General features: G+C 32.1%; 5 protein-coding genes and 2 long non-coding RNA genes across 8 annotated transcripts; 2 read left to right on the top strand and 5 right to left on the bottom strand.

Annotated features, from left to right (window-relative positions):
- Window positions 1-6,262: 6,262 nt before the first annotated feature.
- LOC143069347 (interleukin-1 receptor-associated kinase 4-like) lies at window positions 6,263-8,007 on the top strand. Its single transcript, XM_076243933.1, has one exon. The coding sequence runs from the start codon at window positions 6,342-6,344 to the stop codon at window positions 7,941-7,943; it is 1,602 nt and encodes a 533-aa protein (XP_076100048.1). The 5' UTR covers window positions 6,263-6,341; the 3' UTR covers window positions 7,944-8,007.
- A 1,695-nt stretch (window positions 8,008-9,702) lies between these two features.
- On the bottom strand, window positions 9,703-34,130 carry LOC143069343 (alpha-1,2-mannosyltransferase ALG9-like). The gene is made up of 17 exons (XM_076243930.1): window positions 34,009-34,130; window positions 25,384-25,537; window positions 24,943-25,077; window positions 24,183-24,253; window positions 23,540-23,702; window positions 22,549-22,610; window positions 22,249-22,336; window positions 21,331-21,436; window positions 19,863-19,951; window positions 18,629-18,665; window positions 17,980-18,050; window positions 17,254-17,325; window positions 16,767-16,896; window positions 15,799-15,949; window positions 15,012-15,141; window positions 11,958-12,088; window positions 9,703-9,897 (listed from the first exon to the last, which is right to left on the bottom strand). Exons 1-17 carry the CDS (start codon window positions 34,074-34,076, stop codon window positions 9,786-9,788), a joined length of 1,770 nt encoding a protein of 589 aa, XP_076100045.1. The 5' UTR covers window positions 34,077-34,130; the 3' UTR covers window positions 9,703-9,785.
- A 148-nt stretch (window positions 34,131-34,278) lies between these two features.
- Window positions 34,279-98,115, top strand: LOC143069346 (propionyl-CoA carboxylase beta chain, mitochondrial-like). Its single transcript, XM_076243932.1, has 17 exons — window positions 34,279-34,534; window positions 36,440-36,553; window positions 37,260-37,328; window positions 38,020-38,076; window positions 41,383-41,496; window positions 41,933-41,993; window positions 43,259-43,308; window positions 43,491-43,532; window positions 80,475-80,541; window positions 81,016-81,136; window positions 82,273-82,354; window positions 82,823-82,946; window positions 86,286-86,393; window positions 87,231-87,331; window positions 87,906-88,004; window positions 96,277-96,373; window positions 97,363-98,115. The coding sequence occupies exons 1-17, from the start codon at window positions 34,322-34,324 to the stop codon at window positions 97,482-97,484; spliced, it is 1,641 nt and encodes a 546-aa protein (XP_076100047.1). The 5' UTR covers window positions 34,279-34,321; the 3' UTR covers window positions 97,485-98,115.
- LOC143069332 (uncharacterized) lies at window positions 44,516-52,232 on the bottom strand. The gene is made up of 2 exons (XR_012976364.1): window positions 52,045-52,232; window positions 44,516-51,826 (listed from the first exon to the last, which is right to left on the bottom strand). It is a non-coding gene; the product is annotated as an uncharacterized LOC143069332 (long non-coding RNA).
- On the bottom strand, window positions 57,359-66,280 carry LOC143069348 (beta-1,4-galactosyltransferase galt-1-like). 2 transcript variants are annotated; one of them, XM_076243935.1, is made up of 3 exons: window positions 66,212-66,258; window positions 65,859-65,926; window positions 57,359-58,894 (listed from the first exon to the last, which is right to left on the bottom strand). In XM_076243935.1, the coding sequence occupies exon 3, from the start codon at window positions 58,859-58,861 to the stop codon at window positions 57,371-57,373; it is 1,491 nt and encodes a 496-aa protein (XP_076100050.1). In that variant the 5' UTR covers window positions 58,862-58,894; window positions 65,859-65,926; window positions 66,212-66,258; the 3' UTR covers window positions 57,359-57,370. The 2 variants fall into 2 exon arrangements, with proteins under 2 accessions (XP_076100050.1, XP_076100051.1); XM_076243936.1 differs by lacking the exon at window positions 65,859-65,926 and having other exon boundaries at window positions 66,212-66,280.
- Window positions 83,515-85,361, bottom strand: LOC143069345 (uncharacterized). The gene has a single exon (XM_076243931.1). It carries the CDS (start codon window positions 85,308-85,310, stop codon window positions 83,655-83,657), a length of 1,656 nt encoding a protein of 551 aa, XP_076100046.1. The 5' UTR covers window positions 85,311-85,361; the 3' UTR covers window positions 83,515-83,654.
- Window positions 88,745-90,578, bottom strand: LOC143066626 (uncharacterized). Its single transcript, XR_012975706.1, has 3 exons — window positions 90,507-90,578; window positions 89,415-89,512; window positions 88,745-88,945 (listed from the first exon to the last, which is right to left on the bottom strand). It is a non-coding gene; the product is annotated as an uncharacterized LOC143066626 (long non-coding RNA).
- Window positions 98,116-109,834: the final 11,719 nt, after the last annotated feature.

Raw genomic sequence — 109,834 nt, forward strand, 5'->3', positions numbered from 1 at the left:
ACTTTATAAACTTACGAGCTTGATTTTAACGACTATATAGTCATAATTATTTCACATATAAAAATACATACAGAGAAATAAAAATGATACTGAGTCTTGTTGTATGCATATATAAAAAATAAAAATAACACTTTATCGTTTGATAAAGAGTCAATAAGCAATCGCCTTACAAATACGTCAACGTTACTCTTAGTTAGATTTACCCAAATAGGCCCCATATCGGCTCGTTACGTTTGCGCGGATTGGTCCTACATTTGCGCGGGAAAAAACACGTTTGTGCGAAATTTACCTGTTGAAAAGTTACTACATTTGCGCTGATTTATACAAAAATGAATGAAAAATAAATCCATAACTTTTTATAAAAAAAAAATGATACTTAATGTTTAAATAAACTGAAATTAATTTGAACAAATTAACTTAACAAATTAAAAAAGAATCAATTGATTTACAAATTTGCCGACTATTTAGTAGAACATTAAAGTAGCAGCATGTCAAAATTTCCATCAACAATGTAGACAGCTGTGTGTCCAATGAAGAACCAAAACGTACCAACAAATTGGCCAGAGTCTTTTCATAAACATTACAATGAACAGTTTTATTCAACTCATCCAGCCATCTACACTTTCGTTGAGATTACTATAAAAGTTCGGGCGAATGTCTACTTACATTAAAGTTCGCGGTAACGATATCCAAGCCCTTGTAGAATGTATAGACAAAGAGAAAATTTAGTTGACCGTTCTGAAATTTCAAAATGGTGAAATTTTCCGCCCATGCTATGTTTCTCTGTTTCTTTTACTTCACAATATCCGATTATCTTTAAAATTTCAGGGCATATTTTCTAAAACGGTCTCGTTTATATGAATAAATAAAGACTTGTCTTATATATGTGTATCACTAAGATATGGTATGATCGGTGCATTACGTTTGCGCGCATTACCACTACATTTGCGCGCAAAAATCATTACGTTTGCGCGCAGCTTTTGATTACAATTGCGCGCATTTTTTTGACAGGTAAACCCAGGTAAACTACAGGTAATAATACTTATTTATTTATAATTTGTTCAATTATTTACCCTGCTCACCAACGATGAGGTGGAAGTGGGATTTCGAGCAAGATAATTCCGTTTTATTTTGCACAAGCACTAAATCCTAGAAATCTATACAGATAAAATTGTTAAAATGCTTAAACATAGCTAATCTTAAAAAAGGTAAAGGTATAATTGATAAATTCATTACTTCACATGTTGTTACGTGCCGAAACTCCATGTTTGTGCCTTGGTGTAACTTTAAAAAAATAACTTAAATTATTTACTAATTTTAAAAACGATCACTATTCATTGAAACACTTTTTATTCTGAAACATTCGCAATGAAGTTACATGTATGCCTTAAGCTATACTACGGAGTTTATAATGCTCACTTTAAAATTTGTTTTACAATTTTATATGAACAAATTATAATTTGAATTAAGAAATATTTTCAAAATTAATAATTGATAGTCATGTTTATTATGAAAATGAAAAATATATATACTAGTCAATTGTAATTTAATTTAAATTTTTACCTGAATTTACCTGTAAAATGAATGCGCGCAAATGTAATCAAAAGCTGCGCGCAAACGTAAAACATTTTAATCCCCCAATGCGCGCAAACGTAGTGATCGCCAATTTATGTACAAAACAATAATCGAGAAACAAATTACAGGTAAAAAACAATCAGGTAAACTACAGGTAAATTCGCGCAAACGTAATAGCATTTCTTCGCGCAAATGTAATGCGTGTCATTTTAAAATCCGCCCCTTCATATCTATGTTTGACCTATTATGGCCCCTTTTGGTCACTTCTTACAATACTTATACATACATGGTTTTCAAATATTTTAAAAATAATATGTTGTATGCGTTCCTGGTGAAGGTAAAAATAAAAACGCTGCAGACGTGACAACTTCTAAAAGAGGGGCGAAAGATATAAAAGGGACATGCAAACTCGGAAGCTCGGAAGTAGAAAATAAACTGACATGCAGCGCTATGGCTCAAAAAGTAAAAGACCAACAGACAAACAACAGTACTCAAAACACAACATAGAAAAATAAAGTCTGAGAACACGAACTTCACCAAAACTTGGGATTGATCTCCGGTGTTTCGGAAAAGTTAGGAGATCCTGCTCAACATGTTACACCCGTCTTGTTACTTCAATAAAATATATGTTGGTATGTTATATCAAATGATAAGGCGAGTTATGATAAATGTATATTTACATGTTAATGGTAGCAAGAATATTCTATATTCGAGTAGAGAGACAATGATTTCTAACCTTATTGCTGTTGAATGACCAAAATAAAAATGTGCACGATACCAAACGAACGATCGTTGAAAGTAACACAACTAATTTGAATAATGGAGAAAAAGTGTTAAATCTATAATCTAAAGGTGTTCAACTTCAGTACCGATTTTATTGTCACAAAATAACAAGAAATTCGTCCATCCATAAAATTGAAAATGAAAATTAGGAATGTGTCAAAGACAACAACCCGACAAGAGAGCGGACAATAGCAGAAGGCCACCAATGGGTCTTCAATACAGCGAGAAAATGCCGCACTCGGAGGCGTTCTTCATCTGGCCCCTCAACAAATGTAAGTATATTAGTTCAGTGACAACAGACGTCATACTCAACTCCGAAATATATAAATTAAAGAAACTAAAATTATGAATCACACAAGACTAACAACGGCCAAAGGCTCCTGACTTGGGACAGGCGCAAAAATGCGGCGGGGTTAAACATTTTTTGAGATCTCAACATCCCCTTATACCTCTAGCCAATGTAGAAAAAACGAACACACTCCGATGTCAGAATATGTAACAAAAAACTAAACAAAATTATAATCATGCATAAATCAACAAAGGACTACTAGCAGTAACTGACATGCCAGCTCCAGACCTTAGTTAAACTGATTGAAAGATTATGTCTTCATCCTATATGAATATCAAGCACAATCCCTCCCGTTACCAGCCTTTCTTGGTGATATTCTAAGTATCTAAATATTATATAAATAACACATAGCTGAGAGGGTGATAGAGCAGATTGGTACCCCGAGAAAACATTGTCAACCGCGGCGAAGCCAAGGTTGACAATGCTTTTTCAAGGGGTACCAATCTGCTCTATCACCCTCTCAGCTATGTGTTATTTAATTTATTATACTGAACGTCCTACCATTTTTGTCTTTTACAGATTAATTTTATTTCAAAAGGATTTTCTATGACGTCACGTACATAACAACGTTACGAGTGTTAGAAATAAACAACAAGATGGTTTATTTTTTTTCATTTTGACAGTTAAATAATAAAATTTGATCCAGAACGTAAAACTTAAGCATTGACTTTGTATTCATCTACTTGATGTAAATTCAATCCATTGTCCTTTAAATTGTCGATTTTTGATTGGTTTAGACGAGAGGGTAACATTCAAAAAAATTGTCACCCTCTCAGCTATGTGATAGAGTAAAATGACACCCTCGTATTAGCCAATCAAAATATGGCATTTTAACGTGAAGTATAATAAATATACATGTGAAGCAGGAATTGGGTTGTCACTCTTCATGTAATATTTTTTAAGGGAAGATTAGTACATGATGGATATTTCTAAGTAGGTGATCAACACCCAACGGCCGAATTCAGTTATATTTTCTAATAACAAGTAATCTATAACACTCATAAGTGTTTAAGGCATTTTTAACCCGGAAGATTTGGACAACTCGACATTAAAATAGATAAATTTCACACAATAGAGTTGTAAAAAAACAATAATTTATTAACTGGTCTATTATGGTTTTTTTTTTACATTACTTGGTGCTTAAAATGTGGATTTTTTTTTTGTTACCATTAAAGTTACCCTTTTCTATGTGGATACTATCGCTGTTTTGAGATGTGATTTTGAGGCCTTTTGATGTCTTTAATCTGGTGTTGTCAGGACCCTGCTATGATCTGCTATTAAAGTTTGATAAAATAATGTTAGGTCACGTCTGCATGGTCTGTGTTTTTCTCAGAGTTGTTTTCCTGCTTTGTATCGATCTGATGAGTTAGGTTTGTTTACACTGATTTTTATATTTTTTTCTTTTGCTGTGCTGTTACACCACTGTCCCAGGTCCGGGGAGGGTTGAGCGCTAACGCAAATTTTTAATCCAGCCAAAATTATGTATGTGCCTATCACAAGCCAGGAGCCTGTAGTTCAGTGGTTGTTGTTGTTTCACGTTTGTCCGTTTATCATTTCCTTGCTCAATGCTGTAGTCATCATGTTAATTGGAAGCTACCCTATTCTGTTTTATTTTTAATAGATATATATTGTCTAGATATGCGTTGTTTGTTGTTGTATGTCTTTGTTTGTAGGTCTATTTTTTTAGTCCTAATATTTAATGGCATTATATCTTACATTTGAGTACTTATTGTATTTTCAATATCATTTTTGTCGAGCCTTCGACTTTAGCCGAAAAAGCAAGACATAGCGATCTTACATTCCGTCGTCGTCGTCGTCGGCGGCGGCGGCGGCGGCGGCGGCGTCCACAAATATTCACTCTGTGGTTAAAGGTTTTGAAATTTTAATTACTTTCTTAAACTATCCTGGATTTGTACCAAACTTGTACAGAAGCTTGTTTATGATCATAAGATAGTATCCAGAAGTAATTTTTTTCTAAATATTAAATTCCCTTTTTTCCGTAGTTTACTTATAAATGGAATTTGTTTTTCTGTAAGGAAACATTACATTCACTCTGTGGTTAAAGTTTTTACCAAACTTGGACAGAAGCTTCTTATACTTACAATCAAAAGAGAGTATCGAGAGGAATATTTTTATTGATTTTTTTCCTCATTTTTGTTGAGTGTGCGATTAACAGCAAAAGTAGGCGAGACACTGGGTTCCGCGGAACCCTTACACATTTTTTAGTTTTAATGCGTGTTATATCATTCTGAGACTTGGTTATTACCCTTTGGTAGAGCAGGTGAGTTTGTCAATCGTGCAAGTTTGTCAATCGACTGTACAAGTTTGATCAAATACATCACTGGTCACATTCTTCTCTTAGAGGCTTAGATTATCATGTATCAATATAAAAGAATTCAATTTTACTTGCATATGCTTTATAGGATATGTTTTCCTATTGTTTTTTTTTTAAATGTCTTTTGTGTATGTTTGCATTCATATCATTTGTCACAAAATTATTGTATAGGACAGTACATATTTGATTTGAATTGAAATGAATCATTATGTACATGAAGTTTCAGCTGGTGAGTATGTGTGAAAAGAGGAATTCGTTCATTTCATTGAAATGACTTAAATACGCCAAAAATATTAACAGACTTTCGCGGAATTTTATTTTATTTGATTTTGATTTTGTTGATTTTTCCGATTTCTTGTGCATTCATCCTTTTTTATTTAGTATCCGAATAAGAATATGATCTATTTTGTCTTTTTTAATTGCAATTTTTAAAACAATAAAATCGACAAAGCGTATGCAATTAGGGTCTTATACATGTGAATTTACGTGGAAGGTATATTGTAACATCCATTATTATGTATATCTCCGAGTCTGCGCTAAGTATAAATATATCAAGAATTTTATCACGGTGTTGGTTACAAAGCGAAAGAAGCAGGGCATATTAGAATATATGTTCAGCGTGTGTGAGTCTCAGATATTACTTAAGATATATCTTCAACCTCAATGTCAAAAATTCTTTTAAATGAATGAATACATCATTGTCATTTACCGTCGACTCGTATTGTATAGTTCAGAAACATGTAATATGTGTATTATTTATTCGTCTCTGTATAGTCAATGTACACAATATCATTCTATTTTCAAAATTATTTCGAAGAATTTGGTTGTGTAATGTATATATTGACTCTGATATGTTGTCATTTCTATGCAAATTTATTTAGCTGCCATCTTCGTGATTTTAATTTTCGAAGAAAAAAAATCATCCGGCCATGCTTTGGGTTCACAAGTTCTTTTTTACTATATTTATAACATGACATTTTATTTTTTTTTCTGTAATGTACAATATTGATCTAGAGACATAATATAATTATATTGTACACTGTATTTCTCTGGGATATCCAATAATTACTATTCGTCTACTTTCAAATCCTTGCTATCGTTTTTTTTGTTTGTCGAAGTCTTTCATCTTAATTCGGAATTTGTAGCTTAGCATAACCTGAAATGGTGTCCGAATATTATTAAATCTGTCTAAATTTAGACATCATTTCATTGGACAAAGTATGCTCTGACGTACTTCTGGAAAATCCCGTTTACTTCCGTGTTGTTGACTGAAGCGAACAAAAGCTGTTGAAACAGAAAATGCCCATAAACAATCGTGAAGAAAAGATAGATTATGACACTTATATCAGGAATTTACCTTTCTCAACGCAAAGATATCTATGTTCGCTCTTGGATCCAGATCAACTATGGAAAAAGTTCGTAATCCACGTCCCCAAAAAAGTGGATTCTCCAAATTTTCAAGAAAGATATTCATCAATGCAAGTAAAATTGTTTGAAGAAAGGGGCAATAAAAATAATGGCAGTTCAACAAAATGCATTATTGATGACTGGGGAACACAAAATTCGCGAGTTAAACACTTATTGAAGGCATTAACTGAAGCAGAACTTTATGCAGCTGCTGATTATTTGTCTGTGAAGATTTTGCGCCAAGATCCTGTACAAAGGAAAACAAGTGCTACATCATTTTCATCTCATTCGGATAGTCTACCATACCCTCCGTCATTCTCACCAACACAAAACATTGACAGTGTAGATGAGAAGAAATTTAATAAGGATAAGGATATATCAGAGTTAACGGGACAAAGTCTACCCCAAAGCTCTGTAGATGATGTTGTGTATCACCGAATTCAGTCATATGATGTCTATCCATCAAATGATGCAATGGCTGTTTTATCGCTAAATTCAACAATCAAACATAAAAATACAGATAATTATACAAAAGAAAATAAAGACAATTTACCAGTAATCCAGCCACAAACTAAAACACAAGAATTCTCTTATAAAGCATTGTGTCTTATAACAAATGATTTTGATGGCCGCAATTTAGAAGAAGGTGGGAGAGTAATTGGATCTGGTGGGTTTGGAAAAGTCTATTTAGGACTTCCTGCAAACGATTACCAGGTTGCCATAAAAGCATTGAAGTTTGAGGAAGATGCTAAACCTGATGCACAATATGAAGCCATGATGACCAAACAGTTCCAGACAGAGTTGGAAACTCTTTCTGAGTATCGTCATGAGAACATAGTTCCTTTCTTGGGTTTCTCAGTTGATGGTTATCAAAAATGTCTTGTTTATCAATACATGCCTAATGGATCACTAGAAGACCGCTTATATTGCTTACACAATACAGATCCCCTTTTATGGCAGCAGCGTGTGAAGATAAGTCATGGAACAGCAGAAGGAATAGTGTATTTGAATACAAACAAGCTGGTTCATCGGGATATTAAAAGTGCAAATATACTGTTAGATGAGAACTTTTCACCTAAAGTGGGTGATTTTGCTACAGTTAGACTTGCACCATCGGGCACTGGATTTTCTTCGGCAGTTAGTACGAAGCTTGTAATAGGTACGTCAGCCTACATGGCACCTGAAGCCCCCAGGTTTGACATTTCTGCTAAGCTCGACTCATTCGCATTTGGAGTTGTATTACTGGAACTGTTAACAGGACTTCCACCTTTAGATGAACAGCGATCAGAATGTGACCTGTTGAGTTATATTTTAGAGAACTGTGATGATACTGACATTACTAAATATTTAGATATGAAAGCAGGATCCTGGGATATAGACATTGCGAATTCTATGTATGAAGTGTCAAGACAATGCTATGAAAATAAGAAAAAGGACAGGGTTTTGGTCAGTGAAATTTTACCAGTTCTTCAAAAGCTTGTAAATAAAATTTAGACTTTTTTCTACATGTATGTAAAACATTTGAGTTGTGAACTTGTAATTAAATTAGACAACATTTTCTTATTGTTTATTGTTTTATGTACACTTGCTGCTGAGGCTTTGACGGTCTGAGAACAAACCAGAAATATTTTATAGCAATTTTGTTGGTTGTAAAGTCCATTGGCAAATATTTCATGCATGTCAGGATGATAATATGAATAAACTTTGCTTAATCCATTGTGGTATGCTCAGTGTAGTTTTTAGTATGCTAGCTGAACATTAACCTGGACAAGGCCACTCATAAATTAGTTCAGAGGATTGAAGTTATTTAAAAGTGAGGCTTCCAGAAACAGTTCTTATTCACTTTGACAAATTGCTGAGGAAATCACATGTACATCTACATGTACAATGTATACATACAAGAATGGAATACAAATGAATATTGAATTGATAAGCATAAAGAACATTATTTTTCTCATGAACGAAAACATGAACAGGTATGATCACAATCACAAGGGATATAAATTTGAAAATGTGGTATAATTTCCAATGAGACAACTCTCTATCCAAGTCACAATGTATAAGAAGTAAACAATTATTGGTGAGCTTAAATAAATTTCAAACCCTAAAAAGTTATCACTGCATCTGTACCACATAACTCTAGTCTAGTCTGTGATAGAACAGTTATCAAAGGTACCGGGATTATAATTAAATACGCCAGACGCCCGTTTCGTCTTCATAAAACTCATCAGCGACGCTCAGATCTAAATAGTTATAAAGCCAAACAAGTACAAAGTTGAAGAGCATTGAGCACCCAAAATTTCAAAAAAGTTGTGCCAAATACGGCTAAGGTAATCTAAAAAAAGCTGCCTCAATGATGTATATTCAGAATGGATCATGCAATATTGATTGAAGATAGTCAATGGTTCAATCACTGCCTAATCCAAAACAAAAACATAAAAATTGGTATAAGGTGATTCTATTCTCACAGCAAGTACCAAAAGTTCTGTATAATGTGAATTTGTCCAGGTTAGTGTTCAGCTAGCATACTAAAATCTACAATCCACAATGGATTAAGCAAAGTTTATTCATATCATCATCCTGACATGCATGAAATATTTGCCAATGGACTTAACAACCAACAATCAATCATCAAATATTCATATCATCTAACATGTTCTCAAACCAAATATAAATTCAGTGGACATTAAAATTATGACCCATTTATTATGTTATAGGACTTAGTTCACTGTGTTCCCATGGCTAAACACTAAAAAAACTTCACTAACCAGTGGCGGATCCAGAAATTTTCATAAATGGGGGCCCACTGACTGACCTAAGAGGGGGCCCGCTCCAGTCAGGCTTCAATGATTCCCTATATAAGCAACCAAATTTTTTCCCAAAAAGGGGGGGCCCGGGCCCGCCCCCCCCTAAATCCGCCTCTGCTAACCTTAATTGTAGATGTAAATTAAAGGATACATATTACTGATGCAGCAACCCATGAACACCAATAACCATAAGACATATAGAGGGCTTCATAGTCTTGGACAGGTCTACACAAAATGTCATGCTTTAGAATTAGTAGTTAGGACATATATTATGTGAGACACTAACACAGCAAACATCATAGTGAAAATGTATACCAAGTTTCAAGTTGATTAGAATTCAACTTCATCAAAAACTACCAAAAAGTTAATCTGAAGCGGTACAGACGGATGGACAAACCAACCAGAAAACATAATGCCCTTAAATGAGCCATAACAAAAATCGCAAACTGACTTTAAACAATTTATAAATATTTGAAAAGACAATGGACACAACATTTAATAACAGATTCAAAATATGTTACATTAACATTTAGTGTCTACTTTTCTTAGTCTTTGTTGTTTTTAGTATGTTATAGTTGACATAATGGCAGTAGCTACTCGATACAAATGGAATATAGAAGGCTCTAAATATTCTGTGAGATCTGAAATAGAAGGAAAACAAAATACATGTATAACTTTGTATATCATCAAATTCTCAATTTCTCATTTTAATTCTTTCTGTTGTTTATTTGGTATTTCAAATAAGAGTTACTAATTTCATTGCACCAAATGTGCATATCAATAAAAAAACAAAAATGTGTCCATAGTACACAGATCCCCATCCGCACTATCATTTTCTATGATCAGTGGATTGTGAAAATGGGTTATAATCTCTAATTTGGCATTAAAATTAGAAAGATCATATCATAGGGTACATGTGTACTAAGATTCAAGTTGATTGGACTTCAACTTCATCAAAAAGTACCTTGACAAAATTTTAACCTCGAGAGGGACGGACGAATGGAAGAACCGGCACACAGACCAGAAAACATAATGCCCATAAATGGGCCATAAAAATATCTCTTCATTGATTCTTTGATTAAAACATCTGTCATATAAACTAGTGTGGACTCTTTAAAGGAAAATTACCATAAAGGAGACTAAAAAGACTAAATATTGAAAACCTTTGTAACGGAGGGGGTTGGTGACGACACCTCCAGGGCTGTGTAGTGGCCAGTACGTCCCCCCCTATTCGACCATCGGGATACCTGATATCAGATTATGACTGAACAACAGACAATAAATCAAATGAAACTATAATTTATTCACAATGTACAATAAATTCATGAATTTAAACGAAGTTGGATAAACAAGAGTCAGAAAACTTTCTTAAATGAAGTTCAAAAATAGAGTAATTTCAAAAGTAAAATGAAAAGGAAGTGTTCCCAGAGTTAGTCTTTAAAAGTTATGTAAATTTGCTTCGCGTTGTGTATTTAAAGTAGTAAAATTGCACTTAGGAGGGGTGACTAACTCTGGCAAACTGCACTGAAGTGGTGACTAACTCTCAATTCAGGTGGACTGATGAGTCCAGCGAGTATTTTGGAGGCCCACTGACTATCAAAATCAGGCTAACTTTAACAGAAAAGGTACTGAAGAAAAGTTGAATAAATGAATATTCTTAAAACATTTTAAAAACATCAAAAGTTAAATACTAAAACAGTTAAATTAACATTCTTTACTTTTATTCTACTATATCTAAATCAAATTTAACTTAAAATAAACATTTAAATACTAAATAATTAATCTGTCCAAATTAAGGGGAATTAATCAGGCACATCAAAGCATATCTATTACACCTTTACTAACTTTGAAATCCTATCACAATGACAGATGAACCAATAAAATTAGTAAGATAAACTTTGACTGATGGACATGTTTGCATTTCTGACAATCATTCAATACACCAATTAAAGTTGACCTAATGCTTATAGTATGTAATAAATAGACCTAACCACCAAAGATTTAATTTGACCAATAAAATATCCAAATGAAGTCAATGCAATGAAATAGGCCAGATGGAAATATTCACCTTATAATCATTTCATACATAAAAATAAAGTGCTAAATTTATTGTTTATAGTAATGGAGAAATGAACTGAACTTAAAAAAAATAACCTTGATCACTGATCCATGAAATGAGGTCAAGGTCATGTCAAATAGTAACTGAGCAATGAATCTTTATACCAAATTAAGGTATCCAGTTTCTCACAATGAACATAATCAGAAGTTAGAAAATCATGGGATAAAGCTAAAGTCTATTCAGTTTTTTATGCAGTTCCCCAAACCATGAAAATGTCAAACAAATACAAGACATATACCAGTAAGAACCTTCAGAACATGACATACAAATATATATATATAAACAAGACTTGAAGAATCCGGGGCGTTGCGACACAAAAGGGTGATTGCTGGTAACTTGAGTTATTATATTACAAATTTTTGTTCACAGGGAAATTCCCAAGTTATAAATTGATTTATGCATCTCATTTTTTTATTTGTAATTGCTGGTAAGAAAAAATACCTCCTTTATTATTAAATTGAACATTTTGAAATCAATTTTCTCTTTCTTGGGAGACATGAATTTAAGATTGTTGATGCTGTCTTCATATCAAAATTGACATTTTATAAAACAATAAACTTAAGAATCCAAAAACAAACTTACTTGGAAGAATCTAAAAATAAATGAGATGATATAACTTTCCAGTCTTCTCTTTGACTTGAATAACTTGGCTCTAATTCTGACTGACTAGGTAAATCTAAATCTATCAGGTAATGACATTTATTAGAACTTATCTACAAAAGAAAGATGAAATGCATTCTAAAATGTACATGCATCTAACATCATAATATACAATACTTTTTGGGGCCCTTTATAGCTTGCTGTTCTGTGTGAGCCTAGGCTCTGTGTTGAAGACGTACCTTGACATATAACGGTTTACTTTTATAATTGTGACTTGGATGGAGAGTTGTCTCATTGGCACTCATACCACATCTTCCTATATCTAATTAGTTATTTTACTGATTTATAGAATCCTATGAATTAGTCAGTCTAATACCTAAAATAAATATGCTGCATTTAAAGTAATCCCTGAATCAACTCTAAGTTTAATTCAATGCTTATTTCTCTAAACTTGGTGTTGTGTAAGTGTAACTCACATGTAAACTAAACACAATTACGTTCCCATTGATAAAACTCAATGTTTACATGTAGTTTAAATCATGTTTTATCTACATGCAGTCGTCAATGTAGGCCTTGTATAGGTGTAGTGTACACAAAACTAGGCATATATAACTTTAATTTTACCAAGTATATTTAAGAAAGGAACAACTTTTGAATAAAATTGATATTTATAACAATTATTAATAAAGTTCTTTACAGAAATATTTGTCTAAACTTGATATATTTATTTGTTATAAAAAAAAACTTTAGGTAGCTTTATTAACCCTTAATCAAAACTTGAAGCATCATAATTGCCGAACACATAATTCATTTTAAAAGGTCTTCTCGTATCGACTGGACGTACACTGAAATATTTGCCACTGGTCTTTACTAAAACAAGAGTGCACACACTGAAATGTCTCGCCTTCTTTACTAATCATTGATATTATGTTGATAGTCCTAAGTATAAAGCTTTATTACAACTGTCACATAAACTTAACATTAACCAAGTAGCTAAACAAAGACCAATGAACCATGAAAATGAGGTCAAGGTCAGATGAACCATGCCAGGCAGACATGTACAGCTAACAAAGCTTCCATACAACAAATATAGTTGACCTATTACTTATTATAGTTTAAGAAAAATAGACCAAAACACAAAAACTTAACACTGTGCAATGAACCGTGCAATTGAGGTCATGGTCAAATAAATCTGCGGGACTGACATATAGATCATAATATATTTCCATACACCAAATATAGCTGACCTTTGGCATATAAAATTACATAAAAAGACCAAAACTTAAAAACTTAACTTTGACCACTGAACCATGAAAATGAGGTCAAGGTCAGATGACATCTGCCCGCTAGACATGTACACCTTACAATCATTCCATACAACAAATATAGTAGACCTATTGCATAAAGTATGAGAAAAACAGACCAAAACACAAAAACTTAACTATAACCACTGAACCATGAAAATGAGGTCAAGGTCAGATGACACCTGCCAGTTGGACATGTACACCTTCCAGTCCTTCCATACACCAAATATACTAGCCCTATTGCTTATAGTATCTGAGATATGGACTTGACCACCAAAACTTAACCTTGTTCACTGATCCATGAAATGAGGTCGAGGTCAAGTGAAAACTGTCTGACGGACATGAGGACCTTGCAAGGTACGCACATACCAAATATAGTTATCCTATTACTTATAATAAGAGAGAATTCAACATTACAAAAATTCTGAACTTTTTTTTCAAGTGGTCACTGAACCATGAAAATGAGGTCAAGGACATTGGACATGTGACTGACGGAAACTTCGTAACATGAGGCATCTATATACAAAGTATGAAGCATCCAGGTCTTTCACCTTCTAAAATATAAACCTTTTAAGAAGTTAGCTAACGCCGCCGCCGTAGCCGCCGCCGCCGCCGGATCACTATCCCTATGTCGAGCTTTCTGCAACAAAAGTTGCAGGCTCGACAAAAAAACGATTCACTCATAACTGCATTACTAAAAAAAGTGTGAGGTAAATTGTATTGTTTGTCTAGTATCACAGATATGTTAAAATACACATAGAAATTAAAAAAAAAAAACAACCATAAACATCTCCCTATTCTAAATACTCCTTGGAGAAGAAATACCATTTGAAAGAAACATTTTTTTTCTGAGTCTGAATTTTTTTCGCGTGAATGTTTTTATTCAGTTTTTTTCGATTCCAGAAATCAATTATCTTTTTTCAATATTTAACACTGTAATGATTGGGGAAATTCTGGATTCAGAATATTTTTTTTATCTTCTCTTTGACCAGAATTTTTTTTATTTCATCAAATTGGGGATCAGAATATTTTTCTTGAACCCCCCCTTTTGAAGTCAAATGGTTGTTCCCTTACTGCTAGAAAAGTTGTCCGAAAATTTTGCATCTGGGTCTACGTAATGAACATTTAAATGACATTTGGTTTACAGTGTAAACAAATCTTATGTACAGGTAATTAAACAAGATTTATAGATGTGAACAAATTTAATGTGCAACCAGTGTACATTACATTACACTAAATTTATGTAAACATGTTTACTGTAAATGGCGTTTGGTGTGAACACAGCCTAAGAGTTGTTTCTTTATAAAATCCATTAAATACAGAACAATATCATGTAACATGTATTTTAGTATGTCGGGTTAAATGCATGACCTAACAATTAAGGCTCCAAAGAGTCTATTTTACTTTAATACCAAATTTCAAAGAGTCTTTATTACTCATTTGTCATACCAAATTTCCCATTTTATGGGGGATATAACATTTCTGCTATGTTCAGGGTATACTAGTAGAAGAATGGCCATGTTGTTTATCAATTAAAACAACAAATCTTAATTTCTAGTAATGGACCTCAAGTAATGTACCAGAACTAAATAACATATTCTAATCTTACATAAAAGTGCATCCACACAATTCAGTAATTCATTCTGATGATTAATTTTATCCTAACTTCCTAATAGTATTTTTTGTCTCAGAGGGTGACTAACATTATTGTACCTGTTCTTTTCCTACTTACATATCTAGATGTTTCTTCTTTATTCATATCATTAAAATCAGGGGATACTATTTTTGTTGCATCAATACCAGAACTGTACGGTTTTGGGAGCTGACCTTTGAACTCTGATTGAATGAACTGTAAATTCCAGCTAAAATGTAAAAATATCTATATTAATTGTAACAACATTGTAATTAAAATGTTAAAAATTGCAGCATTATAATAAACTGTTGCATTAAATCATTCATGGTAACCATAGTAGGCACTTTCAATTAAAACCTGTTGGGATATAGCCTTTGTGCTGATGTGGCCTAAAGCATTCACCAATCAATCAATTCAGTTAAAACCAGGGACCCATATATAGGGTAAAGTTTGAAAATTCACTTACATTTTCATTATTCTTAATATCTACCCAGAGTCAAAATTTGTAAGTACCTGCCCTGAGTCCTATGTATGTTTTTATGGAGCAGGCCTTAGAGACAATATTATGGTATCTCATTAAAGTAACCCTAAAATTTGGTAAACATCATATTTATTTTAAGTTACCAGAAAGAAAAAGTAAACAAGAATGTGTCCCTAGTATAGGGATGCCCCATCCTCACTATCATTTTCTATGTTCAGTGGACCCTGAAAATGGGATAAAAACTCTAATTTGGCATTAAAATTAGAAAGATCATTCCATAGGGAACATGTGTACTAAGTTACCTCTACCAGAAACTTTAACCTGAAGCTGGACAGACAGATGAACGAACGGACGCACATACCAGAAAACATAATGCCCATAAATGGGGCATAAAAACTTACTTACTTGTCACCTGGCATAAAGAAATGACTAGGAAATCTGTACCATTCCTTCCCTACACATACATTAACTTGTTTTTCTGGTGACAATGTGTGTATGTTAGGGTCACTGGAAATCTTGTTTAATTCAAGATAAAGGTCAAGAGGAGCATGATAACCTGTCAAAAAAAAAAACAACATGGGATTAATGAAAAATCATTTGTTCTGCTTTATAAATTGTGCTTTGCAGACCATTTTTTTTACATTGCTCTTATACTGTATTGTGTAAAATGTTAAATTGAGGATACAAGGATAAGGCAATAATCAGATTCATTACACCAAAAACGATACATGCAATTTATGTTTCCTTAATTTAAAAAAATAAAAATAAAAATTATTAGATATCATGTTTATATAAAACCTTGTTACTGGATAATAACAAAAATATTTTATCTGGCAGATGAATATATAGCACTGGCTGCTCTTGATACTAATCTTTGAACTATAGGATTGATTAATTGACTATCCGCATTGTAGGTTATTTTTATCTTATTCTGACAACAAATGCAATGTATTCAAATATAAGTTATGGTGTCTAGACTCTATAGTTGTTAACTCTTATGAAATTCTGTCTCTTGTAGAGAGTTGTCTCATTAGTACCGGTACCTCATCTTCCTTCTTTTACATCTGTTCAAATTAGTGAACTGTCAAGTGTTAAAGACAATATGTTGCCCTCTACATTTATTATTTCTTTTACTCATACCAATATTAGTACTGCAAACATTGAATATTTTATTGACCCTACAATGTATCAATTTCAGAAGAGATTTTCATGTTTCTTCAGATTATATCTGCCAAAAAATCTGTACTTAAATGGAATATAGAATATGTCTCCTGTACCATAAACTTCATCCCCCCTTTTTCAATCTATATATCAAATGCTACAAACCATACTGTTGGACAACATATTTATCTAATATAAGTTTACCTACTTACCTTGATAAATAGCTACGATTCTTGCTAAACCTAATATGGAGTAAATAATGCCTGTACTGGCAGAGATCCAGTTTGTAGAAGTTGTATAATGTCCAGATACAGGTTGTGAAAATAGATAACACCAAATTTTCTGAAAAAGTATAATGATCAATACTGGTCTGTTAAGGTAATACACAGTAAAATAAATATAAGATAACACCGTAAATTTTACTTAAGAATTTAATTGAACTGAAACTAAAATACAAGTGTATGTGAAATTGTATATCAAATATAAGCTTAATACTAGTAAATATAATTGATTCCCTTCTACAATTCTGGTTTCAAGAATTATTTCTTTTTAAGTTGAGGCAACAAACTCATTAGAACTGACCACTTGCTGGAAAAACATGTTAACTGATAAGTAATTTCTGTATTAAAGACTTTTGACCTGAGGTTGGCCTTGTTATGAGCTTGTGAAATGAACAGAGTTTTAAAAGACTGTTTATACCTGTACATGATCTATAGTAACTGCTCCACACAGTGCAAATAAAGGGTAAATAGGAAACAGAAATCTTTCCTCCTGAAAGTAAATTATAAAATTTAATCATAAAACTTGTTACAATATAACTATTAACTACAAAGAGATAACGTGTAATGCTGGTATTATGTTATAACCTCAAGTTACATGCATGTTACATGAATGTAATTCCATAGTATCTGAGAACAGGAATCAGAGGTAAACAAAAGTCATTGAAGTATGACTTTAGAGGAGGGGGTGGTTCAGGATGTTAAGGTTACACTTTTTAACGAGAATTCTAGATTTAAACTTATCAGTACTCAGGAAATTATGATAAAGTTGTTTTGTTTTTTTGAGAATCAGTCATTTTAGTTCTTGAAATTCATCCCTTTGAAAGTTATGTCTGTTTATAGAGACATATTCAGGTGTTCAGTGGTTCCAATTAAATTTGAACGTGTAAACTAATATTTTTGTAATTATAAACGAAACTTATTTTTGAAAACTCAAATGCAGTGAAATTGAAACAAGTTTCCTAATTCTTTTATATTAGAAATAGTTATCAAAGGTACCAGGATTATAATTTAGTACGCCAAACGCGCGTTTCGTCTACATGGATTATAATTTAGTACGCCAAACGCGCTTTTCGTCTTCATAAGACTCATCACTGACTTTTATATTAGAAAGACTGACTTTTATATTAGAAAGATAGAGACATACCTTATGTGGTCTTGTAAAGAAGATAAGAATCCAAATATACAGGGGTGACAATGCTAGCCATCTAGGTATATCTGGAATATCAACAAACAATTATACAGGGGAGATAATGCTAGCTATCTAGGTATATCTAAAATAACAACATACAATTATACAGGTGGGATAATGCTAGCCATCTAGGTATCTCTAAAATAACAACAAACAATTATACAGGGGAGATAATGCTAGCCATCTAGGTATATCTGAAAGAACAAAAAACAATTATACAGGGGAGACAATGCTATCCATCTAGGTATATCTGAAAGAACAAAAAAACAATTATAAACAATATCTCCTTTATAGAAAAAAATATGTTTGTCTTTGACTATACTGCGGTGAAATACAACAGAATTAAAAAACTAAATTACCACATAAAAGAAATATAGTTATCAAATGAAGACATACTGGTGATGCTACTTTGAGATCAAGTTAACATAAACACGTCATCAAGATAAAATTGTGTGCATGAAAATATATCTTTTCTACTGTAACACAACATAAGTTAAGTTATACACAATTGTTATTTATTGGAATTTTAAAATGTGTCAAGTTTTAGAACATAAAGAATTCTGTTATACACAAAATAGACAACAGTTACAAATGAAGAGTTTACCTGAATCTCCTATACCAACAATATATTGTACCAGCATCTGAAAATATACATCAAATTAAATTATAGTTACCTGGTAATTGAGTGGTAAAATAAGTAATGGCATCAATATAACATACTTTGTTAAGGGATTGTTGTCTTTTTTATGCTCCACCTACAATAGTAGAGAGGCATTATGTTTTTTGGTCTGTGCGTCCGTTCGTCCATCAGTTAGTACGTCTGTTTGTTAGATCGTTCGTCTGTCCTGCTTCAGGTTAAAGTTTTTGGTCAAGGCAGTTTTTGATGAAGCTGCAGTCCAATCAACTTGAATCTTAGTACACATATTCCTTAGGATATGATCTTTCCAATTTTAAAGCCAAATTAGACCTTTGACCCCAATTTCATGGTCCACTGAACATAGAAAATGAAAGTGCATGTTTCAGGTTAAAGTTTTTGGTCAAGGTAGTTTTTGTTGAAGTTGAAGTCCAATCAACTTGAAACTTAGTACACATGTTCCCTGTGGTATGATCTTTCTAATTTTAATGCCAATTCATGATCCTTCCAACATGGAAAATGATAGTGCAAGTGGGGCATCCATGTACTTAGGACACATTCTTGTTCAAGTCTCATTTGCTTTCACCCATTTACTATACAATACAAGATGTTTTGTAGTGTATGTTCTTTTAAATTGCATTCCAGAAAAAAATATTTAAAAAATATGCAGTTTGCAAATGCCTCCATCTGAAAGCAGTTTGTTAAAATATACTTATCTGAAAATGTAATAAACACCTTTTTAAATGTATTTTAATTTTGTATAGTTGCACTTTTATTTAAGCATCAGAATAAGAATCATGTTTTCTACATTGATATGGTTAAATATGAGCTGCTAGCCACAATGTTAACCTTTTTGGTGATTGAGCACAGCAAACTAGCTAAATAGCTTCACATTGTGTCGAGAGATCTATATGAAGAAAACCCCATTATCTGTTTATTGTTCTATTACAGGTCTTTTCTTCCTACCTAAGACAGTTTTACGTTTGATGAAAAGAGAGCTTGAAAACATCTCCTCACACATAAATTTGTGAGGTTGCTGATAACCTCTCCTCAGACATTGTGACATTGCTGATAATGCCTGCTCTCGTTTCATAGCCTTGATAAGAAAATAATGAGGTGACTGAGTTAGGTGATATAGGTGTAGGGAAGGACGATAATCTTTATATAATAATAAATAGTTCCGCAGCACTAGTTAACAACTTACAGCAAATGGTACAGAAACTAATGCAAAGCAGAAAATCAAATTAAAGTTGAGAAATCCGTTCAAGATGTAATATGAAAATGGTTCTACACCTGTAAAAGAAATCAAACATTTAATGATCTAGTTTACAAAACCTTCTGCTATGCTATTCTTTAATACATCATTAAGCTATTTTTTAAAATCCAGTTTTTCACTATGTGTTTTTATTCAATTTTTTACATGTTTATTTTACATTCTTCCTTCCTTTTTCTAAAATAATAAAAATATGAAATAGTTTTTCTTTCAACTTCTTGTTATATTTTGAAAAGTTTTTGAATAATTTTGTGTTTAAACATTAAATTTGATTATTATACCTTTTCAAAGAATTTTTAACTTCATTTTTTTTGTTATCATGAAAATTGAATTCCATGATAAGAAATAAAAGAAACTGTTTGCTGAAACGATTTTGTAAAAGCTATCACAGTTTGTTGCCAATTCTTGTAAATCAATTCATTTGTGGAATATTATACATGTATTTTCAATGAAATAACATATATTCAAAAAACCAGAAGTATATTTGTAAAACCAGAAGGAAAATCTCATTTCACAGATATTTACAGATTATTTAAAATAAAAAGAATTATTTCCCCCGATTTTTACGCCTAAATAAGTTTGCAGATTGGAATTTTTTTTTCTCTGATAATTTTTTAGACATGATTCTAAATAACCATAATTAGAAATTGTTTAAGTCTTTTAAAAGTGTTAAAGGACCTTGCCAAAATTTTAAAGCTGTTATCTAATGCTAGCATGTTGGTAGTTTGGTTAGCTTGCATGCTTTGTTTGTATAAATGTTTGCTCAAGCATTATTATTAAGATTGACATCTGCAATCAATAAATAGGTGGAGCTTCCACTTGTAGTACATTGATTGCTTAACTTCAAATAACATTTGTAAGGATAATATTTAAAAGCAAGCAAGTGAACCAAACATTGAACTTGCTATAATTAGGATAAAAACTCAAATGTACTGTGGATTCATTATTATTCGTTGGATACCAATTTTCGTGGATTTCGTGGGCACAGTCAAACCACGAAATTAAATATTCAACGAATGATAATTTTTCTATAGGTTTGTATGCAGACTTCAGCAAAACTACGAAATTAAATATCCACGAATATGCAAGTTTTTCTTAATCCACGAAAATTGGTATCCACGAAAATAAATGAATCCACAGTAAGCTAATTTTATATACATATTTAATTAATGTTTCAACTCTCTAAAAGTTGATTTAAGATGAATTTGGCTCTGACCCTTATATCTAGGTTTATTTTGGTCATTTGGCTCCTAGTATTTCTTCATATTTATACATCCCTGGTTTTCAAATGATTAGGTATGAGCATATTTATTTCTGATAGAACATGTTTCCTCTACTCGAGATGTAAATTTTTGAACGATTTTGAATAATTAATTACTGATATTTTCTTATAACTTACCATAGAGATCAGGTCCATGACTTGTAAACACGTTGTAGACTATAATATTGAGTGGGGCAATCACTAATTTACCATAATACTGGTAGTCAATTAATACCATTGGTACCTGAAAAAAAAAATAACAAAACATTTATCATTTGTACAAACATTCACAAAATCACATTCTTATTTGAAACGAAAAGTTGTGATTTCACAACCATTATTGTCTAATATAGGTTGCTTTTCCACAGTTAACAGAAATAAATTGAGTTCCAGTACCTCTTGAGAATGTTGTTTTGTGATCAACTGACCATATCTCTTTTAGTTCTTTATTTTAGGTATTTTTGTTATATATAGCTCTTTAACGGATTCTGTACTTATACATTTTCGGATTTCAAATGTTTGGCTTTGAGCATTCCTGATCAAGGTAAATCCAGAAAAGCGCTTCGGATGCATAAAATTATTAAACGTGTTGTTTTTCGATTTTTCACATTACTGGGTTGATTCCTCTGCTGGTGGACTACTAGTCCCCAAGGGTATTATCAGCTCAGTAGTCAGTCCTTCGGTACTGACATGATTTAACAATTTTCTAAAATTGTCCGTTTATAAATTTTGAAATTATTAAGAAACAAAGGTTTCAAGTTCCTCAGGCAAAGTTGACTATAGATGAATTTGGCTATTTATTTTAGGTATTTTTGTTATATTTAGCTCTTCAACGGTTTTGGTAGTTATACATCTTCGGATATCAAATGTTTGGCTTTGAGCGTTCCTGATGAAAACAAATCCAGAAAAGCCTTTCGGCACAAGAACTTATTGAATGTGTTGTTTTCAATTTTTTAATGAATAGTTTAAATTCTTTTCAAAAGAATAAGATTATGTGTTTTCATCTCTAGTTTACATACAGATGTTTAAATATACAAGATTTCTAAAATTTCTTACCGAAAATACTAACAGAGCAATTAAACTATGTGAAATGAACAGTGTCAACTTTTTCCTTCTAAATACTAAATCAACTACAATTGGAATCCTGCAAACAGAAAAGAAAAACATATTTGTAATGTTTAATTGATGTGTACAGTTTTGAAAATTATCAACCCCTAATATTTATTGCAGGCTATATAAAACAAAAATATGTCATATTTTCAGAGCTTCCTTTATTTCTAAATCTATAGTCAGAACTGTAAGAAAAGCCTAGCAAAAAATTGTGAAAAAATATTTTAGAGCCATGTTAAAACATACCCTAAAATGGATGCAAATGGCCATCCTAATATTGAACTTGCTGCTACTGCTGCTACGGCTATCTGTAAGTAAAAGAAGAAGATTTAGCAGTAGTTCTATCAATTGCTGACTGTAAAAAGTATTAAGATTTAAGTCATACTTTAATTAAATTATATTTCACATAAATATCAAACTTCTCTACATCTTTGCTTATTTATATATTATTCTCAAAATATTGTTTATTTTCTCATCTATGTCAGACTATGTGTGCTTTAATTCCACTTGGTTGCAATTCACATCAGACGTAATCCTTTTGATTTTTCATTGAAGCAATTTGAGAAAAAAAAATATCTGATAAAATCAAATCAAATGCCACATAATACCAGAATATCTAAATATTTGTCATTATATAAGCAGATTCTACATTTACATTTAAGAATTGAATGCTTCTTTTTGTAAATTTATTGGGGTGTAAAAGCGTTGACCGAAGTACATTTTGTATCTAAAAATGTGTGCACAGTCAACGCTTTTACAACCCTATAAAGTTACAAAAAGAAGCATTCAATACTTATAATTACATTTTTTAGCTATGATCATGAAAACACGAATTTTATATATTTTTTTTATTTAATTCACCTGTGCAAATTTATTGTTGGACCATTGTTATCATGAATGAAAAGTTGAATTGAGCAATGCAACTGCTTACAGAATAACACGTGATGTGCAGTTAGCCAATCAGAATAATATATTATAATGAAACATACATCCAATGTAATTATTCATTTCTCAACACTCAACTATTCAATTAGGAACCTTTAACTGCTTTCAGTGGAGCTTCTTTATGAATTATACCTGAATTAAAACCGTTGTGGAATTTATATACAGTATGCATTTCTTTCAATAGTTTAATCTTTTGAGACAACACTATGGTAATTTTCCTTTTAAGTGGATTATCTCCCATGGTTATAAAATGTATTTGCTCCAAAATTAGCATAATCATGATAATACTCACAGAATATTTACCAAGAAACCATGCTCCCATGGAAATGAAGGTCAGGTACATACAAAAGCTGCTTGGTAGAAATGCTGTTGAAGATATAAACATTCCAGCACTCATAATGAGAAATAACAGGGTTATCCTTCCTGTATTGGTACCAAAATGTTTACAAATACCTCTGAAATACACACATCAACATGGAAATTTCCAGCAAAAAAAAAAATCATAAATTCGAATTTCAGTAAACTAGTTGAAATCTGCAAAACCACACAATAATTTATAAATGTTCTACATTCTTTTTTTTGTGTGTCTTTTACATCTTAAATTATGTTTAAAACTATTTTCCCATCTTTTTTCTAGAAATAAATATGAAAATATGACCTTGACCAAAACAAAAAATCTAATCAATGCATATATTTGTTATACGGTAGTTAAAATTGAGAAAAACCATTATCTAACTTTATCATATCAACATATTTAAATCTTGTCAAACTATCTTGTTATTTGAGGCTGCTGCTTATATCTGAATAATAATGGGAGATCATAACAGACAATTTTTAGTGTTTCCATAATACAATGTACCATGAATGGTATGCAAGTAGTTCTAGTCAAGTAAGTTTTAAATTAGCAAACTAACTCAGAAGATATTTCCACTTACTTGTAGAAGTAAACTTCTGCAGCACAGCAGCACACTGCCAAAATACATCTCAGTAGATAAAACAGGACAACCTACAAATAATAACATAGTAAATATATATTCATTCAAAGCACAAAAATGTTGTCTCTCACCTCAAAAGCTAACTAAACAATTAAACTGACTTATTCACAAGGGATATACATGATATAGTTATAATACTGTTGTTAAGTCATAAAAAATTGCATTTTTTTAAGTAACATTGATTCACTCATAGGGTCTTTACATTTAAAATAATTATGAAACTTTATCAATTTAAAATTACCAAATCTTAAACAAGCTAATAAACTGAAATCTATACACAATAAAATAAAGTATATAAGATAATTTCAAATAAGGTATCTGCATGTACAAATGTATACCAGGGCTTCCAAAATAGTTGTATAAACAAACATGTCTCAATTTTATGACATGCCAAGTCATATTGACCTTCTGATGGATATAAAATGGGTTTGCCACATGCACTGAAACACAATTCAGAAAGAAAATTGATAATTACAAGATTATTTTGACTTGATCTTGTTCATCTATCATTACCTGTGCTAGCAGCCACTGGACTGATCTTGCTATATGACATGCTGTAGTTTTTGGGTTTTTTTTAATTGTAAAATGCTATCTTAAGCTCAAACTACATTGACCTGCAATCAATGTTTTTTTTTCAGTTGGTAATAATCATGATAACAGTAAAAAATTGTCAATATATTATATACAAATAGATGTATACCTTATTGGTACCAAAGATAAAGTGGATGAGTTTCAGTGGCAATCCATGTATCCAGAGATATGCATAAGATCTAATGGCATATTGTGGTGCATATTCCCAGGTCTGAAAACCCTTCTTGAATAACAAGAAGTGCATCTGAAAATATACAAATTATAAATCACTATTTCAAATATGATGTGCATAATAATTCTTCATAATTTAACTTTATTCTTAGTAAGAAATTAAAGTCAATCATACACACTAATCTTATTAAGCCATTAAAAAAGTTTGACAATTTTGCTAAATTTATTAACATGGTCATAGAAGTTTGGGAGAAAGATTTGCATTGTTATAATTTTCCATTTATTATTATAATATCATAAAAGATTTTAGTTTGATATCAATGACAACAATGATATACGAAATGCATTTAATATATATGGTCTAGACAAATTGTCATACTGGTTCCCAATAATTAAAGGTCTCATCACAGTCCCCTACAATATTCCAAACAGCAGCACAAAGTCTGATTGATAGAAGTAATTTGAAGGATGTGTAAGCTCCAGGCATCCATGGTTGGCTGTAACTAACGTTTACAGGTGAAGAAATTTCCTGTCTGAAAAATAAGAACAATATGTTCATGATGTTCATTTAATGTACCCCGATTCCTGACATATATATATATATCTTTATTCTCAATAAACCATATACATAGGTATAGAGAAGACAATTATGTACAATATTTACAACAAGACAGAACAAACAAAACAGTTGCTAAGACAATATATGAAGTCCATTTAGCCAAGAGCACGTACACCTGTGTGAATAATCTTTATAAATTTACATAGTTTAATCAATTCTGATTTGTTTTTTGAAGACATAATCTGTTTGTATTTGACAATGTTTGCATTTTTTAAATAATAATGTGACAGACAATGTTTCCTGTTTTTTTCAAAGTATTTACATTCTAGTATATAATGCAATTCATCATCAATATCATTTTTGTTATATAGAAGACAAATTCTATTGTTTCTAACTATTTTGTTTCATCTACCCTGTTCAATAGGGAGCTTGTGATTTGTGGTCCTAAATCTACACAAATCAGTAGACAGTTTGTTCCCAAGAATTTCAAAATAACCTTCTTTTCAAAAAAAAATCTTTAAAAAGTTTGTAATTTAGTGCTTTTGGCGAGTTTTCAAGTAAAGAATGCCAGACTTGTACATACTGATCTTTAAGTCTAAGTTTGATGAATGAAACTAACCACTTGCAATTTATAAAAGATTGCGTTACCCATACATTTGGGATACCACATTCGTTCAGAACAGTCTTTATTCTGTTTAACCATGAAAAATTCACATTGTCATTAATAGACATGTGATAGCATAATTTATATAAAATATATGATAGTTTTGTCTCATAAAACAAAGAATACAATTATCTATTTATTTGGTTTTCAGAACTTGACTGCAGTGTATCATCAACATCTTTATAGAAGTGATTTGTGTATGTACAACAGGAAAAATCATTGCCTTTAACATCAACTTATTAGACTACTGAATAGAGTACTTTTAGCAACTCGGTCAAGCGTTTAATGTTTCAATGAGATCAACATTGTTTGTAATGCATGTAATATATATAGAATAATACATGGTAAAATCCGTATAGCATGCTGTTTCACCATGAGAAACCAATATCAGTCCCAAGGGCTGATATTGGATGAATGGTGATACAGCATGTGATACTGATGTTGCCATGTATTAATCTGTTTATCATATATTTTAATAGAATCAGATTCATGGGATATCATTTTTGTCGAGCCTTCGACTTTAGTTGAAAAAGCGATACTAAGCGATACTACATTCCGTCGTCGTCGGCGTCGTAGTCGGCGGCGTCCACAAATATTCACTCTGTGGTTAAAGTTTTTGAAATTTTAATAACTTTCTTAAACTATACTGAATTTCTACCAAACTTGGACAGAAGTTTGTTTATGATCATAAGAAAGTATCCAGAAGTAAATTTTGTAAAAATAAAATTCCATTTTTTCCGTATTTTACTTATAAATGGACTTAGTTTTTCTGCGAAGAAACATTACATTCACTCTGTGGTTAAAGTTTTTAAAATTTGAATAACTTTCATAAACTATCCTTGATTTGTACCAAACTTGGATAGAAGCTTGTTTATGATCATAAGAGAGTATCAAGAAGAAAATTTTGTAAAAATAAATTTCCACTTTTCCGTATTTTACTTATAAATGGGCTTAGTTGTTTTGCCAGAAACAAAACATTCACTCTGTGTTTTAAGTTTTTAAAATTTTTATAATGTTCTTAAACTATCCTGGATTTCTACCAAACTTAGACAAAAGCTTGTTTCTGATCATAAGATATTATTTAGAAGTAAATTTTGTAAAAAAAAAAATCACTTTTTCCGTATTTTACTTATAAATGGACTTAGTTTTTCTTCCAGTTAACAATACATACAGTCTGCAGTTAAAGTTTATAAAACATTTATTAGATTCATAAACTATCCTGGATTTTTTACCAAACTTGGAAGCTTCTTTCAATCAAAAGACAGTATCGAGAGGGAAATTTTTATTGATGTTTTTCCTCATTTTTGTTGAGTCTGCGATTAACAGCAAAAGTAGGCGAGACACTGGGTTCCGTGGAACCCTTACGAATTTTCTTTTAAATCGTCCGAAAATATAAGGAAGAAAAGAACATTATGATTTTCCTGTATTTTTCCAGCTGACTTGTTTTTTTTTATAGACTTCCTTATTTGCTTAATATCCAAACAGTAATGTCCCCTATACCCTAATTACATTCTCAATATACGTTAAAGACCATGTATAAAAATGCATCCACTTAGATGCTGTCCTATCATTTCAACTAAAATTAATATTTTTTGAAAAAAAATATTACCAAATAACAACATGACTGATTTATATTAAAAGGTGTACGTAAACATAAAAACAAAAAATGGTTTGACCTAGACCTAGTACAAAAACGTAAAAGTCTTATTTCTAAAGGTAAGCTATTATCAAAATTCCCTTGGGACCCAATTATAAAGGGTCTTACTATAAATGTTATAGAGAGTATAATAAGCTACGTAAATATAAAGAAAGGAAATTTAAACAAAACATTCTTGACAGTCTGGATAATTTAAGGGATAATAATCCAAAGAGTTATTGGAATCTCATTAAAGAATTAAAAGAAGACAATTCGGATGGTCCAGAAAATTCTATTCAAAGTAATGTCTGGTTTTCATATTTTCAATCTTTAAATTTTAACTCTGATAAATTTAAAGACAGATTAGAGGAAATAAGTAAGAAAGTTTAAAAATTTAGAAAAAAATCCAAATTTTTGTGAACTAGATTACAAAATAACCCTAAAAGAAATCTTGGATGCTATAAATAAACTAAAGAATAATAAAGCTGCAGGATTGGATGGTATCCCAAATGAGATATTAAAATCAGGGGGAAGTATATTTGCACCTGTTTTGCAGAAACTTTTTAATTTAGTATTCTGCTCTGGAACATACCCTCGCAAATGGTCATTATCTTATTTATGTCCAATTTTTAAAGCAGGGAGTCCTAGTAAACCTGAAAATTACAGAGGCATAGCAATAAATTCATACATTAGAAAATTATTTAACAGTATTCTCAATAAAAGACTTGACATTCATCTTGATAAAAATAATATAATTCATCCATGTCAGATTGGTTTTTCAAAAAAGAGTAGAACATCTGATCATATGTTTCTTTTAAAAACCATATTAGACAAATATACTAACAAAAAAGGGGGAAAAATTTATGCTTGCTTTGTGGACTTTAAAAAGGCTTTCAACAGGGTCATACACTGTGGTATGAAATATAAATTATTGGAAAATAACATATCTGGAAAATTTTATACTATTTTAAAAGATATGTACAGCAAGAATGAAATGGCTGTGAAAGTGGGCAATGTATTAACACCATCTTTCAGCTCGCTAGTTGGGGTAAGACAAGGGGATGTTCTAAGTCCAAACTTATTTAAGCTTTTCATTAACGATCTGCCTCCAAAATTTAAGCCAAGTCCAGATGCTGTTGATATCAATGGGCGTAGAACTGATTGTCTTATGTACGCTGATGACATTATTGTATTATCAAACACTAAAAAAGGTCTTCAAAACCGACTTGATATATTGAATACTTATTGTATTGACTGGTGTCTAGATGTAAACTTGTCCAAAACAAAGGTTTTAATTATTAATAAGCCTGGAAAATTTTTTGAAGGAATCACTTTATTTAGATAAAGAGGCTATAGAATGTGTTAATAAATGTAAATATTTAGAGAGAGTCTTAACTTCTAGTGGTCTTTTTCAACAGGGGAAAGAAGAGCTATTCAAAAAATCCTTAAAGGCAAAATTTAAATTACAAAAATCCATGTCAGCTTGTAATCCAACTTGAAGTATTGATACTGCAATTCATTTATATGATCACACTATAAAATCAATTTTATTATATTGTAGTGAAATTTGGGGTTCATTTAAAATTAACTCTGCTGCTTGCAAGAAAAAAAGTAATTATCTATTTGAATTAATATACATAAATGATTATTTGGAAAAATCACATTTCAGATATTTAAAGTATATTCTTGGTGTAAATAAGAAAGCCTCAAATTTAGCAGTGTTATCAGAGGTTGCAAGATTTCCTCTTTATTTTTCTGTCATTATATCTATGGTAAAATATGTACACAGGCTTAACAAATTGAACAAAGGGTTACTTTATGATGCTTATGTTTGTAATAAAATTTTAGATGCAGAAAACATTAATTGTTGGTATTCATCTATGAAATATGTACTTCAATCACTTGAGATACAAAGCTCAATAAATTAATTGAATTTGTAAAATGTAAACTTTGTAATAGTTTTAAAACATTTTGGTTGGTCCAAAGGTCTGAAACCTTATCACAAGGTAATAGTAAATCAGAAAATTATTTCAACCTCAAGACTGACTTTGTAAAGGAGGCTTATTTATCAATTAAAGATTTTAGTATAAGAAGAGCTATATGTAAAATGAGAATAAGTGCTCATGATCTTAGAATTGAGAAAGATAGATATAGTAAAAAATATATAGAGAGAACTCAACGTCTATGTCATCACTGCTTATCACATGGATCAAATTCTATTGAAGATGAGACCCATTTTACAGTAAATTGTCCATTATATAATGAACAGAGGAAATTATTATTTGCTAAAGTTATCACTTTTTTTACTAATTTTAAAGAACTACCTAATGATAAGAAATATTTCTGGCTGTTCACAAATGAGCATTTACCTACTCTCATGTGCCTAAGAAATTACATTATTAAAGATTTAGAAATAAGATCCAGATGTAAACAAAATATATGAAATAATATAATATTTTATTGTTATAACATTTAATATAATAGTTATATAAAACACATGTTGTGTTAGGCTCTGATCCTGTCCATAACGTTATAGTATGGTATTTGTCTTCTGTTTTGCTTTTTTGAATCATATTGTGTTGTAAAATGATGCCCTTTATGGGTTCTTGATTAGATTAATAAAATTCTTATCTTATCTTATTAACTATATATCATAAGATGTAGAAATGTTTAAATTTTTATTGTTTATTTGGCAATGATATTATTCGTGGTCATTTTAATTTTCTAATGAGGTGAACACCAAGACAAAAAAATCTTGAAAAGTTTGCTATCTCAGTATTCTAACAAAATTTAAATTGTAAAAATTTGCATTTGTGTTTAATCCATCAGGTTATGAAAACAAACCTCATGAAAATTATGACCAAATAAACTATAAAACTTCAGATATTTCTACATCTTATTGTGTCTTTTTCATAAATATCACTCGTAAAGTTACTGGGCAATAATTTTTTTTTAAAATATTGATTTTAGTTGAAATGATAATAATTTTTTGGGGTAGGAACTCATTTGTTTCCTATGCCAGGAAATGAAGCAACTTGACGTCATAGATCAAACATTATTTGATTTATGACATCGCACCAGGTATGCGATAGGGGTTTTATATTTTTCTATGCGATACGGGGTATGCGATATGGGTTAAGCTATGCGATACGGGGTATGCGATACAGGGTAGGTGATACTGACTGGAAAAAAAACCCTTTATTCGATATACAAAATTGCTGTATTTCGTAGAAAATATATGATAAACATATATAACAACTTTATTTCATGACATCAAGCAAATGACTTATAAAATGTTGAAACTAAGATCAAAATCATTAGTCATAAAAATCACATCAATTGATAATTTAGTAAAAATATAGTTCTAATATTTGGAATCCTAAAAGTATTGGCAATTTGCATCATGGATATGATATCAGTGTCAGCTTTGCATCACCTAAAAAAAAATACAGATCTGGTACCTAATAGAAGATTTATATATAGAGAGAATAATACATGGCAAAATCCGCATCATATGCTGTACATTGTATCATCCTGAGATACCAATATCAGCCAGAGGGCCTATATATTTTCTACCATATGTAAAATTCATATACATGTGTATGTCCCATTTCCTGTCATTTCGACTTTTACATTTATTTGGTAATCCATATAAATTTTGCAAATGCTTTCTTACTGATATATACTCCACATGGCATTTTATTCATATTACTTGGTTAATTTATTGATTGTTTCTCCTTTTACATCCATAGCCAGTGGCATGGCAACTCTCAATGTCGGCAACAAACCCATCAACTTTTCGGTGAGGATGGTGATTTTAATTTTTAAGTACAAATGTATAACTCAAATGACTTAGAAGTTCAAGTAGACCCATTTCATGCATTTATACCAGTATTTTGTCTTTTAAACACTTCTCTATGTTTATTTCTTATTTAAATAAACACATTCTATTTTGTTAGAATGATTTTAATTAATTATGTAGTAACAGTACATCAAATAAATTGCTGCATGATTTGATAAAAGAAAATGTTATCATGGTTATAGGGTAGTTATGCCCTTTATCGTTAGACATCAAACAGTCGTTTTTGGTTACAGTTAGCATCAAATTGGTTAAAATTTAGTTGTGATTCGTCAAAATATCCTTATCGTGATTTGTCAGAGGTCTCAAATAATTGTTATTAATTTATGGAAAAAAATTAATGGATTTGTCAAAATAAGTCGATATTCTCATCGTCTTATTAATGAAACTGAAATTACCATTAACGTCATTTGGCAAGAAATTTTACTGTTATTCTTTATGAAGGTACCCCCATTACCCCCTCCCATGTAATGCACAAGGATAATAATAACTTCTTTGATAATTGGTACAAGTTGGTAAAAATAGTGTATGAGACTGTAGAGTATCAGTTAGAGAAGTCATGAATTGAAATGCATCCTGGCTTTTCAGATTTTCCACCACACAACTAGTTCGGCAAATTATATTGTAATTAGCATATGAACTGGCATTGAACTGGGTCCAAATGGAAAGTCCTTTTGTTGCCTTGTCTTGAGTGCCATATAGTATCTGTTTGTTGGAACAGTTAATTTTCCCTTTTATAACAGAAATTATACGGTCATGATGGCAGACACGATTTTTAGCACCAAAAAAAACGCCAAACTGGCAGGGGTGGGTCTTTTCACCACCGAACACCAAACACCCAAAAAACCACCAATCACTGAGAAAAACTGTGATATTATGGGGACAAAGTCCCTAATATCAGAAGAAAATTAAATAAAAAAAAAAAAAAAAAAAAAAATCGGGAAAATTTTCCCCATATTTTTATTGTACTAATGAACTCAAAATCGTTCAATTTTTTTTTTATCGCGTTTTTGAATTTCCGGATCTGCGCATAAATCTTCTTCCGTTTCCGGTCTTGTTTGCATGAGACTTTGAATAAAATGTATATTTATCAGTCTAAGAAAGGAACTCAATACTAATTCATTTTTAAAAATTGTTTGTTATAGATAAAAAAAACGTTACCTGATGACAGCTTTTCTTTGTTTACATTGAATATGACGTCATAACTTAAATAACGTCACAACTAAAATCCCTGACAACTGAACAGAACCAAAATCGGAAACATTACGTTCTTTGTTTACATTGACTATGACGTCATAACGTCACAACTAAATCCCTAACAACAGAACCAAAATCAGAAACGTTACGGTATTTCCGTTTCTTTTTTTAACATGTTTGGTTTATAAATAAAATCATACAGACTTCGTCCCCATTCACAGGTTATGCCTGCCTCATATTAAACAATAATAATTATATTGTAATTAGCATATGATAAAAAAAATTAAATTACATATAATTATATTGTAATTAGCATACGATAAAAAAAATTAAATTACATATAATTTAATCAATTTTAAGATTTTTATGGGCATCATTTTTATGTTAAAATCGATAATCAATTAACCCGAATAATTAAGTCGTTATATTCCGCTGATCTACGAAGGTTACATTAACGCCTGAACGTCTTCCTCGATAAAGACTGTCAACCGGAAAATTCACACCGCTATGCAATATTGGAATTTTTTACTAAGTTGGCAGCTAAAGAAGGAGGAGTTCCGGATGTTAATTGATGTTAAATGATGTAAACTGATGTTAATTGATGTTAATTAATTATTATCGGATTTGTGTTAATTGAACACACGTGTTTGGTAAAACAATTACAAGACAGTTGCGCACTCATTATCCTGATCGCTGCCGATTGGCTCTCTCTCACAGAGAGCAGGCGACACGACCAATGATCATAAGGAGTTTAAGCCCTCGTGTGGGAGAAAATCGTACACGGAAAGGGCTTGGATTATTAGAGTTAATAATCAATATAAGGAAAAATGTCTCTGGATTCATCACTTTCCGGATTACATTGTGTGTGTTTTATAATTAAACTATATACATTCATAATTAGTAACCAGTTCAAGTATCCTCGATCTCTGTTCATCGGTTAGATTTTGATATTTGTCTCTTTTCTTATTATTGGTACAATACAACTATAAATTTTGGCCGAATCGACTGTGATTGCCTCTATTCTCCCAATTCTGCAGTTATGGGTGCATAGATGGGAAAATAGAATATTTGTTTGTTTGTAAAGTATACCTTAGAGGTTCATGTGGGAGTATATTTGATGTTTTATGGTGTTTATCGATAATTTTTCGTTGTTTCATGTTTTTCTCATGGAGGCTGTCATGTTGAAGTCCCGCGGTGAATGAAAAAAATAAAAATCAAAATATGATATAAGACTATACATCTTATGTTTCTTTTGCTATTGGAATCTTCTGAAATTGGAAAGGCTTAAAAATCTCTATAACTATAGATACAGGAATAACGAAGCGTCCTCAATCCTCGTGGACGAAAACTAGGACAGTTTGAAATGACCTTCACCGAAGGTTCAAACACCGAACATTGAAAAATGGCTTTTGTAGCAATCCGAAGATTGCAAGGTTTAATCCCGAAGCACTCTGTCAGTCTTCGGTGTCATGCGTCTATTCAAAGGGCATGGTATTCTATAGCAGCAGTGGGATCGTCACAACATACTCTCAGTGTGAAAAATAAGATAGATTCAACAAAAGAAAAGGCTTTACTTGGAGGAGGCCTAAAAAGAATAGAAAAACAGCACCTCAAGGTTACTTTTATTTGAACGCATTTACACATTTAAAAGTTACATTTGCACAAGACACAAAACATGGAGTAAACTGTTCATTTTCTAAATTTAGAGATGTTGTTTGGCTTTATTTTGAACTTGTGAAGTGTATCCTACCGTAGTCTAAAATCGTTCATCTTGTCAGTTCGTTAGGTATTTGTGTTTGAACTTAACACACAGGGAAACTCCGCATTGACGTCACTACGCTACTTCCGGCGTAGAAAAACAATGTAGAATACGTTTTTACTGCACTTTTGAATAAAAAAAAATTTCCGAAGGTACAATGTAAGTTTTCATTGTTGTTCTCAATTATTGCTAAGAAATGCCAAATTTCTAATGCCCGTTTCAATCCTGACTTCCGAATGTCTAAAAACATTCTAGAACTTCATAAAATCCCACTTCCGGCCTCCATTGCTTTGTGTACATTCCATTCAGCGTCATCAATCTTGTGGCAGGCAATACAGGTCAAGCAAATCTTATTTTTAGGAATTTTAAAATGACATGCTCCTTACGTCTTTCACGATTTTCCCGCGAAAAAAAGCCCAACCAAAATGAAAGGAAAACTAATTGAAAAAACGATGCCCATGCCATAATTTTGTACAGGAATATAGAGTAGGTTAATGAAAAATAATTTACATTTATTTTTCATAGAATTTTCTTTTTATTCATTATAAAAAGATCGATATTCTGACCATCATGACTGTAGATAAATATTCATACAGAATTCCATTGATGTCAAAAGGGATGGCAAAAAAAGAGTTTTCCTGTTGAATAAAACCCAAAATTATTGCAAACTATTTTGAAGCAATATACCACAAAGAAATAACGTAATTGCCGTAGACTGGAAAATCCCCTAATTGACAGTAGAACAATTTGATTGGGTGGAACGAATTGACATCACATGATTTTGACACCATTGAAATTTAAATGTAAACAAACAAGGTCAGAAGGTTCAGTATGGGACAGCATCGTACATTTAGTTACTGACAAATAATTATGAGTTACCAAGCTTGACAATGCATGGTAATAAAAAATGAAAGCTAAGTGTACAGAAAAAATAAGAAAAAAATAGCCTTAGGATAACGACTTATCATTACACCTGGATATCTGTCTGTATTATGCATCCCAAGTGCCAAGGTGGGCTATTTTCTTATATCTTTCCAAGTAGTCCAAATTATTATGACGTCTTGGAAGGCTATTTTAAATTTTTGCTTTGACGCTTTCTTGCGACATCAGGCATGTCAGGCGTCAAAGATAATACCCTTTCAAGATGTCATATTAAATTATTTGGACTACTTACCCAGTTGCTATACAGAAAGAAAAAAAACACTGCAAAGGTAGGGACATATTCACTAGCCAAGGGTTACAATCCACTCTCGTAAACCCTTGGCTAGCGAAGATGAGGTGGGGATCAGTCCTCTTGCTTTTTGGGATGCATATATAAATTGCTGCAACCTCGTCAGAATTGGGGTGCAGGTTATATCTGATGCCTCATGAAACAAGCTTTCTTCAACCCTCTCACAAGCACTTGTCTGTAAAAAAAAATTGTCTTCTATACCTTTATAACACAAGGTACTGTACTTGCATTTTAGAAAAATATCTCTCTAAATATGAACCTCCAATATATTTAGATTTCACTGTTGTCAACCCCACTAAAACTGTTATGCCATAAATCAATATAATGGTGTATTACATGCCAACCTTTGTTGTCAGTTCATTTGTAGCAGGCCTCATCAAGTATGTCAACTGTAATTATTTTGTATACCAACAATCAATTAGAAATATAAGTATATTTCAATGAGACAACGCAATGACAAAAAACAAAAAACTTGCACTAGAATTCATTACCATGTAGAGTAAATGGTAATCTTGTGAAATTTATTTCAGGGAAAGTTGACAGCAAGAGAAAGAGTGAAGCTATTGATGGATGCAGGATCTTTCATTGAGTATGATATGTATTTAGAACATGACTGTGCTGACTTTGGTATGCAGAAAGAAAAGGTCAGTTCCTGTTAATAAACTATTGAGTGTTTAGCTTTCAGCTGAAGTGATAAAAATATTTCTAAATCTCCACTATAGACCAAATGACATATAAATTAACAACTATTGGTCACACACAGACTTCAATAATGAGCAAAGGTCCATACTGCATAGTCAGCTATAAAAGGCCCCAAATGACAAAAGTAAAACTAATTCAAATGGGAAAACCAACAACCTGATTTATGTACAAAATAATCGAGGAAAATTTATCAGCAATATAATGTTTCTTAGCTTATTTTGACAAAAATGAACCGAACTGGCTGCTAAAGGCAAATTATTATTTCACTATTTCACCATGTTCACATTAATGATTGAAAAAAAATTTTTTAATTAATGCCCCTTTAACTCATCAGGCAAAAAAACACAAACCGACAACAAGAAAGACAATAAGTACAGATCTGAGAGTACTTGCAGTCCCTGTTCCCTCTGTAAGTTTAAAGGACCCCATCATAAGTTATTTGACAGTTATGAAATATCCATTTAACAGATGGTAGGAATATGTTCCTAATGTGGTAACCACAATCCTGCCCCCTTTGTGAGTTTTAAATCTGAATGGTATTGAAAAATCCAAATTTATTATACTTTTTATAAATGTCTTTTGCGTATATTAGATATTCTCTTTTTATTTCAGTACTGATGTAATTTTAACATGTTTTATTCTATACAGTACCCTGGTGATAGTGTTGTAACAGGAAGAGGAACCATTAATGGAAGACCCTGTTTTGTATTTAGTCAGGTAAAAAATTAGTAAAAACATAATTACCTTTTTGTAATTTGACTGCAAGTTTTCGGGTGGGATATATTTAAAGAGACCACAACCCAAAAACAAAAATAACCAAGACATCTATATCTAATGGTGAATACAGTACAATAATGACAATAGACAAGTGACTTGACCATCATATTCAGAAGCCTATTTTCCCTGACTGTTTTTCTTATTGTAAGGGTGGATCCTGCCATTTTTAAAAGGGGGGTTCCAACTTTATGTCCCCATTCAAATACATTGATCGTCCTTAAAAAAAAGGGGGGTTCCAACCCTTAGAACATTCCCCCTGGATCTACCACTGGCCCTTTAAACTAGTAGAAAAAGATGGGAAACACTTAGGATCAAGTTTGAACAAAAACAAAATACTGTAAATTCAGCAGTTCAGAAATATTTGTATCAACATGATCAAGTCTATGTAAAGTTTTGTGGGAATTGTGCATATCAAAGTTTTAAAAAGTAAAAAAGAAAAAAGAAAGATAAAAACATTAAATTTAATATATTTTCCTGCCCAATCAAACAGCTTTTTACCAGGATAATTTCTTAAAGATAGATATTTGGTAGATAGGATTCAACTTGTATAATGTTCAATATTTCAAGTATACATTTTATATAGATGCTCTATAACTTATTAAATTAAATATATGTCTTTGTATATCAAAAGGATTTTACAGTCTTTGGAGGAAGTTTGTCTGGAGCCCATGCCAAGAAGATTTGTAAAGTGAGTACAGTGATGTTTGGGATAGATGATAATAAAACAAGAAATTAGATTTGTCAGAAACTCTACTTAAACAGATGAGTACAGGCTGTTAATAAACATCCCCAAATGTATTTATGATTTGAACTAAGAAATTTATGTTCAATAGTATGTGATTAAACGAACAGACTAACAGCACTGACACAGTGGTTATTATGCCCAAGCTGTTAGATGGAGGGCATCAAGGTTTACCTTTGTGTGATTGTATGTCCTGAAATTTGTTTCTGTTCTCTAATATTTCTTTTCCTCAGTCAAATGTTAAGGAACTATAATATACACAATGCTTATCACCTTTAGGGCGATCTTTTTTGAGTTGTGTCCCTTTACAAAAAGAAAAATTCTGAATTTGCTCTTTCCACATTTAAACTTTACCTTTCCTTAAGCAGATATTAGGAAACTTATTCACAGTGTTTATTACTACCAAACAATGATCTATTTCTACTTCAGCTGGAAACACTTGCATCATTCTTTATGTGTTTCCATTGATAATTGAAAAAAATGAAGAATTTGCTGTTATATACACTCAAACTTTACTCTGCCTCAACCAAATTTATCAAACTTACACACATTGCTTCTCACCACTAGAATTTGGATGGTATCACTTTCACTGGTCTTGAGTTATGTCCATAATGAATGGAAAAAAAATCTGTGAATTTACCATTTCTGGATCTAATAAAAAAAATAATCAGATATGGCTGCCCACGTGACAACTATCCACAAGGGAGCAAATGATGTAGAAGTTAACAACTATAGGTCACTAATTTTATAATGCACAAATGATTAAAGAAAAAACCTAATATGACATACAGCAACAAAGATAACAACTGAGTGCCTACAGGCTTTTGACTTTACTTTGCCACAACCTAATATTCTGGAACTTATACACAATGCTTTTTATCATCAAAAACAGATGAAGGTAAAAATTGGGTTTGAACTCTTTAACTATTATTGTTTTAGTTACTTGTTATACAACCGCAAAAATTGAAAATTTTTTGGTCGTATATTGGTATCACGTTGGCGTCTTCGTCTGCATCGTCGTCGTCGTCCGAATACTTTTAGTTTTCGCGCTCTAACTTTAGTAAAAGTGAATAGAAATCTATGAAATTTTATCACAAGGTTTATGACCACAAAAGGAAGGTTGGGATTGATTTTGGGAGTTTTGGTCCCAACATTTTAGGAATTAGGGGCCAAAAAGGGCCTAAATAAGCATTTTCTTGGTTTTCGCACTATAACTTTAGTTTAAGTAAATAGAAATCTATGAAATTTTGACACAAGGTTCATAACCACAAAAGGAAGGTTGGGATTGATTTTGGGAGTTTTAGTTCAAACAGTTCAGGAATTTGGGGCCAAAAAAGGGCCCAAATAAGCATTATTCTTGGTTTTCGCACAATAACTTGTGTATAAGTAAATAGAAATCAATGAAATTTAAACACAAGGTTTATGAACACAAAAGGAAGGTTGAGATTGATTTTGGGAGTTGAGGTCTGAACAGTTTAGGAATTAGGGACCAAAAAGGGACCCAAGTAAGCATTATTCTTGGTTTTCGCACCATAACTTTAGTATAAGTAAATAGAAATCTATGAAATTTAAACACAAGGTTTATGACCACGAAAGGAAGGTTGGGTTTGATTTTGGGAGTTTTGGTCCCAACAGTTTAGGAATTAGGGGCCAAAAAGGGGCCCAAGTAAGCATTATTCTTGGTTTTTCGCACAATAACTTTAGTTTTAGGTAAATAGAAATCAATGAAATTTAAACACAAGGTTTATGACCACAAAAGGAAGGTTGATATTGATTTTGGGAGTTGAGGTCTGAACAGTTTAGGAATTAGGGGCCAAAAAAGGGGCCCAAGTAAGCATTATTCTTGGTTTTCGCACCATAACTTTAGTTTAAGTAAATAGAAATCTATGAAATTTAAACACAAGGTTTATGACCACTAAAGAAAGGTTGGGTTTGATTTTGGGAGTTTTGGTCCCAACAGTTTAGGAATAAGGGGCCCAAAGGGTCCAAAATTGAACTTAGTTTGATTTCATCAAAAATTGAATAATTGGGGTTCTTTGATATGCCGAATCTAACTGTGTATGTAGATTCTTAATTTTTTGTCCCGTTTTCAAATTGGTCTACATTAAAGTCCAAAGGGTCCAAAATTAAACTAAGTTTGATTTTAACAAAAATTGAATTCTTGGGCTTTTTTGATATGCTGAATCTAAACATGTACTTAGATTTTTGATTATGGGCCAAGTTTTCAAGTTGGTTCAAATCAGGATCTAAAATTATTATATTAAGTATTGTGCAATAGCAAGAAATTTTCAATTGCACAGTATTCAGCAATAGCAAGAAATCTTCAATTGCACAGTATTGTGCAATAGCAAGAAATTTTCAATTGCACAGTATTGCGCAATAGCAAGAAATCTTCAATTGCACAGTATTGTGCAATAGCAAATATTTTCAATTGCACAGTATTGCACAATAGCAAGAAATATATAATTGCACAATATTGTGCAATAGCAAGAAATTTTCAATTGATTGGAGTTATCTTTCTTTGTCCAGAATAGTAGTTGAATCAACTTAAATCATTGTTTTATACAATATACAATGTATATTCACTTTTACTACCAACTGATAAATTAAAACAATCTTTACCATTCAGTGATAACAAGCACCTTTTGTTACATTTTAATATTTAATGATGTATTTAAATGAGTAGTTATTATTGCAAACTCCATTAGAAATTTGAATTGAGATCAGTTTTGGAAAAAGGGAAAGGGGGATGTGAAAAAAAAATGGGGTGGGGGGTAAATTTTTCTCATTTCAGATTTCATAAATAAGAAGAAAATTTCTTCAAACATTTTTTTTAGAGGATTAATATTCAACAGCATAGTTAATTGCTCAAAGGCAAAAAAAATATTTAAGTTCATTAGACCACATTCATTCTATGTCCGAAACCTATGCTGTGTCAACTATTTAATCAGAATCCAAATTTAGAGCTGAATCCAGCTTGAATGTTGTGTCCATACTTGCCCCAACCGCTCAGGGTTCAACCTCTGCGGTCGTATAAAGCTGCGCCCTGCAGAGCATCTGGTTTTAAATGGAAAATTACTAAATTTGCTGTTTTGTGCACTCAACATACAGAAACAAATGTCAATAGGTCTGATTAGTACATTGACTTTTTACAATAGGTCTGTATCCCATGGACACATTGTTCTATTTATTAAATTATGTAGGAATTCACTGCCTAAGAAAAGTATTACTATTTTTGTTTTTCATCAACAGATCATGGATCAAGCAATGCTAGTTGGTGCCCCTGTGATTGGTCTAAATGATTCTGGAGGAGCTAGAATTCAGGAAGGTGTAGAGTCGCTTGCAGGATATGCTGATATTTTTCAGGTAAAGGTTTCATGTGTATATTTTTTTATATCAAAAAATATCAAGCATATTAAGCATAAGTGATGATATATTGATTGTTGCTTACATCACCTTCAGTGGCAATTATTTGACTCATAATTGGACGACAAATGATGAGTAAAGTACTAGACACAGTAAAACTCATTTAATAAAACCTGTTTGACCTTGAAATAGGTCTGAGCTGCCATTTTGTATCTGGGCATACAATGGAAAGTTTTAAGTTATGCTGAAAACAAGACACCTACACACATTATATTCAGCTTCTTATGACATTGGGTTTAGACAGGATTAACTATACAACAGAAAAAAAAAACCTAGACACTTTACCTCAAATGCCTTATATACAATATAAGTTTGATTAGTTCCGAAGAGTAAACTGTATGATTTAATTTAATAATATGAGTTTTGTCTATTACAGAGAAATGTGAATGCATCAGGAGTAATTCCGCAGTTATCGTTGATTATGGGTCCTTGTGCAGGTAAGGTAGTCAAAAGATGAAGAGTGTGATAGATTTAAATAATTAAGATGAGTACCTTGTCTGTGGTATTGTTGTGATGTCAAATAATTTACCATCTGTGTATTGTTTGATTAAGATGTTTTTCGCTGCATTCATTAAAATATGTAAATAAAAAAGGAATTTGGAACATGCTTGTTGTTTCTTGTTTTTTTGTGAGATTTTTGTCTCATTATACTTTCCTTTTCAACAAAATGGTTTGTTAAGTATTGAAAGTCATAGGTAAAAAATAATAGAATGAGTTTACATTCTGTAAAGCAACTTAGTTTTGCAACTTTCAAGATTAGAAAAATAACAAGAATAGGGGCCTATAAATAGTCGTGAATATGTAAAACTTGTAACTTCCCTATCTGAATATGTTAAGTAAAATTTGAAAAACACAAATTTAGACAATCACTTAGTGGGCTAGAAAGGGTTAAATGCAAAATAAAGTACATGTATCTGCAAAATAAAGTTGGTTTATAGTAGAAACAGTACAACACCTTCATATTTAAGGTGGTACCTAACACTACAGGGAGATAACTCTGTAAAATCATCAAAACGTTTTAATTACATTGTGTTGTTAACGGAATATTAAGCTTCTAAATGATCAAAATAAGTGTTTGTCAAACTGCTATATAACCAGTGTAATTTTTCTGATTAAACGGTTGGTTTTAAATTTTTTGAAATTTTTATATTTTTGTTAAAGAGTGAATACTTTGTCAAAATTTTATGAAAATTACACGAGCCAAATTAATTTTAGTGAAAGTGTTGGGTACCACCTGAATGCAAATATAATGTGCAAAAATGATAGCAATGCGAGTACAGGTATTAAAAAAAAATGTAAAACTGTATACAAGACATGAAGAAATCTTACAGTCATGAAGTATTCTCAAGTTCAATTATCTTTTAAAGCATGTGTATGGTCAGCTATCTAGGATTGATAACATTTTATATTTCTGTATACTAAATCTAACTATACTACAACATGTATATTGTATTTCAAGATGTGATTCCAATGAGACAAATATCTTTCAAAAACCAAATAATGTAGATGAAAGCAGCTATAGGCCTTCTACAATGAGAATATCACATACCATGAAATGACACAACAAACTTTATACAATAAAAAACCAACAGCTTTATTTATGTACATAAACTTAAAACAAATATGACAGCCAGCCCCTTTATTAATTATATGAAACAATTCCTAACTGATATATATTGATATTCTCTTCATTTACTTTCAGGAGGTGCTGTATACTCTCCAGCTCTAACAGATTATGTATTTATGGTCAAGGTTAGCAGAATTTTAAATACTTTTGAATATTAAAAATTTAATTGGAAAAACAGTTATTCAATATTTGTTACTTTCCAAATCAGTCAACAAGACATAATTATTTGTTGATAAAAAAAAGAAGTCAATTATTATATACAAGTATACATTTGTAAATTATATCAGCTGTCTAATGTTTATTTCAGGATACATCCTACTTATTTATAACAGGACCTGATGTTGTCAAGGTAAGTTATAATACTTATTTAGGGCTATTCCATTAAAACGAATGTACCAGAGTTGGACAGCAATTATAAAAAATCCTGTTGGTTGCTGATGTGTTGAAGTGTTTATGGCCAGTGGCCCTTGGTGTTTAGAGAAAATAAGTATTGTTGGTCTTCTTTTTTCTTAACTGTTGGTTTCATTGTGTTATTTTTCGTTACTTATTATTTTTGTTTTAGCAAGGAATTATATAACCGATTGTTTTTTTCTCCTGCTCTTATCGTGATATTTTGGAAAAGATAACTGTTCCCGCAACTTATGCAGCAGTAGGCACAAAGTTGTATTCTACCTATGGTACCAGTTCCGGAAGTGCAAGGTTGCTTCCCCTTAATGACAAGGACATGGGAATGGCAGACCATGTCAAATTCTTTTGAAATTACTATTCAGAGTTTCTAATAAGTGGTGCGACCTTCCACTTTTGCAATCAGACTTTTGTTTTGGTCACTAGCTAGGCCCGATGGACATTCAATTTGAAAGAAAATAAAAATTAACTTTGCCAACCTTTTTAATCATCAGTATGGTCATTTTAAAGCCATATTACTATTGAGATCGTATACCCCTCCAGGGATTTCTCTAGCATTCCACAGGGTCCGGTATTCGACAAATACCCTACATTTTCCCAAATGTTTATTTTGTTCAACCCTAGCTTTATACTGAAAATCGCAAACAAGTAATGTGTAAATATGAGTAAAATCATATCTGACTGACAAAAACAACATTGAAAAACAATGGACTCCATAAACTAAACTGGTCCCCTGCTGTTGTTTGGCTCTTATCTACACAAGCGAAGTATAATCAGCAGGTGGCCAGTTTAGCCATAAACTGGAAATGAAGACTATTACAAGAATAGCCTTTCATTCAGAATAGCTATGCTGAGCCTGACTCAGCTAGTATAACCATGGGATTGTATCGCAATCTCGGCAAATTATAAAGAATAACAACTTGTGAGTGAAGCTTGTAGATTATAATTCCACCAGAAAGAATACAGGAGTTTACAGAGTGTGTAATGTTTGGTAAACTGAAAGAAATAAAAATACAATATTTTACAATATGTACGAAAGAAATATATGAATGTTCAATGCAATAATAATATCAAGTCAAAAACGAAAGTAGAATTCTCAGTTCAATTCATAGAAATAAACAATTACAGTTCGTATTGTTGAATAAACGTGGAATCCAAGTTAACGGAATTAACGGTATATATATTTAACAGTTTATAATTGATTTGAAACGTACTTGACGGTGATTTGTCACAATATCCGCAGGAGCAGTTTTGTCGTGGCATCCATTTGCAATAGACCGGTGAGGAAGAGAAAGTAAGCACTAGTGAAAATACGGAGAAGTTCAAAGTATTTCCGGAAAATACGGATGTCTAAAAATCCAATCAAATAGACTATACAATGAATATAATTGCGGATGTGATCCAGAATACTCCCCGTCTGAAATCTACCTGATATCACTATTATTCCATAAGATATAACACATATGAATGTCACTATATAAATCCAGAGATATATACATATATTTACACAGGAGTGTTCTCTATGAGGAGAATCATGTCCACAATAGGGCGTGTGTAGGTTGTGGCTTTTCCATTAACGATAACTCGCACTTCTGCTTTTCGGACATGTTCGTCTGAACTTTTAAATGAGTTCACTATAATTCCAACGGGCCATTGGGTACGGCAAATGTTTTTGTCCTTAAGAAGAATGACGTCTCCTTCGATGAGATCACGGCGATCTTCGGTCCATTTTCGTCGTTGTTGTAGTAACGGCAGGTATTCCTTCCTCCAACGGGACCAGAAAACACTGGCCAGAGCCTGTACTCGTCTCCATTCGGCAAGACAGAGATCTCGTTTGTCGAATTCCCCAAGATGGTCTGAAGTGAAAACGTAGTCAGTTTTCTGTGTCAATAACATAGCCGGAGTTAATATTAACGGATTCTCTGGATCTGTTGATACCGGTACCAGAGGTCTAGAGTTCACTATTGCTGAAACTTCTGCCATTAGTGTGTTAAGCACGTCATGCGTAAGGCTTCTTCCGGCTGCATTTAGAAGCATAGAATCAAGAATTCTTCTGGTGATACCAATCATTCTTTCCCAGGCTCCACCCATGTGGGACGAATGCGGCGCATTGAAGATCCAAGTTGTACCAGAACTGTACAGAAAGTTCTTGAAGGGTCCATCTTCAACGTTGATTGAATCAATCTTTAAATCGTCGATTGCTCCAATAAAGTTTGTTCCACGGTCAGATCGGAAAATCTTTACTGGGCCTCTTATAGCGGCGAATCTCCTGACGGCGTTTATGAAGGCCGAAGAACTCATTTCCTCGATTAATTCGATGTGAATAGCTCTTGTCACTAAGCATGTGAATAAAATTGCCCAACGTTTGGAGTTGGCGTATCCACCACGTGTTTTACGTGAAACAATTGTCCAGGGTCCAAAGGTGTCTATTCCGACGTTAGTAAACGGAGGTGAAGGTTCAAGACGGTCCTCTGGCAAATCAGACATGATTTGATACTCAGTTTTTCCTCTGAGTTTGCGGCATGTCACACATTTGTGAATAATAGATGAGATTAAGCGTTTTGCTCCTACGATCCAAAATCCTGCGGATCGAATCGCTCCATCTGTGAAATGGCGACCTTGATGTTTTATCTTGTTGTGGTAGTGTCGAACTAATAATGTTGCTACATGATTGCGTCCAGGGACGATCAATGGTTTCTTTTCACGGAGGTTCAAGTCCGATTTTACAATACGGCCTCCAACTCGTAATAGTCCTCGTTCATCCAAAAACGGATTGAGGTTAGCTATCGGGCTCCGCTTATTAATTTGTTCCTGACGTTTTATACAATCTATTTCATCTCCATAAACTTCCTGTTGTGCAGATATTAAGATGAAATTTTCGGCATTTGAAAAACTATCCACAGAAGTCACTGATGATGCCTGTTTTGACCCGTGTAAACGAGAGAAACGTTCCAAAAAGGCTATCGCTCGCACAAGTGATGTCCAGTTGGAGAATCGATTGAATCTATCAGTTCCGATACCTTTATGCTCAGGTGTGGAAAATGTTTTTGCAACATTAACAGTTGCACGGATTTCTCCATCTTCTTCTGGATCTATTAGCTGGTATATATCCTCAGAATTCTTCTGTTCTGAGGAAAGAAGTTGTTTTGGTCCTAATAACCATTCGCTGCTGTGAATTTCATGGGCTTGTACGGACCTTGTTCCCGAGTCTGCGGGATTACGGTGAGTTGGTACATAATTCCATTGACTTGGAGAGCTAAATTTTCTTATTTTCTCCACTCGATTGGCGACATAGATGAAGAACCTTCTTGTCTCGTTACTTATGTAGCCTAGGACTACTTTACTGTCTGTGTAGAATTTTACGGTGTCTATATGTAAATCTAAATTATCCATGATGGTCTGTGTTATCTCGACTGCTAATACTGCAGCAGATAGTTCAAGACGTGGAATAGTATGACCACTTGTTGGTGCAACTTTAGCTTTCCCAAGAATGAAACCTATGTTTGGCTCACCACTACTGTCGGTCGTGCGTAGATATGCAACAGCTGCTATAGCTTTTTCTGATGCATCGGAGAATACATGTAACTCCTTTGCGGCAGTTTTACTGAGATACGGCACATAGGTACGTGGAATGCGCAGTGTTTCGATAGCTATTAAAGTATCTCTCCAAGATTTCCACTCATCGGCTGTCTCATCAGTGAGAGGTTGGTCCCAATCGACGGTTTCTGATACTATTTTCCTCAATAGGAGTTTCCCTTGTATAATCACCGGAGCCAAAAATCCCAGAGGATCGTAGAGACTGTTTATCGTTGATAAAATTCCTCTCCGAGTGATCGGTTTGTTTTCTGATGATAATTGAAATAAGAAGTTATCAGTGTTTACGTCCCAGCTGAGACCAAGACTACGTTGTAGGGGTTTGCTGTCGCATTCTAAGTCTAAATCTTTAAGATTTGAAGCCAAATCACTGGCATGAAAAGCAGACATAACTTCCGCGCAATTAGAGGCAAACTTGTGAAGACGTAAGTTTCCATATTTTGCTAATGCTTGCTGTGTGTCCTTCATGAGCTTAACAGCTTCCTCCTTAGTAGGACATGACGTTAGACCGTCGTCAACATAGAAGTCTCTTGTAACAAAGTTAGTCACATGACTGCCAAACTCTACTTCTGATGCTTGAGCTGCTTTTCTGAGTCCAAGCGTAGCAACAGCAGGTGACGGACTATTCCCGAAAACATGAACTCTCATGCGGTATTCGACAAGGTTCTCCTGTAGGTCATTGTCTTTATGCCATAAAAATCTCAGGTAATTACGGTGGTCTTTTCTGACAACGAAGCAGTGAAACATGTGTTGAACGTCTGCAGTTACTGCGATCATTTCTTTCCTGAAACGCAGCAGTACTCCCAAGAGATCATTGGTCAAGTCTGGACCTGTAAGCAGGACGCTGTTGAGTGAGACTCCGTTACATTTGGCGGAAGAATCAAACACACCTCTTATCTGATCGGGTTTCTTCGGATGATAAACTCCAAATAATGGCAAATACCAGCACTCCTCATGTTTGCGCAATGGTGGAGCGAGCTCTGCATGATTATTGTCTAGGATCTTACTCATAAAGGTAAGAAAGTGTTCCCGCTTAACTGGGTTTCTATTCAAACTGATGTCTAACATATTAGCACGATGAAGAGCTTGTTGTCTGTTGCTGGGCAATGGCTGTCTTGGCACTCGGAACGGCAACGGTGCTACCCAACTTCCTTCCGAGTCTCTTACAAATTCGTTGTCCATCTGCTTCATGAACATTTTATCCTCATATGACTGTCCAGGCTTGTCATCGTCCCTTGTTTTTTCAAAGAGTGGCGATTGTAGGTCTTTCGTTACAGGGTCTGTGTAGTTTTCCCGGATGTCAAACTTGCTTGTGCATGGTTGAAAGGTTGAAGGTTGTCCTGTAGGCAAAATGTTGGTTATTTTGACATTTAACTCAAGAGGAACATGCTGCTTGTTAATGCAGGTCTCTCCTATCACTACCCAACCAAGTTTCAATTGTTGTGCATATGGAGTTCTGGGTGGTCCTATGCGCTGATCGAGGACATGGTGTGCCTCTATAAGGTCTCTGCCAATTAAGAGAAGAATTTGGCAATTTTCCTCTATTTGTGGAATGCTACCTCTAAGTTCTTTTAAATGAGGGTGATGCATTGTTACTTCAGGAGTAGGTATTTCGTCCCTATTATTGGGAATATGATCACATTCAATCAGTACAGGAAGGTCAAACTTGTCATTACCATTGATTGATTCCATGACGAAACCTCTTCCTCTTTTGCCGGAAGTGACTACTTTGCCGGAGCATGTTGATAAAGTATAGTTTTCCGGTTTATCTTTGACGTCGAAAAGATTAAAGAATTCGGGCGATGCTAGTGACCGGTTGCTTTGGTCATCAATGATGGCGTACATGCGAATAACTTTGTACTGGTTATCTTTGTGATAAACATTTACAGGAAGTATTTTAGCACAAGATTTCCCACTATATGTATCTTTGCAGATCTCAGTACAGGTAGAGTTAACTGAGGTTGCCTTAGTTTCAGCCGATTCTATAGGCTCCCCGCCGTAGGCTTGCTTAGGCGAGCTAGACTGTGAACTTGCTGGTTGCTGTGGTCTAGTGATGTGAAGTGCGGTAGTGTGTTGTTTACTTCCACAATCTTTACAACTTATGCTTGCATTGCAATCCCGGCTTCTATGTGTGGTAGAATCACAACACTTGTAACATACATTGTTTTCTTTTAAAAGACCTTTGCGCTCCTCTATTGACTTGGCTCGGAACGCTCGACATTCATTTAAGGAATGCTTTGTATTGTGCAGAATACAAAGACCTTGTTTGCTGGCGTCTCCAGATTGCTGCCCAACTGCTGTTTTATGAGCACCAACTTTAGTCCTAGGGTAAGGCGTAGACCTTGGCGCAGCACCTTTTGTATTTGGTGTAGCTTTTGACCCAAAGATGAACCCAGGATCGTTCTTTGTTTTGCTTATTTCCCTGATGTAGGCAGAGAATTCTGTGAAAGGTGGAAAGGCAACGTCATATTTGGCCTTGTATCTTGTAGCCCTTGTGGTCCACTTTTCTTGGAGTCCGTACGGTAATTTTTCAACAATAGGATTTATCCCGGACGAGGAGTCAAAATATGCTAGCAAACATCCCAGCTTGGGATTTTCCTTGTGATATTCTATTTCTGATAGAATGTCAGACAGTTCGTAGAGACGTGCGTTGTCCTTATTCGTTAAGGTAGGGAATTTTGCAAGTTTACTCTTGAGAGAGGCTTCCAACATTTCTGGAGCGCCATACCGCTCGTCAAGCCTCTTCCATAATCTCTGTATACCTATGGTAGGATTATTAGCGTTCGACGCTCTTATGCTAATGGCGTGTTTAGCAGACTCTGGACCGAGCCACTTGATCAGTAAATCGATCTGTTCTGAGTCAGAGACTTGTAACTCATCAGTCACGTTCTTGAAGCTTGCTTTCCAAGTATGAAAGGACTCTGCCCGATCGTTAAAGCTTGTTAATCGGGAGAAAAGCAAGTCCTTGCGTAAAAGGAATCTAGTTATCTCTGATGTAAGGTTGATTTGTTGCTGGTTTGCAACAGGGATCTCTTCTATTACGCCTTGTTTTTGGTGTGAAACAGGGATCTCTTCTATAAAGTCTTGTTTTATGCGTAAGACAGGGATCGCTTCTTTAACACCCTGTTTTTGATGTTCAGTAGGGCTCTCATCTGAAAGGCCTAGTTTTTGTATGCCGGTTACTAATCCCAGATCTGGGATAAAGGTAACTTCAGGTGACTTATAATTGGAATGCAAGACAGCAGATGTCTGTGACAGCAAGTTCTGTGCCACGGATGGCACGAACGCTGGTGCGTCGTGACTCAGCTCGATCTTAACAGGAATTTGTTTTTTCCTTTGAGGTTCTGTTACTTCCTTTACAACAGTTGATACAGGAAGTTTATTGACGAAATCTTGCACGCGCTGGAGCGGGTCTTCCTTTTCGTCAGGGAGATCGCTATACGCTTGGCTATCATCGTATTCCAGGATACGAGCCTCGGCTTCTGCGGCTGCAGCTTCTCTCTGTGCTTCAAGAAGGTTAAATTTGGCTTTAAGTTGGGCCTTTTCTCGGCTTACTCGTGCGGCTTCTTGTTGCATTTGAGCCTTCCTGCGCATAGCCTCTTGTTCTAACTGAACTGTTCTCTGTGCGGCCTCCTGAGCGACTTCTTGTTCCATTTTTGCCTTTTTGTGTGCTGCTTCCTGTTCCATTTCAATTTGTCTGAACAGGGCTTGTTCCTCTAACATTGCTTCCTGTTGTAGGATAATGGCATGTTTTTCTACAAAGGCTATTTTAGACTTGGCAGCCTCTGCCTTGGCACGCTTTCTCCGTGCTAGGCTTGACATGTCTGACACGTTAGAGCTACCACTGCGTGAGGTTTTCTTACCTTTTGAGGTCTTTGTTTTAGTGGATTTGGCCTTTGTTAGGGCGAGGCGATGCTCGTGTAGTTTTTCCATAACAAGTTCAACTTTGGACAGACGTAAATCCAAAGAGAGTTTACATGCATCAATTTCTTTTTGACTCTCCAATGTTCTGGTCCTTTTCAGAAATTCTTGGTATTCATCTGTGAGCCTACGATAATTATTGCAGGCTTTAACAAGTTTGTCCTGGACTGTTAGGAGTTGCTGGAGATCGTTAGGGGGCGCTGTTACTTCCAATAACTGGGATTCAATGTCTGCCCAGAGAGCCTCTAGTTCCTGACAGAACTTGTCACGTTTTTCGGTGAAAGCTCCTTGTCCTTTTTCCGTGAGGTCACGAACTCGCCTAGCCTCGGGATTTTCATCTGACTGGATTGTATTAGATGGATTTTGTAATAGTTCTAAATCTGGAACCTTTCCCTCTGGGGTCTGTATCTCTTCTTGTTGTTCCTCATGACTGGGATCCATGTTGACTCAACGTTGTTAGTTTGCTGTCGAGTATACACAAGCTATGTAGTCCACTGTCAGTGTAAAGGTATGTAAGTTGCTACGTTGTCGTTCCTTGTCTGGATATGTAAAGACAGGTTGTCGTCAATTTACTATGCTGAGCCTGACTCAGCTAGTATAACCATGGGATTGTATCGCAATCTCGGCAAATTATAAAGAATAACAACTTGTGAGTGAAGCTTGTAGATTATAATTCCACCAGAAAGAATACAGGAGTTTACAGAGTGTGTAATGTTTGGTAAACTGAAAGAAATAAAAATACAATATTTTACAATATGTACGAAAGAAATATATGAATGTTCAATGCAATAATAATATCAAGTCAAAAACGAAAGTAGAATTCTCAGTTCAATTCATAGAAATAAACAATTACAGTTCGTATTGTTGAATAAACGTGGAATCCAAGTTAACGGAATTAACGGTATATATATTTAACAGTTTATAATTGATTTGAAACGTACTTGACGGTGATTTGTCACAATATCCGCAGGAGCAGTTTTGTCGTGGCATCCATTTGCAATAGACCGGTGAGGAAGAGAAAGTAAGCACTAGTGAAAATACGGAGAAGTTCAAAGTATTTCCGGAAAATACGGATGTCTAAAAATCCAATCAAATAGACTATACAATGAATATAATTGCGGATGTGATCCAGAATAATAGCCTTCAATATCAATCAACAAATTTTACCACACACGTAAGGTCACACGTTATGAATTAGTTGTCGTTAAATGTTGTTTATGTTTACAAAACTCCAGGAGATTCGGATATTTATAGATAAAAGTTACCCGTGTACCAATATGCATGATTAATGACCAGGCAAAATGTAATTTCTTAACTAGAGAGGACATTTCCAATACTCTACGGAATTGAAAGGTATTTAATAGGTTTGGATTGTCCCAACCAATCAACAAACTTTAATTATTCACGTCTCAGTAATATCTTCCAATCAGGTAGTAAGAAGCATTCAGCCCTCAGACTGTCCATTGTTCAATTCTTAATAACGTCACCCAGGAGACGTTAATTATAATTATAGGCAGGTGACAAAATACATCTATGATGATGAAATATAAACACTAGAATTGAAGGGATATACCACTCTCCGGCACAGGAGTCTCTCCTGTACCAGGAAGAAGAAGAAGACCAAAAGATATATGGAAAGAAAGAAAAAGCATGAAATATTTTTTACAGAAACTCAAAATAACTTTTTGTTAACAAATTTTCATTTCAAAATCCAATAAAATGCGACAGTAATTTTAATATTAATAAATGTTGATATAACATGCAGATATTTTATAGAGTATACATATTACTACAATTCCAAGAGCTAATTCCTTCTCAATTTTGAAGAGCAAGTAATTGGAAGTTTCTTACTTTATTTTCACAGAGGAACTAATATAATAGTGCAACTAGATATGAACAGCTTTGACTTTGAACTACATGTATAACATTAATTGTATACTCGGGTATGAATTGAACAATATAAAAAAGAGATACAAATAGCCCTTTATATCATAGTAAAAACCAAACATTGTAGTGCGACTAGTGCCTATAGCTTGAGTGAGCACTTCTCTTCCAAATCTCACCACTTCTCCCCATCACTTTCAAAAAGAGAAGTCACTTCTCCCTATGATTCTGAAGTAGTGTGAGCTCAACAACTTCCTGTTTACTGAACACTTACATCATTTTAAAATAACCATTTAAATATTCCAAATGGATATTTGGGCTATTGTATCATCAGTGAGCAGTAGCTCGCAGATGATATTGTTGATTCTTCCAATCCTTTGTCCATCATCATAAACTTTTTTCAAACATCTCTGAGCCAACAAAGCCAATTGGAAGCAAACATGGCCAACATATATCAAGTTAACAAAACAATCCATTTGCAGTTATATAGACCACAGTTCTAATTTTCTAATTTTCATCAGTGATTTTTATAAGATTTGAAATATTTCAAACCCTGGTAACCAAATTAAATTTTTCATATTTAAGATTTAAAGTTTGATCTCATTTCTTCCCTCCCCCTTCCTTCCCCCTCATTCCAAGGTTCCCTTAACCCGGTCCACCCCCTCTAAATTGTCCAGCAACTATAATGTTTAAAGTAACAATTCCTTTGGTTGTGATAAATTACAATAAAATAAGTTGGATATATTCCAGTTGGTTTTTGTTTTATATGAAACGACTTCCTGTTGGTTGGTGTTAAGATACACAGTACTTTCCTCTTGGTACTTAAAAATTGCCTTCCGACCCTAGTACCTCCTTTTTGATGGAATAGCCCTTACCTGTAGAGTCAAGATTTATATCTTTTAAACTGAAATTGCATTGAGATTGTCTCTATTTTACTGCAGTACGTTGCAAATTATTCTTCTTTTCTTGTGAATATGTGTCTAAAATTGCATGAACTGAAAATATGTGAAACGTTATTGACTACTTTGGCATCTAAATAGTACTGATTCAAATGGAACTCATTACAACACTTTGATGGGAACGCAACAATAGATCTCATGTGCTTAAGATTTGAATAAAATGTGAATAAGCTACATTTGTAAGAATTTATTTTTTCATTTTAATTTGACATATTTTTTTTTAAGTTGAAGACCTTTTTTACCATCACTAGATGTTGAATTTTATGCATAATATTTGTCAACAAAATCTGATGACAAGATGCAATTAATGACTTAGAATGAATATTCTTATACTGTTTGCTTTTTTAAAATCTTTGACAAGATGATTTTAAACTCCTGTTACCTAAGTATTATTTCTTGTTTCCATGTCTTTTCTAATGATATGTCACACAATTGCATCAGATAGAAATCGACCTTATACATGTACATGGAAAAGACTTTGATTGATTATGTGGCATTAAAATACGAAATCAATGATGACTGTTGGTCCATTTAGTAGGGTCATGAAGTAAACTCATATTTCAAACAGTAACATAATGACAATGACTGGGTTTAGAGATTATTTCTAACCCAAAGTAAGTTAACAGATGTATTAATATTCATTTGCAAAAGGTCAATTTCTATCCGACGCAGCTCATATTTTGATTATTAACACTTCACATTTTGATACCTGATGTTCAATATTCCAACACTGTTGAAGAGAAATAATTTTTTGAAATATGCATTTGGTGTTTCAAATTGATTACAGTATCTTGTTATTTGTATATTCACTAGCTTATAGAACAAAAAATTCTATAATATTCCATTGTGTTTATACATGTTTATTGATAGCTATTGCAGAAATGTTTTTGTAAAGGATTTAAAAAAAAATACATTAGACAATATTTTATAAATTTTATTTGAAAAAAATGAAGAGTTATCTCCCATAGACTATGAAAATTAAAAAAGTTGTAAATATGAAAATTATTACCAAAAAATTTACACATGATTTCCTTGTAATCAATTAAAACATTAAGCCTTATGATAATTTATCATTTTTGTTGTAATTATACTCCACCTTGGTTGGATTCATGTAGACAAAGTTGATCTTTATCAGTTTTATCAGTGCAATGTAATGTTTTGCCTTTTTTGGTTCTGATGTTCACCTCAAAGGTTTTATGTGTATTATTTCCAAAGATTTTTACATTCTAAACTGTTATTTCCTGTCATGTTATCTTCTCTTACATTTATCTTGATGTACTAGTCGTTAACTTTGCTGTAAATGTTGATATAGTTTCTGTATTAAACATTGAGAATGTCAACTTATGACAGCATTAGTTCGATTTTTTTACTTGTTATAATAAATTATTCTAATATGACAATGCATATATTATCAACTAGTATAATCACAGTATATCCACTTGTAGGGCAAACGCATTTTAAAATACACAAAATTGTCTGTTCAGTGTTACACTCACATTATTTATACCACCAAGTACACTCAATATTTGACAGTAAAACCAATGTTTTACATAGGTCAAGCTTCAAATACAGTATGGGTATTTCTATTTCACTCCTAAATAAACAAATAAGTCAATTTCAGTTATTTCTGTGAAATATTTTCATGATACAAAATTTCAGCGAACTATGTTATTGTCTAGCAAGTAAACAAGGTGACATCATATGTATGCTTCCAGCCTCAAATGTAAACACCCAGTGATTCCAGACTTCTTATATGCCTCAGAATGTGTTAAGATTTAAATTATTTTTCTATTTTTAGTATTGAATAATATTTTATGATTAGTATAGGGGAAAAAAGGAACATCCAAAAAAACTGTATCCTTAATCCAGGGCTGTCATGAAGTATTTTTTGATTGGTTGGTATTACCAAGTTACTGTGTTCTCCAAGACCAGTTGTATTAGGAATGTCTTCTAGCAAAGTATTCCACTCAAACCAATGCAAGGGGTTATGTTGAATTTGCAGTGAGATGAGAGTGTTTGCTTCATACTCACTGTAGGCCTCTCTGAGATGTAGATCAGTAATGAAAGTGCTGTTTGTGTGTGTATTGACTATGTCAAGAATTAATACACCATATCCTTTCTGTTCCATTAAGATATAAGTACAAAAATGTATGTCTAAGCTTTTTCAAAGAACATTTTTTTGTTACACAGTTGTTTGCAATAAATTTATTGTTGAAATGGCATTGACCATTATTAGTATGAAGGTTTCAAGGTTCTTTTTAAGTTTTTATGTGATCTCAAATTTTATTTTTTTGGTTTGAATAATGCTATGATGTTGTTGTCGTTGTCTTTGTCATATCTGCGTCGGCGTCTGCAAGTATTTTGATAGCTCTGAATTTGTACCACAATGTTTAATGCCACAAGTAGGAAGTTGGGATTCTTTTTGGGGGTTATGTTACTAACAGTGAAGGATTAAAGGGCCAAAAACAAGCAATTTTGTAGTTTCCGGACAATAACTTGTGTGTAAGTGTATGGATCTCTTTGACATTGTACTACAAGGTTACATATCATGCTGGGTTTGAGTTTGGGGGTAATTGCCCAAAACGTGCAGGAATTATGGGTGGGAAGGCACATAAACAAGCATTTTTCTAGTTTTCAGACAATTACTTGTGATCTCTCTTAAATTGTATTACAAGGTTCCATACTATGAAGGAAAGACTAGGATTGAGTTTGGGAGTTATTGCTCCTAGGGGGGATTCAAAAAGTTTTGGGGGGATTTCTTTTCCAATTTTTTAAAGGGGTTCATATTTTTTTCCTCAAGATTTTTCAAATTTCAAATTTTTTAAAAGTTTCAAGAAGAAATCTTCAATTGTTCAGTATTGGGCAATATATTTGTAAGATCTTTGATCACATTCATTTTGTGCCAGAAACCTATATTATGTTTAAAATTTTAGCACAATCCAAATTCAGACAGTATCAAGCTTGAATATTGTGTCCAAATTTGCCCCAACTGTTCAGGGTTCAATCTCTGCCGTCGTATCAGGCTGCACTCAGGGAAGCATTTTATTTCATTCAGCATGGTTATACAGGTAACACAACAAAAATTAATAATTTCATTCTTTTTTTGAATACCATGTGTTGTACTGTTACACCACTGTCCCAGGTTAGGGGAGGGTAGAGTGCTCACAAACATGTTTAACCCAAGTCAGGAGCCTGTTATTTAGTGGTTGTACATTGTTGTATGTCTTACATATTGGATTTTATGAATTGTTTCATATTTTTCATGTCGGGTCCTTTTATAGATGACTATCAATGTATGGTTTGGATTTTTCTCATAGTTGTATGCTGTATAGTTGCCTATAATATATTATTTCCATATCTCCTTATTTTTATATTGACAAAAGAGAATTTGTGTTGAAAGAATAAAGGAAAGAAAAATAACAATTTATTTTACAGAAGATTTTTGAAGCTCTTTTGCAGGAGCAAATAAATGCATAGTATTTTTAACGGCATCCTTATAATTCTGTATCAGTTCGTCAGAGTACTTGAGAATTGTATCGTCTTTCAAGTCTTTAAAACATGTCATATCTGGTTCAAAGTTTATAATGCATGCTCTGTAATGATGAATCTTTGCTACATCTGGATCAACATATAGAACTTGTTTAGATTCATCAATAGGTTTACTAACATGATGGATTCCTAACTCAAACACATTTTGAGGAACAGTTAACAATTTGGTTCTGACTTTACTTAGTTTACTGTTGCGTCTTTGAAGCTGAAGGATCTTTAGTTGCTGTGACGGATCAGGAAGTTGTTTGGGATCAAAGAAGGCACTTTGGAACGAAAATGCTGATATGTTTGAAATGGTTGGAAGTTTCTTTGCATAGCTGTCAAGTAGATCAGTTAGTTTGAAATATTCTAATGGAATGATAAATTCATCTAAGTCTAAGAATCCTAGATATTTAGTCCTTGCCATGTTACGATAAAGACAGTCTTGTATGGATAACATTTGTCCATGGTACCATATCTCCCTCAATGAAATAGTTGAAGGGAGAATCCATTCAACAAGTGTTATATCTCCCTTCTCCTGATAATGATCCAGAATTTTTCTGATGGAATCATCAATTTTATGTAAATAAAAGGTAAAATGAGTTACCCCTTGTATTTTTCCTAGTTCTATAAACTGTAAAAGCATTGGTAAATTGATTTCACCAAATAAAGGAGGAATACATATTCCAATTGGGTCCGTAAATTGACCTAATAACTTGAACTTTGAACTATCCTGATAAGTATGTGATGTGATGTTGATTGGAACTAACATTTCCAAATTATTGCTTTCAAATAAACGTATATCTGATGTGGAAAGAGCATTGGAATTTGCATCTATAAATTGTTCTGGAACATCACAGAAATACATCCAGCCTCCATAAAATCTCCCATGATTCTCACACATTTCATGTCTTTCTGCATAAACACGTATCCAGTGATTTTGATATTTAAAAGCACAACCGATATTTTGTGAACAATTGGATTGTTTTATTGTCATAATTCTAATTTTTGGCCTAATATTTGGTCTGTTGTCAAAATATGCAGAAAAGATATATATATTTCCTAATTTTAAGAATGTTGTTTCTCGCTGTTCTGCATCACTTTCTATTGTGGGATTTTCTTCTTTATTTACATATTCATACATTTCCTCTTCATCATCATCAACTAAAACTTGAATTTCACCAAGATGGGATTTCCTGAATCTCTTAGGAAACCATGATGATTTGTCCCGAAATCCCCAGAATATAAAAGCGACAGTTAATGTATACAAGGAGAGGGCAACTACTATTACAAGTCTAAAATTTGTTATTGATATTCTCATTGTACTGTCATCCTTACGGTTCTCTGTTTTGTTGATGTAAGCATCAACTTTAACACTCCTTTTCATTAGCTGAAGCACAACAGTTTAGCTGCTTTCTACCTAGAAAATATTTAAACATAATTCATAAATACATCTCAAGAGAAAACAAGGACACTTGCAATTATTTCAATAGAAATTTCATATAAAATCATTTTTTTCTTCAAAAATTATAGTCCAGTCGATATTTCTTGTCAGATTTAAATGAATTTGATACAAGCAAAATTGTCTCAGATTTGTTTGTAGTTTTTTTATTCAGCATTTTGATTTTCTGTCTTAATTTACTTTTTATTTTTTGTCAAAAATATACCACATATTTCACATGTTTCAACCAAATTTTTTTTTTAAACATCTTTAGCTGAACAGATTTATCATATGTACATAATTTAATTTTCTTTTATGGTCAGGTTGTTGTCTCTTTGACACATTCCCCATTTCCATTCTCAATTTTATTGTTCTGACACATCATGGGAAATAAAAGAATAACTGAAGACAAAATTATGACCAATTAAACAAAAACTTCAGTTATTTCTGCATATTTCAACATCTGGTTTGTAAAAATCCAATCACTATTGACAGATTGATTGAATAATATTTTTTAAATGTTTTATATGAAATATGAAGTAAAAAAAATAATTTCCTCATCAGAGACAAATTTTCATTGAAAATAAAGGGATTTTATGATTTTCAAGAGGCTAATTTTTATTCATAAAATGTTCAGTTTAAGTCACTGATTTGCTTGTTGTATTGTCATTATTGGTCTTATATTTGGTCTGTTGTCAAGATATGCAGAAAAGATGTATAAATTTCAAATAGTTCAAATGTTGTTTATATTCATGATATTATTTCTTTATTGGTTATCATGGGTTATGGAATAAGAATAAAAAATATTTTAAAAAATTGGATTCTTATTATAATTTTAGCTTATAGAGTTAGTGTTATGTAGATAGTACAAAATGTAACCAGATGCTCCGCAGGGTGCAGCTTTATACGACCGCAGAGGTTGAACCCTGAACGGTTGGGGCAAGTATGGACACAACATTCAAGCTGGATACAGCTCTAAATTTGGATTGTGATTAAATAGTTGACACAGCATAGGTTTCTGACACAGAATGAATGTGGTCTAATGAACTTAAAAATTTTTTTTTGCCTTTGAGCAATTCACTATGCTGTTGAATATTAATCCTCTCAAAAAAATGTTTGAAGAAATTTTCTTTTTATTTATGAAATCTGAAATGAGAAAAATTTAACCCCCCCCCCCAATTTCTAATGGAGTTTGCAACAATAACTACTCATTTAAATACATCATAAAATATTAAAATGTAACAAAAGGTGCTTGATATCACTGAGTGGTAGATTGTTTTAATTTTTCAGTTGGTAGTAAAAGTGAATATACATTGTATATTGTATAAAACAATGATTTAAGTTGACTCAACTACTATTCTGGACAAAGAAAGATAATTCCAATCAATTGAAAATTTCTTGCTATTGCACAATATTGTGCAATTAGATATTTCTGGCTATTGCACAATACTGTGCAATTGAAAATATTTGCTATTGCACAATACTGTGCAATTGAAGATTTCTTGCTATTGCGCAATACTGAGCAATTGAAAAATTCTTGCTATTGCACAATACTGTGCAATTGAAGATTTCTTGCTATTGCTGAATACTGTGCAATTGAAAATTTCTTGCTATTGCACAATACTTAATATAATAATTTTGGATCCTGATTTGAACCAACTTGAAAACTGGGCCCATAAACAAAAATCTAAGTACATGTTTAGATTCAGCATATCAAAAAAGCCCAAGAATTCGATTTTTGTTAAAATCAAATTTAGTTTAATTTTGGACCCTTTGGACTTTAATGTAGACCAATTTGAAAACGGGACCAAAAATTAAGAATCTACATACACAGTTAGATTTGGCATATCAAAGAACCCCAATTATTCAATTTTTGATGAAATCAAACAAAGTTTAATTTTGGACCCCGATTTGGACCAAGTTGAAAACTGGGCCAATAATCAAAATCTAAGTTCATTTTTAGATTCAACATATTAAAGAACCCCAAGGATTCAATTTTTGTTAAAATCAAACTAAGTTTAATTTTGGACCCTTTGGACCTTAATGTAGACCAATTTGAAAATGGGACCAAAAATTAAGAATCTACATACACAGTTAGACTTAGCATATCAAAGAACCCCAATTATTCAATTTTTGATGAAATCAAACAAAGTTCAATTTTGGACCCTTTGGGCCCCTTATTCCTAAACTGTTGGGACCAAAACTCCCAAAATCAAACCCAACCTTCCTTTTATGGTCATAAACCTTGTGTTTAAATTTCATAGATTTCTATTTACTTATACTTAAGTTATGGTGCGAAAACCAAGAATAATGCTTATTTGGGCCCCTTTTTGGCCCACTTCCTAAACTGTTGGGACCTCAACTCCCAAAATCAATCCCAACCTTCCTTTTGTGGTCATAAACCTTGTATTTAAATTTCACTGATATCTATTTACTTATACTAAAGTTATTGTGCGAAAACCAAGAATAATGCTTATTTGGGCCCTTGGCCCCTAATTCCTAAACTGTTGGAACCAAAACTCCCAAAATCAATCCCAACCTTCCTTTTGTGGTCATAAACCTTATGTCAAAATTTCATAGATTTCTATTCACTTAAACTAAAGTTATAGTGCGAAAACCAAGAAAATGCTTATTTGGGCCCTTTTTGGCCCCTAATTCCTAAAATGTTGAGACCAAAACTCCCAAAATCAATCCCAACCTTCCTTTTGTGGTCATAAACCTTGTGTCAAAATTTCATCAATTTCTATTCAGTTTTACTAAAGTTACAGTGCGAAAACTAAAAGTATTCGGACGACGACGACGCAAGACGACGACGCCAACGCGATAGCAATATACGACGAAAAATTAAAATTTTGCGGTCGTATAAAAAGTAAATAACTGCTTATTATGCCCCACATAGGGGCATTATGTTTTCTGGTCTGTGCGTCCGTTCGTCCGTTCGTTCGTCCGTTCGTTCGTCCGTTCGTTCGTCCGTCTGTCCCGCTTCAGGTTAAAGTTTTTGGTCGAGGTAGTTTTTGATGAAGTTGAAGTCCAATCGACTTCAAACTTGGTACACATGTTCCCTATGATATGATCTTTCTAATTTTAAAGCCAAATTAAACTTTTGACCCCAATTTCACGGTCCACTGAACATAGAAAATGAAAGTGCATGTTTCAGGTTAAAGTTTTTCAGGTTAAAGTTTTTGGTCAAGGTAGTTTTTGATGAAGTTGAAGTCCAATCAACTTGAAACTTAGTACACATGTTCCTTATGATATGATCTTTCTAATTTTAAAGCCAAATTAAACTTTTGACCCCAATTTCACGGTCCACTGAACATAGAAAATGAAAGTGCATGTTTCAGGTTAAAGTTTTTCAGGTTAAAGTTTTTGGTCAAGGTAGTTTTTGATGAAGTTGAAGTCCAATCAACTTGAAACTTAGTACACATGTTCCTTATGATATGATCTTTCTAATTTTAAAGCCAAATTAAACTTTTGACCCCAATTTCACGGTCCACTGAACATAGAAAATGAAAGTGCATGTTTCAGGTTAAAGTTTTTGGTCAAGGTAGTTTTTGATGAAGTTGAAGTCCAATCAACTTGAAACTTAGTACACATGTTCCCTATGATATTATCTTTCTAATTTTAATGCCTAATTATATTTTTTATCCAATTTCATGCTCCATTGAACATGGAAAATGATAGTGTGAGTGGGGCATCCGTGTACTTTGGACACATTCTTGTGTTGTAAATGTTTTACTCACTGCTGATTTTTTTAAACAATTTATCGACTTCATAATATTCTGTCTTCAAATAGCAGCATTATGTTATTGTGCCATATGGGGTTCATTTTTTCATTTCAAATTTCTCAAATAAATAATCTGAATGATTCTAATTAAAATGAAATGAATCAAATGTGTATCTATTAAAACAATGTGAACCAAGTATTCATTTATTAACTTTTCCTTTAAAGATTCAATTCTTCCAAGTTACGCTTGAGTACTTGTGTACATGGACTAGTTGTCATCCCTTTTAAATAATATATAAAGAAGACATGAAAGAAATAGTTAAAGAGCAATAAAAATTATTACAAATATGTAAATAGAAAAATGAAAAAATACTGGAGTGTTGAACATAAGACAATACATCATACAGTGAATCATCATGAAGTCATCTTTTAAACCTTTTTTGTTGAATTTAAATTTTTGAGATTATAATAACTTTCTTAAACTTATAATCCTGGATTTCTACCAAACTTGGACAGAAGCTTGTTTTTGATCATTCAGAAGTAAATTTTGTAAAAAAAAAAATCCTGTTTTTCTGTATTTTACTTATAAATGGAAACATTACATTTACTCTTTGGATATGTACCAAACTTGGACAGAAGTTTGTTTATGATCAAAGGCTAGTATCAAGAAGTAAATTTTGTTAAAATTTTGTACCTGTTTTTCTGTATTTAACTTATAAATGGGCTTAATTTTTCTTCCAGTTAACATTACATACAGTGTGCAATTCAAGTTTTTAAAATATTTATTAGATTCATACACTATCCTGTATTTTTACCAAACTTGGACAGCTCAGCTTCTTACAATCAAAAGATAGTATAGAGAGGAATATTTTTATGCCCCATTTATGGGCATTATGTTTTCTGGTCTGTGCGTCCGTCCGTCTGTTCGTTCGTTCGTCCGTTCGTCCGTCTGTCCCGCTTCAGGTTAAAGTTTTTGGTCGAGGTAGTTTTTGATGAAGTTGAAGTCTAATCAACTTGAAACTTAGTATATATGTTCTGTATGATATGATCTTTCTAATTTTAATTCCAAATTAGAGATTTAACCCCATTTTCATGGTCCACTGAACATGGAAAATGATAGTGCGGATGGGGCATCCGTGTACTGGGGACACATTCTTGTTATTAATTTTTTTCCTCATTTTTGTTGAGCTTACGATTAACAGCATAAGTAGGCAAGACACCGGGTTCCATGGAACCCTTACAAGTTTTTAGTCAGTCAAATTCCTACTTCGACAAAAGTGTCCCCCATTATACATATATTTTTTCTCAAGTAGGAAAATAGTAGTCAGTGTAGAGATGACACACTGTTGTGATAATTCTGGAATACCTTTAGTTTTATTTTTTTTTAAAGCAAATTTTTCTTTTAACTAAATTGCAGCATTTAGTAAATATTGATACTACTTAATATAATGTGTGATTGAATTTTTTTAAGTTCAATTACACACTAAAAAATTCTATGAAAATATTATATGAAAGAGCAGACTAGAAATTTTCAAAAGTTGTAGACTAACAAACGCAGATAGCGTTTGAATTTTTTTTTAGATTAAACTTGTATATTTGGAAAATGCAATAGTCTTAGTATGTCAAAAGTTGATGTTTGGCAGAAGTTTAAGGAGGTGTCAGAGTGTGACTTCTCTTTTTAACCAAATTTTCAAGAATAAGAAGATTTAAGTTCCTAAATTTCACTTTGACATGATGTTTGATAATGTGTCAAAGACAGTATTTTTTTCTATAATTGAACTCATGATCATCACTTAGTTATCTGCAGGACCAATATTTTTGTTTTTTGAAGTAATGTTCTTAACCAGTTTTTCTAATGTCAAGTTCGATTTTGACGATTTTCACCATCACCATTCAGGAGTTATTGTTCTTGAAAGATTAAAATTGTTGTTTCCAATCATGACCTTGATGATGGACTGTTCAACCAAAGTTTTTCAAATTTTGATATGTTGCTACTGATGAAAAAAGGAAAGTCAAGTTTAAATTTATAATTGCTGGTTTGCTGTCACTCTGACATCCTCTAGTTTGCTGTATACACTGTTTTTATCTGTTTAATGTTAGATGTTCTAATTGAATTAACATGTATATCAGGAACTTCAAACTGCATCTCACCAGTTTAATTTATTAAATTCAAATTTCAAACTACCTACAATTTTACATTGGATTCAAACAAAATTTAACTGAATTTCTTGACAGCATATGCAATTTATTAATTGTACGTTGTTGGATAGACAGAACAGAAGACTATGGTAACAATGTCTTCCTGATTTCTTGTGCATTGTTTTGTCCCCGTCTGCAAGGATTGGGTTGACAGTAGTTTCAATTGTCATTTCTTTTATACAAATTTAAGATTTAAATTTCTAGCCTTCAAAATAAAATTAATAGACTTTACTTTAGAGAATTTAATTTTATTGTCCTTTATAAAAAGTTTCAGTAATGTCTGTTCACATATAATTTTATATCAATTCATACTGTGTCATGATTGACTTAAATTGATAAAAAGCTTTAAATATCTAGCAAAAGCTCTTGTACACATATTTTTTAATTGACTGAAGATGGAGAATACTTAAAATATTCTCTGTTTATTAAGTTTGAAGTTATTTCATTTTAGAAAATTGGATTTAAAAAATACAATTTATTTCATCTTGTTCATCTGGTTATATTTTAATGTGCTATTGAATTTTTTTAAGTTCAATTACACACTAAAAAATTCTATGAAAATATTATATGAAAGAGCAGACTAGAAATTTTACATTGGATTCAAACAAAATTTAATTGAATTTCTTGACAGCATATGCAATTTGTTAAAACGTTGGATAGACAGAACAGAAGACTATGGTAACAATGTCTTCCTGATTTCTGTACACAGTTTCATGGGATTTGCTTATATGAATCTACCAAATTTCTTCGTAATTTTTTGGCTAATTAATGTAATTTTTTGTACGCCCTGTGTTTAACATGAAATTTATTCGACACCTTTCGTCTTTTAGCATACCTGATCAAGATAAGAAAATATAATCCCCTTCTTCTATAAAGCTTTAGTTTTATAACCTTATACTATAGTCAAGATTTAATATCTTTTTGCATAAAAGCAGTTATAAAAGTTCAGAAACAATTATAAAAGTTCAGGTTAAAAATTACCACTGTTAGAAATAGTTTTATCTTTATAATCTTAATTACCTTGTTGAAAGCTTGGCAGATACAAATTCCTGTTTGAAATTCTTGGATGAACAGCCTACTGAGAACACCTGAAGAACAGATATTTTCAGTTTTGTATTTTTTTATATTTACTAATCAAAGATCATTTGCCAGTTTAATACAAATTGATACCCCACTGGCATTGCAAGTATAAATGTACACTCATGAAATAATTCCACTTGTGAATCATCTCTATTTCTCTATTTTTACCACAGAACTAAACATAACAAGTATTTCAAACTTTTAATTATAATCTTAGTTAATAGTTTGATTTGTTGAATTAGTTGATATTAAAAAGTGGTCATTAATTATATAATAATTATCCATTTTCTTACCTGCCTTCAGCAGCTGTAGCTGTGTTTAGATCTTACACTCCAGTGACCCACTGATAAAATACACATTGTGGAGGGTATTAAATTTTCTACACACTCAAATGTTGATTGGCTTATCAACGCCAGAGGATCATTTCAGGGAATTTTAAAAAGTTATGGCAGCAAAACAAATTTGAAATTGGCTCTCGATTACTAAATTACTTTTATCTTTCATTACTGGTAATTAAACTAAATACTTTTAACATACAAAACATTGAAAGAGTAAAACACAGAGTTAGTTGATTATTACTTATCAACTTATCAGTTAATCTCCATACATTGATCCAGTGATGATTGTTTTCAAAGATTTTTGTGAAGGGTTCCACTATATGTAAACATTGATTGATTAATAGACAATGGAGTTTAGTGCATTTTTTATTTTATTTTATTTTCATTAAACCATCAAATTTAAATAAATAAAATAAGACAGTATTTAAGTATTTTTGGTTATTTATTTGTTGAAAAATCATAACTTAGAATGAGGAAAATTGCACTTAAATAATCAGTGAATATATTGCATGTTAAAGTTTATCTGAATACCAGCCTGTAATTACTTAGTGTCTTATCTATTATCTTCCTAGTAGAAAGACATGGTTCATTTAATGTAATGTAAACAAAGGCATTTGGCATGTTTCCTTATAAATAATGTAAAATAACTTGTTAATTAATAGGATTCAGTTTTGGATTCTTAAATTTATCTTATTCCAGAACCATTTGCATAAACATGATGGATCCATGTAATATATATATATATTATATTTAATTTTTTTAATATATATATATATATTTAATACTTGTCTAAACATCAACCCAACAATATTAGATCTGTAAATTTGCTTTCGCAAATATTTAATATATTTAATATATATATATATTTAAAAGTGTTCTTTTACTATGTATAATATTGGATATATGAACATATTGATGAAAAGTCTTTGACCTGTAACAATTTTATGCTTATCAATAAAGTCAACCTTGATCAGTGCTTATAATATACATGTAATTAAATTTATTATTGTAAGGATTAAAGACAATTTTGATATACTATCACAAATTTTACACTCTATTTGTCAAGATCTATCAGAAGTGCAGATTTGAGCCTTATTCAGGCATCTAAATTCGTGCAAATTAAAATGCTGCAACCTCAAATTGCACACATAAAACAATACCCCTTTAATATAAAGCAATACTTTTTAAATGTTTTGTCTGTAAGTCATGTTAGTTTACCATTTAAAAAAGATAATAGTACACAATATTTCTTGTGGACATTTAAAATTAAATTTTTGTACCACTCAAAACTAAATTAATATATCAAAAGAAAAGAAATTAATTTTTGAAATGTTTTGTTTACAGTGAGTGCAATTCAAAAATAATTTCATATTTATTTTATACAATTAAATATAAATATAAATTCTATGACAATATTAGTAAAAAAAAGTGTTGACTTACACTCACATCAGGTAACAAAAGAAAGAAGAAATAAAAGAAAAGATTGGGGAAAATAAGCTGATTTAGATTCAGGACCACCAGAGCAATATAATATAAGCTGAAATGATTCCATTCAAACATGTTCAACAAAAATCCCCAACATTATTATTTCACAATCTGTTGCACATGTATCCAGCACAGTAATTAAATAGATTCTTACTAATTAAATTTTGTAAGGATCCAATTTATTTGTTCAGTCAACTGGAAACTTTGAGTGCATTTTATATTTTGAGCTGAAAAACAGATATTATATCATTTTTTCTACACCTTGTTGAGTTGATGAATATGATTAATTTCAGCTGCATATTTTGAAACTGCTCCTAGAAGTCATGATCCTTCATTGCTCCTCAACCTTTTTGTCCTGGTTACACTTTTTGAATGTAAAGACTTACATGATTAAAATGAAAAATCTCTCTCCATTACTTAATCAGTGTTAAGTATGATTCATTCAGTATTGAATTTTTTTTCAAAGATTGCAAAAAAATATGTTGATTTATAAGTTTAAAAAATAGTAGTGTCATAATAATTAGCTATTTTTTATAGCTATGTTGTGTCATGTGTACTATTGTTTGTCTGTTTGTCTTTTTCATTTTTAGCCATGGTGTTGTCAATTTATTTTCAATTTATTAGTTTACTGTCCCTCTGGTATCTTTCGTCCCTCTTTTATAATCATTTTCAACTTTAATTTGCCAAAACAACCAATAAAACAATTAATGATGAAAAATCCCCCCTTTCTTATTACATAATTCAGCCCCTGATATAAGCTTCTAAAAAATAAAGGCTGTTGTTGGCATTTTCTGAACTATTTTCTGCTGCCTTTCAATTGTTGCTTTATTAAACATTTTCTTTATGGGGTTGCCAAATTATGTATCTTTGGTTGAAAATAAAACAGATATAAACTGTGCTATGATAAATTACGTTGACACTTCAGAATTTATTTGATTTGACTTTTTATTTTCCCCCAAGGTTTTCTTTTACTGTTTATAATAAATCTTATCAAAATCATAAAATAATACTATTAAAATAATTATCCTTTAAACAATAGGTTTTATACAAAGGAGTAGGTCCGGTAAGCACCGATTTTGGCCTCAAATTTCAGGTTCATCTGACGAAAGATGTTGACCACTTTTTAAACACTTAAGTGTCTATTTTATTTGATTCAATTAATTTATATGAAAGATTTTAACTAATATAGTCATTAAAAACCTTCCGATTCTAGCTCAAATATGAAAAATCTACCAAATATGCTGAAAAATGTCACTTTTAAGATGGTTTTTGTCAAAAATGAAAGTGGCCGCATCCGTGTTCATCCTCAACCTTTATATATGTTATGTATTATCATCAAATACAACTTACATTTAAATATTTTGGATGAACACGAATGCGGCCACATTCGTTTTAGACGTAAATCGTCTAAAATTTAACCAAAATGTTAGAATTGTGAAGATTTCAGTAATTTAGCAATACTTAATGGTGCTAGTACTCTTTATATGTACATCGTATTGTCAAAAACAGCCCATATTTATGTAGCAGAAGCATTCTACTGTCCAATAAATAACTAAAAGTATACATTTTAACAATTTTGTAAAACTGCTTTATTTTGGGGCCAAAAAGGGGTCTTACTGGACCTACTCCTTTCAATATGATGTCTAAATTTGTTCACTTCTGGAAATGAACTTTTGATATGTGTCAGAAAGCTTTGGTGGTATCTCAAATTTCATGGGTGGGCTGATAATATCAAAGGATTGTTTTCTGTCTGACTGAGTTCTGCATCAAGAGCATTTATGTTCTTGTACATGTTTTATACAGAAAGGAAAAGAAAATCTTGTGTACTTAATAAAGCAAATTTTATGGCATGATAAAAGTTTGTCTTACTTTTGCCATAGAAAGATTGTTTTAAGTGCCAGCAATAAATCTACATCTACGACTGTTCCTTTCATAATTCAGTCATAAAATGATTTTATGTATAGAATTTTTGTTTAATACAACTACCCCTTACATGCTTCAGTTGAAAGAAATTAATTAGCAAGAAATGTTATATTTATGGTTTATATTTTTGTGGGTAAAATTGAGTCTTTTGATCGACAGTGGATAAATACTTGTTATATCATCCCTATCTGCAAGTTTTGTGCATTCCTGGTGGAATTTGTTGCATTAAACACTGCACGATTTGTGATGTTATTTACTTAACTTTCCTGTAATCTTTGAGTACCCATGACATAATGTTTATAGTTTGACAAAGGATCAAAATGACCTTCATTCATTGGGAAGAATAAAAATTACTCTGATTTTAAATACTCTGCAGCTGCTTTTGTTTTTTAATACCTTTTTAACCAGTATACTGAGTTCATTCTTTATCATTTTTTCTGTTGCATATTAAGAACACAAGAAAGAGCTGTATACAATGAGGTTGTCTGCCATTTGAAACAGTGATATTCTAGCCAGCGCTCTCAATTTACTGTTACCGCATCCTAACCTTTATTTTGCTCTAGACAAAATGACATAGCATGATAGTTTCAATATATACGTACTTGTCACTGCAATCACCTAGACCACAGTCACCACTTACCAATTTGTCTTACAGTTTGTTGGATTCTATCAAGATTGTTAGGTGATTTTTTTAAAATAAGTTAATAGAAATTGATAACTAATACTTGAAACAAAATTGCTAAAGGTTGCAGTCTTGTACTTGACTGCTCCATAGGCTTACATGCAAAACAGCTGATCTTTGAAAATAAATAAATAAAAAATGCTACATAGAAACATTTTTTCATGTTCATATCATGTATGTACTAATGTGAAATTGTGTTTTAATCGAGAAAAAAAGTGGGTCATGCCACAAAGAATAAAAAGTTACGTAATCCTTAAGTCAAAACATTTTTTTTTCTACTTTCTGTTTGCTGATTTTACTAGGCCACACCACTTCCAGCCAACATGATATCCTTCCACTTTCCTGGATTGATATCCCCAAAAAGATGCAAGATTTTTTTGTAAATCTATATATATGTTTCAATTCAGCATAAACCTATACAATCAAACAGAAAAAATTAAGTCCAGAAAAAAATTCAGAAAAAAATGTGGACTATTTTGTTTCCCTCCATGTTTTGACTGTTACCTAAACAGGTGATTATTTTGATGATCAGATAATGTATGGTCATAAATTAAGTAATGTAATATGGAGTCATTTTAAGATAAAATCAGTCTTTGGTCAGCATGTAATGCTTAGAACTTTGTCATGTTTGTGTCTACATATAGTTTCTAGATATTTGTATTTATCAAACTTGGTCAAATTTTACCTTGTAGGAAAATGATTGATTTTTATATTGGTATCATGTCATCGTCGTCAGCTTTGTCTGAAGACGGGTGGTTTCCAGATAATAACTTTAGTATAAGTAAATAGAAATCAATAAAATTTTAACACAATATTTATAACCACAAAAGGAAGGTTGGGATTGGGGGTTATGGTCCCATTGGTTTAGGAATTAGGGGCCTAAAACATACATTTATCTAGTTTCAGGACAATAAGTTGTGTATAAGTATTTCAATTGCTCTGAAATTGTACCACAATGTTCATACCATTAAGTAGAAGGTTGGGATTTATTTTAAGAGCCAAAAAGGGGCCAAAAACAAGCATTTTTGGAGTTTAGGGACAATAACTTATGTTTAACTGTATGGATCTCTCTGACATTGTACCACAAGGCTTCATATAATGAAGGGAAGGCTTGGTGTCAGTTTGGGGTTAATATTCCTAAACATTTAGGAATAAGTGGTCAAAAAAGGGTAAAAAAGAAGCATTTTTCTAGTTTACAGACAATAACTTGTGTTTTATTATATGGATCTCTCTGAAATTATACTACAAGGTTTCATACTACAAAGGAAAGGATTAAGTTTTGGGGTTCCCGCTTCATGGGGGTTTCAATAAGTGAGGGGCAAAAAAGGTGGGCCAAAATAAGCATTTTTGTAGTTTTCAGTCAATAACTTGTGTATAAATCTCTCTGAAATTTTGCCACAAGTTTCCTTACTACTAAGGGATGGTTATAGGGGTAATGGATCAAATCATCAAGCAATTAGGGGCAAAAAAGGGGGGAAACATTGGTTTTTCTGGTTAAAGGACAATTTAGACAATTTAAAAAACAATGTAAGGGAGGTAATCCAATTAAAATTTAAATTTAAATTGGAAACATGAAACATGAAACATGAAACATTTTATTTCACTAAAGGCCTCACATGAGGCATGATAGTACAACAATATAACAAATAAGATATAATGCATGAACAAACATATTTACAAATTATGCATGAATAAATGGGAAGGTAAATATCATTTGTAAATTGACATTACAATTTTACAGAACTTGGCTAAGCCAACAAGAACAAATTTATCTTTGCTGTTCATTAAATTAGAGAAACTCATAGTATTTTTAACTTTACAAATATCTGCAGGCAAAAATTTCAGCCTTTCAGCATTAAAGAAAGTACAATCATATATATAATGAAATTCATCTCCTAGCACATTGCTGTTACATAAATCACATATTCTTTCTGATCTATCAATGCTATAAAATCTACCACATTCAATAGGTAACCTATGACTACTGCACCTATATTTACACAAATTAATTCTTAGATCAAAAGGCAATGTAGTTAAATAATTTTCAAAACCAAACTCAGACTTATACATTCTATAATTTAAACAGTTTGAGGTATTAAATATCTGAGCCTTCCATTCATTTACAAACAAATTGTGGTAATACTGTTTCACATTTTTAGACAACTGACAATTTGTATCTATATATTGATTATTCCAGGCATTAATAAAACCACATTCAGATATAATATCTTTTACACAATTCAGCCACTTAGAGTGGTAAACATTACCAGAATCAAGTTTATATAGCATTTCATACAATGTTTGAGAAATTTTCTCTTTTTTGCCAGTAACAATAAGTTTCCAAAAACCAACCATTCTTGCTTTAATATTAACAGACATTGGTACTCTACCTAGCTCACCATATACAATGCAATTAGGTGTACATTTTTTAACTTTCATTATATATTTACATAATTCTAAGTGCAATGATTCAATAACATCATTTTTCTCATACCCCCAAACTTCTGCACCGTACATTAATATAGGGCCAACCATAGCATCAAAAAGTTGTAACAATACATCTATAGGTAAATACAATTTTCTTGCCTTAGGTAACACATAAAACATTGCTTTTCTGGCTTGTTGAACCAGTCTAGATTTATTAACATGAAAAGTACCTTTTCTAGAAAATACAATACCTAAATATTGAAATTCATCAATAACAGATAAACGGTCATTATTATATATAAAATGAACATTATCAGCCTGTCGACTTTTAGAAAATATAACAACATTGGTTTTTTCAGTATTAACTTTGAGATTCCATGTTTCACAATATAAATACATTGCATTCAATGCTGATTGTAACTCAACTGCAGATTCTGCAAAAATGACTGTGTCATCTGCATATAACAACAGATACAATTTAAAATACACTTCAATATCATCATTGTCAAACAGTAAAGGAGACATATTACAAACATCATTCAGACCACTATAAGCATGTGACATAAACTCAGTCAAATCATTAAGAAAAATAAAAAATAATAGGGGCGACAGGTTTTCACCCTGCCTCACACCAATATTAGATGCAAAAAAATCTGAACAATTAGATCCATCTCTTACACAAGATTTTGCATTTTTATACAAGTTTTGTAATACAATCAGCAATTTACCATCTATACCATTGCGTAACAATTTTTGCCATAATAATATTCTGTTAACAGAGTCGAAAGCCTTACGAAAATCAGCAAAAGCACAATACAATTTTTTTCTTCTAAATAAATACAAATCAATGAGACATTTCAAATTAAAGATATGATCAACAGTGCCATATGGATTACTGTTGAAACATTGAAACATTTTATTTCACTAAAGGCCTCACATGAGGCATGATAGTACAACAATATAACAAACATATTTACAAATGCATGAATAAATGGGAAGTTAAATATCATTTGTAAATTGACATTACAATTTTACAGAACTTGGCTAAGCCAATAAGAACAAATTTATCTTTGCTATTCATTAAATTAGAGAAGCTCATAGTATTTTTAATTTTACAAATATCTGCAGGCAAAAATTTCAGCCTTTCAGCATTAAAGAAAGTACAATCATATATATAATGAAATTCATCTCCTAACACATTGCTGTTACATAAATCACATATTCTTTCTGATCTATCAATGCTATAAAATCTACCACATTCAATAGGTAACCTATGACTACTGCATCTATATTTACACAAATTAATTCTAAGATCAAAAGGCAATGTAGTTAAATAATCTTCAAAACCAAACTCAGACTTATACATTCTATAATTTAAACATTTTGAGGTATTAAATATCTGAGCCTTCCATTCATTTACAAACAAATTGTGGTAATAGTGTTTCACATTTTTAGACAACTGACAATTTGTATCTATATATTGATTATTCCAGGCATTAATAAAACCACATTCAGATATAATATCTTTTACACAATTCAACCACTTAGAGTGGTAAACATTACCAGAATCAAGTTTATATAGCATTTCATACAATGTTCGAGAAATTTTCTCTTTTTTGCCAGTAACAATACGTTTCCAAAAACCAACCATTCTTGCTTTAATATTAACAGACATTGGTACTCTACCTAGTTCACCATATACAATGCAATTAGGTGTACATTTTTTAACTTTCATTATATATTTACAAAATTCTAAGTGCAGTGATTCAATAACATCATTTTTCTCATACCCCCAAACTTCTGCACCGTACATTAATATAGGGGCAACCATAGCATCAAAAAGTTGTAATAATACATCAATAGGTAAATACAATTTTCTTGCCTTACGTAATACATAAAACATTGCTTTTCTGGCTTGTTGAACCAGTCTAGATTTATTAACATGAAAAGTACCTTTTCTAGAAAATACAATACCTAAATATTGAAATTCATCAATAACAGATAAACGGTCATTATTATATGTAAAATGAACATTATCAGCCTGTCGGCTTTTAGAAAATATAACAACATTGGTTTTTTCAGTATTAACTTTGAGATTCTATGTTTCACAATATAAATATATTGCATTCAATGCTGATTGTAACTCAACTGCAGATTCTGCAAAAATGACTGTGTCATCCGCATATAACAACAGATACAATTTAAAATACACTTCAATATCATCATTGTCAAACAATAAATGAGACATATTACAAACATCATTCAGACCACTATAAGCATGTGACATAAACTCAGTCAAATCATTAAGAAAAATAGAAAATAATAGGGGCGAAAGGTTTTCACCCTGCCTCACACCAATATTAGATGCAAAAAAATCTGAACAATTAGATCCATCTCTTACACAAGATTTTGCATTTTTATACAAGTTTTGTAATACAATCAGCAATTTACCATCTATACCATTGCGTAACAATTTTTGCCATAATAATATTCTGTTGACAGAGTCAAAAGCCTTACGAAAATCAACAAAAGCACAATACAATTTTTTTCTTCTAAATAAATACAAATCAATGAGACATTTCAAGTTAAAGATATGATCAACAGTGCCATACCCCTTTCTGAAGCCTGCCTGTTCTTCGCATAATAATCCTAAACTTTCCAAATAATTGAACAATCTATTATTCAAAATACATGTAAACAATTTTCCATAACAGCTCAATATTGTAATACCTCTATAGTTGTCAGCATTTGCAGGATCACCTTTCTTTTTAAATATAGGGCAGATAAAACCCTTTGACCATGAGTCCGGTATAATACCACTATCAAATACAATATTAAATATTTTCAAAAATACAGGCATAAGTTTACAAGCTGCATGTTTCAAAAATTCATTAAGTATCATGTCATCGCTACATGCTTTGTTATTTTTCAAAGACTTAATTGCATTTACAACTTCTTGTTCACAAATAGTCTGATTAATTACAGTATTATACTCGCTAATATTCTCTGGTAATACAACATCAATATCATTTTCTACATTATTCAAATTTTTAAAATGGTTAAAAAATAAATCAAGAGCAACCTTCTGAGATACATTTTTACCTTTCTCACAGCCCTTGTTTAACAATGACCAATAAGACTTTGGATCAGTGGTACGCAAACCACGTAATTTTTCTATAAATGCCTTCTGAAACTCGTTAAATTGAGTTTTCAAAGTTTTCTTGTACTCTCTACTTTTACATACCAAATCATCATAATTAATTGTTGAACGTACTCTATAGTAATACTTCTTAGACCTGCGATAATTTTTACGTTTTACATAGCATTCACTATTGAAATACTTCTTACGATGTACAAATTGAGAGTTACATTTTTTTTTAACATTTTTATCATTGATTTTAACAAACATATTGGCTTGTTCTGCCGCATTCCTTATAATATTAACACAATCATTTACAACATTATTGACAGTTACATTATCAGTATTTTGAGGATCAATATCCTCTAATTTATTCAAAAGTTCATCTATACTGGTATCGTCTAGGTTCTCCGTGAAAACTGGTGCTCTGTCTCTGGCCCATATTGGTTTTACAATAGACTCTGATTCACCATGCAAGGTGATTACAATGTTAGAGTCATTTGTATTGTCTATATCATTGTCATTTACATAAGAGTTATTCAAATCTACATCAACAACACAAGTTAAATTTGTACACAAATGTAAACAAATAGGTTTATGAATATCACTAAGAATTGGATCAAATATCAATACATTGAAATCAACAATCGATATGAATAGATTTGGTGATACAATGGCATAATCAATAACAGAATTATTACAAGTCGTGAGCCCAATATCTTTATCATTACCCAATCTACCATTAACAAAGAACAGTTCTAAACTTCTACATAGTTCTAATAATTTTTTGTCATATTTATCAACTTTATGCTTATCTTGAGATTGTCTTACAACAGGGATACCACATTCCTCTAATATATGTAAATTATTAACAAGACTTTGCTCAATATTTGGCACATTACAAAAGTCAAGAATATTATTGTCAATGTCAACATATTCATTACAGTTACTACAATGTGCATTGAAATCACCAAGTAAACAAACTTGTAAATCTGATTCATTTATAACATTTTCAATTTCATTAAACATATCAACACTACTATATAAGCTACCATCAGGTGGAATATAAACAACCCCAAATAAAGTTTTTTGAAACAATAGCTTATCATCAATGGTGAACCATAATACACAATGACTAGAGCAAGTAAATGGGTCCCTTACATGAACATAGTTGCATATATATTCTTTTACATAAACACAAATACCACCTGATTTAGATGTACAATTTTGCCTTATAACACAGGGTAGTAGATTAAATCCATTAACCTCAACATCATCATATTGATCAATTTTAGTTTCAGTAAGACATATGACATCATATAAAGACATGAATTCAATAAAATCTGGATTTTTCAATTTAGAGACAAGACCACACACATTAAGGGTTAAAATTTTTATATTTTTAAATTGCAAGATATTTTCATTTTCAAGCACTTCCTTTTGAATCACAGATTTATCATCACTGACATCAAGCACTGACTCGGTGTCTAGACATTTCCCTTCCGCGCGCTCCTACAGCTCAGTAAGTCCCAACTTTTTATAATCAACGTCCACGATTCCTAGTTTGAATAGGTCGTCGGGGGATGCGATCACCACTCTATCACCACCATTCTTCATAAAACAATGAATTTTACCATCACGCGTGTGTGCGTTTTTGACGTCATCATTTTTCCTTACCAATTGAAAGAGTTTGAAACGCAACGGTGTCAAATCTTCGCTTACATATACGTCTTTAAACTCAGTTTGTTTAAGTTCTTTCCTACTAGCAAGGAATTTAAAACGATCAGTGCGGTTTTCAAACTTTACGATCACTTGCCTGTTTTTCCCTGGGGTTTTCTTACCAGTTCGGTATGCATCCTCGATCTTTCCGGTCAAGACAACCTTCATAGCACGAGCTAAAGCCATTAGAGCATCTATTACCACTACATTGCTTTCCACTTCCGGTATGCCGGTCACTCTTATTTGGTCTTTCCTCGACTGCTGATCTAGCGCGTCATTCGCGTATTCGATGTTACGAACTCCTACCTGCAATCGGTTGATTTTCGTATCGTGAACCATTAAAGTTTCATCCCTACGGGCCGAGAAAGCATCTAAAACGGGCATCAGCAGTGTCATTACATTTAATGCAGTTTTCTCACTATCCTGAAGTTTATCACTTTCCTTTAGGAAGCGTTCATTGAGAGCCTCCATAGTCTCATTACCTGACATATTATCGTCCTTCATGTCGTTACATTTATCCTTTATAAAAGTACACATGTCCGAGAACAATTTTCCGCCATTGCCCTGTTTCGTAGTATTCTTCGCTGGCATTGTTGAATTATTAAAACTATATTCACAAGGTCTAGTCCAGAAAATATCCTGCCATATGTGTAATCTTTCTTCCGGTAATTAAAAAAACACAATGATAATGTTCAATAACAATAGTATCCCATCGATTGAAGTGGATTTCATTCAAGAATTTTTGACATCGTCTGCATGGGACAACCGGAAGCCGCATCATTATATATATGTTTGATTACTTGATTACCTCCCTTGCACTGCTTGAAAATTATGTTAAAGGAAGTGATAATTGTCTTGAGATGTGTAGCTGTAAATTTATTTTTAGAAGTTACTGTTTAATTAATATTAATTTTAACCATGACTGTAAGTTATTTTATATTTTAATACTTTATGATGAGCTGTTATTATTGCCAACTTAATTAGAAATTTGAATTGAGATTATTTTTGGAATAAGGGATTGGGGGAGATGAAAAAAATGGGGAAGGGTGAGGGGTAAATTTTTTCTCATTTCAGATTTCAGAAATTAAAAAGAACTTTTCTTCAAATATTTTTTTTTGAGGGGATTTATATTCAACAGCATAGTGTATTGCTCAAAAGCAAAAAAAAATATTTTTTAAGTTCACTTGACCACTTTCATTCTGTGTCAGAAACCTTTGCTGTGTCAACTATTTAATCACAATCCAAATTCAGTGCTGTATGAAGCTTGAATGTTGTGTCCATACTTGCCCCAACTGTTCAGGGTTCGACCTCTGCGGTCGTACAAAGCTGCACCCTGCGGAGTATCTGGTTATCATTACTCCTATGGATAAAATTGGTTAAACCATAGGTACCTATGAAATCTGTATGTAGTTCATTATTTTTCAACCTTGTTTAATGCATATAAACTATGTTGTTTTATAACCAGAATATTTTTATCTATTTTACTAACGGTCCAGTAAAACATGAATTCCTTTAATGCTCTTCAAATTGTCTTAGCTTATTTAATCCATTCAGGTCTATAACATCCCTTATGTTAACTCTTTACTGCTATACTTTCATCACAATTTGCCAGTTATAAAAAAATGAGACAAATTTGTTACGATGATGTATCATCTTTACAATAAAAAAGATCAGAATCATTAAAGGGAGAAAACTCTTTTGATGAAACAGATAAATCTAAAGTTAAGCATAATTATATGTACAAACAGTATCTAATTGGAGCATGGGCTCATATTGCAACAGATGGTGAAATGTTTTCTCAGATTGCTATCAAGATACATGAAAAAATCCCAATTAATCAGTGCAATTACAGTCAAGTGCACTTATTAAATACCCATAACATTAGTTATATCAGTGCAAAACCATGTTAATTTATATAAAATTGAAGTAAAAAAATTGTAGACAGATAGCATATGTTGGTTAACTCAAATCAGTAAGAATGTGTGAAAAGATGCTGACTCTATGATCCATGTAACAGGCAAACATAGGTTAAAAAAAAAAAAAGCAATTTTTAAAATCCTATTTAAAACATTATGTATTTAAAATTTTGGTCTATCAAATATTTTGAAATTTTTTAGTGTAAATGTTTATATTTAAACATGCATGCTACATTTCTTCAACAGTTTGAACATTTGAAGAATCTGAAGTTTTTAGCATAAATCAAAAGAATTTAAAAAAGGAAACAAATTGAACTTAGTACATAGATCAATAAATTATCTTTTTATACCTATGCAGATGTTGGCTGCATTTGAATACTTTTGAAGATTATTTAACCAATAAATGTTTTTTCCACAAACATCGTTTGAATTTGAAAAGATTTCTTTACTTTGCTGATTTATTTCTCACACGCTTTTTTTCTTATTTATTGCTTTGTCCTTGATTTTATATGAACAGCATATGCATTTTTTGTGTAATTGACTCTTAATTGGTTGAAATTTAGAAATGACAGCAGAATTTTGCAGACATCTGATGTTGCCTTTTAGGTGGCATAAAAAATGGATGATACATGTATTAGAAAAATAAGAACCTTTGATTTTAAAATATTTATTTTTTGTGATTGATCAGTTTCTCAGTAATATTTAAAAGTTATAGGTCGACTGTATTAAGCCTTAAAATTCTTTTTTTCATTAGATTATCATATGTGTACATCATACATATTTTTTGTATCATCAGTTTTTTTTTTGGTCATCTATGATTATTTCAAGTATTTCAAGTGACTGATTCAAAATGTATAAGAGCAGATAGTATAGTAATTTGACTATGGCTTCTGTATGAATATTCCATATATCTTACTTTTATTTCAGTCTGTTACTGGTGAAGATGTAACTCAAGAAGAGCTTGGAGGGGCAAAAACTCATACAGCAACATCAGGTATGGAGTATACAAAAAGCAACATTAAAATTGGATATACTGTTAATTCTAAAATTTGTGCATATTTTTTTTTTTTGGCAAATCACCATCTATACTGGAAAAACTGTGAGGTAAAAATAATTAAATTGCCAAAATTTTGTGAAGGAAAATTATAACTGAAATTATGAATGTGTCTTTAATATTGGGAACCTGGTACTGTCACATTTTTCATATAAACAAAAAGCAGTGCAATTATTTTAGAATTTACATGTTTGAAATGGAAGTTAGTATGAATATTGAAATACAAATCTGAAGACTTAGATGTGGGGTTTAGTCCTATAGCAATAAACCAAAGAATAAGAAATTTTTCAATACAGCAAAAAAAAAGAATTATAAATGAAATTGTATCTTTGATAAAGTTTTCCTCTAAGAATTTCCTATGTATGGAGACTGTATCTTGTAACATTGGTATTATAAGAACTTTTTTTCCCCAAGGTGTTGCACATAAAGCATTTGATAATGATGTTGATGCCATACTTCAAGTCAGAGAATTCTTTAACTTTCTACCTTTGAGTAACAAGGATCCAGCACCTCGTAGAGTATGTCATGATCCACCGTAAGTATGTCACGATCCACTGTAAGTATGTCTGAGGACCACACCTTTTTACTGGAGTGACATAGTCTACTGATCGGAAGGAGGAAATAAGAAGAACTCAGTGTCCAAATCTGATTATTACTGTAGTCCTTTTCTTAATGAATAACAAATCTACAGTATTCTGGCTTATCTACACATAACAACTGGCTGCCAAGGATGCTAAAAGTTGTCACCAACAAACAAACAAACAGACCAATCTGCTAGCTTTTGATGATCAAACATAGAGGAGTCAATAAACTTGCTTTTACCAATTTGTTTCTTTGATAGTTTATATATACAGATATGTTTAAAACTAACATAAACTCTGTAGCTCAAAGAACCATAAAGTTGCAAGAGCATGTTTTTGACCCTTCACAATACAATGTACTAACCATTTGGATATAAAAATTTATGGAATTGATGTACATGAGACAACCCTGTCTTTGTACTGTATATGTTTAGTAAAGGAATATAACTATTATTGCTGTTCTTGTGTCACCTCAATAAATGTTTCAGGAAGCATGACAAAGGTGATGCTTCTCCAGCACATTGGTGGTGGCAGAGGCATCAACAATTGTTAAGGTTTCAGCTTAGTTTAAACATTAATTTAAAGTGGATTGGGAAACAAGTTATTACAACTTATATTAATCCATTTCCACCTTGCGAGTGCGAGTGATGCCTTGTAGGGGCATAAGCCTGCTTTTTTTTTACAACCCGATTTTGTATTTCAGCATGATTTTATGTATTGTTTTTATCCTGATGATGGTGCCCTAGGCACCGAAACATGTTGATCAATAAATTTCAGCAGCAGTCCCTAAAGTTTTTGTTGTTATAAGACTCTCTACATTTTATGTTTTTTATCATAACGACCCTGCATACCCGAGGTATCCACTTTATGGACTCTACGTACTACAGATTCACCAGGCGTTGCTTCACTTTCGTTTGTAATTTAATACTTATTATGGCAAACATTATACATGCCAGTGCAGGTGACTATATACAAAGGAATGTGCAGAAAACTTTGAAAGTAGTGCCTATTTAAAGATGAAAAAAATGTTTTGAACCATACTTATAAAGTATACAAGCTATTGAATATGAAATTGATATCTATTTCTCAGATTTAGAGATGTACCTGGCTTGGATACAGTTGTTCCTCTGGAAAGTACAGCAGCTTATGACATCAAAGATGTAATTCTTGGTGTAAGTATAGTTCTAAAACAACGTCATTTGTAACATCTGTATTCATGCAACCTTTAACTTTGGGTGTTTTCATAATGTAGTCAGCATTTTCTTTCATTAAAAAAAAGGATCAACATTTAAAAGTAAAACTAGAGAGTCATCAGGAATAACTATTTCGCTGATGATTAGAAATGAGGTTGAATTATTGACTTGCAAGCTGCATAATACATCAGCAATATTTTCTTTAGCTTATATTGACTAAATTGAACCAAACTGAAACCCTATAGCTAAAATTATTACTATATTTTGCTTTTATAAATGATTGAAACAAAGAAATCATATTTAAATTTTTATCTGATTTGTAGCAAATTCCGCTTTAACATAGAGTACACTTACATCCATATCACTGTGATAGGTATTTGTCTCCTTTGCAATCATCCTGATTTTTTATATCAATGTCTCTCAAATGTTTTTCGTTTATACATGTAGGTAGCTGATGATATGGAATTCTTTGAGATTATGCCTAATTATGCCAAGAATATTGTTGTTGGATTTACAAGAATGAATGGTCAGACTGTTGGTGTGGTAGGAAATCAACCTAAAGTTGCTGCAGGTACACAAAATTTAGAGAAAAAAGATTGACAGTAGTTGTGATAATGTAATAATATGATAATGTATTGAATAGAAAATTTAAATAAGAAGAAAAACATTATGATAGAAACAAATGGCAGCTGACATAAGATAAAAGAAATTTGATAATGTATTCACAATTGGCAAACAACTTTTACTTTGAAAATCTTCAAAATACTTAAATGGTGGTCAGGAACAAATCTAAAATTTGTCAGAATTATTTTATTAAAATTATTCAATGTAAATCCAATTGTACTATCATGGTAGGGGAGACAACTCTAAATATATCAATAAATGCATCTAAAATTTCTAGCATGTAAATTTAGTTAATTATATATATAGATACAGCTAGTTGTATGTTTATTCAAAGAAATTTCATTAACATTTATAACTCAGTGTTGTAACTATGTACAGTGTGTACACAAATTTATGCATTGATTTGGTTGAATTTTAGATAATAAATGCTTCTTCTTTTTTAAGTTTCCCAGGCTTCCATCTGAATAAAGATGATTAATAACTGGTGCATACGTGACCTTTTTATTTAAACAAGTTTAAAATATTTTAGTTATATACAAAAATCAGTGCAGAGAACAGACGTAGTGATTAAAACAGATGAAGCTATTTCTTAAACGGAATATACTAAAATATTAAAATTATCAGCTTTTAATATTTATCTATTAAAACGTGTAAGTTAGGTTAGTTTTACACAACTTAGCTTAGCCTTACTAAATTTTTCTTTAACATATGTATTACATCCAATCCATAAAACTTGGTTTTGGTCAATACAAAGACCTAAAGGTAATTCTATTCCCAAGCATTTAACATCCTTACATACAATAAGTTTCCCATCAGGATTTAATACATGTATAGTATGATTTTCACAGTCAGATACTAAAATAGTATCTGTAGAGGTTATTGCTATATCATCTGGATAGAAATGATTCTGATCTGAATTGTTATAACCATTGTAGGTCCAATAGAGTTTCCCCCTTTCATCTAACATTACTACCCTCCCCTCCCATTCTGTGTTTATAATATCTACAACTAATATCTTATCATTGAAAGATTGGATTCTATAAGGATATGTTAAAAGACTTTCAAATTCAATAGTTGTTTGTATGTAACAATCTTGGTTCATAATCACAAGTGTTCTAATACTGTCTTTTGTAGCAGGTATTTTTAAAGATTCTGTCAGCCCTATTATTATCTTATTATCTTTTGTGATATGAATACCTAAAGTTTTCAATGGAGAAAATGATTTAAATGTTTTTAATTGTCCATCTTTGGTATATAGTTTTATTTCACTTTCTTCAGATGATACAAGTATTTCTCCATCCCTTGTCTTAGCCATATCATACACTTTTATCTTAATTTCTCTTTCTACTTTGATACGATGATTTCCAAATATAACTTTTTGTAGTTTTTGACTTGAATAACTTCCTACAAAGGCACAGTTGTCACTATAGAATAGTATATTTGTCACATTTTGAATAGCACTTTGATAAGAGTCTATTAGTTCCAAGTCTGGAATTGTATAAAGATCACCAAGTAATGAGTGCCTCCCTAATTTCTCTTGCATATTGCTAGGAATGAATGTGACCTCATTATGTTTGATTGTTTTAACAGGATACTTTGTCAATGGAGATAAAATGTCTGCTAGTTGATGATACTGCTTTGCTTCATTTAGATTGTTTATTCTGGTTTCCAACTTATCCTCATTCTTTTTCATGGTGGAAAGTTCGTCTTTGATCATTTTTTCTGACTTTTTTGATTTTGCTTCAAGTTCTTGTAAAAGGTCTGCAACATATTTTGTAATAGACTCCTTCATTTCTTTCTCAGTTTGTTTAATTGCTTCCCTTGTTTCTTTTAAATTGTTATTCCCATCGGAGAGTATTTTGTTTAGTTTGTCCTTTGCATGTCGGAGAAACTGTAGGTTTGATTTCAATTTGTTTATAAGTTCTTCCTTTTCAGAGATTATATCATTGTACGCTTCATCCAGGGGTTTATAATCATGTAGTTTATGAGTCTCAGTTAAACATTTTGAACAAGCTGGCTGACTACAGTCTTTACAGAAGATGAAACACTTTTGTTTACTATGCATTGTACATACCATGCTCTCAATATCCACTTTATCCATTGAAGGGGCAACATCCTCTGTTTCAATTGGTTCGTAACTGATAATTTCATGTTCCTTAGATGCCTTGCTTTTACTGTGTATCTTTGTACTGCACAATTGACATAGAAATAGTTCACAGTTAATACACTTCCACTTAATCGCTGGTGATTCCTCACAGAACTGACACAGGGTTGGGGTCTGTGCTTTTTCATTAGACAGGGAAAAGTCCATTTTTATAATCGGTCCAGTTTAAATGGGTGGCTCAACATAATAGGATTTGTGTCATTGTAAGATAATTTTCTCAGATAAAATCAAGACTCGGTGATAAAATCAAGATAAGTTTTTAGGATACATTTATAAGTAAATATCACATAAGTTTTTATCATTAAAATGTTTAAAGGTTTGATAACAGTAAATATGATGATAAGTAGTACATGTATATCGATTTGAAAGTTATTGATAGGAAGAAGCAAGAAAATGTATGTATAAATGTGATAAAGGGGAAATATATTCATATCCGTAATGTTTATGATAATTTCTCTTTTATTACTAAAAAAATCATCTGCAGTACATGTGATCCGAGACCACAATTATTTAGTAGTGCATTTCTTGTAGAAGATAAATGAAAATTAAAGAAATCCCACCTGCGCTTTCTCAATGAAATTTTTACAGTGGTTTGTACTACTTTTGGGACAAATTATATCAAAATTATAGAAAACTTCATCGGCTCTAACTCAAAATATGGACAATTTTATGTTTAGGGCATCTTGAAATCTTTTGACAGCTTCCGAAGTGCTAATTTTCAACCTTTTTCAGCTGGACCAAATCACTACTTTCCTTTAAAATTCTGAACCTAATTTTTTTACAGTCTAATTTCACCCCCCTTCTTGCAATTTGAGGCATTAAACATAGAGAAATAAATTCGGAAGAGGTATAAAGATTAATGGTAAGTAGCCCACTGTCAACACTAGGAACTATGTTTGTGAACAACGAAAATCAAGTGACAATTGTGGTCTTGGACCATGTCTGTTACAAATAAAGGCTTAATATATGAACCACTTAACTCTTTTCTGTTAAGCTGAAGTTATAATAAATTTGCCTGAACTTCCTTTTATGTCAGCCACTGAGCTACTGTTGAAACAGTTGATCAAACCAAACAGTATTGATAGCTCTTCATATATATATCAATTTTATCTATATTTCCAGGTTGTTTAGATATAAATGCTTCAGTTAAAGGTGCCAGATTCGTCAGATTTTGTGATTCCTTCAACATTCCTATAGTAACATTTGTGGATGTACCTGGATTTTTACCTGGTAAATTAAATTGTATAATGCTTTGTCACATTGAATTGTAAATACAAATGTATTCAGTGTAGTAGCAATGTTGTACTGTTTATAAATTTAATGATGTGAGAACATATTTGTTTTGATGTTGTAAATGTTGATGAAAAAAGAAAAAAATGTTTTGATTCCAAGACTACAAATTAAACTTCTTTGAGTAGTGAATCATGTTACTTATACATCAACATTTGAAAATTATATAATTTATAGGTTTTGATATGAAAATTGGTATTGTATTTATATAATGCACATACCGGTAAGCATTTTTATTTTGCGAATACTTAATAAGTTATTTGAGAACAAAAGTTTTAGATGGCAAGTAAATAAGAGAAGACCCAAGAACTGGTTCACACAGGGTTTAATTCTGTGCAGTGATCAATGCACACATATCATTTATTTATCGAAAATTAGCAACAAGAAGATATCATTTAAATCTTGACAATACACATTTAAACTTCTGAGGGGTAGACCCCTCTGTAGGGTTCATTTCATATTGGTGAAATGGTGAGAAAAATCGGACAATGTTTATAGGTTAGATTTTGACTTCCCTTGACAGTACTGGCTTTTGGGGATTTCCTTAAAATATGAGGAGTTTGCCTTTGAAATAAGAAGAATTGAAGTAAGAAGCAAGTCAGAAAGAGATAATATGCACTTCATGTTGGTTGTGGTTTCTTATTTTATGTCAATTGAAGAAAAAAAAATTGTATAATTTTTATTTGAAATTTGATAATTTTATTCAAAGTTATGTTTCAAATAATTTTCTAATTTAATCATGACCATAAAGTACAATATTTGATGTATATATTGCAGGTACTGGACAGGAATATGGAGGAATCATCAGACATGGTGCTAAATTGTTATATGCTTTTGCTGAGGCTACAGTTCCGAAAATTACAGTTATCACTAGAAAGGTGCCTTACAGTGGGAAAAAAATAATAAAACTTTTGTACATCAAAAAGAATATTGTTATGACTGGCAATAAGGCAACTCTTCACAAGAGATCAAATGATATAAAGAAATTATAACTATATGTCACTGTATGGCCTTCAACAATGAGCCAAACCCATATTCATATATTGCTTTATGTGTCCATGCAAAAATTTGTAAGATTCCTGCCTCCAACTGACAGTTAACAAACTGTGAATGAAACTTCATTTTTTCTGAAACCTGCAAACTTTAACTTCTGAATCTATACAAAACTTTCAAATATTAATATTTGGCAAATGACTCTGGTGTGATAGGCTTGAGGACAAATGCAAAATTTATTTTTGTTGACCAATGTTAAAAAAAAAAATGATAATATCAGTCAAATTTTCCTTCTTTGCCAAGGAAAAATCCATACCTACCTCAATGCAACAATTAAGAGTACTTGATCACACTTGTACTCATGAAAAAAAGAGAAGCAATTCTTGTTATAAAAATGTTGATTCTTGTTACTGGAAAGTTAGATACTAGTAGCACATTTCATTCATTTGACTTTTTCAGGCTTATGGTGGAGCATATGATGTTATGAGTTCTAAACATTTGAGAGGTGATACAAACTATGCTTGGCCTACTGCAGAGGTTGCTGTTATGGGTGCAAAGGTAAAGTTGTTGAATTGTAATGACGATGTTTTGTTTTTAAGAACTTTGTAGCTTCCCAGCAGGCACTCAACGTTGATTCAACGTTGAAACAATGTCAAATTTATGTTTGATTTTGAAAATTTGAATTAACGTTGACATTTCAAGGTTGAATAGTAGTTGAAAGTATATTAATGAAATTTATTATTAAGCTTCATACACATTTCACCTGCTCCCCAAATTTTTGATGTTGTTAGATGGTAGGCAGCCTGAGTGTACACTTTTTTTAACATGTTTTTCTCTCACCAAGACACATATAAACCAAATAGATAAGCTAAATGGGAAACATCTAAATAAATACATCAACTGTTACTGAAACAACATCCCAGACACTACAGAAAGGATCCCCAAACAGAAAAGAAAGAAGATGTTGAATATATAGTTCTAAACAGTTCTCACAAGTTGAAAGTAGTTTTTATTTAACGACCAACAAATGTTAAGGCCTTCTTAAAAGAAATATATCCCAAGAAGCATGAAGACATAATAAGATCCAACTTGTGTTCAGGATGATTGCAATACTTATTACAATAAGAAGATGCTGCATGACTGCTTGCCACTCACGGGCAGACAAATCTCCACAAAAACCAAAGGTCCTTGATTATATATACAAATATGTTATTTATATATTAATATAAATATTACCCTCACACCAATAATTGGTATAAACCATTAAATGAATACATACTCAGGAATAATATCAAATTAAGTAATACAATCATAATTCTTTTGATACAATATTTATTTTATAAATTCATTTGTTATCTTTGTCTCTGTTCGTCCTTATTGCATGTCATCATTCTTCCACCACTTCGAGATCTTTCTGCGGTAGACTTTAAGCAAAAGGGGTCTTTATCAGATGTGTATTTCCCAATGACATCTTTATACTTTTGCAGTATATTTAACCTCTGGAAAAAATCAGATAATATATATAAATTGTATGTCGCGAAAAGATATCTTAAATTTGAGCCTCTTTCAATTTGTTCCTAGAAGCATTGAAAATAAATAAAACCATAACGACAAAGCACATATTGTAATAAGGTTTCATTAATAAAAAATATATACATTAATGTTTACTATTGTTATTTTTTTGTTAATGAAGAAGCTCCAACCTGAGTTTTGAAAGACTTCGGGTTTAACTATAACAATGAAAACACTTTACCTATGATGGTTTTTTTTTATTGATGACTGCCCAAGTCCATTAACATGAAAAAAATAGCTTTACTAGAATACAAAATGTAGTTCAGATATAAAGACAAGCATACATGTAATATAATATATGGTACATTTTTTGTATGTAAGGTTAACAAAATTAGAATAAACAATAGATAATCTTTGAACACAAATGGTATAAAGTTTTTAGTAAAAAAAACCTACCTTTGATGATTTTAAAGACTGGCATTGACATTCCCAAAACTGAATTTTGATTTTGCTCTACTTGATGCATTTCAGCCATTGATTTGTTTGACAAGAAACTGTAAAATAAATAATGCATGTTCATGATAATGGACTGCTAACATTCAGCGCCATGGTACATACACATTAATGTAAACAGGCCTCAGAGATCAACTGAAGATCAGATATCATAAGTGTCAGACTGACTCGTTTTAAAAAATAATTAAAATAGAATGACTTTTGTAGAAAGATTAATTAGCAGTCTTCACGCTGACCTGCTAAATCTACAGGCCCGCAGCTCAATTTTTGGAAATTTTTAGTTAGATTTTGTTGGCCTGTAGGTCTAATTTTTACAGGCCCGCAGCTCAATTTTTGAAAATTTTTAGTTAGATTTGTGTTGGCCTGTAGGTCTAAGTTTTACAGGCCCGAGAGCAATTTTACCAGCCTGGGCTGCCTGGGCTGCCACTCGGCGTGAAGACTGAATTTGGTGAAAAGTTATCAATGAACATGTTCTATAGTTGTCCTCTCATAGACACATCGTGAAATAATACTATTTTTTTTAGTTATTTAATGTTTTGTAAAAATAAGTATCAATTTTCATAACATGATCGTTCAAATTCAATACTTTGTTGTCCAGTTGAAATATATAATTTATAATCTCAAAAAGTATTTGGTTTACCAAGCCTTAATGTTAAACTAAACGAATCGCATATATATAGAATATAGTAAACATGTTGGGAAATTTATCTGAGCACAATAATGTAAACACTTGCTTATTCCCCCCTTTTTTCTTCTTTTTTGAATCTTTAAGCATAATAAATGTATCAATTTTAAGCTTTACTTTAATATGAAACTAAATATGTTTTTTCACATTAAATGCTCTTAAAATAGTATAACTGGAGGAAATAATATATATGATGGCTCTTCCATGTGTTCTGATCTGTTTTCAATGAATTATCGAATGTTGACGTTATATTTTTCTCTGATTGTGCAATATGGATACTAATTCAGAGTTTCTAAACACAATTTATCAATATGAAAAACCGTGATAGCCACTTATAAACATCTACATACCATAGATATACGTGATAAACGGAAAGTTTCTCTGCAACCTCGTCCTTTGTTATTCTTTTTGAAAAACAGTAATGCGGGGTTAAATAATGCGCATGGGCAACTTCCTGTTCAAATCCCGCGAAAATATGAATGAAAGAAATCGCGATCATTGTTGATAATCAACTTGCTATTTTAAATTTCTTACATATTATCCTTATGTTCCAATTAGCATTATGTGAAATAAAATAAATAACTTATATTTCTTATTCCTTAGAAATTCAGTATCAAACGACTAACTTACCCCCCTTTTTTCTCATAACGTGACACAACTCAAGTTGAAATAGTGATCAACAGTTGGTACTATACTGTTTTATCAATGTGAAAACGAAAATTCTATTTCATTCTTTTCTTTATAAGTCTATACTACTACGGTTATGCATGTATTACCATTTTATAATGCTTTTTTTTTTTATATAGGCCTACCCGATGAGTAAATAAGTTAACGTTGATTCAATGTTGAATCAACGTTCGAATTTCAACGTTGAAATGGTCAACGTTAATTCAACGTTGAATATTTGTTTATTTCCCAACGTTGTAAATGTTACGTTGTTTCAACGTTGAATATACGTTGATCACATTTCAACCTCATTTCAACGTTTATTCAACGTTGAGTGCCTGCTGGGTTATATGTTTATTATGAAAATTTCTACTTTCTGTTAGAGATTCTAAGTGGAAGGATAACTCACCTATCTCAAAAAGGCCAATATGAGCAGCAGTCCAATAGTACAAAATGTTTAGATTAAAATAAATGGGTTTTTATAAAAAAAAAATAAAAATGGATAAACTGATCAATTATAGGAAATATTTAAAAATCAATTGTTCAAAGTACTGTTAAAGGTCTTTCCACCTCACATGTTGATGATTAATGTATAAATGAACTTTTTAATTATATTAAGATATAAAACTTTTCTTTAATTACAAAAAAAGTTACTTTTGTCAGAAAAAAAATTCTATGTCAGAAGATAACTAATGTCTTGAAAGTTTGTAGTTCTTTCTTTGAATTATGGGTGATGATTAGCTACTTCCAGTCACTTACTCTTTCAACTGATAGCTTATTTTTCATGGATTCCCGAAATTTCCATTCTATTTTCTATTGAAATTATGGAGATAAAAGTGTACTTTATAAATATCATTGAAAATACACCTATGTCATGTACATTTAATTGCAGTAATTCCGAATACACTTATGGCCCCATTTCTTATGTCATAACAGGAGACCTTAACATCGTTCTCGACCGAGAGTTAAAATCTTTCCTCAGTAAAGGACCTAAATATCGCCCCCATGTCAATTATTAATTGGAATAAGTGTCGTAATATCATCCATGACTCACTTCGTACCTACTGTTTGAAATGGGTAAAATGGAAAAAAGCCGATAAAAAATCTTTGGACTCTTTTTAATTCAGTAATGAAGATAGTTGATATTCGAATACAACATTTTAAAGAAAATTTTACTCTTAACAACAACCATAAAACCCCTATTTCGCGTATCAAACATAAACTTAAAGAACTAGCCAAGGAATTTGTTTTTGTCCTGGCTGATAAAGCTGCTAATAATATCATTATTGTTTGACGTAAATTTTATATTGAGGTTCTGCAAAAGGAAATCACGAATTCACCAACATTCCAACTGACTTCATTTTCAGAAAACGACATCTGTAACAAACCCAAACTTTTAGCTACTTCTTTACAAGCAGAACCAAATACAATGAAAGTCCCAACTATGTACGGCTTCCGAAGCTACACAAAAAACATTACAAATATAGATTGTTCCACTACTAAATTGTCTATTCTACTTACCAGTACACTTGGTACAATAAAAAACCTGATTATAAATTGTTCAAATAAGGCCTTTGAAAGTAGTGGAATTAGTTACTTTTGGAGTGTCAAAAACTCGTTGGAAGTACTTGATAAATTGCATGCATATATTGGTGATTTTGAATCTGTTCAAAGTTTTGATTTTTTGTCGAGCCTGCAACTTTTGTTGCAGAAAGCCCGACATAGGGATAGTGATCCGGCAGCGGCGGCTGCGGCGGTGTTAGCTCACTTCTTAAAAGCTATATATTTTAGAAGGTGGAAGACTGGGATGCTTTATATTTTGTATATAGATGCCTCATGTTACGAAGTTTCCGTCAGTCACATGTCAATTGTCCTTGACCTCATTTTCATGGTTCAGTGACCACTTGAAAAAAAGTTCAGATTTTTTGCAATGTTAAATTCTCTCTTACTGTAAGTAATAGGATAACTATATTTAGTATGTGCATACCTTGCAATGTCCTCATGCCCGTCAAACAGTTTTCACTTGACCTCAACCTCATTTCATGGATCAGTGAACAAGGTTAAGTTTTGGTGGTCAAGTCCATATCTCAGATACTATAAGCAATAGGTCTAGTATATTCGGTGTATGGAAGGACTGTAAGGTGTACATGTCCAACTGGCAGGTGTCATCTGACCTTGACCTCATTTTCATGGTTCAGTGGTTATAGTTAAGTTTTTGTGTTTTGGTCTGTTTCTCTCATACTTTATGCAATATGTCTACTATATTTGTTGTATGGAATGATTGTAAGATGTACATGTCTAGCGGGCAGATGTCATCTGACCTTGACCTCATTTTCATGGTTCAGTTGTTATAGTTAAGTTTTTGTGTTTTGGTCTGTTTTTCTCATACTTTATGCAATAGGTTTACTATATTTGTTGTATGGAATGATTGTAAGGTTTACATGTCTAGCGGGCAGATGTCATCTGACCTTGACCTCATTTTCATGGTTCAGTGGTCAAAGTTAAGTTTTTGAGTTTTGGTCTTTTTATCTAATACTATATGTCATAGGTCAACTATATTTTGTGTATGGAAATATTTTATGATCTATATGTCAGTCGTGCAGGTTTTATTTGACCTTGACCTGGTTTTCAAGGTTCATTGCTCAGTGTTAAGTTTTTGTGTTTTGGTCTATTTTCTTAAACTATAAGCAATAGGTCAACTATATTTGTTGTATGGAAGCATTGTTAGCTGTACATGTCTGCCTGGCATATGGTTCAACTGACCTTGACCTCATTTTCATGATTCATGTTAAGTCTATGTGACAGTCGTAATAAAGCTTTAGATTTAGGAGTATCAACATAATATCAATGATTAGTAAAGAAGGCGAGACATTTCTACCCTATATACCACTTTGCCTCATATTCTTATTAAGAAAAAAATCACATTCCTAGTTAACTGGTCATTTAAAAAGTCAGAATGCGAGTACATATGTTCTAACTCTTTTAGGTCATTTTTTTGTAGCAATAAACAAAAGAACTATGTTAATTTGACATGCTTTGATACTATATATGCGCTTGAATTTTTACTTGATAACATTTTTGTTCGCTTTGGAGATTCCGTATATTGTCAAGTTATTGGAATTTCAATGGGGACTTACTGTGCACCACTTATTGCGGACCTGTTTTTGTATTGTTATGAGTTACAATTTATGACTAAAATAAGCAAAGACCCATCAAAACAACAATTGCTACAAAAATTTAACAATAATTTTCGATATTTGGATGATATATTGGCTCTCAATAATGATGACTTCAGTATGTATACTAAAGAAATTTATCCTGTTGAACTTACTTTAAATAAAGCTAATACTAACAATGACCACTGCCCTTTCCTCGATCTTGATATCTATATCATTAATGGGAAGCTTAATACAAAAATTTATGATAAAAGAGATGATTTTTCATTTCCTATCGTTAATCATCCATTTTTAGATGGTGACGTTCCCTTGTCACCATCTTATTGTGTTTATATATCTCAACTTGTATGATTCGCTCGTGTATGTAACAACGTATTAGATTTTAGCGAGAGAAATTTATGTATTACTGAAAAATTATTACACCAGGGTTTTCGATATCACAAACTTTTATTAAATTTTATCATCGGTATAAGGAAATAATTCGTAAATATAACTTAACATGCAGACATCTCATACGTTCGGGTATTTCACATCTAATCTTTTATGGTCATATTCTTTCCAAAGCACAAAAATGTCAGTATTCACCTCAAAAGCTCACAAAACCTTTAAACAGACTTATTGAGAAGTGATATAGTTACGATACTGTTGTCAGATCATTAAAGATTGCATATTTTGGCTTTACAAAAATGTAATATTGATTCACTTATAGGGTCTTTGCATCGGAACTAAACACATTTATTTAAAAAAAAAAACAGTTGTTGGCATGACACGAGTTATGTTCTTCTCATATATTTTATGATAGTTTGATACTAAACCCCTAACGGGTGGGATTATGCCTGACATTCATATGATGAAGACATAATCTTTCAATCAATTTAATTGAGGTCTGGAGCTGACATGTCAGTTAACTGCTAGTAGTCTGTTGTTATTTATGTATTATTGTCATTTTATTTATTTTCTTTTGTTACATCTTCTGACATCGGACTCTGACTTCTCTTGAACTGAATTTTAATGTGCATATTGTTATGCATTTACTTTTATATATTGGCTAGAGATATAGGGGGAGGGTTGAGATCTCAAAAAAAAAGGGTTAAACCCATTCTGCAATTTTGCGCCTGTCCCAAGTCAGGAGCCTCTGGCCTTTGTTAGTCTTGTATGATTTTTAATTTTAGTTTCTTGTGTATAATTCAGAGTTAAGTATAATGTTAATTATCACTGTACTAGTATACATATTTTTAAGGGGCCAGCTAAAGACCACCTCCGGGTGCAGGAGTTTCTCGCTACATTGAAGACCCTTTGGTGGCCTTCAGCTGTTGTCTCCTCTATGGTCGGGTTGTTGTGGCTTGGACACATTCCCCATTTCCTTTCTCAATTTTATTTAGTTGATCATAAGCCACTTTCCAGTGGCTTATGATAGTTTTCATGAAATTGTTTAAAAAAATATACAGTTTCTGTACACTTTGGCTTCAAAATAAGGGAGATAACTTGATATTTCCAGTTAACAAACTTTCCAGTTTCATATGATTTAGAATCATATTCAAAACAGTGTGGCTGTGGCTATTGATTGACGATCTAAATTATCCCATTGACTGGGACAGGTTGTGTGAACATTTGTCTGTAACGATCACTGCTCACTATGTACTTTTTAATGACACTTAAACTGTGGGGTCACCAAAGGTTCTCAACACCTAAATAAAGTTATTCGAAAAACTAATCAGGAATAACACAATGTTTTGATTTATATCAATAATATAAATCTAAATATAAAGGTTATTCCTGATTAATTTTTCGAATTATTTTATTATTAAAGGTGTCAAGTACCTTTAATGACCCCACGGTTTAAATTCTATAAGTAAGTAGTGAGCAGTGGTCCTTACAGACATATGTTCACCTAATCTGTCCCAGTCAATGGGATAATTTAGGTCGTCAACCAATGGCCACAGCCACACTGTTTTGAATATGATTCTATAGTTATTCCCAGCTGATTGTTAAAATACTTTTACCAGAAATATTTAAGAAATGGCTATTACTGTCTATGAGTGATACTAACATAACAGTCATGACAAACACAAGCAGGGAGAACACTCTTTATTTTCATGATATCTAATTAATAGATCATCCTTTAGAAGTATTACACATTTTGGAGTAAAAATTGAAGTTAAAACTACTGAGGCCCTCTTTAATTCTGGAACAGTCCTTATGTAATTATGCACTAATATGATTGAATACCTGATTAAATATATTACACAATATTTTATGATCTTGTATATTATTTCAGGGAGCTGTGTCTATTATATTCCGTGGTAAAGATCAGGATAAAAATGAAGCAGAATATGTAGAAAAGTTTGCTAATCCCTTCCCAGCTGCTGTCAGAGGTAAAGTGTTCAATGTTATCAACAGGTAGTGGTCTGTAGTGGTAATGATAAAGTTGTAATACCTAAGTATTTCTGAGAAGTAAAGTTATTACTGTTAATATAATGATATCATTCGGTTGTTTTAAAGATAGTCAGTACCTATCCTTCTAGAAACATTCAATTGTGTTATTGCAAAGCCCTGATGGCAAAGTTTACAAGATGTCAGTGAAAAATCATGCTAAGCAGCTGTCAGATATAAAAAGAGGTCAGTGCAAATCCCTTATTGGGAGCTGTCAGAGTTAGAAGAAAAAAATTTATCCTTGCTCAGGAGCTGTCCAAGTTAAAATATTTCAGTGCAATTCCCTGCTCAGTGGTTATTAGATCTATAAGTGTTCAGCTGCTGTTTGACTTATACAGTTATTTCTGCTCGACCTTTGTCAGAGTCAAGGTTTTCAAGACTTTATCATAACATAAATCTTGACTTAAACAAAAAATTCATTGAGCACAACATTCTATACATCCTATCATTTATCAATGAAATATTGACTCATATATTGAAGTTACAAAATGATGTGTATTTGTACAACCATACTTGTCAATGGCCTGAATTTATGATGACTTCTTAAAATATCAATGATGTCATTGTTGAAGTTATATTTATCTTCATTTGTCCATATTAATCTATAGTTGAACACATTCTTAGTATTAATACAATGCTGTGCACAACTTTTAGTTCTCACTTCAAAATGAATGCAACTCTGTCCGTCAGGGCTCACCAGCACTTAAATTATAATTTTTGTGTCCTAAAGCAGTGTTATATTAACTATTTAGATGGAACCTAATAAATGTACATGCCAAGAGCGACTGATACACCCTTATTGTGCATTTTTAAATTGTTTAAAGAATAAGATAGGATATTGCAAATGTACTTTATCATATATTCAACATGTGAAAGATTTACCAAAACCTCACAATTAAAATTGAAATAATAATATATGGTATTATTTTAGGTTTTGTTGATGATATCATAGAACCTCGTTCAACTCGAAGAAGAATCTGTCAAGATTTACAAGTACTGGCTAGCAAGAAAAGAGAAAATCCATGGAAGAAACATGCTAATATGCCATTATAAATACAACTGTGTTGATTTTGAAAGAACTCAAGTGGAGAAATGCTTGCTTAGACCTGAACTGAAAACTATTCCATGAGCTTAGATATTGGAGGATGATTTCCAGGATCTAGATTGTATTTAGAGAAGAAGGAATTTGTTGATTATCTTTCTGAGGATTGAATATCAAATATTTGTAGCACATTTTGAATGTATTGAAAAGTACTGTATCTTTAAATTGAATTTTGGATGTATGTGCATGGGGAAAATATGTTTTATTTGTGAATAGTGAAATCTTCTTTCTTTATTCTGATATTAGATTAAATTGGGAAATGATGTATTTTTCTGATGGACATTTTCATATGTTTTCCAGCATCAGAAACAAGTAACTATGTTAAAGATATATTGTATTGTTGTCTTTTTATAGCCTCTACCCTACAAGGGTATTTGTGGAAGATATAAATCATGTATACAGCATTTTATATGTTATCAATGACCTATAAAGTATATATCTTTCATCTACTCAACACTGTCCATCATGTAGTTACATATTTAGACACATGATAGTACATAAACCTTTATGAGAAAATAATTTTAAAAGTTTAGAAAATAATCTTTTCTTTCTGAAAACTTTTTAAATGATTTTTCCTAAAGATATACTCACTTCATAGGTATCAAAGTGAAAGGACATACATAAATCATAGCATACATTTTTTTGGTGTACTTTTTTTAGTGGTAAACAAAATGTAATTGTTGTTTATAAAGATTGCTTAAATCTTGGGCTAGCATCAAAAGTTGAAGTAAAAACAGAAGTACATGTATTGAAACAATATCAATAAAATAAGTTTTAATAATACAGGGAGAAAATGTAATATACAAGGGTATCAAGTATTCAGCACCTGTAAACAGTATGCTTCTTTACAATGGTGTTGAAAAAAAGTTTGAAATTTATAGTTATGTAAGTGCTTATAGTTGTATGTTATTGATATTTTTAAGATAATTGACTATCTACTATCTGTGATGATTTATTAAAAATCTAAAACTTATTTATTAATATTGACTTTTTGTTCTAACCTCACCTGCTCCAAATCTCTTGTGTTAGCTTTTATTTTTTATTAGAATGTTTTCAATGTTTCAATACTTTCATAATAAGCTTTGATAGAAGTTTTTTACCAGCACAGGGTTTTCCAAAAAAAACCAACTGAATTGTTTAAAGTTTACTGCTTTTTGTAAGACATCAATTTTAGTTAATCTTGACAGATTCTTCTTCGAGTTGAGCAAGGTTCTATGATGTCATCAACAAAACCTAAAATAATACCATATATTATTATTTCAATTTTAATTGTGAGGTTTTGGTAAATCTTTCACATGTGGAATAGATGGTAAAGTACATTTGCAATATTCTATTTTATTCTTTAAAAAAATTTCAAAATGCACAATAATGGTGTATAGTTGTAATAAAACAAAGGCCAGAAGTGCATAAAACAGTCACTTTCAGGGGCATATTCATTCATTTTCAAAAGGGGGGATTCACAACTCAACCATATGTCCCCATTCAAATTCATTGATTGTCCACACCACCCTTGCCCACCCAGTAACTTTTGAATCTACTGCACACAATTAGATATGATTGATCACTTGATTTCACCCCTGTATTTTGGGGAATTATGTTGTTTAATCTTTATTTGTTTGTGTTTTGTAGACTATTACCTGTCTATATATAAAAAAAATTTGTATGGTATTCAGTGTTTTCCTTTTGGGTCTAAAAGTACCAAAGTCACATGTTTCATTATAGATTGTTTTATAAATGGAATGCGTTAATATTTTAGAAACCAATGTTATTTGAAAATATTGGGGATAAAAATGTGGAAAAAGTTTTTTATTTCCTCTCGGGGATCTTCTCCTGTTTTTTGTAATGATCAACTTTTTGAATGAAACATACATGGTAAGAGATCTTCTCTTAAAAAAAGTGTAGATTTAACATTCCATCATATTTAGATATAAGAAGATGTGGTATGAGTGCCAATGAAACAATAATATTTGCACTTTTTAATAAACCCCATCTGCACTTGCAAATAAATTTTATTCAGTGATGAAAAAGGCAAACACATGTCAGCTCAGATAACTTTTTCTTTTACCCATTTTGGAGTTATCAGAAAAATGTAGATGGATGATACTTACACTGCTCACATTAATAAAGGGGTGTCCTGACTAAAGTTCAAATGTCAACAGTAGGTTTGAATGCCTATAAAGGTCACATACCTAGTTCAAGGTATTTTTGAACCTACCACCAGAGAATGTGTCACATATTGGTTAAGGTCAATACTTTGTATAGTGCAAGAACTGGCATTCAGATAGATAAAATGTTAATGTATTATAAATTTTAACCCTGCTTTGTTCTAGCTGAGCTGGATTTTTTAAGATACTAGTTCACAAGGTAACGACTTCAGAAAGACTAGTCATCCTACCTGGACACATTAGTCTGACTCAAAACAGACCTGTCTTTGCTCTATATCCTTAATAATGTGTGCTTAACGAAGAAGCAGCAAATATGTAATTTTACAAACTACTATGTTGGTCCCCTGAAAACTTCATATGTTTAGTTTTGAGTCATTATTAATCATTTCCTGCAAAACATAAAATCATTCTTAAAAATAGGAATACTTTTGAAAATATTCATATGTTACCAGGTTGTTTTGGTCGCATAACAAAACAGAAACCTCAGATTAACGGATAGGTTTATTGCTAGTATTTTTTATTTATAAAATTATATATATAAAAAATGACACTGCAATACAAATACAAATAATCAGTACAAAGAAAGATAACTCTATTCATTTTGATGACAACATCCAAAACACAAATATTTCCTACTGGAAAACAGTTCAGGTTTTGGGCTTCTAAAACTTATACTATGATAAATGTTGTTATCATAAATTAAACATCTTGAAATTTAATAACATATCAATTCTACCAAACATTTTTTTATTCATTTTTCATGTAGATCTCATTCCATTAAAATGACTTACAACATTGCATAAGTACAAATTATATATAAAGCAAAGTGTACAGCAACATAACTCACTGAGCTTGTAAGGCCATGCCTTTAATAGACACATGTTAAGCACAAAACACCATATGAACAGAAAACAAAACTTACCATGTATTACAGGTCCTGTATAGACAAAACATGCATTTATTGGTTTTACATCATGAAAATTGGACCAGGTTCAATTTCTGTAAAAAAAAAAAAATATAACAATTTGTGTTAATAGTTTGTCTATTAAATAATCTAAAAATTTAATAGTTTAGAATATGTGACAACATACCAATTACTGTTTTAGAAATAAAACATATGAAGTTGAGAAAACTAAACAATATATCCAATATCATTAAGCCATGAAGAAGTTTTATAATAAATATAACCACTGAGACATGACTAGACACTACTCAATATAAAATCAAAGTATAATACAAAAATTAAAATTATAAGAAACACACCATCACATATATACCCTTACTGGAGATTGATAGGTTGTTGTTTGATTAACGTTCATTGGCAAGCATTTCATGACACAGGACGCAAAAATATTAATATTGAATTCATAATTAAGTGGAACGGCGACAATGGGAAAGAGTTTGGGACAATTCCTTTGAATCTATGAAAATCCATGGACCTTTTCAAAATGTACCAGTTTAGGTACAACAAATCCCTCTGAATTGATGTCCCATCATGGTTGTTTTAAAAGTTAAAAAGTTAAAAAGTCTTCCAAACAAAAATTCACAGCTTGACAGATTCATATCATAAGTATATTTTGAGGTTGTAACAACATTACAGTGTACATTCAAAAATGCCACCAAAATGTAATCGCTGAACAAAATAGCTCAAAACTGCCATATTGTTTAATGTAATATAAGAGAGACAAAAGGGATCTGGGTAACTGAATTAGTATAGACATACCACAAGGAGAGATTTTAAAGTTATCCAAATGAAAGTTGGTAACTTATACATGAAGTGATTTTTGTAAAACTGTTTCGAAATTATCCACTAAAAATTCGGTATAGCAATCAAAGCTTCAATCAAATTATCATCAGAATCCTCATTATAAAACTGGGGCATTGATATGAAACATGGTTGTTGTTTGTTTTATGTCCAGTTGCAAATGTTAGCCTGTTCAGGACGAGAACGACAATTAACTAATTTGTTGCAAAGGTAGGTCAGGTCAGTGGACCGGGATGAACAAAAGGAAATTGAAAATACCACTGGAAAAATAAATTGGATATGGACAGAAATTAAGCCTTGCAAAATATTACTAACGATTCCTTCAAATATTTGTTGCAGGTGTTCGTTCTTAACGTGTATAGAGGGTCACACTCTCTCAACATGAATTAACGAATTAAAAATCTATTCGGACTGAACATGACTGCGAGTTCACACATCCCGTAACAACCAAACGATGTCCACCTTTGGTAAGGGTTTCATTGCCGATTGGAACATATTTCTATAACCAAGTCAATAATTTTGAGTAAATAGATCAATGGCTGTATGTGCAGGAGAGGTCAATATGGGAGGAAATAGAAGTTAAAAATGCATTAATCCTGTCTTTAATACTGATCATTTCAATCCTTTTTCGCCTATTGCTACGCAGCTATAACATAAAATTTAGAATGGAAATGGGGATTGTGCCAAAGCCACAGACAACAACCCAAGCGAAATTGACAGTCAAAGTCCACCAATGGTTCGTCAATGCAGCGAGAACTTCCTGCACCCAGAGGAGGGCTTCAGCTGGCTCAAAAACAACTAGAGGCTCTAAAGAGCCTGTGTCGCTCACCTTGGTCTATGTGAATATTAAAGGAAACAGATGGATTCATGACAAAATTGTGTTTTGGTGATGGTGATGTGTTTGTACATCTTACTTTACTGAACATTCTTGCTGCTTAAAATTATCTCTATCTATAATGAACTTGGATCATTAGTTTCAGTGGAAAATGTTAGTAAAAATTTACAAATTTTATGAAAATTGTTAAAAATTGACTATAAAGAACAATAACTCCTAAGGGGGTCAATTGACCATTTCGGTCATGTTGACTTATTTGTAAATCTTACTTTGCTGAACATTATTGTTTACAGTTTAATCTCTATCAATAATAATATTCAAGATAATGACCAAAAACAGCAAAATTTCCTTAAAACTAACAATTCAGGGTCTGACAGCAACCCAACAACGGAACTCCTAAAGGGGTCAACCGACCATTTCAGTCATGTTTACTTATTTGTAAATCTTACTTTTGTGAACATTAATGCTGTTTATAGTTTATCTCTATCTATAATAATATTCAAGATAATAACCAAAAAGAGCAAAATTTCCTTAAAATTACTAATTCAGGGCCAGCAACCCAACAACGGGTTGTCCGATTCATCTGAAAATTTCAGGGCAGATAGATCTTGAACTGATAAACAATTTTACCCCATGTCAGATTTGCTCTAAATGCTTTGGGTTTTGAGTTATAAGCCAAAAACTGCATTTTACTAGTACCCCATGTTCTATTTTTAGCCATGGCGGCCATCTTGGTTTGATGGCGGGGTCACCGGACACATTTTTCAAATTACTAACCCAAAAGATGATTGTGGCCAAGTTTGGAATAATTTGGCCCAGTAGTTTCAGAGGAGAAGATTTTTGTAAAATATTACTAAGATTTACGAAAAATGGTTAAAAATAGACTATAAAGGGCAATAACTCCTAAAGTGGTCAACTGACCATTTTAGTCATGTTGACTTATTTGTAAATCTTACTTTGCTGAACATTATTGCTGTTTACTGTTTATCTCTATCTATAATAATATTCAAGATAATAACCAAAAAGAGCAAAATTTCCTTAAAATTACTAATTCAGGGGCAGCAACCCAACAACGGGCTATCCGATTCATCTGAAAATTTCATGGCAGATAGATCTTCACCTGTTTAACAATTCTACCCCCATGTAAGATTTGCTCTAAATGCTTTGGTTTTTGAGTTATAAGCCAAAAACTGCATTTTACCCCTATGTTCTATGTTTAGCCATGGCGGCCATCTTGGATGGTTGGCCGGGTCACCGGACACATTTTTTAAACTAGATACCCCAATGATGATTGTGGCCAAGTTTGTTTTAATTTGGCCCAGTAGTTTCAGAGGAGAAGATTTTTGTAAAAGTTAACGACGACGACGCCGGACGCCGGACGCCAAGTGATGAGAAAAGCTCACTTGGCCTTTTAGGCCAGGTGAGCTAAAAATGTATACTCGTTCAGTGATAATGAACGTCATACAAAACTCCGAAATATATAAAAAGAACCTAAAACTAAAAATCATACCAGAGAAGAAGGCCAGAGGCTCCTGACTTGGGACTGGCGCAAAAATGCATCATGGGTTTAACCCTCTTTTAAGCTATGCTGGCCCGAAGGGCCAAGTGAGCTTTTCCCATCACTTTGCGTCCGGCGTCCAGCGTCCGTCGTCCGTCGTCGTCCGTCGTCGTTAACTTTTACAAAAATCTTCTTCTCTGAAACTACTGGGCCAAATTAAACCAAACTTGGCCACAATCATCATTGGGGTATGTAGTTTAAAAAATGTGTCTGGTGACCCGGCCAACCAACCAAGATGGTCGCCATTGCTAAAAATAGAACATAGGGGTAAAATGCAGTTTTTGGCTTATAACTCAAAAACCAAAGTATTTAGAGCAAATCTGACAAATTGTTTATCAGGTCAACATCTATCTGCCCTGAAATTTTCAGATGAATTGGACAACCCGTTGTTGGGTTGCTGCCCCTAATTTGGTAATTTTAAGGAAATTTTACTGTTTTTGGTTATTATCTTGAATATTATTATAGATAGAGATAAAATGTAAACAGCAATAATGTTCAGCAAAGTAAGATCTACAAATAAGTCAACATGACCAAAATTGTCAGTTTACCCCTTAAGGAGCCATTGCACTTTATAGTCATTTTTTAACAATTCTTATAAATTTTTGTAAATTTTTGTAAATTTTTTGAATACATTTTCCACTGTAATTACTGGGCCAAGTTCATTATAGATAGAAATAATTGTAGCAAGAAGAATGTCCAGTAAAGTAAGATCTACAAACACATCGTGATCACCAAAACACAATTTTTTCATGAATTTATCTGTGTCCATTGTTTAATATGCACATAGACCAAGGTGAGCGACACAGGCTCTTGAGAGCCTCTAGTTTTTAGATCTCAACCCTCCCCTATACCTCTAGCCAATGTAGAAAAAACTAAAACACAACAGTACGCACAGTAAAACTCAGTTTAAAAGAAGTCCGAGTCCGATGTCAGAATAGGTACTAAGTACAAAAGAAACTAAACAAAATGACAATGATGCATCATTATAAAAAAAGAAGATGGGGTATGATTGCCAATGAGACAACTCTCCACAAGAGACCAAAATAGCACAGAAATTAACAACCATAGGTTACCGTACGGTCATCAGACATACATAACTTGACAAAAGACTACTAGCAGTTACTGACATGCCAGCTCCAGACCACATTTAAACTGATTGAAGATGATGTCTTCATCATATGAATACCAAGAACAATCCCTACCGTTAAGGGTTTAGTATTGTACCATGATCATAAAATATATGAGAAGAACATAACCCGTATCATGCCAATGACTGGTTTTAGAATAAATGTGTTTATTTCCGATGCAAAGAACCTATAAGTGAATCAATATTAAAACCAAAATATGCAATCTTTAATGATCGAACAACAGTATGGTAACTATATCCCTTTAGTATACATACTGAAGTTCTCATTATTGAGAGCCAATATATCTGAAACTATTCTTAAATTTTTGAATCATATGTTGTTTCGATGGGTCTTTGCTTATTTTAGTCATAAATTGTAATCCATAACGATACAGAAACAGGTCTGCAAGATAAATGGTGCACAGATAGTCCCCATTGGAATTCCGATAACTTGACGATATACGGAATCTCCAAAGCGAATAAACATGTTATCTAGAAAAAATTTAAGGCAGCTATAGTATCAAAGCATGTCAAATTGACATAGTTCTTTTGTTTGTTGTTACTGAAAAATGAACTTACAGAGTTTGAACATATGTATTCGCATTCTGCCTTTTTAAATGCCCATTTAATTAGATGTGTGACAAAGTGGTAGAAAGGGTAGAAAAATCAAAACTTTGAACAGATTCAATATCACCAGTATAATTTATCAAGTACTTCCAACGAATTTTTGACACTCCAAAAGTATATTTATCAATTTGAAAGTACTCCAAATCAGAAGAACAGTTTTCGTAGGTGACAAACACTTGTATCTCCTTCAAGTAAAACTGCTTGAAGTAAAACACACTCTCCTTTCCCTCTCCCACCAACCAAGAAAAAACCAAAATATGAATTGCGTCTAACTGCTACACTGAACAGACGCAATTGAAACTCAATTCTATGTAATGTACAATTCTATGTAATAAGCCTCACCACATTCTTTTAGAGCCTGTCCCAAGTCAGGAGCCTGTAATTCAGTTGATGTTCTGTTACCGAGCATCATATTTGTTTTCGTTTATCATTTTGTATATAAAATAGGCCGACGTTTGAAGTCCGTACGGTTACCTTTAGTCGTTAATGGTCAATAGTCGAGAGTTGTCTCATTGGCAATCATACCACATCTTCTTATTTTTATAGTTTAATTACTTCTTTTCTTGTACTTTACTCATGTGAACAAATCTCGTGTAGTTTTATCTGCACTTTATATGACTAATATATTTTACTGTTCGTTATTTTGTATATCTTTTGTTTATTCGACGATTGGGAAAGAGAAAAAACTGGAGGGTCCATTCATAAGTAAAGCTAATGTTAATCTGCTACAGAATTTGCTTCTTAAATCTTATTTTTTTCTTTCAAAATGGCCATTCGAGGGTTTCAAATACTAGTATCTTGTACAATCTAGTGCATGCTTCATTACCAAGCAGTATTCTATGGTAATGAAAAGTAACCATAATAAGAAGTATCTTTGAAGTAGAATGCGAGTACTCTCAGATCTGGTTTTTTTTTTATATCTTGTGTTTGTGTTAGGGTTTCTGTATGCTTTAAATCGATTTTATGAGATAACACCATTTCAACTAGTTTGTAGTTTGTTCTTATTTCGTACTGTTAAACCAGTGTCAATGGTCAGCAGAAGGGTTTTTCGCAACAAGTCATGTTTACCCCCCCCCCCTCAATTCTGTATGTGCATGCCGGGTGGTGATGTCCCAAGTAAATAGCCAGTAATCCAGTGTTTTTCGTTTGTTGCTGTCATATCTTATTTGTTCTTCGTTCATTATTTTGTACATAAATCCGGCCGTTAGTTTTCTCGTTTGAATTGTTTTATTTGTCATTTCGGGTTTTTAAGTGATTACTATGCGGTATGCGTTTTTACTCATTGAAGAAGGCCGTATGGCGACTCATAGTTGTTAACCTCTATGTCATTTGGTCTCTAGTGGAGAGTTGTCTCATTGGCAATCATACCACATCTTCTAATTTTTATATATTCTCTGATAATACATCTGAATGAGTCACAGGTTTTTCATAGTAAACCAGCACTGTGTGAATGAGAGAAGAAAGTTTCAGACTAAATGACTCTACTGAATTTTCTTGTAATACGGTTGCTTCGAATCTTTTGTACCTTCTTAGTGCTATATACATCTACTGTTAGTAATAAAAATAATTTATATATTGACTTTTAATTATTAATGAATTTTTAAGTCGTTTCTTGACAGAACAAATTACACCGTGAGTAAACAATTTATGAACTTGAAGGTTGTAAGCCCTTCTAAGACATTGTTTTGGGACATAACTGCCATTCTCCACGTTGGAATTCACCATGCCGTTAAGCAGGAACAGTGCTCACATTTATTAAATATTTTCATTCAGAAATATTAAAAAGAGTTCTGAGCATTTAAATTCTGAGATTCAGATCTGGAACATGATCTTCATGTGTACGTGTTGCTGTATACAAATTTTTTATAGATCTTTTTGTCTTTTCGTCAGTAAATTCTGAAGCATCAAAAATTTCATCATACAAATATCCGTCGTCATCCGGCTGATCTGAGATTGAAAACAACTGTCTCTCTGTCCTAGGAGGTGGATCACTGGTACCAGTTTCGTCTGGTTCTAGTGGGTTGTGTTGACTGTAGTTAGATCCCGAAGACCAAGTTCGTCGTTTGAGATTTCGACAAAAAGTAAATCTATTATTCCTAAAAGTATATAAAGAAAATATAAGGAAAGCGAAACTTTTTGAAAGCTTCAATTTTACCAAGCTTATTATTTATATTAAAATACATACGGAACTGGCACCATACAACGTTGTAAAAATAATTTCCATATGTTTGCGTAAACCTAAAATTAGTTATAACGCCGTACGAATGTAAACGTTACAACGCAAATATTTTAATTTTTATTATACATGTATTTGACCATTGAAAGAAAACACCTGTTTCTCATGTTTCTAGCAGGCAAAATACGCAAATACAAATCAATAAATATATTATCTGGTTGTCTGTATATATTATATTGTAAAATATCAGCTTCTCAACACAATAGTGAAGCCTTTTTGAACTGACTAGTTCGCTGCGCTCACTCGACAAAAAAGCTTCCTTCATATTGTGACTCGACGCATATATAAAACAATATTTATATGCAGACAAACCTGATAATCGGTGCTTGTATGTTCTTATACTATAGCTTAACTGTATACTGTGAAAAGTATAGTGTTTTGTAAATATCGGCACTTGTCCTACTGCCAGTAAAATTTGGTTGTGATTAAGTTTACAAAAAGACCATTAGAACAAAGCCGAGTCATTAGCATTAAGATACACGTGATTGGAGATAACCAGTCTTAGGCAAGGCTCGTACGGGCGTTTATTTAAGATGTATATATAAAGTATAATAATCGAGTCTAAATGGAAAACAACGTTCTAACCTATGATTGCGTTGGATAAAAACTGCAATTTTTATACGTGTGCATTTAAAACAAATTTCGTTGTAGAGGGGTCTAAATACAGCACAAACAACATTTTCTAAGAGACCAAAAACAGTTAAACAGAACACATTTGTCTATCAGGTCAAACAACTAATGTTTTAAACCCTGATGACCGCCATTGACGATTGCCAAATAAAATGATTACAAGATGTAACAAAATGGATCTTAATATTAATTTTATATTAAACAGAAAACAATAAACTTGCGGCAAAGATGTTAAACCACAAACATGAGGTGCAAAAATAAGTACATCATATCCGGATTAATGTCTCTTCAGTGATGTTAGGAATTAAAACATGGACGTCAAGTTAGTTACCTATTCCCTATTCCCTATTCGTTACCTATTCCCTATTCCCTATTCGTTACCTATTCGTTACCTATTCCCTATTCCCTATTCGTTACCTATTCCCTATTCCCTATTCGTTACCTATTCGTTACCTATTCCCTATTCCCTATTCGTTACCTATTCGTTACCTATTCCCTATTCCCTATTCGTTACCTATTCGTTACCTATTCCCTATTTCCTATTCGTTACCTATTCGTTACTTATTCCCTATTCCCTATCGTTACCTATTCGTTACTTATTCGATTTTTAATATCCTTCCCCCTTTTTAATTAATTATTATTCTTCTTCTTCCTCTTCTTCTTCCGCCACTTTAAAAATGGACTTGTCCGCAGTATTTCTCCAAAACTACTTGTCAGATTTACTTAGGGTTTCATAAAATGTTAGACTAATATGTCTAGGTGAGCCATCAATCGCTCATTTGTGCATTGGGGTCTATTAAGGGGTATTTTGGGGGGCAGAATGAAGGGAGGTTTTTTTTTATAGAACCCTATGGGATTTTATTTTCTAAAATTTTCAAATGAATATAACTTGAAAACTGTAAGTGATAGATACATGCAGTCTTCAGAAATGATTAAAGGACAATAAAACAAATCACATGAAATATAGGGGAGTTCCTGGGGGTCATCCCTACCCCCTTCAATTCGAGAATATGCTTTTAACTTGTAAACGGTCCAGATCCCCACCCCTAAACCATATATGTTCTTGAATAGGACGATAAAACAAATCAAATGAAATTAAATGGAATTCCCCGGGGGTCATCCCCACCCCGTTCAATTTTAGAATGTGCTTTTATCTTGTAAACGGTCCAGATCCCCACCCTTAAACCATATATATTCTTGTAGGGGACAATAAAACTAATCAAATGAAATTAAATGGAATTTCCTGGGGTTCACCCCACCCCGTTCAATTTGAGAATGTACTATTATCTTGTAAATGGTCCAGATCCCCACCCCTAAACCATATATTTTCTTGTAGGGGACAGTAAAACAAATGAAATG

The sequence above is a fragment of the Mytilus galloprovincialis genome, chromosome 3 (genome assembly GCF_965363235.1).
Source record: "Mytilus galloprovincialis chromosome 3, xbMytGall1.hap1.1, whole genome shotgun sequence".
Taxonomy (NCBI): domain Eukaryota; kingdom Metazoa; phylum Mollusca; class Bivalvia; order Mytilida; family Mytilidae; genus Mytilus; species Mytilus galloprovincialis.

Coding starts and splice junctions, on each gene's coding strand:
- LOC143069347 (XM_076243933.1), top strand. CDS start 6,342: ATGCCCATAAACAATCGTGAAGAAAAGATAGATTATGACACTTATATC.
- LOC143069343 (XM_076243930.1), bottom strand. CDS start 34,076: ATGAAACAACGAAAAATTATCGATAAACACCATAAAACATCAAATATA. Junction 25,538..34,008: donor CTCCCACATGAACCTCTAAG/GTATACTTTACA, acceptor CTTATTTTTCAG/ACAGGAAATTTCTTCACCTG. Junction 18,051..18,628: donor TGTTGGTATAGGAGATTCAG/GTAAACTCTTCA, acceptor TTGATATTCCAG/ATATACCTAGATGGCTAGCA.
- LOC143069346 (XM_076243932.1), top strand. CDS start 34,322: ATGGCTTTTGTAGCAATCCGAAGATTGCAAGGTTTAATCCCGAAGCAC. Junction 37,329..38,019: donor CCTGTTTTGTATTTAGTCAG/GTAAAAAATTAG, acceptor GTATATCAAAAG/GATTTTACAGTCTTTGGAGG. Junction 82,947..86,285: donor TCAACCTAAAGTTGCTGCAG/GTACACAAAATT, acceptor CTATATTTCCAG/GTTGTTTAGATATAAATGCT.
- LOC143069348 (XM_076243936.1), bottom strand. CDS start 58,861: ATGAAAAGGAGTGTTAAAGTTGATGCTTACATCAACAAAACAGAGAAC.
- LOC143069345 (XM_076243931.1), bottom strand. CDS start 85,310: ATGGACTTTTCCCTGTCTAATGAAAAAGCACAGACCCCAACCCTGTGT.